The sequence below is a fragment of the Rhinolophus sinicus genome, chromosome 4 (assembly GCF_057876585.1).
Source record: "Rhinolophus sinicus isolate RSI-liver-muscle chromosome 4, RSI-T2T, whole genome shotgun sequence".
Taxonomy (NCBI): domain Eukaryota; kingdom Metazoa; phylum Chordata; class Mammalia; order Chiroptera; family Rhinolophidae; genus Rhinolophus; species Rhinolophus sinicus.
The window spans coordinates 21901397-22045575 of NC_142504.1; the positions used below are offsets into that span (position 1 = coordinate 21901397).

Below are 144179 nucleotides of genomic sequence, written 5' to 3' on the forward strand. Positions count from 1 at the left end.
TCAAACCTGCCGGCACATGAGCATCATCTGGGCAGTTTAAAAAAATATTCTTTGGCTTCACACCCCCAACCCTCACCAGAAATTCTGATTCAACTGCCTTGGAGAGGAACTTGACATCAGCATTTTGTTTTTTTTTTAATTAAAATGAATTGGGGTGACAATGGTTAGTAAAATTACATAGGTTTCAAGTGTACAATTCTGTAATACGTCATCTATACATCACATTGTGTGTTCACCACCCAGAGTCAGTTTTCCTTCCATCACCGTATACTTGACCCCCTTTAGCATTTTTCAAAATCCCCTTAGGTTGAGGACATGTGGAGGTGAGGAAAGGACTCCTTAATTCTTAGTGATAAATGATGCTTTGCAAAATAAATGTCTTGATTCTCAACTTCTGGGCTTACTGTCATCTTGGGACGTGACATAATCCTTCTTCCCCTCCTTTCTCCATCACCTGTCTGCCCCCACACAGAGATGACTGGACTAAGACAACTGACACTGTATCAGTCTTATGTCTTCCTTTGTGGTAGGCAAGGCCGATATCTAGAAACAGTTTTCTCAGAACCACCTTTCATCTGGCTTGGATTCACTGGGGGAGGACCCAGAGGAAAGGGAGGGGAAAGCTGCCTGTCACAAATCTTCTCTTCCTCCTCCCCACGCTGCATCTCAGGCCTGCTCTTAAATACACTGCGGATTGGGCGATTGTACCATGGCCTATTCTGCTGCTGATCAGCATGCCCTTAGTTTTGGCACCTCTCATTATAATTGAGGTACTTATAACACCTCACTTTCCAGCTTTATGGCTTCTGCCACAATTCCAGAACACAAAAAGTTTCATGTACCAACCCATTACATTAATTTTTAGTCAACCTTGAAGACTTTTCTGTTTATCCATTGCTGTGTAACAAACCACCCCAAAACTTGGTGGCAGAAGACACCACCTTTCCTTATACTCTCAGATTCAATGGGTAAGGGGTTTGGACAAGGATGATTTATCTCTGCTCTACCGTGTAGGGACCTCGGCTGAGGAGGTTCAGACAGAGGCAGGTGATTTAAATGGTGGTAGGTGGGGATCCTCTGGCATTTTCTTCACTCCTATATTTGGTGCCTGGGCTAAAAGGACTTGAAGGCAGCAAGTCCTGGCAGCAGCTGGGACTGTCACTGGTGTATCTTACACATGGGCTCCCTACGGGGCCTGGGCTTCCTCACACTTGCACAGCTTCGCCTAATATGGCAGCTCGGGGCTCTGAGAGTGAACGTTCTACCTGACCTCCAATGGCCTGCCAGCTTCCTGGTCTCCTCTGACCTAGCCTTGGACAGTCACTTTGGGTCACTTCTGTTGAACTTTATAGGTTGAAGCCCACACAAACCTGCTCAGAGTCAAGAGGAGGAGCCAAAACCCACAAGTACCTTTTAGACGCAAGGATAAAATCTATCTTTATGGCTCCCACAAAGTATATAATACTTAATTAAATTATTTAAATATGCCTTGAATGAGCTAGTATAGCCAGTGCGCTATACAGTTTATAATGATTTTAACATCTATTGGAAGATAATCGAACCATATTCTTTAACGTGCACTTTGCTTAGCAAGCAAGATGTCTAAGTGAGCTTCTTTGGGGTGGTCAGAGCAGAATATGTACAGAGAAGCTATCCCCACTATACTTGACTCCCAAACCAATTTTTCTTAAGTGTGTAACATTGGTTATGAACAGGATCTGGGTAAAAAATGTGGTTCTAATCGATCTAGAGACTAACCGAAAGCCAGTGTTCTGTGGTATTGTTACTTTGATAAATAGAGAAAGTTCTGGGTTTTCTGGGTAATTTTTAAGCTTTCATTTCATTTTCATGGAAGAAGTTACAATTACAGGGCACCTCAATAATCTTTTCAGGATGTCTCACTCCTGGGTTTCATACAAAAATGCACCCCTTACCAATGGGGATACTTTCTGGGAAATGTGTTGTTAGGTGATTTTGTGGCGTGAACAACATAAGAGTACACTTATACCAACCTAGATTGTCTAGCCTCCTACTCACCTAGGCTGTATGGTTGATAGTCTATTGCTCCTAGGCTACAAGACTGTACAGCATGTGACTGTACTGAATACTGTACACAATTGTAACAAAATGTTAAGCATTTGTGTATCTGAACATATCTAAACATAGGAAAGGTACAGTCAAAAAAACAATGCTATAAAAAAATGGTACACCTGCATAGAGCACTTACCATGCATGGAGCTTGCAGGATGGGAAGGTGCTTTGGGTGAGTCAGTGAGTGGGTAGTGAGTGAATGTGAAGGCCCGGGACGTGACTGTCCCCTGCTAGAGACTTTGGAAACACTGTCCCACTAGCCCTCCCCTTGCTTCCTTCTGATAGGGTCAGCAATAGAATATTGAAGCTGCCAATTCTGTTCCATAAATAGGACTGTAGACTGGATCGATTAGAAATGTCAAGGAGAAACTGTCTGGGTAAGAAGTGGAGCACTAGTGACTGTCAGGAAAGAGTGAAAAGTGGCCTGAGGATCAGTAGGAACAAGAAACCAAGATGGAGAGAGAAAGGAGTGTAGGGGTTGTCATGGCAGTGTGGTTTTGGCTATGGCATGTTGCAGCAGTGGTCAGATTAAGGACTTCTGTGGTATTCTTTAAAAAAAAAAAAAAAAGATGTTTAACATGGAAAGGGTGTAGAACTGAGGACCTAATATTTTGACTTTGGAAGTTTATTTTTCATTCCACTGACCCTATGTGGCCCAGAGGGCTCTCTCTGGCAATGAAGTGATGGAAGAAATAAAACTTACTGAAAATATGTCCAAAGCACAGGGACAGCCTGGCTCGGCACTCCCACAGGATGCTTGTACTAAAGTGGCAGTGCCACTTAGTACTTGTCCAAGTCCTTATACAGGTTGTTAGGTCCTGAACACAGAATTTACAGCAATGTACTCTGGAGACCATCAGGGTAGACCTGGGAGGGCTGCGGCCCCTTGTGAATATGCAGCACTTGGGGGGAATAGCTCCTCTATGCTGAACCAGGTCAATGGCTGAGGGATTTGGATGTAATCTGCACACTCAGAATTGAGGTGCCGTGAGTGAGAGGGAATCTGTGGTCAAGCCCCGCACATATTACTCCCATCAGAGGAAAAAGAAAATTCCTCCGGAACCACATATGCTTCCATTTCAGCTCCACTGTAATCTTATGGGGCCACTATCGTACGTATGGTCTGTCCTTGACTAAAATGTCATTATGTGTCTCACGACTGTATAACAGTGGGAAAGTCCCAGATTTGTATTAGTACATGGGGTTAAAATTTATCCCTCAGTGAAATTTTTCCAGATCTATTTCTTATTTACTTAAACTGTTGAAGTAACTATTTGGCTCTCTACCAGTTCTTTACTAAGTTTAAAGTTTGGTTCAGCATTTCCATAAGATGAATAATAGTCCCCCAAAGAGGCTCAAGTCCTAATCCCCAGAACCTGTGGATAAATTACTTCACATGATAAGAGAGATTTTGCAGATGTGATTACATTAAGGATCTTAAGATGGGAGATTCGCCTGGATTACCAGGGTGGGCCCAATGTGATCACAAGAGTCCTTATAAGAGGCAGGCAGGAGATCAGATGAGTAAACAGAAGCTAGAGGTTGGAGAGATGTGAAGGAGTCAGGAGCCAAAGAATTCAGGTGGCCTCTAGAAACTGACAAAAGCGAGGAAGTAGATTCTCCTCTTGGTCTGGTAGGAACCAGTTTGCCAACACCTTCACGTTAGCCCAGTGAGATCGATTTTGGATTTCTGACCTCCAGAACTGTAAGATAATAAATTAATGTTGTTTTAAGTTACTAAGTTTCTGGCACTAACATAACACATCGAAGACATATAGCTGTACCTTCCATTAGATTGGTCTGAATAATAGTGTTAATATTTGATTGCTACACTGAGTATCTAAATTTACTGCATCACTGTAAAAATATAATCTGTTGTTGGTTTAGATTTCATTGAAGACTTGAGAAAATTACATATATGTTTATCTTTGAGAAAAATTCCTAAGTAAAAATTCAGAATTAAAAAATCAGATAAAGGGGTGGCTCGTCATTTTACTAAAGGATATTTTGTTTATCAAAGGCAAGTTTACTTCATGAGTCTTAAATATTGAACCACACTAAAACATTTTAAAAGTGAGTCAACTTAGAGAATTGCTATTTGCTTCCAAATATGTTGGGAGCACACCTACTATATAAAGAAATCAAGCAAGGAAACAAGTGATTGATAAATAAAAGATAAATAAAATAAAAATTAGAAAATTTTTAAAAATGAAAGTTTTTTGGCTTTTTTTTTTTTTTTGAGCACAAAAAAAGAACTCCAAAATAGGTTTGGCATTATTAGCCTTAATGCTTTTCCTTATATTCCTCAATTGTGCCCAAATGTTGAGTTGTAAAAATTAAGTAAGATAAATTATGCAGAGGTACCTGTATTGGTAATTGGCATTGTTACTAATGGTAGGTATACAAGAAATATTAGTTGAGCATGAATAGAGGTGGTGGTCGCAGCTGTGTTTATTGGAAGGTGATGGATGTCACCCCCGGCTTAGTTTAGAAAGACTAGTTTCCCTTTTTTTTATCAGTAAATGAGAGGGGAAATAAGGACCCCTTCACGCTGGTCCAGTGCCAGGGTCTCAAACTACTAATATTAGCTATCATAAATAACTTGCGTTGACACTGACATACCCTAGACCATCCCATTCTCATAATGTTAAAGAACCTATGAACATGAAGTGAGGTTTTAAGTACTTAATACATGTGTTTTATTTCAGAGTACTCTTAACAATGAGGCAACAAATCTAATAACAAGTGGATGCTTTAGTAGGTCATTGTTCAGCATTTGCCAAAAGGCAAATACCCAATTCATTGCTCTCCCTACTCTCTCTCTTTTGTCAACCGAGTATTATTAGTAAAAGGTTTGTCACTAATACTGCACTGAGAAAGCCTCTCTCAAAATCATGTGGAGCATATCGCAAGCTGACCTACTGTCACTGAATGTAAACACAAGCTGCTCCAGAATTCAGCTAGCTAATTAGATGGCTAAGAAGCTGTGAGTAGGGGGTGGAGAATTTATCTTGAAGGGATGTTTGTACATTTGCGCTTTACATAAGACTATAGACATTTCACAACCCAGATGGACAGTCCCTGATCAGATGTGGGAGCTTCCATATCGCTCTGGTCTCACCTTCTCTAAGCTTGTACCGATGATAATGCAGGAAAGTATTGATTCCTTCCCGCTCCTTACCACATGGGCAAAGACTCAACCTCAGATTTGGCTTAACTGAAGTTTGTGTCATTGAAACAGAGAACATTGATAATACCTTGTACGGAAAGAACTGTGCCCAATTGTAATAATGTTCTTTCTAACCTAAATTCAATGTGTGACCCCAAAACACAGATGAGCTTTAAGATTTCTTTCAGATGTAAAATTATGTAATTCTATGTTTTAAGCTAGTTGTCTTTTCCAATATAGTATTTTTTTTTTTTTTTTTTAAGGAGTGGTTTCCCTCCTAGGGGACATTTGGCATTATCTGGAGACAATTAGAGTTGTTACAACTGGTGGTGGGTGCTACTGGCATCTCTTGGGTTGCTATGGACTGAATGTTTGTGTCCCCCAAAATCATATGTTCACATATCTCATTATTCACATACTTAATGTGGTGATATTTGGAGGAGGGGCCTTTGGGAGGTAATTATGTCATGAATCCCTATGACGGGACTAGTGTCTTTGTAAGAGAGAGAGCGACTAGCTCTTGCTCTGTCTCTACATGTGAGGATACAATGTGATGACAAACGTCTCTAAAACAGGAAAAGGGCCTCTATCAAGAACTCAACTATGCTAACACCCTGGTCACGGTCATCCAGCCTTCAGAACGGTGAGAAATAAATACGTGTTGTGTAAGCCACCCAATATGTGGTATTGTGTTATAGCACCTGCACTAAGAAATGACTAGCGCCCAGAGACGCTGCTAAACATTCTGCATTGTATAGGACAGCTCCCCACAACAAAGAATGATTGGTCCCACAATGTCAGTAATGCTGAGGTTGAGAAACCCATGAATGGGTGCAGGCTGGAGAGAACCATGTGGGTTAAGAAAGGGAACTTGTTATGAGCAAAAGCAAGCAGTTGTATTTCCTGGGAACATTTTGCTAGTTGCCTAGTTGCAATTTTGCAATGTTGATTATTACTTAAGAGGAAGCAAAGCATTCTCAGACTGAGTGGGAGACACAGATGTAAACTCTCTTAATTGTGAGAAGGTTCCTCTGCCAAGGACACTCAGGAATACACTTTGTGTATCTACACAAATAAAAGACTTTTAAATTATCTATCCTCTTCATATAACTTTTTTTTTTTTTTTTTTTAAAGAAGCACTCACAAGAAATTCCATTTGCCTTAGGCACAGCAAAAGAATTCTCTGATGGGAACTCCTTACCACACCAGGAAAGGATTAATTTTTGGTGCAAAGCCTTACATAGCTTTCTGCTGGAGGCTCAGGTCCACAAACATCAGGCCTGGGTGTTACCTATAGATGCTTGATATTCAAATGTGTAAGCTAACAGCTTGGGTGTCACCTGGGAGCTTGTTAGAAATGCAGAATCTCGGGCCCAGATCGGACCTACTAAATCAGAATCTGTATTGTAACAAGACAGGGGCTGGATGGAGAAATTGTTTTAAAGATCAAGAAGCACTGCTAGATGATCTTCATTCTATGGTAATACAGCCCTGATTTTTGCGACTGAATTAAATGGATTTTACTCTTATCAAAACAGGTGGACATTTGTTTATGACTAGTTGTGTTGTATTGCGCAAGTTGATTCACCATTTTGGGCTTCTGTATTCTCATTTGTGAAAAGGGGATGAAGATGAGAGGGTCTCTAAGTGCTTTTCCACTTTTGACATTGTAGAAAATATATGTTTTTTCCTCCAGCGTAAACATAATTTGTAACTCGCTCAGTTGTCCTGGTGAGTGTAAACTTAAGAAAAAGAGGGTCTCTGGCCAATACACACCATAGATGCACATACCCATGTTAATTAATAGTCACTGAATTCTTATGCAAAATATTCCACCTCCAACCTTGAAACTAATAAACCTACTGAAGTCAGGGGTGTGCCTCTTGGTTGGCACTTGGGCCTACCCTTTGCAGAGACATTCTTTGCCTCCCTGGTGTCCTGAACGTCCTGCATAAATTAACCCATTACGAAGCACCAGCCTTGTCTGTTCAAGCAGGCTCTGCCCTGTGCCAAGGTGGGGTCTTGTGTGATGCTTACTTGCTCCTGGTCACCCCACTTGAGTTCCAAAGAGAGGTTGCCCAGCTTCCTTCTTCTTGCCAGTATCATTTGAAAACAGAAAGGCTGGGTGTAGGAAGTTCTTTCAGCAGCACTCACAAAGATAAAAAGTGCCTGCAATTCAGCTTCTTCCAAGAGCTATTTCTGGAGAGGGACTGGGGAGATAGTACTTTTGCTTTTTTGTTTGCACGATTCAAGACTGCAAGGTCACAACTATAAGCCAAATCTCAGATGCCACCATACCTCTCTTCCTGTGAAGTACAGGAGAGACCCTCAAACTTATTTTTCCTCTGGAAAAAAATGGAGTAATTGAAGCAGAAAAGTGAAATGTATTTTTTAGCATAAACCAGGGCATAACAAAAATCATGGTTTATTATTGTATAGGTATCCAATGTGAACTGCTCTATGATCTAGAAATGGAAATAATGTCACGTTTGTTCATGTCCCAAATCGAATCAGAACCAGGTCCCGCTGCCTGCCAACAGATGAGCAAAAAGTCCAGTATTACTTCCTCTCTCCCGGTCATTCAAGAACTCAAAGGGCTTGTGCCTTATTTATCTGGCAGGCGGTGAGGTGGGAGGCTTGGGTGGCGTCCCCGACTTGTGGCTCCTATAGACCTGGGTCTGTTCCTCAAGTCAGCTCTGCTCTCACACGTTCTGGCTGGCCTTGCAGCCCCACCCACAGTCAGCTTCTCGGGGCCAGTGGGCCTAGTTCACTCCCACTGTCCCATTAGGAAGAGGTTGGACCTCAGAAATAGAAAAGACTAGCCCTTCCACCCCTCCAACTAGGAAAAAAGTTTCTTTCATTACTTGCTAATGAGGCAGAATGGCCACCTCCTGACACCCCTGCATGAATAAGGCACACACAGAAAAGACAACTGGAGGTAAATATCCCAGTGGACCAGTCTGTTTTGCTTAGAATGTTAACTTTAGAATACTCCCCCATATGTAAGCAGAGATATAACTGATGTAAAAAAATACAGACTCATCTGTAGGGGAGCTAATGTGTGTGGTTTTGTTTCGTTTTGTTTTTCTAAAGTTCTGTGGGTGTTTCATTTACTCAGCCTGGCTTGGGAGTCACTGGAGAAGGAAAATATGAATTTGGGAACCAAACAGTCCAAGATTACTATTCAGCTCTGCCATATCATGCCTATGAACTTGGGCAAATACCTCTTTCTCTGAGATTGTTGCATCTTTTAAATGTATGCTATGTGCTTAAGGAAAAAAGTAAAAAAGTCTGTCTTCTATCACAACGGTAAAAATTATAAAATGATTATCAGTATTTGGTGCATTTTTAAACACTATAGTAGGATTTGCATTGCTGCAATGTTTTTAGAGATCAATTTGGCAGTTATCTTTCAATATTCTAAAGGTACACATCCTTCAATGCTAATATTCCAATACATAGAATTTATCAAACATAAATAGCTCCAGAAGTGCACAGAGATGTACATATAAAGGTGATTATTTCTGTACTGTTTGTAAAATAGTAAAAAAAAATTGTAAACAACTTAAATTCCCATTGATGGGGACAGATTGGATAGTACATGGTATAAGAAGACAGTAAATCACTACCCAAATTCCTAGAAAGGAAAAATTGAATTATGTACAATCATGCAGTTGGGGAGGGGGGAAAGAATTCCCCCACTCTACCCTTCTTTAGTTCTCCTGGCTGGACTAATTATAAATAATGAAATTGACACAAAAATAGATTAACAGTAGAAAAAAAACCCAATATATGTGCATGGGAGAATCACAATATGATGCTCAGATCATAAAATGAGGCTCAAAGAAGTGATCGAACTAGGTCCCTTTTTATATATTTCAGGCAAACAATAAATTTGTGAGAAATGCACAGGACAAAGAAAGTTAGTGCTCATTAGAAAGCAATCTAAGCAGGTTTGGGAATTCGTTCGTGAGGAAACTAAACAAAGTTTGGGCAATGGTAGTAAATTAGTAAAGGTGTTACAAGATTTGTTCATACACGCTTTTTTGACTCTGGATTTTATAACTGTTGTGATAAGGTTTTCTGTCAGCCCTAAGGAGCAGGGAGGGCACTTGCCATGGAGATTTATTTCCTGCTTGTAGGGGGTCAGAGGAGAGTCGGAGATATCATCCTGCTTTTGCAGCTTCTCAGGTGATTTTAGTTCAAAATAATCAATATGCCATTCAGGCATATCCTGGGAATGCCTGCCCTGGGGCCCGACACAGTCGACAATAGGTTAAATAAAAAAGCTTAATGTGCATACACACACACACACACACACACACACACACACACACACACACACACACAATGCTTGGAAATGACTGCATCTGAATAGAATATGAAAGTATATACATCAGTACAGCATTAAACATGGCTACCTCTGGAGAGTGGTTTGGAGAGATGATACTTTCACATTTTGTTTTATGCATTCCTTTATTCTGATGTTTTTGTGATAGCAGGTACTACTTTGCGAACGTGATTAATGTTTGGCTTTTACATTGGATATATATTACTTATGTAAGCTGAAATGACTAATGAAGGTGAACAATTTTTGATTACATAATATAACCAACCAATCCTACTATTTTGTAATCAACTTACTATCAACCCTTACTCATTGTGCATAATATTACATCAAAGGCCTCTCTTCTTGGTCTCTGTCTGAATAATCGGCTTCCTTCTAATTGACCCTTTCTGCCAGGTGATCTATTCTAACTAAACTCCATAGAGCAAAGAGGTACTTACTAATTTCACGGGGACAGTTGGAAAAGAGAGGAATACAGGAGTTAGGTAGGACCTCTCAGAAAACCAGCTTTTAATTCCATTTCCTGGACCATCTCCAACACACCAAGCTGTCCTTTTGCAAATGCTCCTCCTATTAGTTGTTTTCAACCAAGGGTTATTCCCTCTCCCCATCCCAGGAGGCTTTGGGCAATATCTGGACAAATTTTTGGTTGTTACACCTAGAGGTGGGGCTGTTGCTGGCACCTATTGAGTAGAGTTCAGGCATGATGCTAAGCATCTTGTAACGCACAGGAAAGCCCTCCCCACAAGGAAGGCTTATCTGTCCCAGAATGTCAGTGGTGGCCTGAGTGAGAAACCCTGCTCCACATCACGACAAAAAAAGGCATTCCTTTATGCTGGTGGGGAATCTCTGTGCTTACCTCATAAAGCCAGCTTCTACCATTCATAACTATTTTTGTTTACCAGCTTTACTGAGGTATAATTTATAAATAAAATTGTAAGATAAAGCATACTATACTTTAGGATTTGATATACATATACACTGTGAAAGATCCCCCCATCAAATTAATTAGCATCGACCACCTCACATATTTATCCCCCTCCATTTTATTTTTTGGTGAGAACATTTAAGTTCTATGAGCAAATTTCAATTGTACAATACAGTGCTATCAACGCTAGTCAGCATGTTGTGCTTTAGATCCTCAGATCTTATTCATCTTACAGCTTAAAGTTTGTGACCTTTTCACCATCCTCCATCTATTTCTTTCATATCCCAGCTACTGCAACCACTTTTCTACTCTCTTGTTTCTATGAGCTTTTCTTTTTTAGATTCAACGTATAAATGATACTATGCAGTGTTTGTCATTCTCTGCCTGGCTTGTTTCACTTAGCATAATGCCCTTCAAGTTCACAAATAACAGGATTTCCTTCTTCTTTAAGGCTGAATACTAATTGTGTGTGTGTGTGTGTGTGTGTATGAATGTATGTATGTGTACACACACACACACCATAGTTTCTGGATCCATTCATCCATCAGTGAACACTTAGGTTGTTTCCATTCCTTAGCTATTGTGATCAATGCTGCAATGTATAAGGAAGTACAGATATCTTTTCAAGATAATGGTTTCATATCCTTTGGACATATACCCAGAAGTGGGGTTGCTGGATCATATGGTAGTTTTATTTTTAATTTCTTGATAAAACTCCATTCTATTTTGCAAAATGGCTGAACCAGTTTACATTTCTGTTACCAAACTCAGGTTTGACTGCTTGCCACTTGTGAGCCAATGATCAAGAGAAAAGGGTTGGCGGAAAGAAAAGTAGGTTTATTCAAAATGCTGGCATTCCAGGAAAATGGCGGACTGCCATCACAAAGGCCACCTTCCTGTTCCTAGAATGGTCAAGGGGTTTTATAGGTACACAAGAAGAGACAGAACAAAGGAAAGAGGGAGTTAGTCAAGTGACTCCTTAGTGCTGATGTCCAGGAGACCATCTCCTGGGGTCTAGTTTGTTCCGCCTTAGTTATCTCAAACCTGGCCATAGGGGTGTTTCAGATGTCATCTGACGGAAAACTGCAGTCTAGAATTGCAGTCTAGTTGCTGGCGTCCAGGTGTCTGAGGGCTGAATGAACTAGTTGCTTTCAAGTCAGTGTTCTGCGGATTAATCCGATTAATGAGGTATGCATGTAGACTCAAGAAAACAAAGTTATGAAATCAGGTAGGAGGAAAAGAAAAAAGAAAAAAAACCCAAAAACACTGCACTTTTAAATCTCGAAAAGTACACCGTTATCCTCACATTCCCACCAGCAGTGTTGAACGGTTCCTATGTCTTTGTTGAAATTTTCACTTTGTTCATGCATTGCTCTCCTAACCTTGGTGAGCATTCTTACACCCATTGTTTTGAACTCTGTATCAGATATATTACTTATATCTGTCTCAGTAAGATCTATTTCTGGAGATTTATCTTTTTCTTTTGTTTGGAACATATTCCTATTTTTCATTTTCTTGACTCTCTGTGTTGGTTTCTATGATTTGAAAAAACAGTCTTGACAGAGTGGTCTCATGTAGGAGATGAATCTTGTCAATCACCCCGGCCTGAACTCCTGGTTTCCTCTCAAGCCTTTGTGGTTTTCCAAGCTGCTTCTTCATTAGGGACTCCCAGAAGTTGAGGGTGCCAAGAGCAATCAGTGTCCCAAAGGAGATCCCATTCAGTGCCTAGCTGCAGGCTAAATGGAAGCTGAACCTTCATGCAGCAGCTGGGAATGTATGTAGTTAAATCTCTTTCAGGGAGAAACTGTTTCCTGGGTAACAGGCCCCAGGTGTAGAGCTGCAAGGGGGACATCTTTGTTGAACTTGTGAGTGGAGGCCCCACTGGCTATGAGAGCCGGGCATACCAGGTGCTCATCCCTTGGGCAGCCGCTGCAAAAGCCTGGATACAGACTTGTGTACCAGCTCCTTCCAGGAAGATGCTGGTGACTTGGAGCAGGCTACAAGGGTTCAGTGGGAGAGGTGTCTACCCGTTTACCTGGTCTCCAGGCATGATTGCACCCAGCCCCTATGTGTGTGCCACATTAGAAGCCTGACCCTCAGGCAGCAGCTTTCAAAGTACGCACATGGGCTTTTGTTCAGGAAAAGACTAGGAGACTGGCGATTTTGCCTGTTTCCTCTGCAATAGTCAGTTCTGGGGCAAGTGCTTGCACGCCAGTTAGCAACTGCTCCTTTGTTTGCTGTCATCTTGTGGACATAAGCCTCACTAGCTTTAAGAACTAGATGTTTGGGGGGCCTGTCTCTCAGTTGGGAGTCTTAAAAGTGGGGGACTAAGTGTTGGGTCCAAACCCTTTTCTCCTCAGGGAAAATCTGGAAGTTGGGAATTCCCTCCCGCCTGTAAGTTGCTGAGCTGCAAGTGGAGTTTATGGTGAGAGTGTGGCTCAGCCTTTCCTACCCATGTTGACCATGTGGGTATTTTCTCATTTGCCTGATATATAGGAGTCAGCTGCTAGTTTCTGAATGTCTTTCACAGGTAATTGCTTTGTGTGTATCAGCAGATTCCATGCACCTGTGGGAAGGGAATTCGGGAGCCTCCTATGTTGCCATTTTGGCTGACTCCCTGTTCATAACTATGTTGATGGTTTATTTCAAACCTTCAGACATTCACGGATTTCTTTTAACCTGAAATAATTAAGGAGAATTAAAGAATTTCAACCCTCTAATGTGTATACTGGCACCATAATAAAGCCAGAAAAAAATCAGCTACCATGAACTTTGTTGACATGTATTCCAAATGGAACTATGAATGTTAAATGCTGTCCCAGCATCAGTTATAGCTGGTACCACAGTATAAACAAAAAATTAATATTAGACTGTAATAAAGAAATATAAGCATTTATTTGACAAAAAAAAGGAGCTGCTGTCCAGAAGACACAGATTCAGGTAGCAACCTACATTGTGTTCCTTTGAGACAGGGGAGGTCACCTTTTATAGTGAAAGTTGCCACCCGGGTTCTCAATTAGGTCCATTTTGTGTTAAGTAAGGTATCCAAATCGTGCAGTACTGATTGGACAGGGCAGGTCTCAGTCAGTTGATAGAAAGACGAAACCAGGGTTTCCCTGAAATGGTTGACTCAGACAGCGTAAATAAGCAAGGCATAGTTGGGGGAAGCCGAGAGTTTAGTCTGAGGTTCTTCTTATAGAGTACTTGAGAAGCCCGTCAGCAAATGGTCACTAGGCTTTTATTATTAATAAAATTTGGACCCTTGGTTGACTATGGGGAGTCCATCTCAGCAAATATATTCCTTCTTGGTATTCATATCAAATGAATCTTTCTTCTCAGGATCCACAACAGTTTCTGGTCATCAGGTTGGAAACAGAATTATTTTTCTTCCTTTTTTTTACATTTTTTGTTTCGCTCTTTTTTCAAATATTCCAAAAAAGAAAAGTAAATTTGATTAAAACAAGAACACACAAAGTAGTATAGCACGAACAGAAAAATAAATGCAAAATAACAGCTGAGACAATGTAAATTAGAGTAAGAGGTCAACGCAAGTAAGGGAGAGGTGAAAATATAACACACATGTGCAGGCTGTAAGGCATAAATCATTGCTCTAGTTGTGCCCTGATTTGGTTTTAAACTTTCTGGTGTTCAAAATGAAGAGAGTCAATTACAGTTTGATGAGGCTAAAACATGCTTTTCTCCAAGTTCTAACTCTAAAAAAGCATATCGTTCTTTTCTAAGGGACTTAAATATAATCCCTACAGTAAATGCCATAACATAGCTCATAAGGCTGCTTTTCCTAGTACCCCTCAAAAAAACTGAGACCAAAAACACTAAAATGAAACTCAGTGAAACTCCTTCTGCAGATGGTCAAAAAACTACGACTAAACTACAAAGAGTTTCCTGTTGGTCAAATTTAATCAAAAGAAAAAAATTAGAATGTATTTATAGATGATATAGAGAAAAGACTACATAGTGAGTACTTCGGGTGTGGAAATTAAACTATTCCACATAGCAACAAGCTGGGTTGAGGAATCTGTGCTTAGGCAGCAAAATGGCAGATAAGTTCAATGTGTATGGGCATAGCATAGTTTTTCCAAATCATATTTATAAAATAAGGACTCTGAGCAAGAGGAGCAATCCAAGAAAAGAACCTGGGATGTTTCACCATAGATCAGATTTTCTCAAAGTACGTTCCTTGGAACAGTAACATCATGTGATGAGTTCTGGAAATGGTTACAGGGTCAAAGAAGTTTGGAAAATATTGCATACCAGTTCTGTCTTTTAGAAAAGTATGATGCATCGTAGCACCTTAGAGATCTACAGTAAAGGAATCTGGGAAACACTAGGGAAAGAAAAGTTAATCAAACTTATTTGATCACCAGGTCCACAGGTTAATATCATGTGTTAATATTCTATAAAACGCACATTGAAAAACATTTTGTAGTTTCTAAAGACACTGACTCAATGTGTTATTCAGATTAAAATCACTTTAAAAATGTTATTGTAAAAAATGTTCTAGGAAACAAAACAGTAGACATTAACTCAAAGTTCTTGAACACCCATCGCCAGAATCTACTTTCAACAAGTATAAAATGGAAGTATAGCTTCCTCAAAACTGGAAAAGGCTAGTGAAATGTACATGTTGAATATCTAGAACGTGAAAGATAATCAGAAGTCAAAGTTCCTTTCTATACTATAAAACTCGTTTGGTTACTTGATTGTTAAATGAATTTTTAAATGCTATAGTTGGTGAAATCAAGAATAATATGAGAGTCTATTATCTAAGCATGCTCATATTTTTGTTTTAAACTGAGGTATTGTCATAACTTTTTAAATGTCTAATTTTCAGTTGAGGACTTTTCTGTAATACATACATAAATGTAATGATAAACTTTGTAAATGGCCTTTGTGCAGAAGTACATATTAATTTTCCAGGAAAGATGAAATTCTGCTAAGAGCACAGAGTGAGTTGGAATATCCTAGCTGATTCTGAATGTGCAGTGGGAGACATTAATTTCATATCTCACGTGAATCAAGGAGAGAAACCTTCTAAAAGAGTGGTCAAATGGTTATATTAATTTACTAGACAAATGAGGGGCACTTTAGGTAGAACAAGCATTATCTGATGTTCTAGTCTCCATTTCATCTACCATAGAAATAGTAATTCCTCAATAGTAATTCCTCAGTACACCCCACAACAGTAATCCTGCCTTCCTAGCTGAAGATTAACCCACAGTTTAACATCTGTACTTCAAGGGAAATTGCAACTTCTTGTAGTTAACTGCATGTAGTTACTCCAATGATTCTAGTCTTGTTGTAGCCTATTGAAGACCATCCTGAAATACTTAAAAAAAAAAGTTTGAACTTGGAAGTCAGATAACTTAGGTGCAATCTTTGATGCCACCAGTTACTAGCTATGTGGTGTGGAACAATCTTCTTGGATCCTTCCTTTTCCATAAAAACTCAATTTACTTGTGTAGTGTCGTAGTCAGAATCAACTCCAAAAATGAATGTGAATTGCTGTGCAAATAAAGCATTGAAGCAATGTATGCCGTGCTGTATTCAAACAAGAAAAGCTTTTCTGACAGTTTTGGGCCACTTACTCTCTTTTAATGGTCTTTCCTTAGACCCTACGAGGTGATAACATCATAGTATAGGTACACATTTATTATTTTCTTTCATACACAAGCATTTAGATACATAGCTGCAAAAAGCATCCTCAAAATAGTTTTGTTAATTTTAAGTGCAGAACAAACACCTAAAGATGTATACTGACCCTGCTTGTGTCATGTCTAACTTATTGTAGGAAAGCCATTTTTTTCTACGAATCATTTATTTCCAGAAAAAAAAAAAAAAGGGTTATTTACAAAGACCAGACACGTTCATCAAGACCCTTCTTCAGAAGCACATGTGGGGCTGTAAGCAATGTATTTCCTGTCTTCTGACATGAGCGAAACATCTGGAAAGGCAAAGCTGTAATGAAACTGTGAGTTGGCTGTGTTCTTCCACACTTTGCACTGCCAACGCAAGGAACCACTGTCATTTCATAAAGTGGAGGTTCTTTTAGAGGCCCAGCTGTAGCTGAGGGTAAAGAGGAGGGAGGGGGAATACTGCCAGACCTTCCTGGTCCTCCCTCCCAGAATGGCCAGGGAGAGGTACAGAGGCCAGTTCTTTTATTCTTTAGAAGTAATTATAATGGAGGAGTAAATGTTTTCTTCCCAAATGCCTCCCTTGTCTTCTTAAATGCTAAATGCTAAAACCACTGTATTCGTTTCCTATTGCTGCTGTAACAAATCACTACAAATTTAGTGGCTTAAAACAATACTAATTTATTATAATCTTACAGTTCTGGAGGTCAGCAGCCCTAAAATCAAGATGTCAGCAGGGCTGCATTTCTTCAGAAGGCATTAAGGGAGAATTAGTTCCTTGTTTTTCCAGCTTCTACATGTTCCCTAGGCCTGTGGCCCTCCATCTTCAAAGCCAGCAGCAGAGTATTTTCAAATCTCCCTCTCTCTCTCTGCATGTGTCCCCACTGCTTCTGTCATCACATCCCCTGCTTTGACTCTGACACTCTTGCCTTTCTCTTATAAGGACTCTTGTGATTACACTGGGTCTGCTGACATAACCAAGGACAACCTTCTCATCTCAAGGTCCTTACCGTTCATAACATCTGAGAAGACCCTTTTGCTTCTAATCTGGGGATTAGAATATGAACATCTTTGAGGGGCCGTTACTCTGGATTGCTTTTTAAAGCATCATTTCGTCACATGTAAACTAGAGGTAAATATAACCTGGATTAAGCCACAGCAAAGCACTTGCATGGTGGCTGTTAGAAGACTTACTCTTTGAAAGTGCTCTTAATTCAGAGATGAAAAACTTAGATTCTGTTTCCACTGCTGCCTGTGTGACCTGACAGGCCACTTTGCCTCTTTGGCCTCAATTTCCTCATCACTAGTGGGTCACTTGAGTTTCCTATCACCCTGTGAGAACTGGCACTAATGACTCAAGTTTCAATATGACCTCACCTGCACAAGAAAGAACTTACAACTGCTCCACAGTCTCACCTACTTACGTACAGCAGTATTAAGGAGGTGTTTCATATGTACCCACACATCACCTCTCTCACATTTCCAAAAACTGTGACAGCTTCTGGAAAGGCAGACAGGATTGAAACCATTATTTGTAGTCATTTTTCCTGTCTCTTAAGGTGCTACTTCTATACTGAGCCAATCTGTCTCCTGAAAATGCTCCTAAGTTTTACTGGCCAATGTTTTATCTAGAAGCACTCATGGATAGCATATGTCTCTTCCATATTTTCTCTACATCACTGTATTTACTGCCTGCATATTTATAAAAAATAATTTATATGCTACCTTAAGAGAATTGTGGCAACTTACATGAAAACTTAAAAAAAAAAAAGTGCTGCTATCAAGAGGGAAGTCACAAATGAAGTAGCGGTAGTAATCAGGCAGAAGCACTAGTAACTTTGCTGAAATAAAAGCAGAGGGAAACTATTGAACCTATGTACAAACCTGAACTCTGCTTCCTGGCAGTGCAAAGAGGGAAATGAAATAAATTATGTAGTGCTTTGCCAGATGAAGCAAATCTTTTTCTAAGTCGAAACTCTTAGCTCTGCAGCTCATAGAACCAATTGAACAAAATAATGGACAATGGAAAGGGCCATTAACAGAAGTTCAGTACCAAATTGTGTTGCTTTATAATGACAATGATGATGGTGGTGGTGGTGGTGATGTTTTGGACAGAAAAACCTTTTTCCCATTGCTCAAGTTTCCAGAAGAAAGGATGAGCACTCCTAGCCTTACCCCTTAATTCTCCCCGTGGTAGAAAGGAGGGGTGACAGTCACTCTCCACATTCCTCAAATACATGAAGCAAATCTATCGATGGTATTGAGCATGAGGAATTTATCTCTTTTTCATTTTTTTTCTCTATCTGGAACTGAAAGAGGCAGTTACATGAAAAAGTAGGCCGGCTCGGCCCACTCAAAATATCCCAGAATAGTCTCTTCTGAGTTCTAGATTGGAGACTGGGGAATGGAGTGGGCAATGCCCATTGGACTCTTGTGTTATGTTATAGTTTCTAATGATGACATATTTTTTTCTGTTTCCACTTTTTTCTTATTTCTCAATAGCATCAAAATTCAAATGGAAAAGGGAGGTGCCATTTATTTTGTATTGGGATCTTTAAGCTATCCACCAAAATCTATTTCTTCTTTTTCCAAAGAAATAGAATTGTAGCTGGGCAGATGGTTGCAGCCGGGTGGGGCCATGTGACTAAATTCAGGGTACAGAATGTTGAGCAGAAGTGATATGTGTAATTTCTGACTTATTCCCTCAAAGATCCTTGGCTTGAACATGTCAGTTCCTTCTCCTCCTCCTGGCTGGGAAAGGCAGTGTTAGAAGCACACTGAGGGTGGAAGTGTTGCCCCACCAGCCCGGATGGCTTTGTGGAACAGAGAACACTTACATTAGACAAATGTCTATTTTTGAAACAATGCATTTTTTGGTCTCTTTATTATACCACCTTGGCCTTTACCCTAATACAGACTCAAAAATAATAAAAAGCTCTAACAATTTTAACACTTTTTGTCATGCCAGTTACCGTGCTGAATACTTTGGATACATTATCTCATTTGGTTCTCATACAGATCTTATAAGGTAGAGTCCTTATATTCTGTTTACAGGGGAGGGAACTAAGGCACAGGAAGGTTAAAAGCAGCTCCCCAGATCAAACATCTAGTAAGGGAACAAGCAGAGACAGAATTCAAACCCAGTGTACCCTGAATCTTAAACACCATGGTGTATTACTGCCTTTTATCAGGACTTACAGCAGAGTATTCAAGTCAGGGTTTCAGAGGTATTCCCATGGAAGGTCAGAATAATGTCATTTGGAGATAGAGAATTTTTTAGTTTTCCCATGCTATTCCTCCCAAAAACAGTTGTCTCTGCTGTCAAGAACAGGGAAGCAGTCAAGAGAAGAGTGAAAATTTTACTCGAAAGACTAGCAGACCAATCATGATAAGTGTTGAAAACAATTCTCCATAGGCCTCTTGTGTTTCCACCTATTTTGTGAGCAGAGGCAGTGACCACTTTTGTTCTGAACGATTGTTTCAAGGATGCCTAGTCAATAGCCTTAGAGATAGTGTGTCCCTTCAGAGCAATGGTTCAGGCATGTGTACTGCCCATTATAAAAGATTTGGCGTCCTTAAGTTCAGGGTCCCATCTTAACTGTGCGTGAAGATGTTTGTTTTGCCTTGTGGGGAATCAGTACAAATGCTGACAGTCTGGCTACTGCTATTGTTGTGGTAATAAACTGTCCTTTGCCTCTTATCCAGGAGTCTTACATCTTGTTGACAGTATCCACAAAACTGTGGCTAACTCTGTAGCTTGAATATAGGGTAAAATCTCACACCCTTCAGAGTCTTTGACAAAAAGGTAAACTTCTCCATTCTTTTCTAAGTGTAATGACTTACTCAACATTCAAAGATAGCTAGTCTGGATTTTCTACATGGTCCAATTAAGAAGGGAAGTGTCTTCAAAGACAATGAAAATTAACACATTTTTTTGTGGGAAACGAGTAAACTCATCATATCGCTTCTAGTTGGAACCGGCAAAAATTTTGCAAAGTAAATAAACAGAGACCTCTTTTTAAACTAAAACACTGAAAGTTTCATAGAAAAATATCAAATAGATCGAAAGATATGAATATTTTACGGAAAGTCTAATTTTGGCGAGAAAATGTCAAAAAAGCCCCGCGTTACGACGCGATTTGGCCGGAAAATGCCCGCTTACATTAACAACCTTGAAAATACATATTCAGTCAGAATTTCTTAAACTGAATCTAAAAACAGATTTCAGCCTCAGTTCTAAATCTCAATCTCTACAACCATGTCATTCCTACAAACTCCTCTCCTATTACCAATGAGAAATGTCTTCTCCCCTAGTCTGGCTCATCTTGTTGTGAATTGGTGGTTCATTCTTGCTAAGTTCCTGACTTTAACTTCAACCCTAAAGGGTCTCAGATTGTAAATAGAGAAGCAAATGATTCTATTGTCCAGTGGAACGGACTACTGTGGTAATGGAGAGGGATAGATACGAGGATTTGGGTTTGGGCTTCTAGAAGCATGGGGATGGAGATATTTTAAGAAATATTAATAAAAGAATCACTAGATTTAGGAGGGAAAATGATTCATTCAGTTTTGTTCAAAGACAATTTAAGGTGCAGGTAGGATATTTTAACAAATGCCCTATAGCATGTATTGTAAAAAATAAACCATTGAAAATCTGGGCCAAGAACTAAGAAGAGAGATCAAGGCTACATAATAATTATACACAATGATATGATTAGGTGAGATTACACAGAGAGCTATACAGAGGGAGAAAAACGGACACAAAAAGAACCTTTACAGAAGTCTAGTTATAGAAGGAGGGAGAGCGACCAAGAATAGTTGGAAATCAGGAAAGTAATTAGAAGAGTACAGTGTTACAGAAACCAAGGCAAGACAATACCGAGGAAGGAAGATTTCTTACCTTAATAGAATGTTTGTCCCCCTAAAATTGGTAACAGTTAAATTCAGACTAAGGTTTAAGAAATTGGTAAGAAGTAAAAACAGCAATTGTAAGTCAGCTGCTCTATTCAAATGTACATCTTTAAAAAAAAAAAAAAAAAAAAAGGAAAAGAAAGAAGTGGTAACTTATTTTCCTTAGAAAATAATGGATTATGCTCGTATGCTAAAGCAACCAATGCATTAAATGACTGAAGTGCAAGACAAAGGCAGAAATAAGGAAAATCTGAAAGGACTGTTGCTAGAAAGAAATGTAAAAGTCAAAAGGTAGAGAACTGCAGATTATGTTCCACTATTTTCAGTCACGTCTGTTTATCTCTTCTATAAAGAAGTCCAGAGGTAGGCAGTAAATGTAGGCTAGAAAGGTTTGTCTGGTGGCTCCAAGTCATGAGAGACCCAGGATCACCCTGTTCTGTCTTTACGGTTCAAGATAGCTATTCAATCTCTGTCAGATCCACATGCAGTGGCCAGAAAGGAAACACAGGAAGGCAAAACAAACACCCCTTCCAGCTGCAATCTTTTTAAGCAGACTTCTGGAAATGTCACCCAGTTTTCCTTTCATGTATTTGGCCAGAATGTGTATGAGCTACAACCTAGCTACAAAGGAGAATGGGAAATGTAATCTTTCTATCCTCGGTGTGACCAAAGTTAGGATTCTCTTACTAAGAAGGAATAGAACATGATATTGGTGCCATAAAAAGGGTGAGTTTGTGGTGAGGCCAATTATTTCACTTTTGTCACTTTTTCTCGCAATATTGTTTATCAGAAAGTGTTTGGGCCAGAGCTACAGATTGGACTGGCTGTTACCAATAAGAAAGTGGGCAATTCCAGAATACAAGCAAACTTATTGCTGAAATCCTGATACTGAGGTTTAGGCTAATGGAATGAAAAATGAATGTGTAGTCAGTGGTCTGGCAGTGACAATGAGGGTGAAGAGCTAGTTGAACAAAGAAAAAAGGATTGGGAAAGTAGAAAAAGGCTGTGATTAGAAGAGGACATTTCAATTTGACAGGGGTAAGGCAGTTACAACTGCTTAAAGACTGAGGTGTGGCTGTACTTAGCTGGCATGGAAAAACGCACTTTATAGTTGATGTATAGGAGTTACGGAAGCAAGACTAGAAGGGTCATAGAAAAGGACGATGTCAGATCGAAGTGGAAAGGAGACATTGAACTGCAGGCTAAAAACGAAGATATTCATCAAATCAACAGTAAACAGAATGAGGATTGATGTCAGTGTACAGATTTACCTCCAACTGAAAAGACATTCTTTCGATATCGCAGGGAAACAGTAATGGCAGACATTTATTGAGTACTTACTATGGCAATCAACAGACTGTTTTGGTATAAAAATTTTTATTTTATTTTTTATTCCTATCCACCCAACCCCTTCCCTTTGGCAACCATCAGCTTGTTCTGTATATCTGTGGGTCTGTTTCTATTTTTATTGTTTTTTTTTATAGATTTGTTTAAGTGAAATCATATGGTATTTGTCTTTCTCTGACTTAATCACTTAGCATACTGCCCTGTAGGCCCATCCATGTTGTCGCAAATGGAAAGATTTCATCTTTTTATTGCTCAATATCATTATCTATCTATATCTATATTATATATATATATATATATATATATATATATATATATATATATATATATATATATATATATATATATATATTACATCTTCTTTATCCGTTCATCTATTGATGGACATTTAGGTAATTTCCCTGGTACAATATTGGTGGGATTGTAAACTAGTGCAGTCACGATGAACAACAGTACTTGGCTATTACTAGTAACGCTGCAGTGAACATAGGAGTGCATGTATCTTTTCAAATTATTTTTGTTTTCTTTGGACAAATACCTCGAAGTGGAATTACTGGATCATATGGCAGCTCTATTTTAAATTTTTTGAAGAATCTCCATACTGTTGTCCATTGTGGCTGCACTAGTTTACAATCCCACCAATATTGTACCAGGGATCCCTATTCTCCACCTCTTTGCTAGCCTTTATTTGTTGATTTATTGATGATAGTTATTCTGGCAGGTGTGAGGTGATAGCTCATTATGGTTTTAATTTGCATTTCTATGATGATTAGTGATGTTGAGCATCTTTTAATGTCTGTTGGCCATCTGTATGTCCTCTTTGGAGAAATGTCTCTTCAGGTCCTCTGCCCATTTTTTAATTGGATTTGATTTTTGATGTTGAGTTGTATGAGTTCTTTACATATTTTGGATATTAACTCCTTAGCTGATGTATCATTTGCTAATATATATTCTCCCATTCAGTAGGTTCTCTTTGCATTTTGTTAATGGTCTCCTTCACTGAGCAAGAACTTTTTAGTTTAATGTAATCCCACTTGTTTATTTTTTTTCTTTTGTTTCTCTTGCTCAAGGAGATATATCCAAAAAGATAATGCTAAGACCAATGTTTTCTTTTAGGAGTTTTATGGTTTCAGGTCTAACATTTAAGTCTTCAATCCATTTTGAGTTTATTTTTGTATATGGTGTAAGAAATATCCAGGGGCAGAACTCTGTAAGAATCAGATTTAACATATCCTTGAACATTACAGAATGTCTTTTACTATAAATACTAATTTCCTTTGTATGAACTAGAAAGAAGCATTTACATTAAAACATTATTTCATCCTTGGTGATTACTTTATTACCATATACATTAGATACAATTTTGTTAGATAATAGTGAGGATATTATGAATTATATTTTAAACAAAAATGTATGCATGGCCTATGTAAAGCAGTAACATTTTGAAGAAAAGCGAAAAGCCATGAAAATATTTATCTAAATTTGAGTACCGTGTTTCCCCAAAAATAAGATCTAGCCAGACAATCAGTTCTAATGCGTCCTTTGGAGCAAAAATTAACATAAGACCCAATCTTATTTTACTATAATTTAAGACTGGGTTTTATAAAATATAATCTAATAAGACCGGGTCTTATTTTACTGTAAGACTGGGTCTTATACAATATAAGACTGGGTCTTATACTAATTTTTGCTCCAAAAGACACATTAGAGCTGATTATCCGGCTAGGTCTTATTTTTGGGGAAACACGGTAATACTGAAAAACACTGTTTGTGCACAGTAACCATTAAAAGCCTCACAATGCATCAGAACATGGGTAAATCATCAGGTACTGTATGAGAAACCTGGCATAGGAAAAGGTCAAACATATCTAGAGCCTTAGAAGTACACAGCATCTAAAAATAAATCCCTGAACATAGCAGTACACAAAGCTTTCTTTGGCACTTAGCAATACAGACAAACATGTATTTGGTTTAATGTGATTTTATTATTCTTAGATAAACTTTAGTTATTTTATATAGATAAAAATATACAATATTGCTTTAAAATTTTTAAATTTTATAAGTGTATAATTGACTGTCGTCATATTCACAATTTAAAAATCCTATTTTCCACTAAACAATTCATCCAAGAACATGTGAGAAACACTAACAAAATGGTTTATATGAAGACTTCTAATGAAAGATTTAAATGTAAAAATGGATTATTAATCTAAACCACTGATCTACATTTTTAGTGATACCTCCTCATGCTTGGAACAAATTATGAAATGTTTTAGACAAATTTGTTGTTTTCAACACTTAAAATTGATTTTACAGAGTCAAATTTTTTACTGAAAATATATAGAACTGACATACATATCACCATCTGAAGTCACTTTTATGTACATTTAAAAAAGACAGGAAAATGTATTTTAATACTACATCTCAGTTTGGGATTCCATAATGTTTATAATACATGCAAAACGTGTCTTATATCCTTCAGCTGTCATAGTTGAATAAAAGAATGGCAGATGGTGGCACTTCTTTTAAACACCTGAGGACAGTTGTTAGTAGGGTAATTAATTTGCCTTACTGATAACAAAGGTCAGTCTATCAGAGAAACAATCTAATGTTTGAAATTAATAGAACTGCATGGTTGTCTTTTCCTTAACCCCAACTTAAAAGCAGTTGCATTCATTATTTGATTTCTTAAAAAGACTGATAAAGTATGTAAAACAAATAATATGCATATATAACATGGACTATTTTTAAATGAAATATTGAAAATATTTTACAAATAAGTTTGTTCGTTATAATGCATACAGTGCATCATTTAACTCATAACAATACTTTGCACCAAACATTATATCTTAACACTCCTCAAATATGAGAAAAACAAATAGTTTCCACTGTCTAAGAAGTGAAATTTATAAAGTCAACATATTATATCCTAAAAGATTACAGGTCTAAAACAGTTTTGTAAAGAATTTATATATACTGAAATGGGTGCTTTGATTAATTTAACTAAACCCAAGAACACAGATTCTTCTCTTTGTTGCAAGTTATAAACATGGTTGCCTTTAACAGCAGATTTTTCACATTGCAACATTCAGATACCATGGTGGCGATTTTCATAAAGGTACATGGTGGTATATCTGTTTCTTCTGGAAACACTTCAAATTTTAGTGCTATCTTAATAAATTTCTTCAACGTAAGGCACATAGCAAATTTTAAAGTCTATAAGCAACTAGATTATATAATAAATAATTATCTTTCCAATTATTATTTGTCCTTTACCTGAAGTGGGTGAGTAGTGCAGTTAAAACATGCCTGAATTAATAAAAATGATTGAATTTAAAAAATACAAATAATATTTGCATGTAGAATGTTACTAATTTAAAAAAGAAAAAGCATAGTTTGTATAAAATATACATCCTACAATGCTATAGGTAGAAAAAACCGTGAGGCACTTACATTAACAATTAAGGAGGAAAATATTTGAAATATCTTTTTATAAAAGCACCAAACCAGTTATTTTAACATCTGAGATAAAATGCAGAAGCTAAAACTATAAGGAAATAGTTTAGTTTTGTAACTTTGTATTCGGAGGACTAAGAATTCAGAAGTTGAAACCTCAAAGCAATTTTATTATGACAGAAATAACTCCAATAGAGAAAATTTTATTTTCTCAAGAGAGTCATCAAGTTCCCTGAATAAGTTCTGTATATTTTGTGATGCTCAGAATGTGAGATGTGGATGATATCTCACTAGTCTGTTGCAATAAACTTTTAACGACTGTAATACATGTAATTTTGATATGTTTTTAACTTTTCTTTGAAAAACATAAAAATGTGGTTTGGTATTAACAGTGCGAACAACATACATCAATATCTCCACGTGCACTTGCTGAGATACAACATGACAGTTTTAGTAACTCGGTAATCTTTTCCAAACTAACTTAAACCAAAAACCAAGGTAAAAATTGGGCTTGGAATTACAGGAATCCACGGGATGTCAAATCAGGGAAAGGTCTGGCTTCTGATGGATGATGAAGGGACTGAAGCTGTGTGGCAGTCTGAGTGTTATTTATAGTATTTAAATCAGCTGGACAGATTTCATTTAAAACTCCTTCCTGGAACTGCAACAAAAATAGCAATGCAACTTATTAGAATGTATTTTTAAAATCTTCATCCTGTATGATAAATTTTAAATTGCTGCTAAATTTTAAATCATTCAATGAAGACATACTGAGCACCTATATATATTAGTTGCATTTAACCTTTTGGTTTCTCCATTAGATGCTACAGATGAGTGATACAAGTGTCTCACTTCAGATTTTGTATTCCATACATCAGGAGGATAATCAATGGGTTACCTTTAGTGTGGGTAGGAACTGATGAATCAAAGAGTAGCAGTCATAAATCACAGTTGTATATTCTTTGTGTAAATAGGTTTGCTTTGACTACATTTCATCTCAGTCAAGTTCTGGGTACCTGGGGACTTAACTGCAGTCATGATTACTATATTGGTATTGGAACTGCAGATGACTTAGAACTTTTCCAAAAGTGGTCAGTTGTGATTTGCTAGAGGTTTCTTAATATTCCTAAAATATTATGCCATGGGTCTGATTTCCTAAACCAACTTATTTAATTATACTATACTTTTAATTAGTAAGTACCACTATAATTACTGTCCTAATTACAGAATCAAGTTATTAAAATAAAATGCTCTTTCTTACTGTCTTAGAATTATGTTAGTGTGGTTTCTATAACTGCTACTGGAAAAAAAAGGAAGGAAGGACAGAGACAGAGTTCTGTAGGGTTACATAATGTTCGAGTTGTGGAAACTTTCAAACAGATTAAAATCATGCCTATGTAAATAAGGCTTCAGTAATCAAAATGTTGATTACTTCAAAGATCCTCCAAAACATACAGTAGTGAAAACCACATATCTAGATATTCAAAGAACAGCCACTCTTGTCACATTTTCAAATGGAAGGTAATACTATTTGCCCAGAGAATGTTAGGTCTTAGATAAATTACTCTCATCAGTTGTAACATCATATATGCCAGCATTTCTCTTTAAATATATTGTCTGGAGCAGTACTGTTCAACAGAAATATAATGAGCCACATATATAATTTGTTCTAGTAGCCACATTTAAAAAGTGAAATTTTAATATTGCCAAAATTTATCATTTCAACATAAAATTTAAAAAAAGATATTTTACATTGTTTTTACATTAAATCTTCAAAATCAGTGTATATTTTTCACTTACAGCTCTTCTCAATTGAAACTAGCCTTATGTAGATTGGCTGCCCTGGAGGCGGTGGGGGAAATATGGAGAGCTACAGACGCCTTATTATTCATAAAGAAGTAACACGAATAGCAGGGTGGGAAGGGTCACTGTACAGAACCCTGTGCTCATGGAAGCCCTGTTCAAAGTGTCCTTATTACAGAAATATCTTCTCCACAATTTACTCAAGAGTGTAAGAGTTTAGGTACCTACCCATGTGTACTTCAAGGCAGTGTCAGGAAATAGACTATAACTGAATATTAAATTTTAATATAATTAAAGGACGTCAGGAATGAGAAAAAGAAAAATCTTCATTGCCATTTTGCAATCAGACAAACCACATGTATGAAAAAAGCCAGAAAAAAATTTCGGATAAAATATCCAAGTAACACTTTTAAATAGAGGCCAATGAACTTGATTTTCTTCAAAACTACACTATTAAATATACTTCAAAATGAACTAAATATTTTCTAATGGAAAGGCATAAATGCAAACATGTTATATTCCTGGGTGGCCACAGGAAACAGATATCATCATTATGTTAACTTTTTTAAGTGATTATTTTATTTAAAATGTGCTTGCTGCTAGAAGGGTTCTGGTAACACATTTAAACAATAAAATTAGAGTATCAAGCTTGTGTCCCATGAGAGAAAGCCAGCTGAGTTACCCCTTTCTTAAGAACGCCAGGAAAAAAATTTCACCCTTAAAGGATAAAAGGAGGATCCAGCAAATAATGGAGGGATTGCCAGAGAATTCTGAGGAGCCTAGGACTAAATTCCAGGGATCATCCAGGGCAAAGACATTCAAACAAAGCAACTTACGTTGCTTTCAACCCAATTTCAACCATGTTTTTAAAAAGTTGAGCTTTGAGAAAATTATTTTTAAAACTTCAAATATATTTTTGAAGTTTAAATTTCTAAAAGGCCATATAGTTTTTAAAGAATTAAGAAAGATAAACCAAAATCACTGTTCTAAACAATTACTTTTAAGTAATTCCACCTGGTGGCTGAAGGACATATTCATGTTACTTTAGCCCTTGTTTCTTTCTCCTTTACAATTCAGGTAAATGTGATGGACTTGTATTGTTAGTAACATACTGGAAAAGTACTGGCTTCTTAAAAAAAATAGTCACAGACCTAATTAGGAAGGCTCTCTGGTATGAATGCTAATAGATTAAAATCCATCATTGACATAAACAATATGTAACTTGTATGTTTATAATGTATGAAGAATCACTGAGGGTTTATGCAGTTGATAAAACCCTTACCTTGTTTAAAAATGCCTGTGGGCCTGGGACTGTTGGATTGTACTGCATCGGAGGCACATGGCTTGGCTGGGGTTCGGGCTGACACTGGTACATGGACACAGCTCCAGCATAACAGTTCTGCGGAGTTACAAGGGTCGACGGTGGATTTAGCCCATGCTTTTGGCTTTCAGGAACTTGTAAACATGGGACAAAATCTTCTAAATTAGAAGTAGTAGTCGGGTATAAGGATGGTTCAAAATTCCCTATGGGCAAGTCTAACTGTGTACCCTTGGAATGCTGGGGTAACACAGGCTGATTACAGGGAATAAAGTTCTGTGTATAAGGCACAGTATCAATCTCAGATTTGTAGGGAAACTGTTGACTGGTCCCAGGTAAGTCTGAAAAGACATTATACTGTTGCAGGTCTTGCTGAGGACAACTAAAAGGCACGGATTGGTTAGGGTTCCAATTTGCAAACATGCCATTAACTTGCATATGCTTCATTTTCTGGCACAGCTGCAGCTGCTCCACTGCTACGTGCTTTTGATGGTGCGGTAGCTGCTGCTGTTCCAACTGTAGGTGCTCCTGGACCATGCAGCTTGAGTTCAGAGCTGGGGCTTGTTGCTGTTGGTAACCTGAACACACGAAGGCAGACTTACTTAAGGAATCCTGGACGAAAGTCAGGATTTCATCTGTTATGTCAATGTCTCTGAAGTCATCCTCACCAGAAAAGTCGGTTCTGAAAAATTCCTCATTCTGCTGCATGTGTTTGATATCTTCAAAATCAATGCCTAGGTGTTTCATGATGCCATACAAGTCACTATTTTTATTATCTAGGAAGAGTCCTCCATGGCCTTCCGAGTGTGTTGGGTTCATTTCCTGAGACTGACCAATTGGCTCATGTTTCAGGATATCACTTCCCATTGGTGCAATACTGTCTTGCCAACTACTGCCTGTGTCCATGGATTCGTCAAAAAAGTTTGTTTCAAAAGGTGTACTACTACTTGAAGCAGGACAGAGATAAATAGACTCATCTTGGGTCATTATGGCATTCAGGAGGGAACTGGGATGGAGAGAATCCTTAGTTAGAGGCGCTTTGGGAGCAGAGTCTTTTCCACTTTTAGTCCTTACTGGTAAGGGATCCATCATGGGAGGAAAGGGGTTGGCTATCTCATACAACACAGCTTCTCCACTGGTAAACATAAAAGGCAACTTCACATTTCGTTTTCGTAAATGTTCTGCTCCTTCTTCATCTCTAAAATCACATATAAGAAAGTCTGCATCTAGTAAGTTGCATCATAAACATTTCAAAACAAAATACTAATGAAAAACAGTAAGCAAATGCACTGTAATTGACAGCAGGGAACACACACTATTTTGACAGATTTTTCTGATTACTGGTGCCATAAAATTGTTCAGACGAATTTGTCCGAAAACAGTAGTTACTACTTTCAAACTCAGGTTCTGCCCCTACCTGACATACTGCAGAAAAAAATAAATTCCATTGGAATGAAGATCCAAATATAAAATCAGAGGCATGTCGACATAAAACATAAAACCCAGAAGTTACACAGGAAAAGACTGGCATAACTGACCATATGAAAATTAGATATGTGTGTACATATATACATAGCATTTAAAACAGCATCACAAAACATCAAATATCTAGGAATGAAATTAATAAAAGATGTACAAGACTCATATAAGACAAATACAACCCATTACTGAGCTAGAGACATAACCATATACCCATAAGCATGTGTACATACATACATACATGGCTTGGGAGAGTAAGTACTGTAAAGATGTTAATTCTCCCAAAATGAGCTATACAGTTTCACTGTAATCCCATATATAGATTTGGGATGTTGGGATTACACTGTAAAATATAATTTTCTAGTGGGATTTGACAACTGATTTCTAAAATGTATATGGAAATGTAAACGGGTCCAGAAGAGCCAAGGAAATCTTGAAGGAGAACACCAAAAAAAATCCTGAACAAACAAAATGGAGGGCATATGCTCAGATATGAAGACTTATTCTATACAGAGTAATTAAGACAATGTCTGTTAGTGCAAAAATAAACTAGACATTGAAACTTAACAGAGTCCAGAAACAGAACCACAGTCACCTGATCAAAATGTAGTCCAATGGGGAAAAGATGGACTTTTCAATAAATGTTACCGGTCAATTGGATATACTTATCTACTATTTTGCCAACTTAAAAAATTGGATAAGATTTCATTTTAACCTGAAAATGCATCCTAATCCATTGATACACTCACCACGGATAATTTGGTATGTTTATGATTTCCCCATGCAAAAATTTCCTACTACAACATAAAATATAAATATACAACTTTATGGCACTAGAAGTTATGGCTAGAGGCACCGCTTCATAAATATTATAGGGCTTTAACAGGCATAAGAGAAAATGATTGATCTTGATCATTACCTTAAGCCACATACAAAAATCAATTCTCTAGAGTAGAAAAGATTTACAATGCAAATATTTAACAAAATACTCATTTCCAGAATATGTAAGAAAATTTAAAAACCACTGCTTGCTTAGAAAACATATGCTAAACAAAGCATTGTTATGTTTTTATTTTACAGATGGCACTAACTTTTCATCTTTCCTGCATATGCCCAGGATAAAACCCTGGAGCTTTCTTTATTCTCTTTCCATAGCTCTACCTATTTAGTTGTTCAATAAAGTGTCAATTCTATTTTCTCAATGTGCCTTCTTTCTATACATATTATCTTAACTTCTCAATTTTTGTTTGCAGAGTAAATTCTCTTAGAATTTGTTTTTAAGTTTTCATGTAAAAGGATTTATAAACCTAAGTGTTATTAAAATAAAAACATTCTAAGTCTTTGTGCTTACGTTAGAGGTCTCTGGGTTGCAATGATATAATCTGGTCTTCCATTTTTATAAACTAAGCGTGCATTAGACTGGACCCAGGTCCACCGATTGTCTTTGGTAAGAAGCCTGAACACTACCATGCCACTCTCTCCGGTCTTAATCACTAAAATAAAATAAAATTTAAAAAATATCAAACCTAAAAATCAACATATTAAGGAAGATCTCTCCGAAACAAAGACCACCCCCCCGACATATTTCCAAATGTAATTCATTGATCATCAATGATAAATATATTGACAACTTTTAAGCATAGTATATTAAAATGAATGAAAACAGTTCTTCAGAGTTGTTCTTTTTTCCTATTTCAAACTATTATTCAAAAGGTTAAAGTGAGGATTAAGTAACAGACAATTCTAGGAACACATGAAATTATACAGAGTATAGTTTTGGGGTAAGAAGATAAAAATTATTTTCATTTTAACACGTTGCGTACGGATCACGAGAATCTTCGTTTTTTTTCTGAGCCATGCGTTAAGGACGGATAACGAGAATTCTCGTTTTTACTGTTGACTCTTTTTATTTTGCACATTTTATTGAATTATTTGTGTTTCGTTAATAGCAAAGGAAGCTGCTTTCTGCAGTATCACACCAGGAGGGATTACTAACATCATAGGTGAGTAAATCCTAAAAAATTCCATATAAAAATAATAAATGACATAGAAGCATTTACGCTTTAAAGAGAAGAGTGCATTTTAAAGTAGTTTCTTTTAAAAACCTGCCGGAACAGAGGGGTATGAGGGATTTAAACCCCGCCGTATGCAACGTGTTAAGTAGGGAAAGTTTCCAATAGCTTAATATTTTATCCTAAATTTTTAAAGTATAATCGATATTAACATAGATTTATGAATTAATGATAATGCTATTAAAAAATTCCTGCGCAAAACATGGGACAAAATGGTCATTTTTATAATAATTAAACTACTGTATTCCTGTGTGGCAGCTGTAGAACAGTTAATGAGTGGAGTGTAACTCAGGTTAATCACAATGGTATGATGCTAAGTAGAAGTGTCTCCAATTTCCTTAAAAACACTATATTATGTAATAAGTTGAGACGTGTACTAGGGTATATGCCGTCTTTTCAAACATGTTCATAAGGAACTTACTCCGGATATGGTACTCCGCACAATAAAGCATGTCAGCAGCATGAATAAACTGATATCCTGATCCTCTCATACACAGCTCTGCTTCAGTATAGCCTAAAACAATTTTTCCCCTGTTAAGAAAAAAGTAAAATAAGAATGAAATTAAAATTTAACATAAATGAAGTAAACAACATAAATTCATTGGTTGTATGTTATTTTCTGCAATGTGTTTTCCCTGACATTCAGAATTGTACATTAGCAGGTAGAAAAAATTAACCACTTCTATGTAACTGCTCTCTTTTCCTCATGGCTACCAATTTCGGTTCTAGACTATTTTATTCTCCTGAATAAAGACCATGACAGTTATTATGGCTAAAGATAAATCTAACAGGGTTGATTACATAGGAAAAACAATCTTTAATAAAAATCTAGAATGTTTATGCTCCATTTTTGAGGGGCAGGGTTTCAAACCTTTCTGTTTCCAGGTTAGCAAGGAGAAATGCAATGAGATGTTTTGATATGATATGAATACTTAGTATCATACTCCATAATTTTCTGAACATTACTAAACTTCTAGGGCTAAACATCAAATAAAGTTTGTACAATTTAAACCAACAATGAATATCATTAGGATATTTAATCTTACTAATATAACATCATTATGATACAGAAATTGGGGAAAGTATTGTAAAAAAAAATTGTAAAATAGAAAGACGATTTGAAAGCCCGATGAAATTGTTCTATTTTAAAAGGCTATACTGAAAGACTACGAATTAATGTTGCTAATATAATACACACTATTATTAATCTACACTGTATGTTTTATACGCTAAAAGAGACACTGCTACAATACATATACATTTGATGAAATAAAACTGAAAAACTTTAACTTACTTGGCATCACAACCAGTAGGTGTAAAGTCTAGTTTGTGTTTTGTTCTAAAGATGAAATTTTTGGTTCGGATTTCAAGAATGGATGGTGGTTGAAGTGGGGTAGCAATCGCAAACAAAGCTAACTGAGGGGGAAGTATTGATCCATCTTTCCCTTTCTTGTTCTGGCCATGAAGATACTTTAACCTCCCTTGGAAATTCATTGCCTTAAAAAAACAAAAACAGTGCATTAAAAATAACAGTTTAAAATCATTCCTTTTTAAAAGGCTCAGTCATGGCCACATCCAAGGTTCTTAATAATTCCATAAAAGTTCCTGAGGTGGACAACTGCTGCTTTCTTTCATTCCTTTCTCCACAGGAAGACTATGAAAACTACCCCAAAAGGTAGTCTGAGAACCGTCCTACAGGGGCTGATACGTGAACCACTCCTGGCTTTTTAATGGTCCCAACAAGAGTACCTGTATCATTTTTAAAGCTTACACTGCCCCATCATTCATACCGAGCACAGCTCCTTGCACAGCGTACACTCAATATATAGTTCCTGACTAAATGAATAGGATAAATTCATCAAGTACATACTGTCAAACATACATGAGCTATATTCCATAGCTCACTGCATATTTCATAGTTCACGGTAATCTTTTATATAGAGATAACATACAACATTATTAAACACTAAAATGAAATCACAAAGCATGCAGAGCTCTATTAGAGATAAAGAATTTTAGAAGACAGAGGAAATGAAGACAATTTGAGCATGGACATTATCAATTTAGTTGTTTAAAATAGTATTAACAAGGCCCAGGGATGATTTTAATATCAATATGATAACAACACAAGGGAGAAAAGACCCAATTATACTCAGAATCCATCTCAGAAAATACATACTAATTGCTCATTAGTACCAAGAAAACTATCTCAATGCAATTCTAACTCTGAGAGAGCAAAATTATCTTCAGAAATAAACACCCAAACAAAAATCACTGTTTGCTAATGTTTAAGACTGATTATCTGTTTCAAAGTCCTGATAATTCACAAAAGTAGCATACAACATGCCTTGTAGTCTCTTTCTGCTACTGGAGCGCACTATCTTTTTCTTATTTGGTGGGGGGGAGAGGGTGAGTATACTTTGGGATAGCTATGCTGACCTTTATTTTCTAAAGAAAAAAAATCAAGAAAAATGGGTTTAACAAAGATTTCATGCTCCTTTCATGTGTGAGAAGCAACCTAGTAAGCCAAATATAGCAATTTGATGAAGATCTCTAAGGTGAACTAGGAGGGACTAGGCCTCTTAAGAACAAAGGGATCAGTGACCTTCTCCCCTGGGGATCACAGCATAATATATCCCTTTTGCAAAGGCTCTGAAAAGTCCTGCATAAGAAAACCCATGTAAATTTGAGAACTGACTGAGCACCTATTTGAGTGTTTATTTGAACACTTACTCTTTTTTTTCCTTTTTTTTTGAATGTATCATCTTAACACGTTGCGTACGGCGGGGTTTAAATCCCTCGTGAAGATTCTCGTGATCCGTACGCAACGTGTTAAGGGTGCAGACAATGAAGAGGAAAGACCACCTGCACTCAGTATCCTGCCTAAACTTCTCCCTACGCAGGTATGGAGACTATACAACAGCATCTCATACCACTGATGATTCTATAATCATGAATATACAACCATTTTTCTATATGGCAGTTATTCCAGCCATGTAGAAAAAGCTGTCATAATTTTTTTATCTAGCAGGCATTAAATCAGAAGAGGGTAAACATTCTGCTATTAAAGAAGGGCTACATAGTTCTCAATCACGTAACCTAAAAAAGTACTTAAAGTAGGCAAGATACAAGGTTCTATGTTATTTCACTCAATCTTTCTAATTGCATCCTAAAGGATAGGGTTTTCCAGTTATACGAAATATTCAAAAATCTGAAACAATGATTTAAAAAGTTACTTTCCTTTATCAAATTATTTGATAAATTTTTAAAACCAAAGCAAATTGGCTTCATTTATCTTTCTTTTTTATTTTCTACATAGGGAGTAGACTCCCTGAAAGTAACAGATGATGCCTTTACCAGGATCATAAGATTTTGCACCTTACCAGAAAACCAGAAGAATTATCCAGCAGACACCTTAGTCGGCATATGAAGCACCTCTCCATAAAAGAAGAGTTTTCGGGAGGAAGCTGGTCTGGGTTATAATAGACTGCTGGCTGTGGGAGGCCATTAGTTTCTGTGGAAATAACAGCAATTCAGATTTACTTTCCATTTTGTTGTACAATTAAGTGTTCTATCCAGATAGCTCAAATTTGTGTTAATGTGTAAAATGGAGTCTGAATACAAAAAGATAATCACTTTCAGAAAAAAGCTAATGAAAAGAAATTAAAACTTACTGAATATCACTTTTACCTAATTTTGTTTTTATTTCTATTGACCTATCAGTGTCAACAATTTCCACATTTTCTAATACCATTTTTTTCTTTTTAACATTTCCACGGACTTCTGAAAACAGTTTGCATTGAGAAAAATTTTTTTAATACTTGTATATATTAGTTTGCTTTTTTATTTTGTGTCTTTTAAACAGAACAATTTACACACACTCTAGCATCAACCTAGTACATTCCTTCAAATCTTTCACAATAGTATGAATTATTTTTTACAAATATATTAGTACTTTCTCACTTGAAATTCATCAATGGCTGTCATCTGTCAAAATATTCCTTAGATTTATTCATTTTTTATTAATATCAAATAAAAATCATTATGTAAATCAAATAAAATAGCAAAATAAATGAAATGACATAAATAAAATTAAATCAAATAAATAATAAAATCATTCATTTTTTTGGAGTGAAAACCACAAAACACTCCTGAGATCAGCCTCTTTGGGACCTGGCTCTGGCCTTCAGCTACACACACGTGGCTTTCCATGTCTTTCCTACCTTTACCATGGAATTCTATGCCCCTAAAGATTATCTGCCTCCTTCCACAGTTATGTTAAAAGCACTAAAACTATCTTTTGAGAAATATTCTTACCATCAATACTTTGTCCAGAGTCTGTACACTGCGAAGGGGTTAATGCCCAGTGTAGCTGACGCTGAAATTCAGCTCGGTCTTCAGTATGGATAAGTTCATACACACTCTGATGTATGACATCAGACTAAGGAAAAAAGATACAAGAAAATAAAAAGTACTAACTTTTTAAAAATAGGATGTACTAAAGTAATTTTGATACTCAGCTAGATTAGTGAGTGCTTGTTAGTGGCAATGAATATAAATCAAGTGATTGCAAAGCTCTTTGGTCATCCAAGACAGGAAACGCTAGAAAGAGACGAGCACTGTAATGGGTAAGCCGCAAGGTATTTGCCATCATTTCCCTACATGAACGTTTTTCAGTCAAATAAATCACCTCCCCGTTCCTTAATCATAACATATCAAGTTCTGTTTATTTTTTATCCCTTATTGACCTTTTAAATCCTACTTCTTCCATGAAACCTTATCTGAACACCCAGTTGGTTGCCTTTGACTTCTCTCTAAACTTAATAGTATTCGCTATGTACTTTTTTCACTGTTCTCTAATGGCTTTCGTTAGATTAAAGGACTCAAAGTAGACTCCCTAAGAGTAGGGGATGATACCTTTACCAGGTCAGACTCCTTCCTTTCCCTCCTGCCTCTCAGCATTTACTACATTGCCAAGGCCTTAGCCCTTCACACCAGCATTTTTCTAACTATTTTTTTACTGTAACTCATGGTAATAAATATATTTTCCATTCATCACATGTGTGTGCATATACACAGATGGAAAGAAGTGTCACAAAACACTTCATATGTGATAATACCTTGTGTTCTACTTTATTCTAAGCAACTGAAAAATTTGGTCGACAGTGACCCGCTCTATCAACTTCATAACCCAGTAATGACTTACAACTTGCAGTTAAATGGTCCCTAAACCACCACCCATGTCAGACATGAATGTTTTCTTAAAGAATATCTAGGCTACGTGTACAACGAGAAAAAAAAATAGACTGGGAACTAGCTAATCTCTGATTTCTTAACTGTTATAGGAATCACACTATTAAATAATAATTAAGATAATTAGGTAATTAACTTTCAAAAAGGCTTTCCTATAGACATTAGTATATTTTCTTTAAAATTTAAAAAGGCTGAAAGCAATTCTAAGTCTGGGTCAGCAAAATTATCTTCAGGAGTATCTTCAGAAACTGTAGCAGTAAGCAGTCAGATTCCCCTACTTCAGCTATCTAGAGAAATCTCCCTACAAACTTAAACTTGTAGCATTAAACCACCTCTATGCCAGCCGTTACACAATTGCCAGAGTTTTCATCTGAAACACAGATTGGAGCATGCACATCCCTTTAACAAAAACCTGTAGTGACCTCCACTGTGTATCTATCACAGATTAAGCTTCAGTTTATACAACAGTGTAAAAGGCACTAGTCAAACCAGCACCTTTGACATCACCTGGGAGCTTGTAAGAAATGCAAATTCATGGGCCCCACTCTACCCCTAGAACATCTGGGGTTGAGGCGCAAACATTTTATGATGTTTTATCAAGTTCTTCAGGTGAGTCTTATGCACATTCGAGATTAGGAACTACTGATACATAAGTATAGCTGGCATCCAAGTGTACTTACAAACTGTCTTCACATCATTTCTGATGTTCTTGCTCCTCAAATATGCCAAACACCTTACTGACCACTCCACTTATTCACTATTCATTCAATAACATTAAACAAACCAGACATGACATCACCTCCAGTCTACTGTTTATAGTACCTTCTGACTTTTCTTCCCTGTTTCCTCCACAATGGTCCACGCACCTGAATCCTACATTTTCTTTAGGTTAGCTTAAATACCATTTCCGTCAGGAAAGCTTCCACAGTACGCATAAATCAGAATTAAAGGTATAAGGCTGGGTATTTTGCTTGTACCTTTCCATATCACCTCATTCATTTCATAGTTGTCATATGTCCTACAATAGCCACACGAATTAGATGGCAATTATCCTCTTGCCTGCCCCCATCCAAGCCCTATCCACCCCTTACCTGAACGTTTCTTTTATGTAAGAGTTCCTTAATAAGTGAAAGAAGATACACGATATCCATAAATCTCATAAACATTTAAGGAAATTACAATGTAGTAAATTATTAATAATATAAAAATATATTAGCTAAAAATATAATTTTTATTCTATTGCGTTTATTTTAATTGAAACTTTATATGTACATATAATCAATTGTGTCCTTAAAGTATAAGATACATAAAAAATAGAAAGTTAATTTTAAAAAGCAGTATTTTTAACCTAAGAAAAATATATTTACCTGCTGAAATCCCAGGTAATCTTGTATAGTAGAAGAAGCATAGAAGACCAAAGCATCTACAGTGACAACCAACACAAAGCCATTCAGGGCCTACAAGGAAAGAAGTTACAAAATTAGTAATGTGACTAAATAACCATATTGCCATTCATAAATATTTACTTCAATTAAGGCTGTTACTTTTGTTGCTAAAAAGTCTTTTCTTTAAAATGGTTAAAATGATCACACCTCACAGACATAGACACACCACACACCCATGGAGTGTAGCATTACACCACTATCGCAGGGCAGACAAAAGTGGCATGAAACACTGGGTGAGTTCTAATTCTAAATAAACTGGAAGTAATTAAAAGATCGATTGACTACTTCTCCATTTACAATTATTCTAATTATAAGGCATTACATCTTTACTAAAATTTACCTGTAATAAGAATTCTCCTTCTTGCAAGTTCAGGCCTTCTCCGAATTTTGTTCCGCAGTTATCCTGGATCTCATTTCTGTCAGCTGGGGAGGATTTTAATGCAACTACGGGGAAAAAAAAAAGGGAAAAACAATGATACAGTAGACAGGTTTAAAAATAAGCAATTTCAATGGTCTTTGTTGGGAAATCTATGTACATCAAACAAAGAAACAATTTGAAACATGGGTGTCTACTAGCACTATAATGATTAATAATCTTATGCCAACAGGTGGTTTCCAATTCAGCTGACAGATTCCTAAAAACAATTTTTGATCAGTCCACTATATGATTTTTGGCATAGAACTTCAAAGTTTCAAAGAATTGCAAGGCGCCGCTATAAACACTCCTCCTACTCCTATCTACTTACTTATGAGAATAAGTTTCCTCGGCACATAACTTATAAAAAAATTTTAGTATCTATACATATTTATCTAAATATCAGTGAATTAGTGGTGGTGGGGAGAAAGAATCAACCAAATGCCTTATTAAGAAACATACTTCCATTAAGTTTAGAATCCTTTTGTCCAGTTTTAAGGTAAAAAATTGTTAGTAGTATTATTACTAGGTTCATGTTAAATTTATAAGTTAATTCATGGAGAATTAACATCTTTATGATGGTGAATAATTCTATCTGAGTACATGTGTGTTTTTCCATATGTTCAAATTTGTACTTTTGGTCCCACTAGTGTTTTCAGGTTATCCACAAAAAAAATACACACATTAATTTTTATGTTTATTCCTAGATGTTAGACATCTTGTAAAGTGGCTTCTCCTTCATTTCTATCTTCTAACTGCTTGTGGATAACACATATGAAGGAAAGGCTGACAGCATGGTGGGTGGGACGCTTACTGCTGGAGGTAGCATGTTGTAATGCCATGTCTCCTCTCTCCTCCCCTTCCATGTCTCTCCCTCATCGTGCGTGTGTATGTGTGAGTGTGTGCACACGTGTGTGTGTGTGTGTACTAGCAGTCTAGGAGGCAACACAGCTGAAAAGAAATAATAGCTATCATTTACTGAGAATTCTACCAAGCACTCTCAATATTATCTTATGTAACAGCATTTGAATATTGGGATATGACAGAATTAAGTTTGAATCTTAGCTCTACCACTTAATAAATGTGTGAGCTCTTACAGCTGTTTCCTAATACTCGTATGTGAAGTGGTAACTGAAACAAACAAATAAACCATCCTGCAGGACTGTCGTGAAGAATAATGAGAATACATGTGAAGCTCCTGGCACACAGCAGCTCAAGAGCAGTTCAATAAATGGTAGCTTTTATGATTAGCCACATTTCCCAGAGCTTATGGCTTGCCTGGTTATAAAATATAACCTTTTAGATACAACTATATTATCTTTCTGATCTTTTTTTTAACTTGTGATATTTAAATGAGAGAAACCACTGAACAAAATTGATTTTGACGTTACTCTTAAGAGTTATTTCATTAGATATATGTGAGAAAGATAATGGGGCTTGGGGACAAACTGGAGACTTACTAACAACCAGATTTTCTCTGAGTTTGAACAAAGCACCACATATAAAATATGTTCATGTTTGAAGTATACATTGTGGTAAATCGTCAATTGCATGTGTCACACTGGACTCTTATGCGATATTCTTGCCTTTGCAGAACTTGAAAACCTATCTCTGAAAGAAGAGGACAAAAGCTTGGCCTCTGACTACAACAATTTCAACAGGCCAGAGAACAGATTTCCTTAGGCCAAAAATGAGTTTGAAGTAAATTAATTGATCTAACCAAGTTAACCAAGACCAAACGAAATGCTAAACCATTTCTCTTTGAGAACCAGAAGAGAGAAAAAAAGGCCTTTTCTCCCTTTCTATTCTGTTGTTTCGTTGTTGCTGCTTGCTTTCTAATGGCCAAATTTGCTTGAACGCAATGAAACCTTACAAGATCAGGGTTAACCACACTCCACTACTTTTCCAAAATCTCCAGTATGAGGCACAATTTAAGAGTTATACCAAATATCAATAAGATTTGCTACTGAAACAACAACAGCAAAATCAAAACCCTTACATTTTGAAAGGAGCAAAGTAATCTTGAAAATGAATAGATATTAACAGTGTCGAACTTAAAATCTCTAAATGATCTTATTAGGAACCTTTCAAAATTAATTTTTGATCAATGGAATTGATGTCAGTTCCAACTAGAGTTATTCAACCACTGAGAAGCTGAATAAGAGATGAAAGAGACCATTCATCTCAAAGTAATTTACTATTTGTTTCTGGCCTTGTACTGGGGATATTAGCCAATGTAATTAGACATTAGACAGACTGCCATTAAGTAGGGCATATAAGCTATGGAAATAAAGGACTAGAAAAGAATGTAAAAAATATTCAGTACCAGAATGGGATTTAATTAAAGTATTTCAGGAACTTGAGAGGAAAAAAAATTAAAAAGAACAAACTCGTTCTAAACAATACTGCTTACAATTCTAAATGTTGGAAAGACAATATGTAATATGTATAACTATTGCTTAAGTAGGAAAAGTGACAACTGAATTTTGGGAAAGGATCACTGAAGGTTTTTTCCCCAAAATAAACAAATGTTTCTGTTGCCTTCATGTTTGAGGTTAATATTCAGTAAACCGATTTAAGTAAATGAGTCCAGAAGGGTGATTCCCTTTCCATTCTCCTCTAAAAAAATACCAATGTGAGTTTTTTGGAAAATCTATCTTATGTCTTGACCTCTTGACTCAAACTACGTAATTTTTGCCTTCCATGAAGTTTGCCCTCTCCTTCTTGATCTCTCCCTTCTTAAAATTAAGATAAGCTATATTAACACTACTCACTGTCACAAATACATTTCTTCCCTTGATAACAAAGCAACAGACGAGTAAGACGGGGACCTGGAGAATTGTCACCAGCGCTCCTTGTTGCAGTATCTGCGTGGCCTTAAACCATTTCCTTAGTTATAAGATGTGATACGTACTGAGCACACTTTGTATGCCAAGCCGTTTCCATATGTTATCTCATTTAATATTCATAATAGACCTATGAGACTGGAAATGATTGTCCTTTCAGTATATTAGGAAACTGAGACTTATGGAGGTTAAGACACTTCCCCACGGACACAGAGCTCTAAGGGGTATAAGCTGGAGCAAAACCCCGGTAGCCTGACCCTAAGTGTATGAGCTCTATTAACCACCTACCAGACTTCTCCCCCATGCTAACTACCTTTGACCTTTACTTTCCTCATTTTAAATGACAACAGTGATACCTCTGGAGACAAATTCTCGTGAGGGCTACAATAACATATAAAGTACCTGGTTAATGCCTGGAATCTATAACACAGTCAAGGACAGAGATGATGGGCTATATGCTCAGTTTACCCTCAAACCGTAATGGAAGGCTGACACTAAAAGTGCACACCACAAATAATTGTGTGTTTTCTCATCTATAAAGAGGAAGCATTAATGAGTATCTAAAAGCACTGCTATGATGCCTACAATGCATCTACAACACAGATTTGTAAGTACTTCAAAACTGTAAATTATTATAAAAATTATACGCATGTGGTGAACACACAATGTGAGATATAGATGATTTATTACAGATTTATACACCTGAAATCTATGTAACTTTAATAACTGTCGCCCCAATAAACTTTAATTTTAAAAAAATTAGATGCAGAGGACACTTTAAACATTACACCACATGACAGTTTATAGAAACAAATAGTATCTGAAAAAGAGTCACCAGCTGATTCTGCTATTTGGGGAGCATCTGCTGTACTGAATAGACATTTGTTAAAATCCCCCTCATCTGTGGAAATACCACACTTTCCGAAGTGTAAAGATGTGACTTGAAGCATTCAGTGGAATATTAAGATATTAAACTGCCAAAACATTTCAACTATTTCCTCACTAAGAGGTTGATGAAGCAATTCTACAAGTAAAATTGTAACTTGATGAAGGAATTTAAGTATAAATATATCACAGCGTTATCAAACTGTCATATTTCAGACTGACTCAAATCTTATCCCCACATGCATGTAAACATATCCGTATTTCCTAATATGGCACTTTTCTTCCTTATACATCTAAGCTCAGATTTCCATTTCTCCCTACAAGCCAAATATTTTCCCTTCAAAATACATGCTGTGAAATTGTTCAAGAGAGAAATTCATGAGGAAAAAATATTGGCATGTGGTAAAATATATTTTGTATTTCGTTATTACAGTTTGCATTTAAACAGAAAGATGACAGATAAATGTCTTGCCAGGGAAAAGCATAAACCTTTTAAATCTCTAATTGTTGACATAAATTCAATTTATTTTATAATAATATTTGCCATCCTTTTTGTTACTTTTGGCAGGAAAAGTTAAAATCCATTCCCACATTGATATAAGCATAAAAGAGAGCAAAGCTATCACTTATTATAAAATTCAACCAACTACATAAACTTTTATAAATTAGATAGGGTTAAGTAATGCTGTATATTCCTTAAATATAAGGAAAACAGCCCCAGTTTAGTCTGGTATGGATCAGTATTTCTAAATAATTTCCAAATAATATATTAAATGTACCTAAGAGAGTTTCTTCTATATACTTTGGGGCAAAAGATATTTCATTTCAAAATATGAAGTTTTCTTTTTCAAATGAAGTGTTGTTTTGAGGGAAAGAAGAAGCAAACTGAAATTAGAGCTGTTATAAGTTTCCAGGAGACAATGATTAGGGCTAGTACAGTTCACTACTTTCTGATGATGCTGATAGATTAGACATTTCTAGGCAGAAAAAAAGAATAAATTCAGTTTTTTAAAATGTGAATGTTAGTTTATATTTTTATGAATGAATACATGTCACATAACTGGTAGTTACTGTCTTTTTAGCAAATCTAAAAAACATCATTCTGAAGCTGAAAAAGTCCTTAAAATTTAGACCTATTCCTACTTTTGATGAAGTGGAAACTAACTTCCAAAGACGTTAGTTAACGTTTTTTCCAGTTGTACATTTAGTTATATGAAATTCTACTGTAACTATATATTAGGTCTCTGAATTAACACAACCAACAAGAGAAGTTAATTTACCTTTTCAGTGGAGAACTGAGTTGCATTTAGCTTTTCACAAATACAAGAATGGAATTCAAACCAGCATTCTAACCAGCAGAATTTAATCCATGAGAGCAGTGATTCTCAAACTTTCATAGACACAAGAATGACCTGGAAGGCTATCACAACACATTGCTGGACTCCACCCTCCGGAATCTAGAATGGGGTCCCACATTTTGCATTGCTAACAAGTTTCCAAGTGAGCCTGAGGACCAGGTGCCACATGCTGAAAACCAGTGACTTAACACATCAGGATTAAAGAAGTAACATAAATGTTCTGGATCTCATTCCCTCATATTTTCTAAAACTATCGTTCCTCTGTTTAAAGAGTGCACTTATTAATATGAATGTCTTCAGGAAATAATTGTAATCCCAATTTTATAACGAAAACAGAAGCATGTAATTTAAGCCTGAAACAGGGCAACGATGAAAAATTCTGTATGTATACAAACACAACAAGTAGTAAGCACACCATGTCCATAGTTTATATATCCTCACCAAATCAAGCTATGTCACTTTTCCCTGAACAAAGAGTCTAGATCTGAGTGTGTGCCACTTCTGAAAATGAAAACGATATGGGGTAATAAATTATTGCATAGTCAATGAAAAGGCTGAAAAGCGTTTATTAGCAAATTTCTACCTCTAAATCAAAATACAAAATTAATTCAAGTAAGGGATTCTCAGATGATATTAATACCAGGTCCCTTAAGACCTCTATGCATGTTCAACAACAACAAAGTTCTCCATTACAGAAAGTAAAATAGCAGTATTCTGCAAGAAATGATTACAATTTATATAACAATTTTAATCACAAATTTTCCTTCACAAATCTCTTCTTTTCAGGAGAAATGCACTACAAACTTAAAACACCAGGCAGGCAAGCATTCTTATTATTCACGCTGAGAAGATAAGACTATGTGGAGCAGTGAGGTTAAAGGTCTCATCTCAGGCCACAAGATCAGTTAACTGACCCAGTCTCCATGTCTCCTGGCTGCTAGTGCTTTGGTCACATGACACAACCTCCCGTCACCATGAGGGAGCGCGAATCCCGTCTCCATAACATAGAGTAGACACATAAAACTAGACACTATCGAGAATCTAATCGACACTGGAATATTCTGTAAAACTAACCATAAAAAGCGCCCCACATCATGTGGGCAGATCTAAGACTAGAGCAAACTGAAAGAATTCAATACAGACAATTTTGGGTTCATTAACTCAATCCAATTTGAGAACTCATCACCTCTCCTCCACTCACTGCTGACCCCTGAATGGCTATACAGCTTTTATGGAAAACACGAACCCAAAATTACCTCCTCTAGTATTTATTATTTTTCTGTATGGACTTTAATTCCATTTTTGTTCACACTTTCACATACAATTTTCTCTTTCACCTTCTAACTTAGAACTTGAAACACCAAATTAAAGCATCTTTACGTGAACTCATTATCACCTTCACATAGTTTCATACTCCACACACACACAGATTTGCTTTCTTCCACCTCTGCCCATCCTTAAAACATCTCACCTTTGGTATTTTTTCCTCTTATTCTACATACTTTCCCCTAGAATATTTTATTCACTTTCATAGTTTAAAATACTATTCCAACTATACTATAATCTAAATCTCAGCCATGAACAAATAAAGAAATTTGAGTTTCTGATTAGAACTGGTGGATCAAAAAAGTCAAAAGGGTATAAAAGAGCAACATTTAAAAATAACACATAAAATTAAACAAGATTATTAAATAAAAATGATTAGTTGTGTGTTTCATTATAGACCTTAAAGTGATTCATTTTATATCACATGTGAATATAGTTTCTAAAACACTATAACATGAAGATGTTTATTTTCATTAACCAACCTCACAAAAAATTAAATGATTCAATTATAGACATTTAAAACCTGTATTTGGAAAAGACAGAAAAGGAAAAAATTGCTGAAAATAAGCTGGCTTTAATATTATCCCAATGGTAATCTTCCTTTAGAAAAGAAAGTTAAAGGCATAAATTTACGACCAACTGGACCTGTTCACAGCCAAGCAATTAAGGATCCTAGAGTCATATTACACTAGGTAATGATCAAAGAGAAAACCCATTAAAGCAGTAAATTTAAAAGAGACAGGAAAGAAGCAAAACATATAATAAAGGAGTTTGTAATGAGTATGAATTACAGTTTGAATCTTTGGTATGTATTCGTCACTGTTTTGTTTTTTTTTAAATGCTTGTCAAAGCAAACAAAAACACTCAGAGATGAATGTCCTATGTAAATATTGTATTAAATTTAGTCATAGAATCTAACGAATTTCATACTGTAAGTCAGAATATGTGAGGAAAAGAGATTAAATTCCAGATCCAAAGAAGTCATTATTAAATGTAAGAGCCCAAATTTGGCTCTTACATTTAATAATGTAAGCAAGAATGTTCTACTATTTTATTTATTCATCCACGTTTCAATTTGCAAGATTTTGATTATATAAAGTTCATAAATTAAAATTTAAAAATCTCTGAATTTTATAATTTTAGTTATAGAAGATGTCATGAATGTTATAATTAGAGTTTCATGTTTTAGAATGTGAATTCTGGAAAAAAAATACAATCTAAGAGGTACACAATCTAAGATGTATAATACTTGGGTAAATAAAACTGAACACTAATGATTTCACATATGCTGGTAGTTTAGGCAAACAAACTGACTTTGAACATTTCTAGAATTAGGAGAATAAGAGATACAAACTTCCAGTTATAAAATAAATAAAGCACAGGGATGTAATGTACAGTACAGGGAATATGGTAATAACTTTGTACAGTGACAGATACAAACCCATTAAACTTTATAAAACATCAACCCTTCAAAAGGCTTTTTACTTAATTCATTTTTACTGCTTGTTCAAGTTCAATCTTGGCATCTATACCTGCATATATATTTGTTTTTCAAGATAATGTTCTGGTTACACAGATACCAGAACAGGATTGAAATCCAGAGAAACATGAAAGCTAAAGATGAATAAACACAATGGCTCTCTTTTAAAAACCTAATGAACTGGAAATGAACTGTTAAAGCACTTAACAAAGGAAGACTAAGACGTCAGCACATATAATTTTTAATTTAAAATAGTCAACAAAGATCCACAGTAAACAATAAGGTTGAATAAATGTTAGATCATACATAATATAAGTTATGCCTTCACCCTCTCCTCCCATGGCATTTTTAAGCTTCATGAGATTTACAACATTCTAATATGTACATAATACTACACTTTATAAAATGGTGATTATTTTAAGCATGTATGATTCAAGACTCAGATTTCCCCCTGCATTACCTAGTTTGTAAAATAACCGGATAACTAACTATTCCCTAGGACAACTGCAAATTCAGGACGTCTGTCAGGGTTAGTATAACCTAGACAAAAATCATAGTTTTCTTATCTCTAAGTTTGCCTTTTCACAAATTAAATTTCTACATCTCAATTATTAAAAAGTCATAAAGAATAACCCATGACTCAGATAGAATGAAAGACGTAAAAGATTTCACGGTGCATGATTATATTTTAAATGGTGTAATATTTACTATGAATATTTTACTGAATTATCAAATAATGCATGCCATTGACTCCTCCTACTGTCTCACAGAAAGAAAATGTTTCTGTCTTTTTTACCTCATTAGCTACCTGTGTCTCGACACAGAACATGGACTAGTCATTCCGAAATTTTTAATTTTGGGTGTTGCTATCAAAAAGGAGAATAATTTAAACACATGCTGATGATATTTTAAAAGGTGATAATGAAATCTAATTCAAATTTTGTATATGCAGAAATTATTCTTACTAAGTATAAAACATTATCGTACTGTTTCAGAGTGGTAGACAAGCCCCAGGCCCACTGTTTGATCCTAGCGCTAAGAAACGCAATATAGGAACATCAACCAATTTCAAAGGTTGGGTTGTAACCACTCAAATCCTAATCTCCCTTAATGAATGATTTATTGATAGCAGTCGTTAAGTTATTTAAACTTATTAAATCTCAGAGGTAACATGATATTTGAGTTTAATACTCATTTTGTGATTTGTTTCTTCCTTTTATGTTCCACTTTTCTTTAATTTAAAAAAAAGGATAGTTTCATCTTAACATTCTGGTAATTGGTGAAAAAGTTTGAACATAATGTTAAGGATTTTAGAGACTTTCAGTATGTATTTCAGAACAGAAGTGCACATTGACTTGTCAGGTCACAGGTCCACTGGACCACTTAGCTGTCCTCAGGCTTCCTGCTAGTTGGATTTAATCTATCTTGAGAGGCAAAAATTACACTTGACCACGTTTAATTGCTAACATCCGAAAACAGCCATTTTGGGTTTTTGCTACTTATTTGCTAAGAACAGAAAAGGCTCTCCAGAAAGTCTTCAAAAGTAACGTAATTTAGAAAAGGCTTTAAAAAATAAAAATAAGCAACGAAGCATAGAAGGTAACACAGAAGAGCAGTGGTACTAAAGAAACTGAACAGAACTTAAACGGTTTCTACTGTTTTAATTCATCTATTATTTCTGTTATTAATATATTATTAATCCTAAAACATGTCTAAGTGTGTCCATTGTGCAGAAATGAAAAATAAACTATTGCCTTATCCTGGGATTGTTCATCTATCAAATTTACAAATGGAGTGATTTTTTAAAAGCCAGACTTCTAGTTGTACACCCCACAGACACTGACAAAAATAAAAATGTGACAAGATTGCCAGACTGCTGGGACATACAAAAAGAAACATCCAGCAAAGAAGAAAAGGAGCAGTGGCCCAGAACAAGATGATAATTGTAAAGCGAGCAGAGTGAGGCTCCAGAAGGCAAAGGACAAGTACTACAAGCACAGAGAAAGGTGCAGTGATACTACTAGGTTCATAAACGACGTACACAGCTTTGACAGTTGAGTCCTTAACTACTTCTACATGTTTCACTCACTGTATGATCCATCAAATCAGAAACAATGTAAAAATTTTCTTACTGCTATAATTCAATAAAACAAATATTTCTTGCATCTGGGTATTTATAGAGAGAAAGAATAAAATAATTGATGTAACCAATAACTGCAAACTGGCTATTAACAGAAAGATTATCTGGAAATAGTAAAAAATTAACATCTTAAACCAAGCCCCAGAAATGCATTTCTAAACACATCAACTAGAATATTCAACATGAATTTAACATTGTTTTTCAGACATAAGTTAGTGAAATAAAGTTAATAAATATTTACCAAATGCCTACCATGGTGCAGGCATTGTTTTAAGTGTTTAAGACATAGCAGTAAACATAATACTCTCAAGGAACGTCCATTCTAGTGAGAGTAACAGGCAATGCATGGCATGTTTAAGTGCACCCCCAAAAATAAAGTACTATATTATAAAAGTTTGTGTAATATATTTCATCTGTAGCATAAACAAAGAGTACAAACTGAAAAACAATTCTCTGAGCTTTACTGTCTAGAATATATGTAGTTCAAGAGTTTTCAAGGATTCAAACATTCCTTCAATTATTTGTCAGTTGTAAACAAAACTAATAACTTCTAATCTTTTTACTTCCCTTGAAAATGCTCCTGAAATGTTGCATTATAAATATTTAATATGTACATTTTTAAAGGATTTCACATACTGTAGTTGCAGTTTCTGAGACACTAGACCTTGAGCTGTCTGAGGGCATACGTGTTTTTCCCCCTCTGCTTCTTTGTGAATTCAGAATCTGCAGTGTTTAGAATAAAGCCCCATCTTGAGGTACAAGATCTATTATAAAATAATGTCAATGTAATAGTGTCAAAGAAGCCATTTTTCAGTTATGGTAAATGGTTAAGTCTTGCTCAAGCACTTCGAAGTTATATTTTAGAATGTTTTAATTAATTAGAAATGGATACATATTAATGTACTTAAAAACGTAAGTATTGCTCAAGCAGCACAATCATGGCTCCAAAGTTTAAGAAGATCCATCCAAGTTGGATTATTTAAACTCGCAATAAATAGATGTATTTTCTTGGAAAAATATCTATTGTTACAGTAAAACGAGTTTCCTTTCTAACAAGATTGTATGATTGCTCGTTTATATTGTTCTTTCCGCAGGAATTCGCACACCCCCTGTTTGCATCCTGTTATTCACTTGGAGCTTCCCTTCCCTTCACTGCACTGTTTCCCTGACAGTAGTGTTAGCTGCGCAGCAAAGCCCCCGTCACTGAGGGCTTGCTCCAAGTCTCCTCAATCGCATTCAGTATTTATTTCTTCAGGTGACGACGATTACTTTAGAAATTTTATTCTCTTTATTCGCTCAAAGGGTTGCATTGCCTTCCTAGACCACAAGTGGTCTGGACAAGACTATGGGATTTTTTTTTTTTTTTTTTTTTTTTTTACTTATTATTTCCGTCACCTTCCATCTACCTCTGTGTTCTTGTATTGAACAACCCAAGAAACTGCTTAGGGCATGCACTCCACTGAAATCCAAGCAAACACATTTATAGACTTCCTAAAATTTTGTACATTTGGAATTGTCTTTGTGAAGGCAAAAAAAAACAACAATTTTTTAAAAAAGTAATTCAGGGCATAATCAAAGCCAAGTTAAATCACTGCCTCAGAGTCATCTAGGATGCTTATTAAAAATGCAGATTCCTGGGTTCTACATAGAACCTACTTAGAATCAGCTTAAAAGGGGCATGCCCTAGAATGTGCATTTTAACAAGCTTTTTCAGGTTTCTGATGCACACTGAAGTTTAAAACCTAGTAATGCAAAGAAACTAAAGTTTAAGACAATATAATTGATAAAGGATAATGCAAATAGGGTAAAAAGATCCTACTGTCAAATACACAAAACCAGAAAAAAAGGTGAACAAATTCATCAAAGAAGAGCAAAGAAAATACTTTATACACACACACAGCTTAGAAAGCAGTAATTATGTTAGTAATTACTAACATGGCACACTGGCTACACACTCTCTAAATAGCTTCAGTTCTGCTCCACTACTTCTCAACAGGGAACAACCCATATATTTTTTTTCCCTCTTTTTAAGATACATAGTTTGATTTCTCATTATAGAGGAAACAGAAAGGCAAAATGACTCACGTGAATACATCTTTACCAGAGTCAAAAACTTACGCCTCCATGGCTTCCAGACTGAACTCTCTGAGGGCAGAGAGCACATCTCACATGTCATAGAACCCCGCCACCCCACTCTCCAGCACAAGGTCAAGCAGTAAGCTCAGCAAGTGAATAAATGCTGAGGATCAGGACAGCATTCCATGATGCTGGGATGACCTTGAGGTCACCGTCCACCACAACGGCTCCTAAACGTCAACATGTAAGTAGCCCCAACACCAGACATGATGATTCTGTAGGTGTAGGATGGGGCCCAAGATCTGGCATGTCTCCCAGTTCCCAGGCGACGCTAATGCTGCTTGTCTGGGCACTGGACTTTAAGAATCATGGATCTAGGGAAAAGTATTCAGGTTTGCTATATAAGTGGTTCCCAGAAAAGAGAACTGAGATATGGTCAGGAAAAACAATATAAGGAATCTGGAAACCTGGGTTCTAGTCCCAGCTCTATCATAAAATGACTACACAGCTGATAAATGACACACACATCAGTGAATATCACTAACTTTAGATAACTAATATTATCTAAAAGATGAAGAGTCCGGTACAGATGAAAAATGGAAAATGCAAACACTTTTTATATAGATCAGAGAAAATTTAAGTGTCTACTATGAACCCCTGAATTATTACCCTCAACTCAGTGTTTACTGCCCAGATCACAACTATTAAAATATATAGCTTTTATCCAAAATAAAGAACATACAGCAAGCAAACAAACAAAAACATAAAAGATGCTCAGACTAAACACATCAAGCCATCTAAATATAAACTTAAAACGGAAATAACTGTTTTGCAATATTCTAAACACAAATGACAAATTCGAGTACCTGTAAAAGTATCGAGGGCAGCAGTATCAGCATCCCCTCAGAGCTTGTTAGAAAAGCAAGTCTGGCCACATCTAAACCTACTGCATAAAAACCTTCATCTTAACAAGATCCCTATGTGATTTGTAAACACATGAAAGTTTGAGAAGCACTGAGCTAGGCCACTGAGACTTGATGACTACTTCTTTATACCGTTTGTAAAATAACATGATATATTTAAGACTGAATGTTTCCTGAAAAGAAAATCTATTTCTGACATACAAATAGATAAAAAGAGAAATCAAAAAATTATTTTACCTGAGAAGACATATTGAAACACGTTTTTTCAAACAAAAGTTCCATTTAAAATACTTTATTCCAGGAAATATGTGTGATTACAAGGTAACAAATATCACCTTGCTCAAATCCAAAACTTTACAGCGGACTGAGGTATGGGGGTGCTAACTGGTTCAGTTAAAGTCAAACAGTTTGTCAGTGGCACATGGAGACAAATCCAATTCTACAGACTCTTATAATGAAATGTTTTTTTTGATGGAAAAGAAAAAACATTACATTTTCATGGAGTAAACATGCAGTTAATAGAAAGCAGTAGAAGTATACATAATTTTGAAAGGATAAATGAAATGACCTATCTATAAAAACATACTTAAGGAAATCCAGCAAAAATATATCATAGTAGTTAATATACATTTTAATCTTTTCGTTAAAGAGATACTTTAAAAACTGAACTGGAAGGAGAAGTAGAACTGGAAACTGACATACTTAATATGAGCATAACATCCAAATATATAATTTTCAAACAATGACACCACATATCACTTAGTGGCAACATCTGTTTGATGAATGTATCTGGAAAACTGATTTTTTGAAATATTAAAAAATTTGGCTTTGCTACTTAAGCATTACTATATAGCAATAAGCAAAACTTTTCACATATGGCTAATTTTTGCTGTTCTCAGAACAGAAGCAGAAACAGCCATATTCAATATAAGCATTTTATAAGTGATTATAGAAAAATTAAACCCTTTTGTCTTACCATCAAAGAAGCTCTTGGCTCTTAGGTAACTGACACTGAGCCTAAGAACGGAAAGTTTGTCCAGCTTATTAATAACATCTTGTGGAAAAGGCAGCAGGCTAGCCAAACGGTCCAACTCTGTATTAAGTCGGTCTCTATGTCGCTTGGAAGGATTAGACTTGATTCCTTCAGCCGGGGTTAGCTTGATACTGAAAAACAAACAAAATGCCATGAAATACTTTAAAGCATATAAAGCAAAAATTTCTATTGCATTATAGGATCGCTTCAAATATTTCACTAATAAAATATCTAAAATCTACTTGAAGTGTATAGAAATCCTTTCAAAACGTTCCTTTCATATCTTAATTAAACAAAACAAGAGGATGGGTAAAATTCTTCATAATGTTTTATTAAAAGCTTGAACCCATCAAAGGAAAATTCTGAGTACATCTTATACACTTCATACACTTCATATATACTTCATTCCTTTGTGGTATAGTAATTCCCAATTAACAAATCTACTAGGATTTCTTTCCCCCTCAAACACAGCCATTGTAAGGAACAGAAAAAAATATCTGTAATAAATTATGTGAAAATTATGCCTCCTTTGCTATCTTCCACAAGAAGCATCATCTTGGTATCATTATGCTGTAAATAAATAAAAGCAACCTGAAATAAAATCTCATCTTCATCATTCCCAGCTTCCCATATTTAACACTTTCATCCTGTCAGTTACAATTTCTCAAAGCACTCTGGCACCTCCAGATGGTCCTACTGCCATCTAATGGGGTCCTCCAATATTAAAACAAAAAATTTTGACGTTAGTTATTTATATTAGTTAACTGACAAATACTAGAGGTTAACTACAATTACTGGCAAATTTTGCTTTTATGATTGACTGGTCAGTAGTTCTACTTAATTAGCATTCATAGATTGTGATTCAGTTAGAAAATTCAGTGAACGACCAACATTTAGTATGATTTTTTCATCTGAGATAAAAGGTACTTATGGTTAGAAGTAGAACTTGAGTTCAGAAATGAGAAATTGGACTACTTCACACAAAGGCCTCAGCCAGGGTTTCACAGCAGAAATGCATTATTTAAAGTGAATTTACAGATAGATCATCAGACACCTATGCTGAAATGTAGAGAAGATATTCAAAAACCAAACAAAGTCATTTTTAGATCATGTCTTTGCACCTTTCCATTTGCCAGAAAAATAAAGATTTATGCAGAGTATTTTTATAATAAAGACTTTTTTTCCAGTTTTATTGAGAAGACAAAGACATGTTTGATAATTCTCATTAAATTATAGTATCTTTAAAAAGTAGAAATTAGCCTGAGCATAGTGATATTAATTTGATTCAATCAGAGCATTTCTAGATAATTCATGTTTTCAATGTTATACATAAAGAAGTAATACTGCACGCACAAAGATGATAAAAAGTAAATATGAAATTTGAACATGTTTTTATACTCTCCCTAACAAGTAACTGCTTCAGAACTTGGCTATTCTATTTTTTCTATTACAGTTCATGTTATTCCTCCAAAAGAGTAGCAAATCGGTAAAACGTGAAACATACAAAATAAGTCAGTAAATACTATTTCCAGACTGTTTATATAATTATATACTTAATTAAAATTGTTGACTATTTCTCTAGCTATTTTCTCTAATGATATTGCATTTATTAATATAAATTCAAGTCACACCTAATGACTGCATTTCTCCAATTAATCAACTGAATTTTACCTTTTACTATAATACAAGTCTATCTCATTGAGTAATTCTCTATTGACTAATCACTTGTTAACACAAATATTTACTTGCACCTGTTATGTCCTGGGTTGTCCAGGAAAACATTCTTCTACCTATTCAAAAGGTGTTACGGGAACTAAGTACAGGTAACAACTGCTTTAAAAAGAAGAGTTTTACAAAAAGGTGGTGTCTGAGATGGACCTTTAAAGACACACAGGATTTCACCAGGAGGCATGCCTGAGGGACGGTGAACTGTTGGAAGCCCCCTGTCTGAAGTGGGAAGCGCGGGGTGCAGGAGAGAGAAGAGGGAAGGAAGTTCACTGGAATCACATGCTCACAACAAATATTGACCACACACCACATGCCGAGCACAGACCACTCAGCAGTGACCAAAACATACTAAAGTCCCTGTTCTCATGCAGCGTGCATTGCAGCAGGAGGATACACACATACAGAAACACATGTGGGGGCTGGTAAGTGTAAAGGAGAAAAATAAAGCCAGAGAAGGAACTAAGGGTAACAGGGGTGCTGGATTTGACAGCCAGGGGAGGTCTCCCTGATGTGATGTTTCAGCACAGACATGAACATGACAAAGGAGTGAGCCATGTGGGTGTCTGGTGACAAAATGTTCAAGGTAGGGGACACAGCACGCTTCTGCATAGAAATGGTACAAAAAAATGGATTTGGGTGTCTGGGAGCCATCCTAAGCTTTCCACTAGGACTTCCGTGACCAGTCAGTCGGTCCTGTGTTTTACTAAGCTGCCTCTGGTGATGGAGAGGCTGGAATGCGGGCACATCTCCCTGAAGCTTCCATTTCTCCCTAAAATACAGATCCAAGTCACTCCTCTGATTCAAGTCTTTCAGTAGTTCCACAGTCCACGTTTCTTAGCCTAGCAAACAAACGTTTCTTGATCTTTCCATGACCCCTATTTCCCGGCCTCACTGCCTCCAGCCAAAGCCTTCCTTGTCCATTATATTCCCCGAGCTAAGAAATTACTTAGTTACCAGTATGTACTTTGGTGCTTTCATATATGCCTCTCCCCTGCTCTGTCTCACCAGCTTCAAAGCCCTGCGGGATTACATCACTTTTGTAGTTTTCCCTGACCTAATCACAATGGACTCCTCCAGTGCGACTTCTGTACCTTAGGTGTCTTATGTAAATGTCTTACACAACCATTCCATTAAGGAAAATTATGTGCAGATAACACTTCCCATAAATTAAAAACGAAATTCAGTCCTGCACTCTTGGTAGCTTTCCAGTAATGATTACAAAACACTGGGGAGAAGAGTAACACAAACACTGAAGCGAGACAAGCTGATAGGACACAGGGAGAAAGAACCAGTGTGAGAAAGAGGCTTCAAGCCATTCCTCCGTGTGGGACTGCTGCCTATTATGTGCTGGCTCTTTGCAACAGTGAACCCTGCACTAGAAGACACTGCTGCTTTACACAACGCAAAACTGTTCACAGCTCTGAGGTAGGATGCACCTTCAGGAATGTTGTGCATAAGATCAAATCTCCCACATGTTATGTAACCTATATTCCACATACATAATTGTTGCTCTTATTACTATGAAAACTTAATCATTTTTGTATCCCCACTGCTCAGCACAGTACTTGACATAGAGTGGACTCTCAATTAATGTTTGCTGACCAGAAATATCCAGAAAAGAAATGACAGGAGCCTAACCAAAGGCAGTAACAGTAGGGACAGTAAGTGAAGACCAGCTTGAGATATTTAAACACAATGCTTTGTGCTATCACAAAGCTGGGGACACAGCCAGACTCAAACATCCACTGAATTAAACTGACCTGCTGACCAACGAGGTACAGGAAGTAAGGGAGAGGAAAACACCGAGTGAGGCGAGCTTGCAAAGGACTGAGGTTTGTAGCTTAGGATAACAACTGTATTTCCTAATGGAAGGTAACCAAACAAAAAGAAAAGAGACTTGTCTTTCCATCTTTGTTTACCAACACGTAGGTGCGAGGCTGAGGAAGAGGCACAGGCAAAAACAAGACGGGAGAACTGATATGCCAGACAGGAAAAGAACCAGGGTAGAATATTTTTGAGAACAAAGTCAAATGCTCAGATGAATTAAGGTCAGGATTAAGAAGTACCCATTGGACCTGGCATTTCAAATCCAATGTTGTTAAAGCTAAAGTAATAAGAGTCTATACTTTTTCACTGATTTTGTGAGAAATATTCAGAACTATTTTATGAAAATGTTTCATACTCATCTATACATACTGAAAATGCACAGAATAATTAAAACTAGAGAGGAATCTTATATCAATTACACATGACTTAGGTTATGCTAGTACTTTTACTTTGGTTTTGTCTTCAAATCTATGCCAAAACGTACTGCCAAGCATCATCTATTTAAATAAAAGACTACATTTGAAATATACACAAATGTCCCAAGAAGACTGAATTTGGGAGCTCTGGAGTTCAGACATTTCCTGAAAGATGTTGATCAGGCAAAGGAAAAATTTATTATTTTTTAAACCTTAACCTCAAAAATCTTGCCCCAACCTGTAATCAGGATTGTTGTGAAATCACGACTCCAGCTGACTGCATGCCATACTTCCGTGTTCGAAGCCCTAAGCTCTGTGCGTACTGGTGGTGACAGGCCCAACAGCACGTCCGACGCCAGTGTGAATGTTATCTTTCAAGCCTTAATTTTTAATATTCCAGTCTAAAACGTCTGTTAGGCTCATCACTTGTATCCAGTCTTTGAAATAAAGTTGAAAGATTTAACAACCTAGTTTAATCGTAAGTTACTGTAATTGTAAATATTTGTATTTCATATGACATTTATCACAAAACGTCAAATGACATGCAAAGACATAGTTTCAGTCATCCTATGAGATTAAAGTGACACTGTCTAACAAGAGATTCCCTATCACAGCACCATGTTTGCTCTAGCAGCTTTCCCCTCTGCGCGATTTCATCCAGTCCCACTGCTTCAGTCTACTTACCAGTGACTTGTTTATCTTTATTTCCAGCCCCTATACCTGGATCTCCTCTCATTCATATTTCTCAGAACTTAGGCAACCCCTTCTCTGCATCTAATATGACACTACTCTCCATCCCACAGCTGCAAATTGAAGTATTCCTCAGTAAATCTCTTTATCATACAACTACACCCAAGTAAGCCCAACTTTTACACCCACTAATTCTTCATTTCCTCCCCACAGCTCTAGTGCATACTTATTCGTCTCTGAATGTAAATGTTGACTGTTTACAGTCATAAATAATGTTCTTAATAGAAGACTGGAAAGGTGATCTGTGGCACAAGTAACATTACAGTTTCCTGTTAGGCTGAATACAGCTGGATATTTCACTTCCCCATGTGAGGGGGGGAAAAAACTACAAAAACTTCTGAGAATCCTGGCTGGATGTCACTTTTAATGAGTCAGAATTCTACAGCCACTCTTCTGCTGCTCCTCTGCGCTTGTGATGGGTTATGCCCTTTCCCTCTTTATCTAAGGAGAGGTGATGCGATACTAACAACATAGAGCCCCTAGCACAAGACTTGAACAGTGAAAACCTGAGACACGAAATATGCCCTAGAAATCACTCACTTCCATAATCCTGAAAAAAAGAATCATTAAGAATGTTTCCTTTTTCCTTTTATGAACATACAGTGTTTTAAAGCATTTCTCTTTAAACCCACATAAAAGGTATCTACTATAAAACATTAGCAGAAAAGTCTTTAGTGGTCAGTTGTTAAATGAGTAATTCTCAAATACCTACTATGTGCATGGTACTAGGAAGCTCTGGTAGATAAAAAGACAAAAGGACAGTCCTATCTTTAAAGAGCTTACATTTCCTACTAGGAGAAGATACATTCTATAACAAGACCAAAATCAAACATAATGTATTGCTCAATAATACAGGTGCTACAAGAGTGACGCTCAAGAGGTTCAGGTAGAGTAATGAGGGAAGGTTTCATGGAGATGTGGCATCGACATCAGGTAGATCTTAAAGACATGTAAGTCACTTCTGATTTTGTCAGAGAACGTAGCTTTCTGCAAGCACCCTTCTTTCAGAAAATCATGCCAAACAAGGAAAACAAGAGACAGAAACACAGTCTGCTTTCAATAAACTTGAGATAGCTAAACCCAGATGCAAATAAATATGAAGATGGAAAATGGGTAGAAATCAATGACACCATAGAACAGGAAGGAAAGTGTAATCATAGTATATTACTTAGCTCAGCAGTAAACAACATTTACAGTTTAAAAAAATAATGAAACACTGAAAGTGAATTTGAAATTGTGATAACATTACATTGGGAGGATGAAGAAAGATGGAGGAGAGATGAACTAGCACTAATAACCATAACTCTCACAATAAAACATAAACAGATCGTACCTAACACGCTAAACTGCAGCATTACATACATATTATTGAATTTTTTAATGTGCACGTATTATTTAATAGGAATACTTTTCAAAACAATATATCAATCATAAAAAAGGAGTAAAGTGAAAACAACTGAAAAACAGTATATGACACAAAGCAAATCAGGCAGAAAAATCTGCAAACACCACACTACTACTCTACACACACACACAACTCCTATAATAAGTTCAATTATCTACTCCATCATCTTGTGTCTATGAAAGTCAATTGTCAAAATTAACATTATTAAGGAAAAATGCAAGGACAGACTACCAATGGGAATGTAAACTTACTGCAGAGCAATTTGACACTATGTCTCAGAGCATAATATTTTGCTCAGTCTTCAAAGTATACATACCTGTGTACCCTCCATGTACACAAATTCCATGTACAGGAATTTTTCCTAAGGAAATGACTAAGAATTTGCATAGAAATTCACATACCTCAAGGGTATTCTCTGAAAAACTAGTTAAAATACTAAAAGGTTGGAAATAACAGAATTTTCCATTAAAATAAAAAGCAGTTAAATAAATTATGGACCACTAACAGAATGGAGTATTATGCAGCTATTAGAAGCAACGTTTTAAAGGAGGGGAGGTAGGGAGCAAATCAGTAAGAAAGAAAGAAAAGACTTAAGAGGAAAGGACATAAATGCAAATATGGAGAAAATATTAAAATCATATTTGGGAAGCAGTAAATAACACATTTAAGAACATTAACTATTTGAGAACAAACAGTGGACAATAGGAAATTCCTAAGACATGGATGTACCGTATGCACTGCTAAACTTCCTCACATGGACAGTACTATGAAGTTGGTAAGAAAGCCTAGGATCCCATATTTAAACTCAGCGTTTTAATTTCCTACTTGACAATTTTGAATCTGAACCTCAGGCCCCTATCTATAAAACTGAAATAATATTACCTTTCAATAGTACTATTAGAAAAATGAAATAAAATGATGTATGCAAAGCACAGTGCATGCCTGTATCACAGTAAGTCTAATGAACAATTTTTGTTATATTAAACCACACACAAAAAATTCCATTTTAAAGAAGTGTGGAAGTAAAAAAGTACTGCTGGTAAAGATCTGCATGGTATTTATTTCTAAGTAACTGTCTTAATTACACACACCAATACGTATGTACTATGTAAGTTTATTCAGGGAAGTAGCACATTTCAGCTGTACTCATAACTGAGAATATAATCATATACTGCCTCTTACTGTTTCACAAGAGAATTGACTGTTTTGGGATAATGTTAAGCGAAAATTATGAAAAGAATACAATTTATGTTTCTGCTTCATTTTATCTTCAGCAGTCTTTACAGTTTATAAAATGCTTTTGTTCTACTCATTTTAGTTGCGAGAGTGGCAGTGTAAGAATTCACTATCCTGTTAAAATGGTCAAGAATTTGCCCAGATCTAAAAAGGCAAGGAAACTAGACCTCATCTTTTAGTTTAGACCTAGTGCTCTTTCAATTTATAACTCAGTTTCCTCTTTTGCCATCTATTCTTTATAAATGTTACCGATAACTACACATTTTCACTTATTCATTTTATAGTACCAATATGCAAGAGCCTCTATAATCACTATAAGCTATCTACATATGTGAAAGAAAAATGATGGTGAAGAAATAATTATGTAAATGAAATGACCTATCTTTTTATTTTAGAAGCTATTTGGAAAATGGTATCATACTATATTTATATGCAACATTTCCGTAAAGCATTGCATAATTTTATTCTAAGTAGGTATTATATAAATGAGGTTCCTAGATTTAAATAGAATGAATAGCAACTTAGCAAAAATAGCAAGAAGACAATGCTTTTTATATTATATTATCATTATTAGCAGGTTAATAAAGTGAAAAGGATTAGCTAAGGCTCAGAAGTTATTTCCAGTTCTGATACTTTATGATTGCTAGCTTCATCACCACTAGTGCTGCTATCATTTCTAAGTGTAGAAGTCATTTACTCAACACCTATTCTTTGCAAACATTCAGTACTAACTTTCTAGAAATATGGTGAAGTACCACTAAAACTTTGTATTAATAAGACTTCAAAAACACAAAACTATATCCAAAGTTATTATCACTAGAGAAAAACAGATTCTACTTAATTCAACAGTGCACTTTTCACCTATCTTCATGAGACAATGTTACTAAACAAATTAACAAAAACGCTATCATCTCCAAAGAAAATAAATTAAGAACATGGTTTAAGGAAAAAAAATTGTTTTTTGTTTTGGGTAGAGTGTTTAAGTATAGAACTACATTTTAAGGAAAGTTGTAATAGAATCTGTTCCTAACGTTATCTTTGAAAATGTCTTCTTGAAGGTAGGAGGCAACACGGATCAGATGCAAGGTTGCTTCAGATCCTTTAATTTCCTTTTATTAGTCCCAAGACAAAGGAAACACTTGCTGAGTGTCTACTATATACAACATACTTTAGTGGGATTAAATTTAACATATTTAAGATGTATTTCCTACTAATGAAGATAATTCTCAATGTTAGACTTGCCACTAGAGGGAGTTTATCTTGTTTAATTAATTCAATTGAAGATTGACTGGAAGAGCTTCAGGTTAAAATTATGTAACCCACTTGATTCCAAAATTTTATGGAACTGTATATTTAGATGGCTGTCTTATCAACAGCTCTATAATTATGCTACAACATATTTTCTCTTTAAGTAAAATAAAATGGCTTTCACTTAAGAGGTCAAAGTTAAATCTCAAAAGCATTTTCAGTGCAGAGATGTGTTTTTCTGAAAATGTTGGCATTATTTTAGACCCCATTAGCTACAAACAGTAATTTAACTTAAAAATATCCATATTAAACTTAATATGAGATTTTATGGCCCCAATCCTAAAATGAACTTTAATTAACTGCATTATAAAGCTAACCGTTTTTCACTCAGGCAAAAATAATTTGTAAACAATTTCATGTGATTCTGTAAATGCCAGCACTAGGCTTTTCTTATGGAGCAACGAAGTGACATTTTAAGGCATTTATATGATTAGAAGCAATGCATGGTGCCAAATAAATATCTGATAAACATCTATACTAAATAAAATAAAATAGGGGTAATGTTGAAAATGCTTTAGCAACACTGTATTACAAGAGATTATTACATGCAACTATATTAAAGTCTTAGGAAGTATATTAAAATATTAAGATAAAATAAAAGATACAGCTTACATAAAAATAAAAGGAAAATGCAGTATGTTTAAAGGGAAGATCTTTAATAAAATGTTATCTATAAGCCAAAAAAGTTAAACTTTATAAAAATGAATACAAAAATAAGGTATATGACTTTTTTTTTTTTTAAAGCCATCTAAGCCTTTTTGTAACACACGACAAAAATCAGTAACTTAAAAATCCACTAGGGAGATCTTCAAGTTTTCTGACCATATATAAAAAAAGCCCATGATGTCTCTATTATAAATTATGGCAAGTGTACTATTGTATTAATAAATACATAGAATAGGCATTTGCAATGCCTCTCAACTTTAGCCATCAAGGACAAAGTCAAATTAGACAAATCACTCTACTTTTGCTAGTTTGTAAATCAATGTCCCATAACTGCCAAGACAGAAAATTGCTGACTCGGCAGTACTCCTGTCAGCATAAGACTTCTAAATTTTAATCAGTCGATTTTATAGATGAATATCCTCCGTTAACGCCAAGTCTAGACCTGAATGATCTTCAATATGCTCTTCATATTGAAATTCTAAAGAAAGTTAAAACTCCAGAATAATTAAACTTTTACACCAGTTAGTGGATTTAAATATAAAGCTTAAACTACTTTTCTGGTTTGGATTAGTGGTCTAAGTTAAGTTTTAAGCAAAATGCACACTTCTAGTTCGCTGAGTAAATCTTTAATGTGTTCTTAAAATTGTTTATGAAAATTTGAAAAATGTGCAGTAACTCAGAGATAACCAGGAATAAACACATGAATACTGCCAACTCACAAAAGTAAATCTGTCTCAACCAGGATTTATTTTTCTGAAAAAAATTATTTTCAAGTATGTGCTATCTCACACAAATATCCCACCAAGACAAACAAAAAAATCTGTCTGTAATCGCTCCATTAGAATTGACAAAACTTTGAAGTAGGGGGAAAAGGGAATTAGAGAAGGATATCAAGAATGAAAACGTCTGTTTCACTAAGTCCAGTTCCAAATCTGTTGCGTACTGTACAGACCCTAAAACCACCGCAAAAGCGGTAACTCTCCAAAAAGATAGCTGAAAAATCAAATCCCCCCACTGTACCTTGCCCACCAGACTCACTCACACCTGCTACCAGCTCTATACTTTTACCGATATGGCCCTCTTGAGCACTACAAAATTACTGCCAAATAAGTAAACGTGCAACGAAAAGCCAATTACACACACCTGACCAAGAAATACCTGCAGAGGCACTCAGCTCCCTTCTTGCAGTGGCACACGTTCAGCTCTTTAAAACACCTCTCTTTACCAGGAATGAGAATTATGACCGTCCTCTAACCGAAGAGGTTATTAAACATGGAAGGGGATTTCAAGAGGGGTTGATGCTAAATAATACCAGCCCCACAGGGCAGATCAGAGTTGTCAACAAATTAGGACCACAGAAAATAGCTGCAAATGGCTGGGGGTGTGAGAGGGTTCGTGTGCGCGGGGCACGGGGGTCATTGTTTAAAATACAATTTAAAAATGGGGAAAAAATCTAAAGCCTGGGTCGCTCAACCCTCCCCCAAGTCTCGATTCCACCGACTGTGTCAGGAATGGACCTAATCCCCCGACCTCGGGGATTTGGGGGCGGGGTGTGGCCGCCTCTCGCACCCGCGTGCCCGAGCGCCCAGCCCCCGCACCGAGGACGAGCTCCGGACACTCACGTTTTCTGCACGGGCTTCCGCCGCTTGCGACTGGCGTAGGTGATGTTGGCGCTGTTGCCGTTCATGGTGCCCAACCGCGGGCGGGTCCTCCCCGGGAGCGGGCGCAGACGGCCGGGTCTCCGGGACCCGCCTGTGGCTGGGACGGCCGCGGCGGCCGGCGCCCGGTTCCACGAAGCCGCGCCCGCCTCACCTGCGTCCTCCCGGAGCGGTGGGAAGAAACCGCGCCCTCTAAGCCTCGGCTCCCGCAGCCCCGCGCGTCCAGGTGCGCTGCCTGGGCCTGGCGCCTGGGGGGCGACGGGCGGAGACCGGTGAGAGAGGCAGCGCAGGTGCCGTCTACACCCGCGGAGGCGGCGCGGCGCTGCCCCGCAGGTGAGGCGGGCCGGGTTGAGGAGGAGCCTGGGTCGCCTGTTTGGAATGCCGGCCTGGCTCGCGCACGGTGGCGCCGCGCCCCGTGACCGTCGTCGCGGTCCTTGGGTAAGGGAGGCGCCGCCGCGCTGCTCCCGGGGCTTCCCCAATCCTGGGTGCTTCCCGCCTGTGGAGCTCGGGCTCTGGACGCCACTCCCGGTGCCACCAGCTTCCGCTCGGCTATGCAGCTGCGCCTGGTCTGAGCCGGTGGTCCCGGGCACGCGCCCGGGACAGAACGTCAAGTGGACCTTCCCGGCGGGTCCTCCTATCGCTGCGCGCACCAGCTTAATTGCAGAAGTGCCCCCGACCTCTCTCTCTAGAGCCGCCCAGCCCCTTCTAGCCCCGCCCCACCATGCTTGGCCCCGCCCTTCACCCCTCCCTTGAGGGCCCTACCGTCCCAGCACGTAGGGACGTAAGACGTAACGATGTCTCTCCGTAGCCATCTTCTTGAGGTCAAGGGGAGGCTTCTGTGGCCACATTTCTAGCCTGGAAAGAAATGTGACAACAAATTACATATAGTCAAATTCTTCATAGCTGTACTGTCTAAAGGATAGACATGCCAAATAGTGAGCTGAACTTCACCTAGATGAGAGACAGTGATTCAGCTAACTTTTCACTAGGATTTACAGTAAACTGGCAGATAACCTGTGGGCCTCAATTTTCCGAGAGGGGAAGGCTTCAGAAGCCCACATTTGAGTTGGAATTTGAAAGCTGGCAGTTTCCTTGTCTTTTTCTTTTTATTTTTTTCCTTTTTTTTTTTTTTTTTTTTTTTTTTTTGGTTTCTAGACTAGACAATATCTTTTTCCTAGCCAGAATACCTTTCTTTCAATTAGGTTGAAAAGCAGGAAGCAAGGAAGAAGGGAAGCATGAGGCATTGGAAGATAATAAGTAGTCTGGTATGGTTGGACAGAGGAGCTAGAAGTGAAGTTCAGGAATTTAGGATCAAATCATAAAGCCTTGGTAAAGAGTCTAAATTTTATTCTGTAGGCAATGAAAGCCTTTTAAAGATACTTACTAGGAGATTGACTGTCTGGTGTCTTGGAAAAGTCACCCTGGGAGGAAAGTGCAAACTGGATTGATTACAAGGAGATCAAGATTGGTGCAGTGAGAGTAGTTAGGAGCTTGTTGAAATAATCCAGTGCAAGTCCAGGGAAGTGGCAGTGGGATGGAGAAAAGAGAGAAAATACAGATGATAGAAAAGGATAAGGAAATAGGGGAAGAGAGAGTAATCTCAAATTTTTCCAGGATTTCTGACTCTTTCTGTGCGGTTAACTGTATATTTGCTTGTTAGGAACAGAAGGGCATCCAGATCAAGATATCTGGGTGACGTCTCATACCACATCCATTCCTACATTTTAAAATGTCTTCAAGCCGTTTCCACCTGGTCAGTTTGTTACTGCAAATGCAGTGCATCAATAAATTAACTCATCATTTTCTTTAGCTGAAACTTTTTCATTGGCTCTACCATTTTCCCGATCAACCTATGAATCATTTTCAATTCTGCTACCACTTATATGTAAATATCCCAGCAAAAACTATTAAATTTTGTTATTTGCAATATCCCTAATTCATTTCCCTCCACCATTCTTCAATAATACCAGCTCAAATGCCATACCATGCAGGATTCCTCAACTGATATCCCCTGTACACATTAATTCAATCAATAGATGTTTGGGGGGGGTAACTCCAATGTGCCAGGAATTGTGCTAGTACTGGGGAGACCATGGTGAACAAAACAGAAACTTACCATGCTCTTGGGGAATACTGTAATGGAGAAATACATGATTCAGTATGATTTTCTAGTAGATAAATCTGACCTACTCATTGAAGCAAAGGTAGGCTTTCCTTTAAAAAATGATTGAGCTGAGGTCTGAAGGATAAAGTAGGCTATCCTAGGAGAAGGGAAGGGAAAGCAAGAGCATTCCAAGCCAATGAAATAGTACAAGCAACTTCCCTTTAATGAGAAGGAGGGCAGGTATGAAGGACTAAAACAAGTTCAGTATGATCAGCGGAGACAGGCACAAATGATCAAATTTGTGTTTCAAAAATATCACCATATCTGCAGGGTTTAAAACAAATTAAAGAGGGAGCAACAGAGTGGAATGGATAAAAGTAACACTCCTTAGGAAACCATTTGCAGTAGCCCAACCAAGAGATGACAATTATTGATACTAGGATGGGTGATTGTGGAGATGGAGAAAACTGAATAGATTCCATAAATATTTGGGAGGTCTTTGAAATGGAGTGTATTTATGACAGAGAGGGAAGAAGACATGTCAAAAACAATAATAGTTTTCTGGATTATGTATCTAGCTATGTGACAATGGCATGTAGTAGTGGGAAATTAACAGCTTTGGATCTCATGTTTGAGGTACCTTTGAGACATCGAAGAGAAGATATTAAGTAGGCCATAGAATATACAGGTTTGTAACTGAAAGATGTATCAGCTTGAGACAAATTCAGAAGTCATTGGCATTTAGGTGCTGAGAGCATGGAAATTGTACGGTGTGAATATATACTGGAAAAGACGTATGGAAGGAACCCCAAAGAACTTCAATATGTACTATTAGCTGGATAGAAGAAGTTGATGGTCCTGTAAAACTGATTGTAAAGATTTGCTAGAATGGTAACAGAAGAGTAAGGGGACTGTTGTGTCATGGAGGAAAAGGTAGAGAAATGTCAGGAGTGGCTAACAGTATTGAATGCTGTTGAGAGGTTCAAATAAGGTGAGAACTGAAAATGTCTTCTTTGGCTTCTCAACATGGGGTCATTGGTGACTTCTGTGAATGCTATGTTGATGGACTAATGGACCTGCACGTCTGACTGAAGTGGGTACAGAATTGAATTGAAGATGAAATGACATTGGCAAACAATTTCTTTTTTGAAAAATTGGGCTGTGAAAGAGCGAGACCTAGGATGGTAGCTAGGGGGAGTAAAGAGTTAAACTAGATTTTTTATTTTTTTTTTTTAATGGGTGATGCTTAAGTAGTTGAGAGAGAGAGGAGACTGTGTAAGAAAGACAAGGCGCAGTAAAGGAACCATAGATATTAAAAACAGGAGGGAATAAGTGCCAAAACAGAAATAGGGAATTAGGATTATAGTAGATTAGATAATAGTAGAAATAGCCTCTCTAGTGCTTTACTCTTCAAAGTGGTCCACAGCTTCTCATGGGAGTGATAAGAAATGCAGAATCTCTGGGTGTCCTTACTGAGTCATAGTCTAAATTTAACAGGGTCTCCTAGGTGATTCAAATGTACCTAAAGTTTGAGGAGAACTCCTCTGCAAAAGCTGGGGAAGAGGAGAATGGTGGGTGAGATGTAGTAGGCTAGTACTTTAGGATCAGAAAGATAAAGGAGATGTGATGAGGAGGGTATTACAACATGAGCTACAAAGGAATAGTGTGTTTTGTGGTTGATGGGTTGATGGTTTTTGTTTTAATTTTACAGGACCATAAAGTAAAAGTGTTCTGGGAAGTGGCAACAGGGAACTAGGTGGACATCACCCCTGTATCCTGGATGTGTGATGAGAGAAAATAATTAGGCACCATTTGAGAGAACTCTTAGGAAAATGATAGCCTCAGAGAGAGCCAGATTTTAGTATGTATGAAGTCTCATCAATCAACCTTATAATAATTCAGTGTTGTTGCTTTTTTTTAAATCCACTTTTTTTTATTAAAGTTTATTGGAGTGACAGTTGTTTGTAAAGTTACAGTTATGTGATACATCATCTATACATCACATTGTGTGTTCACCACTCAGAGTCAGTTCTCCTTCCATCACCATGTATTTGATACTGTTTACCATCATCTACCACCCCTCTCCCCATTTACCCTCTGGTAACCACTAAATTATTCTGTGTCTATGAGTTTTTGTTTCTTCATTTGTTTGTCTTGTTCCTTTGTTGTTTTCAGTTTTATATGCCACATATCAGTGAAATCATATGGTTCTCAACTTCTTCTGTCTGATTTATTTCACTTAGAATAATAATCTCAAGATCCATCCATGTTGTCGCAAATGGTACTATTTCATCTTTTCTGATGGCAGAATAGTATTACATTGTGTATATACCACATCTTCTTTAGCCAGTCATCTATCGAAGGACACTGGTTGGTTCCATGTCTTGGCCGCTGTAATTAAATCCACCTTTTTAAAGGTTTTTTGTTATTTGGTACAATCATTCTGTTATTTTGTTCTACTTACATACCCTTATATTCTGTTTGACTTTAAGATTATTTTCATTATCCAGAAATCATATAATACTTTGTTATATTACATTCTTAGTTAAGTAATGAATCTTTGTATAACCAAGATTAAAATAGAATGTTGATAAGATTTTTAGAATTCATTTTATTCTAATAGTGACACCATACACTTCCCTTAACATTTTTGCTTAGTGTGTCAATAAAATTAATCTTTGTAGTATAGTGACTTGCCACTTTCTGGAAACTATCACTCTCTGCTCCTAATATCAGCATTATAGAACATAGTTTTCGAGGTGTGATTTGTGGCCATCGCTAAATTTTTAAATTTTCTATTAGCAATTTTTATGTAGTAACATGAGGTTTTTTTCCTTATAACAATTAATTTGCCTATAAAAGTTTAAGAATATTTCACTTGCCTTATCAAAAGCAACGTTATCCTTTTATTTAGTTGAGGTGAGATTGCTTTCTGAGGTTTCAGATGCCAAAGTATGTCTATGGGTTCCTTATTCCTGCTAAATATTATGAAAACAAGAAATACATTTTAGCAATGCTGTTATAAATAGCTGTTCTAGAATAAAGAAATACAATCAGGATGAATGCTATACCTATTCTGTCACAGTACATGCATTCATTCATTTCTTTCAGCAAAGTGTTTTAGTTCCTATCATATACTAGACACTGTGGGAACCGCTGTGGTATCAGACATATCCCTACCCTCTTAGAGCTTATGTTGTAACGGGAGACGCAAGAATTAATCAAGTAGTTTTACAAATACATGTATAATTGCAACTGTGACAAGTGCTAGAAAATGAGTACTTTGAGAATGTGTAATAGTTGAATTTGACTTGGTTAGGGGAGGTGGTCCTGAAGAAGTTTGAGCTGAATTGAGACATGGTTAGGCATTTTGTAGGTGAAGTGGGGAGGGAAGGGCATTCCATACAGATAGAACATTTATCACAGTTTTTATCTCCTCTTCAATCCCGTAGTAACTTACCCCAGGCCCTCAGAATGGTTTATTTCCCTCACGTTCTGCATTTACATCTTAGATCACACATTACAGTTATAGCAAATATTTTAGAGAGCATATGGTTCATGACAAACTGTTTACAGAGGCACTCCAAGGGTACTGCAACAAGCTTAAAGGGGCATGATCATGTGATATTTAAAATTTTCGAGGCCAACCCAGTGACATCAGTTGGACACCATGCAAATCATTAGCTGCAGGTAGTTCAGAACTTCAGCATTAATTCATGCTCATTCTTTTGGATGACATCAAATCTTCATGACGCTGGGTTTTTGTAAGTTGCTGTTATAAAACACAAGGAAGGTCCATGGGAAAATGACTGTGGAACAGGAAATGAAGATAGTGGTTTCCAATCCAATTCCAAGGTTTGAGAAGTTGTAAAGTGCCCAACAGATGTGCACGTCCTATTAGGAGGGGGAAAAATTTTTTTTTAAGTATGTGCATTATTATTTTAAGCAGCTAAGTTGTTATAACATACGTACATAATAAGTTTGGACATAACTAGTTAATAAATGGAATTATTATGGTTTTCTGTTTATTTGTTTTTTAACATGCAACACCATGAAAAATTACTGAGATACTAAGAGTGCCATGAACTGGGAAAGTCTGGGAATCTTCAGAATAGCTAAACCCTGCATTTAACAGATGAGACACCTGAGTCCCAGAGAAATAAAGTCGCCTCTCATTACAGCCTAGAATTCAGGTCTTGTGGCTTCAATTCCAGTCAAAGATATGTAATTTATCTTACACTGAACTGATTTGATTCATTTCTTAAAAATATTCAGTTCATGCATAGCTTGATTTGACTCTAATCCTAAAGACTAGACATACATATCTAAAGGCTATTTCTAAATGCTTAATGCTTTCTTTCCTAGCTTGGATATTCTACAGCAATGTCATAGTTGAAGCCAAAAAAAAAAAAGTAAATGATAGGTATCGAAGAATTTTGAAAATAACTTTTAGACTAATGCTAATCTTAACACTGAGAAGGAAACTACAATAAAATGTAGGGATAATTTGTTATCAGTCAAAATTATTTTTATGTACTTGGGGATAATTCTTTGTTGTAAGAAACATCGAGATTTTTAACATATGACAAGAAAACATAATCTGTCAAAATATTAAGATGTATTAGGTTTAGATTTTGACTTTCCTTGCTTGTCCTTTTATTCTTATAAATGTGAAATTTGATTATGAGAAATGTTATGAAGAAGCTTTAATGTTTCATATGCTAAGATGAATTGTTAAACATTTTATCGAATAAGATATATGTATAAATTTTTTTGTTTTCAGACATTTAGCTTTGTGTATATATATATATATATATATATATATATATATATATACACATTTGGGATATACATACCAATAGTATTTTATGCATTTTAAATCATGAGGTGGAAGAAACTGAAATAAAGGTCAAGTGCATTTATATTAAAGAAATATTTTAAGAGAAAATGACATTAACATGATAAAAATGTAAGGAAATGTAAATTACTGTGACACTGATTTAAAAATCTATAATTTAGATCTGCTAAACTTTAAAGGCTAGCTCATTCTTATGCATATTAAAAGAGAAAAACAATGTATTCTTTCTTGAACATGTTTAACTTGAATTTAATCAATCTGTAGACCATGGATCTCAACTTTTTATATACATTTTAATCACCTGGGAGCTTTAAAACATTTGATTTAATTTAGTTAATGTAGGTGTGGCCTGGGTATCAGGATGTTTAAGGATAATAGTTAATTGTCATGCAGGAAAAGATCCTTATTCTCAGGAAACGCATGTGGCAACATTTAAGTATATTTTTTCATGTTTACTTATTTGTATCTGCAACTTAAGAATGGTCTGGCAAATATACGTTATATGTGTACTATATATGCATACACACAAAATTGTGAAGGGTATATAGGTATTTGTTGCATTGTTCTTTTGACTTTTCCATATGTTGAAAATTTTCACAATAAAAAGAGAAAAAATAAGAGTAAAAGCAAATAGCCATTTAACCTAAAGTTTAAAATTCAGAGACAGAATAATTATCTAAAGCCTGATAACTGTTTCAGTGAGAGGTGAGGCCACGACTGACATATTAATCACCCAGCTCTTACATAAGATAAAGCTTTAGAAGTTGCTCTAACCCTTGATATTCCAGGAAACAGATGGCAGATAAGTGAAAAAGGACTCAAATGAAATGTCTACACTTCTCCAGTTTAAGAGCAAACTTAGAAGCTCAGACCCCTACTTTGCAGTATCTGTGGGCTGAGAGATATGTGTAGTTAGTTGTGCATTTCAAGAATTTAGCTGGCTTATTATGTTAACCACAAACTATTCATTTTGTTGTATTCACCAGTTACATATACTAAAATACTAATAGCTTCTAATACCTCACAAATATTTTTCACATGTTCTTATAGTATAAATTTGAAATTTCTTCTTTATCCACCTTCTTGCATATACTCCCTGATTTGTGTAAGGCTTTCTAGTACATCAGCAGTCATGATTTATATGTGTAAGGCATGCATGCTTAAAATAACCATTGTTTGAAAATCTTTGATAAGTAAGGATCTTAGGACCCTCCTCAATTAAATGCTATATAAAGCATCGGAAAAATCTGCCATTACCTGATTGGTAAGTTGATAACGATAAAGGAGATCTGGTTACATAATTAATCAAGGGGATATTGCTGAGGGTGGAGTGTCCTGTTCTCCACCCTTCCCTCCCAAGGAATGGTGGAAGAATTTCCCTTGTAAAATTTTAGTTGAGCTGCTTTCCGGCCTGGACATAGATTGACTTCCCATCTGCTGTCGCAGAGGCAAGGAGTCCTGATGGAAATGGGTTAGAAAGATTCCATTTATTCCCAGTTTTTGGACAAATTTCTTACATTCTTTCAGTCCCTGCTTTGGGTTGAATCCAACCTGGTTATCTGAGTCTAGTAATAATCACATAAAGTAAATGTGTTTCTGAACAAAAAGCATGGAAATCAAATAGTTATTTTGGAGTACATTGGTATTTAAAGAAATACCAACTAGATTATTTTATAATGTAAATAATTCTTAGCTAAACTCTTCAGAAACCAGGGTTTTCAAACATTTATTAGATATTGCATTTTTCCATATTTACTCATGTAAGCTCAGGTTTTTATGAACGCACAGATTGATGCCAACTTTTTACATGATTCTCTGAGCCAGATCACCACACCACTCCAACCATCACCAAAGGAAAAAAAAAAAGTCACCATAAACCTATATTAAGAAAAACACCAATCTGAATCCTGCTAGAGTGGTTTGATAGTTTATGGAAAGTATATGAAAGATTTAAATGCAACCTTGGACTCTTTGTCGTTATTCTTGAACAGCTCAGTCAAATGTTAACTTCAGCAAGAACTGAATTTTTTATATAGTAACATGAATTTAACTTCTTTAATTATAACAAAGTACTGTTGATAAGTCTAAACAGAAATGTATCCAGTAATTTATATTCTTCAATGTATGTATAAAGAATTTCTGTACTTAGGTCATTAAATGGGCACATAAAAATATATTATCAAAGATGCTTTAAAATGCATTTGGAACTAAAGTTAATATTTAATTAATATTAGTGAGATATGAGTACTACTGATGCATTAAAATTTTTCCACTTATCCAAATATTTGCATATTTCATATTTTTATTTTCATACAGAAGTACAAACTTAGGTAGATTTCCCTAAGAGTATTTTCATTCTTCTATGCAGGATTAAAATTCAAGAGGATTTGACATCCCCCAACTGTTTTCTTTTTAAAAAATTTTTTCCATATATCTAGCAGAAAACACAAATTAAAATAAAGATAGGGTACAAATATTGCCATATTGGCAGGTTTTATCCAGCAAAAAGCAAGCCACTAATGTAGTCTCTAATAATGTCCTTTCCCTCATTTTAATAAGGTTTGTGTTGTTCTGACATTAAATGGATTAAGCAGCAAGCCTGCTGAGAAAAATACTCCAAGGTATTAAACCCTTGCAGTGTTGGTTTAACTGTGAGTACTGTAAAATAAGATTAAGTCTGAGTTTCAAAAAAGAGCTAGATTTGACAGAAAACTAAACGGTAACCATATTCACAGATGCCTGAATTAATGGTTCAGTGAGAAATATAATTAGGACAAAATTTGAAAACATGTCTCCTTTGGCAAATGTCTTCAGAGAGTATTCAGTGCCGTAGACTGATGTAGTGGAAAGAGCACTGGGCAAGGAGCCAAAAATCTTTGAATTCAAGTTTGTTGCTCTAGCACTCATTAGTTCTGTAACCTTGGATAAGAAATGTCTAGTCTTTGAATGGCAGTATGGTGGATGTGGCCAATTGGCAACCATTCTCTTCAGAGAGAGTGTGCATTTCTGTGCTGCAGATGCTGAAAGGCTAAAAACTTCATTTCCCAGATTCCTGTGCTTTTAAAGTTGCAGATGCAAATTAGGGTCAGCCAATTAAGTGCACTTGTTGAGATTTGCAAGGCAGAGGTCAAGTGGAAGTCATCTTCCTGCTGCTTGCCTTATAGCAAATATTTTAGAGAGTGTACAGTTTTCTGCTACTGAGATTGATATTGTGAAGACATGACTTGTGTAGTAAATTCCAGCATACAAGGTCAAGGGTTTTAAGCAGTGGCAGCAATGGTGGTTTTCCGGTCCCTTGTAAAGACAGTGGTGTGTTTTGGAACTCAATAAATTCTGTAGTAGTGAGTTGTGGATTCCTCACCTTTCTGACTGAAACAGAATAATTCCCCAATAGATTTGTTCTGCAGTGTTCTGGAAACATCCCTGGATACCCAGTCTGGAACCTCTATATGGAAAATGGCCAGCATTTAGAGAAAGGTCCTTATTTATCCGTTATAACAAAGTTCAAACCAATTATCTGGCAATCTTAAATTGGGCAAGGAAAAGCTTCTTGCAGTGTTGACAATTTTATGATTAAACATTTCATAGATTTTCTCCAAGTATACTACTGAAATACTAGGCAAAGTATACTGTATCCATGTTATTTTTTAAATGCATGTTTCTCATTACCATTAAAATGACTAGCTTATAGAATGCCCAATGATGTTTTTTGTTTCCTAAGTTTATTGGAAAATCATATTTAGACACAGTGGTTTATGTAGATACAGTGGTAGAAAAATCTTCCTACAATGCATGTATTTCTATCTTCCTAAAATGTATGTATTTCTATCTTTCTAATTTAAAAATATTTTCCATGTTTTATAGCCTTAATATCTTTATGCAAGGGGCTTTACCTTGCATTCAACCACAACAGATCACTGTTTTGTTTCTGACTTTGGAGAGCCAGAAAATATGTTATTGCTTCACAGTTTTTAAGACCCTCAAGAATAAAGAATCTATACAAATCATATAATTGTATCCTCTATTCAAGGAATATTCTTTCCTATTTTAAAAAAATCTCCATCGTAAGCAAATATATATATATACACACACACACATAATATATTCTAGAAGGGAGCATGAGTAACTACTAGTAAGAGTGGTTATGTCAAGAGAGGCTAATGGAGGTAGACTTATTTTTCAGTATGCCTTTTGTAGTTCTTAGAATTTGTCCCATACATTATCTTTTCAAAAATAAATACATTTAGAAAATAAACCCGAGAACTAATAAAAAAATATACAATAAAACTTTATTATAATGAATCTTCTAAATCTATCAGCTATTGTTTTACCACTAGAAACTGCATACCTAGATCATATCAATCCATCCTCACTTGGAATTGTTTTACAGGACCCCACTTTCATGTTACACCATGGACTTTCACTGAGCAACAATTTTAGAAATAAACATGCTACTTTATATGCTTTTGTATTTTTCTGAAACACTGATATTTTCTTTTCATATTCCATTGTGGGGACAGAGCCAGTAGTGCAGTTTCCAGGCTCTCGGCCTCACGTAGAAAGGTGCTCACTTGGGTAGTAAATGGCCATCAACTGTGATTGGATGGCCAGCAGCTGTGGCTAGTTGGCCGCCAGCTGTAACCAGTGACCGATTGGCCACTAATATAACTGCTATGGCTACACTAGCAGAAGAATGGGGGCTAGCAAGAAGATGGTGGCTGAGCTAGCAAGTGGCGGAGTGAGGATTGTGGATTTCAGAGAGGCGGATTGCAGCGAGCAAATGGGGAGTCAGTCGGTTGGCAGAAAAGCGGACAGCAGGTCGCACGTCGTGTGAATCCAGCCTCCAGTGAGACTATAGTGGTATGACTCCCCTATCTATGGCTCCGTGGGTGTTCCTTTTTGGTCTCACCGTGTCCTGCGTTCTTATGTGGGGAGCGGGAGCAGAGACCCCGCAGGCCACCCTGCGTGACAAATGGCGCAGCGAGCAGGGTCTCCCGCACAACATCCATAAATTGAAAATTACTCCAAAATTCTGAACGGGGGGGGGGGAGCGAATTATTTCTCTTTTCAAATTATATAATTCCTCAAATTAGAGGAGTCATTTATCAAATGAATAAAAACATGTCATACAGGTTGTGGTCAGTCTAAAGCCCTGTGCTTTATCCCAATATGAGAAACAGGTGAATATGGAGCTGCTCTGGCTGATTCAGAGCTAAGAGGTCCAGATCGGGCTACTCATCTTTAGCTTTCCTTAGAGAGCCCTAATTTGAGAGTCGTTGTTCCAAATAATGAAAGTAATCATATTTTCCCTTTTCCCTTGTGAAGTGGGAACCTCAGTACTAACGTTTGTCTCTTATATATTCATTTCCTTGTGTGGGATCTCAATGTAGCATTTCTTCTCTCCCCTTTCTTTTCTGTAACTATTTCAAATTAGCATATCTGTGCTTAGAGTGAAAACAGCTTCAAATCCATTAAGTTGACTGTATATACATTAACCAATCATTTGTTCTCTCAACTTCACGGAAATAGACTCTCAGCTACAGTTTTCCCAACCGCTAGAGGCTTTCCCATCTTCCATACCAGCTTTCCGTGGAACACACATCTTAGAGGCGACTAGGGCACGATACAGGGCAAACAGATCTCCACACATCTCTCATAGTCTCAGTTGGACTCTGGGATCCAAAAATGAAAATATGATACTGTTATGATAGTTAAAATACAAAATTGCTTGTGAATTCTGCATTTGTGGAACAAAAAATGAATTGGTATTTGTGTGTCATTTTAAAAAAAAAATTTGAGAAAAGCATTTGCCTATTCCAATGAATACGTCCAAAGCCAACAGATGACATATATAACCTGAAGTTAATAAGACCAAAGTCAAATATCTCTATTTAAGACTATGGATTGTGACTCACAGACAGCTGGAGAATGATTTACTGGAACAGTTGCTAAATACAGTAGCTGCCTTGATCAACATTACAACAATTGGCAATACCTGTGTCCATAGTGAAGCACAAGCTCGGAAACTGGCAATGTCATGTGTCAAAGCTAGATTTGTAAAAGGTGCCTAAATGATGTTAGATCAAATAAATGCCAACCTGAAAATGTATCTGTGTGACAGCTAACTCTGGAACTTTCCAGTTCTCTTTAAGTAGATCTGTAATTTTGTAATGGGTACTGATTTAAAAGGAGAAAAAATAGAATATACAAAAACAATCTTTGGCCTTAATGCATATTCAATTTAACATTTTTGCTGCTGTTGTTGAGAATAACATTTGCTAGACATTTGCTTGAACGTAAGAGATTCAAGGTTTACAAGATGAACAGATATTTGGATAATATGAACACCTTCCATGAAAAGAATGAAAAAAAAAATAAAGAAAACAATAAGCAAGAAGGCTAGAATTTACGCATTTATTTTAGCATTGTTCCTCCTCATCTTATATCTACCATGATATTACTGCCCTTAGCACATGGCTAAGGATCACACTAGCGGTCCTTCTTTCACCTTCAGCTTTTCCCTCTTAAAGTTCTTATTATTTAAGCACCTGTTAAAGCACAAGTGCTAAATGTTGACCTTTTTTTTTTAACCTATTTTAAGAAGTGGTAGAATCAGAAGGCTACCTACTTAAAGAGGACTTAAAAGGCATATCTCCCTTGTTACTAGTTCAAATGTTCTTGAGGACCCATGCATTATTCCCTGGCTCTCTGCTTATGGGATATGAAAAGCACAAAAGAGCTGTCAACCAATCAGAATTCAAGAAGAAAAGTTCAAGACGCTTTGGTACCCCAAATTAGATTTATCATGATCCTTGATAAATCCTTCATCACTGGTCCATGCGATTTAACTAGTAGAAAACAGTATCAGTCATTCCTATGTCAGATCAACGGTGTGATGTAAAGAGGGGACGATCCCTATGGGTGTGCATTCTGCCTTCTGCATGTGTGAATTTAGACAGTGTAACCAACTGTCCTGTGAGCAAAATCCAGTCCCTGGTAAACCAGGAAAGCTGGTCACTTTAAACCACACCCTAAATAGCCTCAAATAGTTCATTTCTATTTATTTATACTTAGCCAGAGCCTTTAGCTAACATTTAATCATTAGTATCATTGGGTCCTCAATGTGTGCCACATTCTGTTCTAACCATTTGGGAAAGATATTAACCCCACTTTAGGAATGAAACTGGACACTGAGAATTTAATCCTCTCAGGTCTCACAACTAAGATAGCTTTCAGGGTCCATATCCTTCACTGCTTTGCACAAGGGCCTAGAAACAAATTAAATAACCCATCTGTGTATTCTTCCACCTGCCTACTTGTTTTCACTGACAAAACAAATAAATGTATGCTGTGGATTGCGTTGTTAGCTTGAAATAGAATAGTTCATTGCTAATGCTAACAGTATTTAGCATAAGTACCATTCTAAAGAACATGACCCTATTTAAACTGTCATTATTTGTATAATATAGCCCATTTTTTAATTGTAATAAATGGTATTGCTGTCAGTCACTTCACAGAGCAGGGAAACAGGTTATTGAAAACACGGTATTCTGGGTTTTAAGATTAATCTTTCCTTTGCTTATTGTAGGATATGGGACTAGAAGGACGCATAACATTTGTATGATATGAGGACTAGTCTTTTCCAGTTTCATAGCTTGAATCTTGTTTGCCTTTGCTCTAATAAAAGACCATTGTCTTTCATTTTTAAGTGTATTTATGCACAAGCTGAGACAGTTTGTCATCCTGTACTTCTTCATGGGTGATTTGTTCAATGCCCAGGTGTCCCTTAGGGCAATGATCCCATTGGCTGTGCTCAGTAGTTTATTATTAGTGTCTGACACAGGGTCTCATTTAGTGGGCACCCAATATATTTGTCGCATAAAAGGGTGCCTGAGGAATTTAATAAATTGACATTTAGGCATTTTATAAGCATTGAGTCAGAAGCGAAAAATATGGCTGCTGAGAATTAAGAAAAATATAACCGAAGTTGTAGAAGTGAAAATGAACACAGTAAAATGGTGTGGTAACATAAAATTCATGTTATTTTATTATTGCAGTTAACATTTATTGGGTGCTTATTATGTGTTAAACACTGTACTAAGTGCTTTAAAAAAAATTAATCCTCATACCAAATCTATGAAGCAGGTATTATTATTGGCCATGACTTTACATATGAGGAAATGAGCCTTTGAGAGGTTAAGCAACTTTATTTTGATCTCACTGCCAACAGGTAGTGGAACTGAGATGGTAATATTAATACCATATGCTTCCACAGTACTCTGTACTTCCCTTATCATGTACGATTCAAACTGCTGTGTAATTGCTTGTTTAGTATCTGTCTTCCCTACTCCATGAAGGCAGAGTCTGTCTATCATATTTAACATTTTATTCTCAGAACCAAAGTTCCTGGGCTGGCATCCAGTAGTAGTAGCTCCAGAATATTGGTCAAATCAATGAATCCATAAGGTGAAGAATCAATATGCTTATGAAACAACAGGTCTTAAAAAATGATAAAGAAAAATAACGGATTACTAACATTCTCCGAGGGTTATACCATAAATACCTGTTCCCTGAGATGATTACCCACACTTAGCTTTTTAAAAAGACCACAGCTATGAAGTGCACAGAATGATACATGTATTTGGCACAGAAGCTAGCCTCCCTAAGTATAGCAGCCAAGTGCTATGTTGTTGGAAGCTGTGCCGCGTAAAGGGAAGTCACTCTGCAAAATCTAGAAATGACAACTAGAGATTATGAATTAGAAGTTCTTACAAGTGAGGATGACCTCGGCATCAGGATATTATTAACTATCATCGTGGGTGGGATGTTTTTCTCCACCTCCTTTATCCTGCACCAAGTTGCTCCCAACCCAATTAAGAGCAAAGGATAGGTTGGTTTCCACTGTACTGATCCCACCCTTTTGTAGCTGAAAAGAGGGGTGTGTGATGCTTAATTTAGAATTAAGCCAGCTCAAAGGCAGGTGAGGACTAGCAGTTCTACCAACTGGAACTACTTAATATACTCAGGAACACTTAATATATTAATCTAATAAAAAGTGACACTGAGATATTTTTGTACAGGCTATTTATATGTAAGTTTATCTGGAAAAAGATTAACCAGGGGATGATGTTGGATGGATGGATGGATGGATGGATGGATGGATGGATGGATGGTGGATTTAGGTGATGACAGCAGGCATAGAAATGAAATTCTTATGTAAGAAAACAGAATAATCAAAACAATTTCATAATTCTTCAAATGTTTTTAAACTAAGAGTAAAATTATTCTTTTTGAAGTGTAACAAAACAGCAATTTGTAGTTTTATTTTTTTTTTAATGTTGTATTGGAAAGAGATACAATTAAGTCAGTGGGATGAGGAGTTAGGTTTTAAATATGTTAAATAGGACATGGCAGGATATCTAAGAGTAGAGCAGCTGGAATTACAAGATTAGAATGGTCACTAGAGACCAAGATTTGGGGATCTTCAATATGGACATGATCATTGAGGCCATCAATATTGGTAAATTTGTTGAGAGAGAAGAGTGAGAAAACCAGTGAACCTTCGGAATACTCACAGAAAAGGGACAGAAGGATGACATATAATTAAAGGGGGTTATCAGGAAGTTTGTTGTTTAGGATTACAGAATTCACTGTAATGAAAGACAAGGGTGCTAATCAAACTTGTTTAATACGACAAAGGAATCAAGAGGGAGAACATTAAGACATTTGACTTTGTGCCAAAGGAAAGTCCCTGACACACAGGATATTGGTTTGTGGGAAATGTCCAAAAAGCAAATTAAGGGGTGAGAGGTAAAGTAAAGGGAGGTGGTTAGCATATGGGAGTCATTTAATGACTTTGGTCATAAAAGGAAGGAAAGAAGTATAATGGCGGGAAATGTTAGGGGCATTAGGTTAACAAAATAAAAGGGCACTGATATAATAAAGAAGAATCTAATCTTCCTGAATTCTAAGCTACTCCCTCATAGTAAATTAGTAGCCTCGGAAGCTCATTAACTCTGTGAGGGCACCAGGGTATTGTAGTTACATTGGAGTTATAGCGCCTGACAAAGCATAGGGCTATTATTCATAGCTTTAGGAAAAGCACTTCCTGTCACATTGGAGAAACTCCCTAGGAAATAAAGATACAGACGCAGCAGTGTCTGCTTTTCTAGAAGAAAGATATATTTGAAGATTACTGTCAAATCCTTTAGCCAAAGTTAATCTGCAAATACAGATTTTAAATGGCTAGGCCATTCCTGTATCCTCTTTATATCCGTTTCTTCATCTGTAAAATAAAGAGTTTGGAGTGGATGATCTATAAGAAAACTTTTAGCTTTCCAAATCTATGTTCTCTGATTATTTTTATTCTCAGACACCATCACCTGTAGAGACCAGAAGGGTATCCAAAATACAAAATGTAATGATGTAATTAAGAATGAGCAGAAGGGGCCGGCCCGGTGGCTCAGGCAGTTGGAGCTCCGTGCTCCTAACACCGAAGGCTGCCGGTTCAATTCCTACATTGTCCAGTGGGCTCTTACCCACAAGGTTGCCGGTTTGACTCCCACAAGGGATGGTGGGCTGCGCCCCCTGCAACTAACAACGGCAACTGGACCTGGAGCTGAACTGTGCCCTCCACAACTACGATTGAAAGAACAACTTGACTTGGAAAAAATCCTGGAAGTACACACTATTCCCCAATAAAGTCCTGTTCCCCTTCCCCAATAAAATATTTTAAAAAAAAAGAAGAAGAAGGAATGAGCAGAGGAAACTTCTGTCTTCTTTTTCTCTTCCTCCTTCTTTCCATTTCCTTCATTTTGTCCCCTTTGGTTTCAAAAACACATCTTGTAAACTTCATACATTATGGATTTTATGAATCCAAAAATGTATGAAAAATTCTTCAAAGCAGTCTGTCATGCAAGGTGCCATGCGGGGTCTCAGCTCCCGCTCCCCACATAAGAACCCAGGATACGGCGAGGCCAAAAAGGAACACCCACGGAGCCATAGATAGGGGAGTCATACTACTATATTCTCGCTGGCGGCATCCCCCTCTCAGCAATCCGCACCTATTAGCTCAGCCACCATCTTTTCGCTAGCCCCCCATTTTCCTGCTAGCATAGCCACGGCAGTTATATTAGTGGCCAATGGCTCACTGGTTACAGCTGATGTCCAACTAGCCACAGCTGATGGCCATCCAATCACTGTTTATGGCCATTTACTACCCGAGTGAACACCTTTCCACGTGAGGGCGAGAGCCTGGAAACTGTACTCCTGGCTCTTTCCCCACACAGTCATTGACTTTTTATGTATTTTACCCATCATATAGCTGTCAGGATTCTTGTAAGTAGTATTAATATTATCGTGTTTCCCCAAAAATAAGACCTAGCCAGACCATCAGCTCTAATGTGTCTTTTGGAGCAAAAATTCATATAAGACCCTGTCTTATATTACATAAGACCCGGTATTATATTATATTATATTATATTATATTATATTATATTATATTATATTATATTATATTATATTATACCTGGTATTATGTTATATTATACCCGGCATTATATTATATTTATTATATTATACCTGGTCTTATATTAAAATAAGATCAGGTCTTATATTAATTTTTGCTCCAAAAGACGCATTAGAGCTGATGGTCTGGCTAGGACTTATTTTCAGGGAAACATGGTAGCTATATCATAAAAGCAGTAATAATGAATCTTACCAATGCAATGTTAATTTCTTTGACCTAATTAAATTTTGAAAACAGAATGTATATTATTCATTCTGTATAATAGATTTTCTCATCTGTAGTCTTCTGACTTTTTTATGTACTTGGAAGAGTGAGAATTCTGCCCTCCATAACCCTATATTGTGCAAGCTTTTAATAATGCAGCTGATAAATATTACAGCCTAAAATATGGTATGTTTCAAATCAATTCCTCACACATTTGTTGAAAGCCTGTTATTGGGAGATTCTGGAGACATCAAAATGAAGTCAGAGTCGTTACCTACAGATCTAAGAATCTAATGGGTGAGGCCAATGGCTATATTTATAATAACTGTCATCCAGATGCTAATTTACACCTTACAATGTGGTTTCACCGTCATTCTCATTTGACTCGGACAGCTGCCCTGTAAGGTAAGCATGTGTCTTAGTTTCCTATTTTACAGATGCTGAAATCAAGGAAAAGAGAACGAAAGTGACTTGTGTCACGTCAAAGTTTGTGTATGACAGTCTACAACCCGAATCTTGCCATTCGAATATCAAGGTCGACTGCAGTATATGGGAGCACCAGGATGTAAGAAATGTGCGCACACTTGCAGTTAGAGTAGATACACTAGGGATGAAGTTGTGGGTGGGGGACATCACTGCAGGAGATCGTCTACAAAGCAAGATAGAAACCACTTATTAGAGAAGTTTGAATCTCAACCATAAGAGGTTAGATGTTATTATTTATGGGTTCGGAGCTAATTGAAGGATTTTGTACATGAAAGATAGGTCAGATCTGTTTTAGGAAGAACCTGATGGTTAAAGGTAGGCTGGTGAGAGGAGTAAGAGAATGCAAACCCGAGTATAGCTCTTGATCCATGGGGGACAGGGAAAACCATGACCAGAACAGAGGCAGTGGGATTGGAAAGGAGGGAAATGATTTTAGACGTGGTTTCTCTAACAGAAGGTCTCGGCAGCTTTGGATTTATAGAGATGTTGTGAGGCCTAGATAGAGGCCACATGTGTAGTACGTATTGCCCAAGCTCTAAAAAAAATAAAATAAATAAATAAAATAATGAATTAATCTTTCTAAAATTTACTGCATAATGTAGGGCACTTAAAGATCACTTCCTTTATTAGAAGCTACCTGATGATTTCAATTACTTAACTTGTTCAGCAAGCTTTAATAAGACTGCATTCCTAATCTTTTTTCTTTCTGATAATCATCCTACACCCTCTCTATACCAGCACAGGGTATAAAGGCATCCTGTCGGTTTGATTTCTTTTCATTTCAGTCTCATCACAGTTTACCGGTTCCTTCAAAGCAGAAATGATATTTGAGAATCCACATCCATTTGTTGTCCTCTGTCCATATCAATACAACATCCCAAAGATAATGTAGTTCCATTCTAAGGGTTCATAATAAGGATGCACACTGCACCAGGCTTAATAATCCTGCTGTGTCTCCCACACTATAACCGATACCTACACCTCACTAGATTGTGAAACACAAAATTAATTTAGATTTTCCTTAAATACTTGAATTAGAATTGCTTAAACCTCTGTTGGATAAGGGTAGGAAATTAGCCCCCCAACTTGGCACCCCACTCCCAAGTATCCCTCCAATTCCTGAGGATGAATTTACATGTACTGAAAAACAGATCCATCCTCTTCTCCCACCCTGGCCTCTTTGACAGTGAAACTGTACTTCACTGGTCAGAGCTGTTCTCAGCTAATGAACACCACAGCTACCATTACTGGTCTTGGATGGTACTCTTCTTTTGGCTTTCTGTCAAGATGGCCAGACAGGCCCTTTTCTGATGCATCTGAGCCTACGCTGTAATGTTGAACAACAAGGATCAGAAATGATAGGAGAGGAAAATGTATAATTTACAACTGTTGCTTCTAAACACAGCCATGCTCAGATATTTGTCAGGGCCAGACTCCCCCACAGATACAGCTCACCCAGGATTCTAGGAAGGCTTCAGATGAGTTTCACAAGTGATGGGGTAAATCCCAACTGACAGATGTTGAGAATTGAAACTGGACAGAGAGTATGAATTTTTCATTCAAAAAATTTGGCTTCACTCTATGACTTGTAGTGCATCACAGGGTCTCATATTTTTTCTGTGTGTGTCAAAGCGTGTCTCACCCTGACAGTTTTCTCAATAACTTCAGAAAACTTTGGTAGCGAAAGCCCAGACTGAGACCGACAACTAAGCAAATGTCTCTCAAACTGAAAGGGAATTGAGGGGGAGTTTTCTTTTTTTTCTTCACTCCAGAGATTGTGGGCCAACAGAGTTTATCATTATCATAAACTTGTTTTATTTAGTTTTTTTCTTTGGGAGATGGTGCAGGGGAGGAAGGGGTGTTGATGTACTAATTTTCTATTGCTGCTGTATCAGATTACCACAACCGTAATGGCTTGAACAATACAAATTTATTATTTTACAGTTCTGTAGGTTAGAAGTTCCACACGAGTTTCACTGGACTGAAAAAAGCAAGGTGTCGGCTGGGCTGCACTCCTTTCTGGAGACTTTAGGGGAGGGTCTATTTCCTTGCCTGTTTCAGCTTTAAAAGGCTGCTCACATTCTTTGGTTCATGGCCTGCCTCCTGCATCACTAAAGCCAGCAATGGTGGGTCAAATCCTTTTTAAGTAGCATCTTTCTAGCCATTCTTCTATCATCATATCTTTCTTTCTAACCACAGGAAATTTCTCACTTAAGGACTGGAATTAGATTGGGCCCACCCAAATTTCCAAAATAATCTTCCTATCTTAAAGTTCGCTGATAAGCTCCCTTACTTAATTCCATCTGCAACCCGAATTTCCTGCTGCTATGTAACATAATATATCCACAGGTTCCAGGAATTTGGACCTGGGCAATTTCGGGAGGCCACTGTTCTGTCTACTACAGTTGGTTAAAGAATCAAGAGCTAAGAGTCAAGAAGACATAGGCATTGCAGTGAAAAACTGGACCAGGAAAAAAAAAAAAAAAAAGACAACAGGGTCTTGAGAACCTTATTAAAAGGAAAGCTAATAAACTGTTAAAGAGGAGAGGGCAAAAAATTTCTCCCAAATGAGAGTATGTTTACTTAGTTTTCAGTATTTTATTTCAGCAGAGTTCAGGAAGAAATGACGTGCTTTAATTCTCCACAGCTTCTGAAGTGGTTGTGTGTTTCATGTGGCAGTCCAGACTAGCTTGTTCCTGTCTTGACACCCAGTCTGCTAAAGGGATGCTCTAGTGGGACCGTAAAGGTTGGCCTTGCCAAGTTCTGGGCCAGGTTATCAATTTACTCTCAGGTGGGGCAGAAGTCTCCCCAACATTATGCATGGTGGAATGTTTCCCAAAGTCACCTCAACCATTTATGTTGAAGATCTCTCTACTCCCTGTTGCTTCATGAATGTGATATGTAGAGCTTAAGCTGTGGGGACTTGTATGTGGTAGAACAATGCCATGGGTTCAAGCTGCTGCTTTCTACCATGTTTCCCCGAAAATAAGACCGGGTCTTACATTAAGTTGTGCTCCAAAAGACACATTAGCGTTTATGTTCAGGGGATGTCATCCTGAAAAATCTGCTAGGGCTTCTTTTCTGGTTAGGTCTTATTTTCGAGGAAACAGGTAGCTCCAACAATGATGGCAGTTATATCTGAGCAACTGGGTGGCAATGATATCCCTCTACTGGAGCACTGGAGTTGTGAGGGATGAAGCTACACCTCAGGTATGGACCTTGGCACAGTGGCCCCGGCTCGGTCCTCTGCTCCGCCGATTATCTTGGGTGCTGGCCTGAACATTCATTCGGGTTTGCCTTAAAGGGGATTCCACCACATTATGCTTGGCAGGCCTCAATTCAAAATGTCCCTGCAGGTGACACTGTGTGGGCCCAGCTCAATCAGAACTGAAGCAAGCTTTAGAACTGGGGAAGGTTCCTGGAGGCCCCTGGGTATTTACCAGTTAGTGGCTTGATTGTAAGCAGAGCTACTGTTTCCAGGAAAAGAAACTGGGCAAATAAAGCAGGGAAGCAATTATATACCAACGAGTACAGAAATATTTATAATTTCACAACTGATATGGGTATACCATCTGAATAGCAGTCCTGATTTTGGTTCAGCCAAAGCACTGGGCAGTTTGTTTTTCCTTTTTTTTTTTTCTTTTTTCAATTCTCAAAACCCAAAAGATACTCTCATAATCCTTCCCCGAGCACATAGGAGTTTTCTATCGTATCTATCCTCCTAAAAGATGCTACCCTAGATGATTCAAAAGAATGCACTATTCTTATTGCATAATTAAGAATTATCCCTTTTCTCACTAAAGTGAAAAATATAAACATTTAATTTTTGGTAAGCTACACCTTTGTTACGTATGCTTCTATATCATGTTCATCAAAATATTGGATTTATAATATATTTACCCAAACTTTTGAAACTTTAGAAAGTTTGGAGCTGAAAGGGTAGCATGAGGTAATATTAATATTAACATCCAGTTTTCCAAACTTCCATTTTAATTGCTGTGACCATCACTAGCAAATTTATTCATGCTAAACTAACTGATATTCCCAAAGATACTCCACCAAAGTTAAGTAATATCTTGCAATAACTTGACTTCCCTAATTTAAAAATCTTATAACAATAACATTTGTATGATTATTCATACCTATTGTTATATCTACTAGTTGATAAAAATAGGAGAACATTGTGAAAATCAATGAGAAATTCCTAGAAGCCATTAAGAAATACTTAGGGAAAAGATTGAGGAAAAGAAGAGTTGGATAAAAGTGTCAGAGGTGCATATACAATAGCTTTCCTGTAAGTCCTTTGATGTTAGTATTCATTCAATAGATTTTTACTGATGCTACTAAGGCAGGTATCATAAATGCTGGAATTACAAATAGGACAGAGATTATTTTAAAGGTCTGAGGTTTCTTGATGAACCATTGTTGATACAAGTGATAATAAAAATGGTGGGAATGGAAAGGCTTAGCAAAGGAAATGACTGGTAAAGTTTTGTGAGTTTAAGTATATAACACTTGTATTTGCACAGAACCATTTTATACCTACATCCTCTTTCTAATGATATATAATCTTACGCTAAGGCTGGTACATCACTAAGATTGAAATGTCTAGACTAGACTGATATTCTCAAGGTTCTTGGCAGAATGACTCACTTGGGTATGAAACCACATACACTGAAAACAATGACACTTTGGAGTCCAAGGTGATACTCTGGCATTTCTCGACATTTACAATTTTAGAAGTGAGTAACCACAGAATGGTAAATTGCTCTACATGGTAATCTGATGAAACCGTCAAGGAAGATGCACAGAAATTAAAATGAGTTTATGTCTATACCTTTTAGTTCAAACATCGTTTCCCACTGATATGACTGGTACTTGTAGTCAAAACAGTGTCTACCACTTTTTAAATGATTAAGTCACACAGTTGAATTTTTGGTTCACTTACTCTGAAGTTTGCAGTACTTAACCTCAAATTTAAATTTTTTCCTTTGCCAGAAATGTAGCTACAGTTCAAGTGTTTAAAAGCAATTAGGGTAGAACTACCAATTCTACTAAAGGAGTTCAGAAAAAAATGAAACATACGTTACTCTAAACCTTCATAAAGCTTGGCCCACACTCAAAAACTCAATAGGTAAATATAATCAAAAACCATCAGGAAAATAAAAGGCACCTTCTTTAAGTTGCAGACAACACCAAAGAGTGTTCTATAAATTGGTAAATGGTGGAATCAGTATCTTAAGAGGCAAATATTTGAATTAAAATCACCACTGTGAATTGAAGTGCCCTAAAGAAAATAAACACACTGGAGCTCAGAGCGGCATTTAAGTGCTAGCACATTTGGTTCAAAACTTTCTCAAACTCAATTTGATTTTATCCTAAAATGCAGAAATATGAACAACTTAATAAGTAAAAGTAAACATCATGTTTTTAGAGCATCAGAAAACTAGGGAATGTAAATAACATTAGTTACCCAGAAACACATATATATAGAGATATAAACATGGAAAAAATAATGAAAAGAAAGGGCATTTTAGGGAAGTGAAAATACTCCATTATATTATAATGATGATATATGTCACTATACATTTGTCCAAACTCATAGAATATGTAACACCAAAAGTGAACCCTAAGGTAAACTATGAACTTTGGGTGATTATGACATATTAATGTAGGTTTATCCTTGGTAAAAAGTGTACCATTCTTGTGAGCAATGTTGGTCATGTGGGAGGCTATGCAAGCATGAGGACAGAGTATATATGGAAAATCCATACCTCCCTTTACATCTTTTTGTAAACCTAAATCTCTAAAAATATAGAGTCTTTAAAAATAAAGGGCATGAGAAGTTCAAAAATAAAACAAACTTCCATTTTCTCTTTAGGAAATTTTCATAAAGCACAGACGTATATCTAGATATAATTCCTATTAGAGAAATCGCATTACATGAGACTAAATATAATGGATATACTATTTTAAGAAATGTAATGTGCTTATGTTTTCACATTTCCTTGTGAATAGCTGTTTCCTTAGACAGATTTGTGAAGTTAGGGAAAGTTAGGAGAATCGCAGCATAAAGGTAAAGAAAAAGATATTCCCAAAGGCAACATGCAGACACTGGCTTAAAAGCCAGACTTTGAAAGGATTTTCTAAATCCCTTTATTTCGCCCTTAAAACATAATAGAATCTGGTGTAGCAAGACTGATCTTACTGTTTTGCCAAAAAAAAAGGTTCTAGTCAGAAAGAAAGAGGAAGACGGAAAATCCTACCCTTTTGGTCCCAAGGGTGGACAGGAAGAGAAAGGGAAGGCAGGTAAAAGAAGCCTCAATCTCCCCTTTCCAGGCCAATGTCCTAATGGGAAAAGTGTGTGACATGAGGTGAGATGCCCTCAAAGGCTCTCCTATCAATTTGGGTCTGATACAGCAGATGAACTTGGTGGTGGAGAGTGATTAGGAAGAGAGAAAACTAGAGGTTGGCTTTCTTCTATATCTGCTTCCTATGTGTCAGGAGCAGAACCTACAAGGGCCAGTGTTCCCTGAGGGGGACATGTGGAAGTAAGTGGAGAGGCCGGAGGCTGCTCCACGATGCTCAGAAGTCATGGCTCGGTAACCTATATAGTCAGGTGCCTGTGAAACTCACAGTGGCACTGAGTCAGCAGGAAGATGACTGTTCTCTCACCAAGTCTGGGGTGTTCAGACCCTGAGTTTCATCAGCTCAGACGTCCACAGCAGGTGCCTGAACACTGCTCAGCTGCTCTAGACGTCCTTCCATTGCCACTTGGCCCAGGCGGAAGCCACTTCACAAAAGAGGCCAGAGAGGTTTCAGAGGCAACCCCTTCCCACAGCTTCTGCGATGTCCCATCAATCACACACTCCAAAATAGCAAAAAAAAATTCTGAAAAGGACAAAAACAGATGCCTTCTATGATACTGCTCATTCTACCAGGGATGAATAGTATAGTGAATTTAGTTTTTGGAAGAGATCAAATTTTAGATTTTTCTTTCCCCCGCCCCCGCCCCGACATTGTAGGTGCATATCATGAAGATGACCCGATTGTTACAGAGAAATAAAGAGGCTGTATTTTCTTTTCAAAACTGAGTAAGGACGTGAGTAAATTTGCAACTCCATTACATGCATCTTCTCATCATTTACTTCTTCAGACCTTTCTAATTTTTTTCCTGGCGACACAGATTATCTTTGCCTATTTTCCAAAGAAGAATCTCCTTCTTTGGCTCCTGTGACATTGACCTCCTTCGTTTTTTCCTCTCCGTCCAAGATGCCTTGTTTCACATCTCTTGATCTGCAGATCTTTAAACTTAGCCACTTCTCAAGGCTCAATGTTTTTCACCACATCTTGATTAATTCTGTCTGATGTTTTGTCTCATGGGAAATAATTTGACATGCAGCATGGAAGAAACTATTTTATCAATAATCGTGTTATGATCAATATAGTCTATTGCCTATAACTTCACGTTGGATAACTGTTTCACTGTCGTCCTTAAATGAGTTCATGTCTTTATAGTTGATCTATAGTAACCATACCTAAGTCTTTCGAGAATAGTGACTGTCATCAACAGTATATTGCACAATGCTTTATCATAGGTATTTGTTAGAAAATTGAACTGCCTTGGTTATGATGAGTAAATCAAGAAGACATATGGGAGAAGTTAAGAAAATGTTTTTGTTTTAAAATAAAAAGAAACAAAATGAATGGCTGGCAACTAATTTCGAGATAAAGCAGCAGGAAATGCATGCTTCTTAAAGAAAGATAATGGACAAATAAATATCTTTCCAACCACTCAAGTTTTATATGACCTCATGAAGTAGCAAGGTCCAATTTTAAGATTCTACATCCACTTTTTTTTTCCAAACGGATGGAGCACTTGAGATAAAAACATAATAAAACAATATCAAAGCACAGTTGAGCAAGAAAAATCCATTTTAATGAATATAAACCAATGAGTTTCAACGTAAGCAGCATCGATTGGGCATGTACTGTATGACTGACAAATATAAAGAGGAAGAAAGCATGAACCTGTCCTCAAAGAGCTTTCAGTTTAGCAAGGGGGGCTAGGCAGAACCTAAGGCTACTTGAACCCACACAAAAAATGGAAACTTATTTTAGGCGATGGCAAGGCTTCTGTAAAAAAATGGCCAATGAGTTGGACTCTACAAATGGAAAAACCTTGTGAAATATTCTGAGCAGAGAATCATATGTGCAAAGGCATTTCCACATAGCTTATTTCCTGCCCCTTTGCTTTTATGAACAATAAAGAACTATAATATTAAATTAGTCCTTTTAACTGTAGTGTAAATGTATCAACATTGTTTACCAACACATGTGATAGTTGAAGTGAAAATACAATCACAGTACAAAGTTAAAGGAAATTTCCATCATTATAGCATGTTGCTTCATTAAGGTAAAATTAAGATATAATTAATCACTTTAAAGTGCACCATTTAGTGGCACTTAGTGCATTGCCAATGTTGTGCAACCATCATCTCTCTTTTTTTATTTCAAAACCATTATAGCATTGTAAAAGATTAAAATTATCTAAATGATCCTATACAATTTAAACTTATTATCATCTGTCTTACCAGTAAAAATTGGTCCCTACTAGAAAAAGCACAAATTTTATTAAATTAGGCTGTATTTTTAGGACTCCATGCTTTTAAATTGTTTCACACAATTCAACAATTCAAATTTCAGTTGTATAGTGTTTTTAGACAATATGTCCACATAGCATAGCTTACAAGTGCACATTAAAAATGATTACCCATGGCATGTACATAAAATGGAATATTATATAGCCCTAAAAAAGGAATTCTAACATGGATCAAACTTGAGAACATTATGCTAATTACAAAGGGCATATATTATCTGATTCCAGTTAAATGAGATTCCAGTCAAATTTATTGAGTAAATAAATTCCAGTCAACTTTATTGAGAAAGAAACAGAATGGTTGTTGCCAGGGTCTGGAAGGCAGGAGAAAGGGGAGTTTTTGTTTAATGGGCACAGAGTTTCAGTTTGGAAAGATTAAAAAGTTCTAGAGATACATGATGGTGATGGCTGTACAATAATATGAATGTATTTGATGCCACTGAATTATACACTTAAAATGGTTGAAATGGCAAATTTTATGTTATGTATACTTTACCACAATTTAAAAAATAAAAATTAAAAAAAATCTTATCCAGATGATCAGACATAAGTGGGGGCTCACTAAGATATGAAATGTGATCAAGAAATATGGTGAATGTTTAAATAAAAAAAATATTACAGTAAAAGACACATCACCATTAATCCCCCTCAAAGTACTCCCCTCACTTCGAACACACTTATCCCATCGTTCTTGCCACTTTCTGAAGCAGTTCTGGAAGTCCTCTTTCACAAGTATCTTTAGTTTCACTGTCATGGCTGCCTCGATGTCCTGAATCGATTCAAAATGTTTACCTTTCATGGTCATTTTGACTTTGTGGAAGAGCCAGAAGTTGCAAGCCACCAGATCCGGTGAATAAGGTGGATGACGACCACTGTAATGTTTTTATTTGACAGAAATTTCTGTACCAGAAGCGATGTATGATATGGAGTCTTTCCATTGTGATCACAAAATATGGTGAATGCTGCTGCCGAGTGCCGTCCAATAGAAAGGCAGGGATCTTCAGTACGTGAAACGGGGTGTTGAACCTTAGTGACAGTGTGACAAGTTTCAACTTGTTCGGTGCAGTCAGTCGGGTGTGAGCTACGATTGAGACAAAGTGTGTTTTAAAGTATTTTGTTGTTGTTGCTGCTGCTGCTGCTGGTACAAATTGGGGAAGAAATAGTGTCTTGTGTCAGGAGAAGTTCTGCTGTTCTTGAATTTTATTTTGTGGTTTCTGCTTATTCTTGGGCTTCTCAGAACCTCCACATCTTGATGTTGTTCTACACTGGCAAAGAGGCCCCCAGTGGAATATTTTCAAGTGGTCCCTAATCCCACTTTTGCCTTTTCAAATTGGGCTTTTGACAGAATTTCCCCTCGTCCAATAAGGTCACACTAATTTCTTAGGTAGGGATTGTGGTTTGGTCTTTTATGCCTTCCTTTAGTCTGACTCCTCCTGCATTATTTTTAGAAGCTTCATCAAGGGAAACTTGAGTTGTTCTCTTGAACAGAAGGTGTTATTGTTTGATCCTGTGGTAAGAACCTGGAATATCAGTGCTTCCTTACATTTGACTATCTCTAAAGGAATAAAATTAGAGTTCCCTGTTCCTTCAAAGAAAAAAAATCCTCTTCCAACTTGCATTTTGCCCCTTGAAATTAGGGCATTTCTTTCTTTCTCTACACAGTCCGGCTAACTGAATGACTGACTGCCTTCAGTTGCTCACTGACCAGTCACATGCTGCTCAAATCTACCAGTCCATATCACCCAGGATCCCTTAAATTATAAAATAAATGGAGGATTTGGGATGTTGATCCTACCTGATGTCTCAGCATCACCTGATGATGCTGTGGGACAAATCTCTCTTACTTGAATTCTTTCCTCCCTTGGCTTCTTTGATGCCATGTCATGATATCCTCAATTTTCCCTTCTGTTCATGGGCTTCACTTCTACCCATCCCATAAATGTTGGCGTACCTAAGGTTTCTTTCCTCATATACCTTTGCTCTTCTACTTAGTGGGTTTTCTCTCCCCACTTACATAGCTTTTGACACAAATCTCCATCTTTAGCCCAGGTTTCTCTCCTATACCACAGCCACAGTATCAAGAGCCTCCTGGGCATCCCTACTTGGAAATCCCACGAGCACCTCTCACTCAAATTCTTCAACTCTGAACTGCTCTTCTCATCCTACATCTTCTTTCCTACCTTAAACTCTAAGTCAGGAATTAGGAGTTACCATAAATGATCTACAGATAAGAAAGTCAATAGAAGTTACTTATATCTAATAAAATATAATTTTTTTTGTCATGAACATGCATTGTTTGTATAATTAACAAGCTAAAATGTCCTTGATAAACCCATATTTCTCAGCTATCAATTTCATATGCAGATAAAATAGGACCTTGAAATTTCATTTGACCTTCTGCCTGCAAGCTCCACATTAGGATAATTGATTTATGTTTTCCTAAGGACCAAGCATTTTGCATTTCAATGAGACTCTGATAGGAAATAATTCAATAAATATGGTCTATGCATGAGCTTTGTCTATCTGTGTTTTCACAATAAACTGAAGTCATGGTTGAGTGCTGACAAAGAGACACTGGCAGAAATATAAATCAGTCCCAGGAAAAGATTTTTATGCCTTAATTTTAAGTAGTAGAGCTTTATGTTTGGAAAGTATTCTGCTTAACAGGAATAACACCAAATACAGTTAGGAGAATAGATAACTCTTGTCTATTTATGCTGACAGTGTCGAACATTTGTCATGACATTTTATTTTTACATGACTTTTTCTCAATACATTAAGTAAAGCTTACCAGGAAGTGGATATGTACACTGGTGGGGGAAAAAAAAAGTTTTAAACCATGAGACGGCCTTTGGCCTGTGAATCATAGGTGAATTGTTCAGAATCTTTGCTCAAAATGTCTTATTAAACAGCCTGAGCTGGCACTGGAAAGGTAAGGTCAGATTTATAAACAACTCAATACAGATCATTGGCAAATTAATGTTAAGATCTCACATCATTATATTTTCACTTTGCTTTGCCTTTGGGTTTTGAAAGCTGTCTTTAAGCTCTGAAGTTATGTGGTCTGGTTGTGCACAGTGAATATGTTCAGCATGGAATGTTGAAAAAATTCTCACCAAACAAGTGCAGTAGTTTTATTCAGAATTAGCTAAAGGGCATAACACTATAAAAACGAAAATGAACCACTCATTTGTTGTCACCAAAAATGAAGAAATGGCTTAAGCAATAGCTGAAGAGTCCTTTTGAACCTGAGAACTTCACTGATTTGGCAGTGAGGAGGATTTTGTTTGTCCTGCTAGTTCTAAAGAACTGTTTACCTCAAATAATTTCAGTATGTAAGGAGCAAGGAAAAAAATCATCAATATTTTTTCTAAATATTTCTCTTTATGTTACTATGATATTTTATATCACATCCAAAATAAAACCTTGGAGATATATATATATATATATATATATATATATATATATATATATACATAATCACATATATATATATATATATATATATGTGCTGTGCCTTTCTATTTAAAATAGATTATATCTTTAACCTAATACTACAAATAAGACAAATACCCTACAAAGTTAAAGTTTTTCTGGAAAATGATCCATCTTGGGGTGTCCAGACAAGGTAGTGGAGTAGGTAAATGCTGTGCCTGCCCCCTTTCATGACCACATCAAAATTATAACTAAACTGCAGAACATCCATAATTGAAAGTCATCTGAAGTTTAGCTAAACAAAAGTCCTATAACTAAGGACATACAGAAAGAAGCCAAATAGAGACTAGTGGGGCAGAGATGTGGAAGGGCTTTGTCCCATACCTACCTGTGGCAGTTCAAAATCAGGAGGGCTATCTCTGATGAGGAGGTCCCCCCCTGAGGAGTGAGGGGTCCCAGCCCAACATCAGGCTCCCCAAGCCCAGGGTTCCAGTGCTGGAAAGAGAAATCCCCACAACTTCTGGCTGTGAAAACCAACGGAGATTGTGGCTGAGTGATACACAGCGTAGCTGCAGTCCCAGGCGCTCCTCTGATAGGGACTGTGCACAGATTTATTCACTGACAGACTCACTGGCTCTGAGCTCCAGTGTTGGGTAGCTGCTAGAAAGGCACCAGGGACATACGGGGAGGAACTGAATTGTTTGGCTTCAATGTGAGGGCTAGAGGGGACAGCTTTCTCCCAGATAGAGTGCTGGCAGAAGTCATTGTTCCTTTGTTGAGCCTTCCCCCCACCCAGCATCTGGACCAGACATCCACTGTATCTAAGTCTCTGTCAACCTAGCTGACTCAATTCATGCTGCCCTGGTGATTCCCTGAGACGCTGCCCCACACAACTTGCAGGCCCACACAAGCCGCTTCCAGTGGTTTTTCCAGAAAAACAGCCCATCTTGGCTCCTGCTGTAGGCATTCCTAAAATCTCTCAAAGGTTTACAAACCCCAAACAAGTGGCATCTGGCCCATGCCTTTTGCTAAGCAACCCCAAGCCTGGCACTAGCAACAGCTGCCTCAGTTTATAGTTTAGTGTCTCCAAGACACCTCTAAGGCCAACACAAGTGGCAACAATCTTCAGATCACTTTGTAGTTCATACCACATGGCCCCAGGCAGGGCACAGGCAATGGCTGACCTTGGCCTGCACATAGCCCCTCCCCAAAGGCCCCAGAGCTGACACACCCAGTGGCCAACTTTAAACCACACCAGAGCACCACCCAACCATCTTTAAAGGGCACACTGGGTCGGCACCAAGGCCCCGCTAAAGTGAATCCTGCTTCATAGGGTCAGCCCCCCCATACAGCTCCTCCACTATAGTCACAGCCAGTCCTCACAACCAATCAGTATTATTGTCAATCCCTCCTACTGAAATGCAAACTCCTACAATAGGAGGGCACACACAAACCACACAATAGACACACCTGAAGCCCCCAGCTCAGGTGACCAGAAAGATTGCACAACTGGGCCTCACAGGATACCCACTACATAAAGCCACTATACGAAGACCAGGAAATATAGCAGCCTTACCTAATACTTAGAAACAAAATCAGGGAGGCATCCAGAATGGGGAGACAAAGAAACATATCCCAAATGAAAAAACAGAGCAAAGTTCCAGAAAAAGGACCAAACAAAATGGAGACAAGCAATCTACCAGATGCAGTGTTCAAAACACTAGTTATAAGGATGTTCAGTAATCTCAGTGAAAACTTCAACAAAGAGATAAAAATTAGATTGAAAACAAAAAAGAATCAGTCAAAAATGAAGACTAGGAAGGTGAGAGGTTTTGGGAACGTACAGAGGGATAGTGGATGGGGGGAGGGGGGTTCACACAGTGTGAGGGATATAAATGATAAACGTCTAAGTTTTGCTTTGTCTTGTGCACCTGAAACTAATTTAAAAAAATAAATAAATAAATAAAAATTTAAAAAAAAAAAAAATGAAGACTACTATAACTGAAAGGAAGAATACATTAGAGGGAATCAACAGTAGATTAGATGAAGCAGAGGACCAAATCAGCAATTTGGAAGAGAAGTTAAGAGAAACACCCAATTAGAACATCAAAAAGAAAAAAGAATCCCTCTGCCCCCGAAAAAAAAAAAAAAAATGAGCATAGTTTAAGGGGCCTCTGGGAAAAGATCAAGTGTACTAACGTTCTCATCATAGGGGTACCAGAAGGAGACGAGAGAGAGCAAGGAATTGAAAACCTATTTGAAGAACTAATGACTGAAAATTTCTCTAACCAGGTGAAGGAAATAGACATATAAGCCCAGGAAGCAAGAGAATCCCAAACAAGATGAATGCAAAGAGGCCCACACCAAGACACATCACTAAAATTCCAAAGGTTAAAGACAAAGAGAATCTTTAAAGCAGCAAGAGAAAAGCAGTTAGTCAACTACAAGGGAGCTCCTGTAAAACTGTCAGCTAATTTCTCAAAAAAAAAAAACACAACCTTGTAGGTCAGAAGGGATTGGCAGGAGATATTTAAAGTGATGAAAAGTAGGGATCCACAACCAAGGTTACTCTACTCAGCAAAGCTTATCATTTAGACTCAAAAGGCAGATAAAGAGTTTCCCAGACCAAAAGCTGAAGGAGTTCATCACCAGCAAACTAGTATTACAGGAAATGTTAAAAGGTCTTCTTTAAGAAGAAGAAGGAGAAGGAGAAGAAGAAGAAGGGAAAAAAGATAAAAAATATGAAAAATAAAATGGCAATAACTTCATATCTACCAACAATTACTTTAAATGTAAATAGATTAAATGCTACAATCAAAAGACATAGGATGGCTGAATGGAAAACAAAACAAGATTCTTACATATGCTGCTTACAAGAGACTCACTTCAGATAAAAAAACCACACACAGACTGAAACTAAAGGGATGGAAAAAAGATATTTCATGAAAATGGAAATGAAAAAAATACAGTTGGGGTAGCAATACTTATACTACCAGGCAAAATAGACTTTAAAACAAAGGCTATCTCAGAATTAAAGGAGGACCCAATAATTCCATTTCTGAGTATTTATCTGAAGAAATCCAAAACACTAAGTTGAAAAGATGTATGCATCCATATGTTAATTGCAGCATTATTTACAATAGGCAAAATAGGAAGGCAACTTGGGTGTCCACCGATAGATAAATGGATAAAAAAGAGGTGATACATATATATAATGGAATATTACTTAGCTATAAAAAGGAATGAAATCTTGCCCTCTGCAACAACATGGATAGACTTACAAGGTATTGTGCTGAGCGGAGTGGGTCAGAAAGAGAAATACAAATGGAATATGACTTAACTTGTAGGCGGGATCTAAAGGACAAAATAAAGGAACAAACAAAACAGAAATGAACTCATAGGTACAGAGAACATTTTGATAGTTACCAGATGGGAGGGAATTTGGGGGATGGGTAAAAAAGGGGAAGGGATTAAGAAGTACAAATTAGTCATTTAGTCATTAGAAGTATAAAATAGCCACGGGGATGTAAATTATAGCATAAGGAATATAATCACTAATATTTTAATAACTATTTATGGTGTCAGATGGATACCAGATTTATCAGAGTGGTAACTCATCATGGTTTTAATTTGCATTTTCCAATGGCTAATGATCTTGAAAATCAATTCACGTGTCTCTTTGCCCTCTGAATATCCTTTGTTGAAGTGTCTGGTAGTTTTTTCACCCTGTTTTAACTGGGTTGTTTTCTTACTGTGGTATTTATTTGATTTCCAAAACTTTTTCTCAGTTGGTAGCTTGTCTTTTTATTCTCTTAGATAACTAATTTTTGACAAAAATTCAAAGGCAATGAGGTGGAGAATGGGTAATATTTTCAACAAGTTGTCCTGGTATAAATGGACATTTATAAGCAAAAAATGAACTTCCATTCATATCTCACCCCATATGTAAAACATAACTCAAAATATATTATAGGCCTAAATGCTAAATTGAAAACTATAAAATGTCTTGAAGACAATATTGGAGAAAATCTGTGTGCTCTGTGTTAAGCACATCTTTCTCAGATAGGACAGCAAAAGCATACTCCATAAAAGAAAATAACAGAAACTGGATTTTATCAAAATTTTAAAATTCTGCTCTTCTAAGACAGACAGTCTTAAATAAAAATACAAGTTGAGAAGAAAGGAACCAGCAAAAGAATCTACACACAAGTGGCTAATGCAACAGGAAGACCCAGAGAGTATGGTGTCCTCTAGCCCAGTAAAGAAATTGTCTCAAGGAGGAAGAAGTGATTCATTGGGTCAAAGCTGCTGATAGGATGTGATGATTTTATTTTGCATCAAGGAGTCAGCAGGGACAAATGTCCCCAGATTCTACTGGCTCTGGGCACAGTTGTCTTCCTAGTCATAGACATTCTACCAAGGTAGGAGTCACAGGAGCAGCATTGGCCCATTATCTGGCAAGGCAAACTTAAACTTGGTGCCATAGGCTTCATGTCTGGTATACAAGGGATTGAATTTGGGTTTATGTGCACTTAAACTTCAGTCACTACTATATCTGCATTCATTCATTCATTCCTTCAATATTTATTGAGAGCCTTTTCTGTCCTCAACATTGAGCACATATTGACACTGGGTATATGCCAGTGATTTAAAACAGGCCCAGCACCTGATAATGTGGACTTTAGAGAATACAGGAGATGACAAGCATTAATCAAATAGTCATACTGGGGGAAACTATAATGTTCCTTTTTGCTACTTAATAACAATGACCAGTTCATTATTGATCCTGGCATTATGAGGCATTATTAATTATAGTATTATGAGGAATATGTTTGGAATTACTCTTTTGCCATCAATGGCATATTTGTATCAATTAGCACATCATACTGTGAATGTGACCCTGGTGTGGATAGATCCTGGGTGTCTTAACTCATCTTTATATTTCTAACAGATTTCTTTATCCTTCCCCAAACTGAAGTTGTCATTCACCTTAATTCTATTCTTAGTCCCCAGATAGCTCTTTTCTTTTTATTTGATTCCTGTTCAGAATAAATAAGTCAAATGTAAATGTAAGGACTAGAAAAACATTAATCATGACTAACTGTGATGAATCTGAAATGTAGAATTTGTATAATACAAATACAGATTTTGCTACCCTTTAGATAATTGCCAATTTTTTTAAAAAATTGGCAAAAGAGGTGAAAAATAAAGATACCTCTGAACAAAAATAACATATTTCTGCAAGTATACCTTCACAAAGATTTTTATTACTAGAAATGACAAGTTTTTGCTTTAAGAATTTTTTACAGATGAAAGAGAATATAACATAATGAGTAAGAGCACAGATTCTGTAACTAAAATACTTGGACTCCCAGTTTGTCTACCTACCAATTGTGTTAACATCAGCCAGCTAACCTTTGTAAGCCTCCATTTTCTGATCTGTACAGAACACATAATATTTGTGCTTACTTTAAAGATTATCATGAAGACTAAATGAGTCAGTACAGATAGAGTATTAGAAGAGTTGCTGGCACATAGTAAGCTCATTATTATCCATATATAGAAAGAGAGAGAGAAAAAGAAAGTGCCTAGGTTCTGGAGTTCAACAATTGGGTTCAAAGTCTGCTTTCAATACATACTACCTATATGAGCTTGAGTAATTCAATTAACCCCTCCATGCCTATTTGCAAAGCAGGATTCATAATAGTGGCATTCATTTTTCATAGAGTTGCCATGAAATAGTGCAAGTGAAGCCATTATTAGCACGTGCATTATTATTATTTTATGATTGGTGGTGATGTGTTTCCAAAAATATAGATGGAACCATATAAATGAAACACAATCAAATTATTGATGATATATTAAACTAAAATAGAAAAAAAACATGGTGAGGAAGGAAATATAACATAAATTTGCCTGGATGAATTTGATAACTCAGAGAACTTCCCACAAACAGTACCTAAAATCCAATAACACGTTAATCGAATAATGTTTAAGGTTACCCAAGTGAGTGAATAGCTTGTCATTAATTGATTTGTCATTAATTGATGGGATCCCTTGATTTATTTGTTAGGGTGAGCTTGTAAGAGAAATGTAGATAGATGAGAAACTACTGCAGCCTGCATACCAGCTGGCAGGCAGCCAGGAAAAGAGCAAAAGCTGAGGCCATTGAGAATTTCCAGGGCTGGGTTACAGGCTCTGTGAATGACAACCACAACAACAATCAAAAGACAATCTACATGCATAAAGAACAACGGAAGGGACTGTTATGACACATTAGTCTTTCCTGGGACACCTGCATGTACAAATGGTATCATAAACAGTACCATCTTCTCAACTGACACAGCACTACCATCACAGAGAGACCCAAATATTTTTTAACCAAAATAATCGAACTGCTTGCCCTATATAAACCCAATGTCATTAAACCAGGGAAAGAAATATAGACTTTTTCACATTTTATTTTCTATGGTGGGTTTTTTTAATATACATACACTATAAAACTATCAAGTTGGGGGGAGAACAGAAAGGCTAAGATTTTATTTTAACTATAAAGTTTTTCTTTGAGTAAAACTACCTCTATTAGTAAGTTGACAACAACAACAACAACAAAATATGACAAAGTATTTAAATTAAGGAAGTCAAAACTTTTTAATCCATTTTCAGAAGTTTCCATAGCAACCTTTCTCCTCAAAACAAGATTAATTTAACCATGATAAAAGGATGTGATTGTGCCTAAGAGAATTTGTTTTCACACTGAAAATTCACCTGAAGACAAGGAATATCATATTCTCTGTCTTGGACCAAGTGATGACACAAACTGTATTTGGATTTTGATCTTCAGTTATTGTCCTGACTATGAATTAAGTGAATGAAATATATAAATAGAAATAAAAAAATAAAAATAAAAAAATAAAAACCTCTTTAACTGAGCAAAATTCCATAATAATTACTAATTAAGAATCAAAGAGAGGGGTTTCTGTCTTTCTCCTAAAAGAATAAAAGTTGATATAAGTATACAATTTTTGATAACAACTCCCATAGATGTCTTTCCTTAGACCTCTTAACATATCATGGTTAGGGCTTTAAATTTGTCAGCTGAGGGTTACTTCTCATCTAGAATTTACTCTTACAATGAATGTTTTTTCTTGTTTTGCTTTGTTTTTAATGATCATTAAAGGTTACAAATTAAACTTGATACTTGTGCTTAATTCTCATACACTAGCACACAACCATATAGTCAAGGATTAAGTAGAGAGTTGAGCAACTGTCTAGTTAAAATCAGTAAACATAGTCACAATTTGTCTATACCACTGGGGACCCAAAAATATCTTTATAGGCATGGTGAGTTATTTACAAAATATTCTCTTACTTCAGTGGGAACAATGTCAAGTCAACCACTTATGTCACATTAACTTTATTAATTCTTTTATAATGTGCAAGGATTAGTGAGTTCTAAGTGGGAAGAAATTGGACCAATGTAGTTTTACAGCCAAGGTTAAAAAGTGAGTGTCCAATTCAAATAAAATATAAAGGTTTCTGGACTTTCACAAACTTTTGAACTCCTTGCAGCTTGCCAAATTTAGTTAAATTTTAATTGAAGTGTAAATATTATTTACTTTAGAATGAAAGGATAATTAATCCAAATCTTTTAAAGCAGGCAGAAAGTATTCTATGTAATGTTTTGTTAGATATATATCAACAGGGAACAAATACTGTTTGGCCTGATAACTTCATATATCCCATGCATTTTACTTCCTAGTGGTATTATGCAGTGGTCTAACAGGTAGTTCTTAAAACTTTGTGGTGAAAAGGTCATAGTGCTGACAAGATTAGATTCATAGCCAGTCACCTTCAAAAATGTGTATGAAAAGTAGGGGAAACAGAAAGTCTGTGCACTGCAAAAATAGTTTCTAGCTTTCTAAAACCCCATACGCTAAAAGGTAATAATCAAAACATCAAAAAATAAAATGTCTGCAAAATTGGGTTTTGTGTGAAACCCTTGCCTTAGTTATATTAGCAGAATTCGGTGTTAAGGTGGTATAAAAGAGGATATGAGTGTGCACAAATGTTTTTGTTAACAAACAGCATAACTTGCCAGAGATAGGAGTCCCAAGGTTGAATTTCACACCATCTAACCAATTCTTCCTTTCCCAGACACCGAGAAATATTTCCCATCAGCCAAATAGTCTTCCTTACCAATTTAAGGCTTCATATTTGATTGGGGCTACAGGAGGGAACCATCAATTCTAAAAAGAAAAAATCAGTGAAATAAATGGTATTGGACTTTGAGCATAATTAGAAACAGTCTTTTTATTAAAGCCTTGAAATAGAAATAATAATGTAAGCCTGCTTAGTATCACTCCCTTGAATTCAAGTCCAATCTCAAGTGACACTTATTCTTCGTTTTCTCAAAGAAGTGTTGTCTTTTTGAAAGAACAGAGGCCACTAAATGTAAAACATTTCCAGGTAACAGGGTAAGAATCTATGTTCATAGGAATGAAATATTGTGCATTATTCACTCTCTAGTGATGTGTGATTGATTGCTCAAGTCTGCAAGGCTTTTCTATTGTCAGGCAACAAATATTCTATCTCCTGAGTATCCAAGGAATTAAAGGGGTAACTAATCTGTAGCACATTAAATAACTGAAAAAAGTGAAAGTTATAATATTAGCAAAAACTGAAAAAAAAGGCATGTTTAGAATTGACTCAAAATAAAAACATTACATATGAAAACCTGTGATGTGTAGCCAAAGCTGTACTCAGAGGAAAATTTGTCATCTTAAATGTACTTATTAGAAAATAAGATTTGAAATTAAAAAAACAATACCTAAACAATCAATTCAACAGTCTAAAACAAAAACAGAAATAAATCCAACAATGGAATTAAAATAAATATGATAATGGATAAAGCAAATTGAAATAATTGATTAATTGACATGATTCAAAAAAATGAACGAATTCATTGAAAGGTTATATGGAACTGGTCAACCTTTGAAAATTATGCTTAAAAAAAATAAGGCACAGATTAAAAATGTGGCTATATAAGACTCTATCTGCAGATTTAAAAATCACTCACATTGGCAAAAGAAGACCTGGAAAATCCAAAAAGACAAAAAATAGTAACAGACATTAAAATGGGAATGAATAATGATTTGCCCCCTACCAGCCTGACCAAAGACTCCAGACCCAGATCATTTTATGAGCAAGTATCGACAAATCTTGAAACAGGAAATTTCTATTTTAAGCAGGCTGATTATGGATACAAAACAATAAAATGGTAACATACTGAATTCAGCAATTTACAGTGAAAATAATACTGCATGACCAAGGAGGGATTTATCTTAGGAATGCAAAAATAACTCAACATTAGAAATTGTTTAATGGAATGTACTATATTAATATACTAAAGGAGGTAAAACGATTTGGTCATCTCACTCAAGTTTGAAAGAACATTCTAAAAGAATTTGACATGTTTACAACAATTTTTTAAAAGGCTTCTGGAAAATAAAAATATATATAAAATAATTTCCTTGACTTTATCAAAGGATCTACCAAAGTCCAGCACCGAGCACTATCCCTAAAGATGAGATGTGAGAAGCAGAAACACATTGACAAGAAGAAGACACCTGCTGAACGTTTTAACTCAAGGTCCCAGCCAGTGTAATAAGGAAAACAGCTCAATATATTGGAAAAGAAGCTATGAAACTGTTACAATTTGCATATAATACAAGCATTTACCTGAAAATTCCAATGGGCCAAATTTTAAAACCAACAAGGGAATTTAATCAATATGTCCAAATACAAGCTCAGCATATAATATAACCTATAGGTTTTATACACATCATTAAGCCAATTAGAAAACAAAATAGAACGAGAGGTCTATTTATAATAATCACAATCACATCAAATCCTTAGGAATAATTCTAACAAGAGTTCACTGGAGGGTATAAAAGAAAAACTAAATAAACAGGGAAAAAAACACTTTGTTCATGAATGAGAAGGTTCAATATTTTTTAAATGTCTGTTTGTTAGTGTCGTAGAGGGACAGGACTTGATAACTAGATCAATGGAATGAGTCTAAAAATAAATGAAAGCATATCCAGTTATTTAATATATGATAAAGTGGCATTTTAATTAAATGGGCAAAGGGTACATTTTTAATACAAATTCTTGGGAAAATCATGCACTTATTTAGAAAGATAGTTCATATCTCATATTCATAAAGATAAATTCAGATGGTTATAATCTCAGCATAAATATAATACTATAAAATACACTGAATTATAGTATAATTTCTTTTTGATGTTGGGATCAAGAAGGTGTTCTTAAATAAATAAATAAAAATTAAGATGATTTCTAACAGTGAAGAACTGGAAGTGAACTTAATGTCTGTATGTAGAGGGATTCGTAACCTGTGGTATAGAATTTAATGCAGCAGTTTAAAGGAAAGAGGCACTGACAGGTAAAAATCAGGTTTTACTGCTATCATGGGAGATATATTATAATACAATTTCTATAAAATTCCTAATACAACACTATATATCTTCTCTGTAATTATTGATTTTCACAAATGCATGGAACAAAGTCTAAAATATCCACATTTACCTGATGGCAATGGTTGCCTATGTAAAGGGGGCTAGAATTTAGGAGTATTGGTGAAAGTACATTGACCTTATATATAATATTTAAATTTTAAATAAGAAGAATGTATAAAATAGATATAGGTAGCTTGGTAGTGGGTAAATAAGCATTATGGGGAAAAGCTGATCAATCTATCTTACAATTTCAACAAAGGAAATGACAAATATGAAAAAGATAAAATGCTATTAGAAATAAAGGAGCTGTCTGACTTGATAACTATGGGAAAGAATGAATTTGTTTTACCAATTCAGCTGAAATCCCACAGAATCAAACAATTTTAATTTATTCTACATTATGGTAAAATGAAATATTTCCAAAATATTTCAAAGTATAAATTATTTCGCTTAGAAACAGTTTAATGAAATAAACATAATTTATATTCAAATTAGAATTCAAATTAATGCAAATCAGAATGTCTAAACCATGTTATTTCTGTGACATTGCCTGAGGCAAACTCTTCATCCAAATGATCTTCGTAAATTACATGCATAATATTAACCCATGGTTCATATTATTTTCGGTATTGTAGTGCCTAAATAAGTTCAAGAAATATCTTTGCACAAAAGTAGCCAACATTGACCATGCAGGATTCAAAAGTAGTATTAACTCAAGGTCACTGAAATAGCCCAAAGAAAATAATGCTCCTGAAAATAAATACATAAATTACTCTTGTGCACATTTTAGAACTACACACTCTTTCGGTTGTTTCTTTTGAACTGTGGCTGACCATTTTGTGCATGTTTTAGTTCTACCAAGAATCCTACTTTGAACTCCCCACCCCCAAAAGATAGAAATTAGGAAAAATAGAAAGGAAAATAAATTTCATGCCAGTAAATATTTTTTAGGAGATAGTTAATACTGTTGGACTTAATGAGAAGTGTCTTCTTAAACATTGCTTTTGGGGAGCTATTTAACAATATGGGTCAAGAACCTCGACAAATATTCAAGTGATTGATCATAGTGGACATGTCAGGGCCAGACACACCACCACCAGTTCCACTGCCACCACCATCACCACCCACACCAGCTTCTGCTCATTAGAACAAGGTGAATTTCTCAATCATACCTCTCCCTCAAAGCTATTACTTCCAAAGTGGAAGTTGGTGCAATTGCTTAGAGAGATCACGTTTGCCAATATTTGAAATCAAAACATTTCTCTGGCCATATTGTTCTGACCACTATAACTTTTTTTTTCCTGATCAATTGTAACTTTTATACCAAAACATGCTTATTACTGTGCAAACTGAAAATATCAGCATGACCTCTGCTTCTGCTTTTTCTTTTTTTTTTTTCCTAAGCTGAGTTGGCTACCTACTTTATTTAACCTCATTTCAAAGGTTAAATAACCACAAACAGAACTTAAAAAACAATCTGCTTTAGGAATTGACCAATATTTAGTAACCTTTACTTCAAGTTTTTAGATTGTTGGTAAATTTTATTTTATTTAAAATTTTTGTTTTATAAATATTTTTAAAATGAGTATTACTTGTATACTAAAAAGAGAGAAAGAGACGTGAATCTTGGATAATGTTTGATCTTGTTCAGGCTATTTTAACTACCTTTGAACCAAATCAAATTTACTGATAGGAACAAAAAATATGTGTAAGATGAGCAAAAAACAAACAAGCAAAAAAACTGTTGGGCAATTTATCTCTCTATAGTCCATGTTTCTTTACTGTTTCTCACAATATAGTGTCACCAAATTCTTTGGTGTACTTTCTGGTCTTTCAGGTTTCTGCTCAAACCTTCCCAAATTACCCTATTTAAAGACACCCCTTCACCGTCCCACTTCTCTAGTAGGTCATATCACCTTGTACATTTCTTCCATTACTCCCACCTTAAAATCTGTAATTGTTTTGTTTGTTTACTTTTTTGTTTTCTGTCTCCTTACACCTATACATGAGCTCCATGTAGAGGCCATGTACTGTGCGTCCTTTTTCTAGAATACTGCCTGGCGCAGAAGAGTACTCAGTTGATATTTATAGAACCGATGATTAAATCAATTATGCCTCATTTTTACAGCTTTGCTAGTTTTTCTTTAACAACCAGATGTCAGAATAGTCCCCAATATGTTGCCCAGTTTTTGATGTGATTAAATCGTATTCCAATGATATTAACTTTGCTTTTATTTCACATGTGAACCAACAACACTTTTCCTGAAAATGAATAAAAAATAAGCTTGGATCATGTTGTTTTCCCAAAATTTTAAATTTCTGCATGCAACAGTATTTCAGACTCCAGCTGGAATAGAACAGAAAGGACTGAAATATTATGAGAAAAGCTATTCCTGTACAATGTCCAATCTGATTTTGCAAACTAAGTATGTTTGGAAAGGTTGTAGAAAATATGAAAGAGATTTTAGATGTTAATGCCATAAATGTCTTAAAACTAGTCTCAAAAATTGACCTTGAAAAGTCACTGAATATTTCTGCCTTTCTTGCCATACAAAATGTATTACACATGCTCTATTTTAAAATAAATGATCAAAGTAGTGACAAAAGCAACCTATTATATATAATGCTAACTATGCACAGGCATTGTTTTAAATGCTTTGTGGACATTAACTCATCTTCTGCACAACCCTGTGAGATAGGGATTTCTATCATTCTTATTTACTGATATGGAAACTGAGACACAGAGTGAGCGCACTGGATAATAAGAAGTCTCCACAGCAGTCCTTCTGAGTTTCTTCATTAAGTGTACTAATTCAATTTTTTTTTTTCTCTCCAGAGTGATTGTTGGCTGCCCCATAGCTACCCAGGCAGTTAGCCAGAGACAGAATTTGAACATAGTCTGGCATCAAAAGCTTTCCCCTAACTCTGAAAACTGTAATGCTTCTCTAAAACCCCTGTAATGGACAAGAACCATTAGCTGAGCTAAGTCTATTATCATTTACACACAGGTACCTGTGGTGTAGGTGGAACAGACAATGGAGTTGGATTCAGAAGTCTTGGGTGAAGGACAGTATAGGGAATATAGTCAATAATACTGTAATAAGTATCTACGGTGTCAGGTGGGTACTAGACTTATCAGAGTGATCATTTTGTAAGGTATGTAGATGTCTAATCTCTATGTTGTATACCTGAAACATAATATCATATGTCAACTGTAATTAAGTTTTTTTTTAATAAAAATTAAAAAAAAAACCTTTTTAAAAGAAGCTTGGGGATACAATTCTTAGTTCCATTCCTGAACCTGCTACTAATGTAGCTTTAGTTTCCTTAATTCTAAAATGGAGATGCAAATCCTCCATTGTTGTTTATTTGAGTGGTAACTGGTTAAATGGGTGACATATGTTGCACAGTTCTGGAAGCCTGAAAGAGCCATGTGAGTACTCCCTCTGTGAATTGTTGCTGCCTGTTTATAGACCTCTTTATTACCTCTGTAAGTGATCGAGCTTATTCAATTATTTAAGCAAATTATGGACATGAAATATTTGGTAATGCTGATCTCAGGTAGGAAACTGAGACTCTTCCCATGTCTTTTACACTCAAATATTCAACACATTTTTCAAATATGCTCAGGAACCTAACCCTGAGCAGGCTCTGTAGAGAGTAGCTGGAGCAAACGGTATGGTCACTGTTCTCAAAAGTCTTGGACAGCAAAGGAGATAGGACACTAAAATGAAAACAGATCGTGATATGTGCCATGAAGGGAGAAAAAAAAGTTCTGTGAATTCAGAGGAAGAGGGAGCACTTTTGGGTGGGGAGATTAGGAAAGAAGACTTTCAATATATGAATATTAGCAGCAAAAAAAAAGCAACATATACAAAGTAATTAGATTTTATCTGATTCATTTTCAGACTTTCATTGAACATATATTCTTTTTAAGGCACAGTCTGTACCACAGAACTCAGAGCTTAGGGTTTGGGGGGAGATGGATTAAGTTAGTTTTCTCTGCACCGTGGGACAATGCTAAAAGAACACACAAACTAATAACTATACTCCATAGAGATATAGTGAAAAAGGAAGTAGTTGCAATGTCCCATGTGAATACTGATGAGGAAGCATTTAATTCTGCCTGTGTAAGAAAGAGAGAGTCCAGGTAGTTCTGCAAAAAGAAAGGGTGGTTCGGCAGTGTCTCAAATGAGGCTTAGGTAGGTAGTTTCTAAGTAGATAAGAGGAGAAGGGAAAGATAGTTCAAGCAGAGAATATAGCATGACCTTGGATTTTGGATATTTCTCTTGTGTTTTTAGAGAATCAGAAAATTGAGGACATGGTGGGTTGGAGTTATGGGTAACTCCCATTTTTTCTATTTTCCTTTCAGAAAAGAGCCAGCATCTCTTTATACCCTCATTTTTTTTTTTTTTTTAATTACTTTCTATGATACCAGGATGTTCTACTTGGGCACTGAGCAGCTAAACTTGGTCAGACTCACATGTTAATCTCTGCTCCCTGCTAGAGAATGTCCCAGAAGGTTAGAATTGGGACGGTGGAGGGGAATCATGCATTTAAGCAAAGGAAGAGCAGGTCTGGAGTGATTCGAGGTAATAATAGAATAAAATGCTTTAAGTTTTAAGAAGTTCGTATTATGAAAAATTTAAAACACATAGTACACAGAATAGCATAGCTCCTTCTTTTTATCCCCTCCCATATTAATTTGAAGCAAATTTAAGACAACATATTATCTCATCCATAAATGTTTTCATATGTATCTTTAAGGGCAGAAGAATTCATTATAGCCAAAAATTAGAATTAACATTGCTAAAAAAAATTAAACAATATGAACTAACTTTTGAACATTTTGAGGAGCTTATAAAACATCAAATGTTGATGCTCTGGGGAAATAACAGGGCTAGAGGTGAAGGAGCTGGTGTCATCAACATATGGGAGATGCCAAGGATTAGGAAATAGGTGACATCACCCAGTAGTAAAAAAGGAGGCAAACAATAGAAGAATTCATTAGGGACAGAATCTGAATAAAAGCCATAGACATGAGACTTTGAAGAACATGAGTATGTTTGAGGGCTGGAGGAATCAAGTGATCTTTGCATTTGTGAAGAGAATGAGACTTGGGAATTGCCTTGAAGGAGAACAGAACTTCCATAGGTGTTGGGAATGGTGGTGGTAATTCATCGGAGGGAAATGGTTTGAGTGACTACGTGGAGCTTGACTAGTACAAAGGCTCACCTCACAGGAAGGAAGGGAGCGGCAGGAAAAGAGGTCACCCAGGTAGGGGAGACTATAATATACATGCAAGAGTCCAGGTTTTGAATTTCATTGTTTCAATAAACGTTGATTGAATGTGTACAATGCACCAGAGGCCATGCTACAGGTTAAAGATACAAAGACTAATGAGATTAGACTTTTATTCACCAATAGATTTAGGTCTGTTGCAGAAGGCATGTAAACAAAAAGTACCACAATTATTATAAATCATTCAATACCCATTTATTGAACACACTCTGTGAGTCAGGCACCATGGTATGTGCTGCAAATACAATGATAAATAAGTTATGGTCTTCAAGAAACCATCGGACCATTAACAAGTTTTGGTTGTGATGCTGACATGAGACAAAGCATATTTAGGGAAATTATTTTTTTCTCTGCACAAAGAATGGAGTAAAGGACAATCTGAGTCAAGAAAACAAAGTGCTAAACCTGAAATAAGATAGTAGGAATAATGGAGAGAAAAGGATTATATAAGAAATGTATTAGTGGAAAAAAGTAGATGAAGAAACTGGATAACTGATGTCCAGAAGTCTCAGATGGTGTGTGTGCGTGCGTGTGTGTGTGTGTGGGGGGGGGGGGTGTATCTTTCAGGTGTGAGCCATATCAATTCTCTCTTTGGGTGTCTGAAAATCTTCTCTGTGACTAACATTGAGCTGTACAGAGACCACCTTTTCTTGATAGTAAGAAAAATGCAGTTTAAATGCAGCAATGTCCTGAAACATCTTGATGGGGCCAACAGGTTTTTTTGATAAAAAGGGAACTTCCCCATTGCTGACGCCTTGATACACTGATCTGTCCCCTTCAAATGCAAGTGTTGTCTTAATAAAGAAAGCACAGTGTTTCTTGGATATCCTTATTAAAGTCCACTTAGAGCATTCAGAAAATGTTTTAAATGATTGAAGTAAACTCTTATACTCTTGGTGGTGTTTACTTGGAGTCAGCAAACATCACACAGATGAAAAAAAACAATCAGTAAATTATTTTCAAGGATTGGAAACAGAAATCCTCAGATGATTCACTGATGATTCAGATTTCTGTGTATCGCTTCTACTCTACTTGTTGCCAAGGGAACTTGGGGCCTACTTCCTACCACACCACGACTATAAAAAGTACCAGCAAAAGCCACAGGAGAGTAACTTCTCTACTCCTTTATTAAAAATGGCTGACGAACTAAATGTCAGTTACACAAGAGAGACTGAAGTTTTGTCTGTGTAGATCATGGCCACAAGATATGGAGAAGTCAGGTTGTTAGTCTATTTATTTACCACCTGCTCTTCCACTACTTCCTCATGCAGGGCGTGTTCTCTAAAAGACCTAGGATGCCACTAGACTTTTCATTTTTCTTCATACAATCCAGACGGATGTGCTTTTGTAGTAATAGCCACGGCCTGTGAAATCTGTCAACCTCAGGCAGGGTTAGAACCCACAGTCATGCTGCCAGCCTGCTTGCTTCTCTGGGTTACTGTGCCAAAAGAAGGACATGAGACAGGGAGAGGAAGCTAGGTTGACTACCACAAATGGGTCCTGCACAGCTTCACTCTTGTAGCCATGGCCTGTTGAGCTTTCTCTGACAATCATCCTTATCAAGCAACATAAAAATGGCAAGACAGTCACATATTCATAAGAGAAAACCAGTCATGGATGGATACTTTTCATGGCATATATAACCTAATTTTTTCCCCCTTTAATATGTGCTTTGAGTTATAATCTCACCTGGAAATAGTAAAGGAAGGCTGCCTTTCTGGACAGCTGTCAGGAAGACATATACAGGACATAAGTTACAGTTGAGACAAGCACACTCTATGCTTACAGAGGGCACAATATCCCATCCACTAAGAAGGCCCAGTCAGACAAGGCAATTGCAAAATCATTCCATGAATATTTTTCATTTGGCTTTGATGATTACTAGAAAATTTGTAAAGAAAGGAAGTTTCCTCTTTTAAGATGGACACATTTTCTTTCTTTTTTTTTCTTTCTCTATGAAAAAAAGTTTATCACACATGTAAATCAATAGATATCTTTTACAAGAAAGGTTAGAATAAAGATCTCACATTTGTAAAGGCCCATATGAAACATTTTACAGCAACGACAAGAGCAGTGTGAAAATAAGCAATACTCAACCAAGACCAGTATCTAAATAAGACTTTATAAAAACAGATAGGAAACAGTGCAGAAAATACTGCCAAAAGTCAGTTCTATACAGCTCATAACTGTGTATAAAACTGCCAAGCCTAAGTTTATTTACTGATATAAAAAAGACCTAGAATATAGCCTACATAATTTTATTTAAGGCTTTTAATATTATTAAGTTGTTTAAGGCTTTTAATATTATTAAATTGAGAGGGAGTCTATAACAAAGTTGACATGAATATTGATAAATCATGTCTTGGCATAGAATTAACCCGTGGTTTTCTGCAGAATGTAAAAGAATTTACGAGACTCTACAAAAGTATCCGGAGAAAAGATTTATTAAAAATCCGGGGGTGAGGGTGGGGGAGAGAGAGAGAGAGAGAGAGAGAGAGAGAGAGAGAGAGAGAGAGAGAGACTGCCAACGTTTAGCCAGGGCAGAGTTCTATGGGGGACAGCTGCACCGATGAGAAGGAGTACTGGAGTTTTATATTTTTCCACGCAGCATGCAGGATGCTTGTCAGGTTGCAGGGGGCGGGGAGGGGGTCTGCCATTACAATTGTCTTCTCCTGGAAACTGTCCTGTTCCCATCTATGATGGGTGATTACTAGTGTGCAGGGGGTTGCCATTGTGATTGGGAACTATTTTGTTCCAAACTGTGATGAATGTAAGGTGCTTGTCAGCCTGCAGGTGCTGTGCTGGCCACGGGAGTCAGAGCCAAGCGGTTTATGTTTAGTTCCTTCCTGTTAGCTCACAAGCTCTCTCCTGTTAACTCCTTGCCTGTCCCATCCTGCTGGCTCACAAGCCCACTCCCGTTAGCTCTTTACTGGTCTCATCAAATCATTCCCCCACGTAGGAAAGGTCCAATAAACTTCTCACTCCCACTCTCCCCTTACAAGTTTGTAGTAGAGACTGGACTTACAAGGTAGCAAGAGGCTACCATGGAGAGAATAATGTGTTCTCAGGATTCCGAATCCCAACCTGGAATGTATTTCTCGCAGCAACAAACTAACAAGCGGTTACATTTCCAGGTCAGCCCACAATAGGCACCCAGCTCTGGCTGACACATCCCTACATTTCAGCTGTGTTCAAGTCAGAAGGCTTCTGTGGGCTGACCCAAGAACCTGAAGAACAAAGTGGTTTCTAAGCTGCGGTCTTGTCTGCACATTGTTTAGAAATGAAATCTATTAAATGTGCATTCTTTTGAATGACACCACAACTGGCTACGTTTCATAAAACACAGACCAAGGAAAGCATCAAAATACTGAACTAAGTTGTTTAACAATAGTCCAGTGAAACAAACTAGTTTAGCCTTATTTGATATAACGCAAGTTATATAAGGTTATATGTTTAATAGTGATCTGCAAATGTAAATCTTCTTTTTCTTTTTTTTCCATCTAAGAATCCTCAAGCAAGTTAGTTGGCTATTGAAAGGAGCAAAGGACATACACAGAAAATCATCTCTGATGAAGTAACCTGAAACAATGAGATTTTTAAGATTCCAAATAGTGGCAAGAAAGTTCAGTCAAAGGAAACTCCAGTAACATTTTACAATGTTCAAGTTGAAAAAAATAAATAAAAATGGCTCTGAATTACAGCTTTCAGTTCTAGGCTGAAGGTATTGATTGCAATTGAGGGAAGTGGGAGGCCCCTGAGAAATGCTGAGAAAGCCAGGTACCCTTGCTCTGAGAGCCAAGCTAGCTAAACTCAAAGCAGGACTCCTGCGATTTTAACAAAATAATTTCACCCCAAGGCACAAAAAGACCCCGATCCAATCTTTTCAGCTTTCTCCCAGAAACCTTTTGTCAGGTGAGAAGGCACTTGTGTTTCGGAAGGAGGAGACTAGGGAAGAAAGAAGAGGAAAGCTACAGATTGGATCACCAGCTTACTGTGCCCTTCCCTAGGGAACAGAACTGATCACAATACAACTTCTAAATATTTTGGGGGAGCCCAGGGCTTTCTCTGTTTCACCAGATTGGCCAGTCTATGTAAAGAAGCAGCGATGAAGGGAACATGGTTTAGAAAGAAGCTAGAAACAGTCTGACTACACCTACCACTATGCCAAATGCAGAGTCAACATAATTTCACCTTGAAATAAATAACAGGTGCTGCTGCAATCATCGTTTGAAACAGGACTGAGAACTGAAGAAGATGGACAGTTTTTCTCTTCATGGTTCCATAGGCAAAAGTTCCACGAGCCCCACCTAAGAGGTATGAGATGCCTAAGATTTTTTTATACTTAAACGTATTTAACATTAGAGCCCTTCTGCTATTTGAAGAGGCAAAACGATCAAATATGAGGTTCTAAATTTAAATGTCTTAAATGGCTGTTTAGTACTACTTGTAATAAACAGAATTTTTCTAAAATGCAAACCTGATTATATCATCTCTTCCCCCCTGAAAATATGTTATAAGTTTCCTATTTCTTAGAGAATAAAAATCCAACTCCTTTTCAAAGCCCTTTTTGGCCTCCTCTCACACTCCTTTGTACTTGAGCAATGCTGAACTACTTATAGCTTTCCACTCATGTTACTGCTCCACACCTCTGTGATTTGGCACATAGATCTGGAATGTCTTTGCTCTCTTCTTAGGTGCTGTTTTCCATTTATTCTCAGCACTTAATTCAAATATAGTCTATCCTGATTCAACTGCCTGTCAAAAGCAATTACGACGTAGAACCTCTCTGGCTTTGTCCATATTCATAATAATACACTTATAGAACTATGTGTTAACCATCTGTTCACATGTACGTGTAATTTTTCTTCTATTACACTGCACAGGTTTGGGGAGTCAGATCCATATCATTATTTTTTTAATCTTTGTACTTCCAGCACTCTGCACAGTACCCAGAACACAGTACTCTGCATAGTACCCAGAACACAGTACTCTGCACAGTACCCAGAACACATTTTGTTTGCTGATTTTGTTGAAATCTTTTCCATTTTGCAAACCTTATGATTATTGTTAGAGGAAAATTTGTTTAAAATAAATGCATCACTGAAAAATGTTAGTGATACATCAAATAAACATTGCATATCTGTGCTTTAGAATGCCTTGTAGAAGAGAACTGTGTCCAAAATTCCTTGTTGGATAAACAAACAAAGAGTCAAAGTGTCATAAATCAGACAGATGTACATGAAAGGGATATTTGTTCAACAAAGTAGAACAACAATGATGTCTTCCCAATCTCTGAGGCTGGGACTAGCTGGTAGAAAAATTAAGATGTGACTTTTTTTTTTATTGTCTCAAGGACTCTCAATGGGACCAACATAATCATCTGCTTTAATATCTGATTCAAAGCTACAGAAGCATTGCAAATGGCCTGTCAACTAAGAAGTGTGAGAAAAGAGCTAATTTCATCAAAACCAGGGTAATCACAGGCCATTAGCCCAAGTATTTCAGAAGCCCCCATCGCTAGGAATGGATGACGATAGTGAATTGACAGGGATAGATGCAGGAGAGGAGTCTTATTTTGAAACAAGACTTAACATACTGTACTTCAGTAAGATCCAAAGTATCAGTAGTGCATAGCTTACTGTAAAGGAAACTACAACTAGTGCTTGGCACGGTGACTTTTCATTGGCAGCTTGGACCTTGCCGGTGCCACGACATGCTGAGAAAGCTACAATAGAAATAGCACGATGAGCCAAATGTCAGAGTAGGGTCAGGGAATGAAGAGAAACCAGGCTGAGATGTAACTGAGGAGTAGAGGGATCTCTGAAGAAGGGTCTGGAATGCCAACGAGACTTTGAGTGGTGTACGGACAGGTAGGTGACTTTAGTGTGAAGTGCTTTGTAAATAATAGCAAAACACTCTCCACTTCCCCTACAGGGGTAAAAATATTCTTTACAAAAAATAAAGAGTAGAGAACTTATCTGTGCCAGGGTTTCTAAAGCCTCAGTGGAGTTACTATTTGGAATTACTGCCCATCTCCCTCACAGCAGGACTCCTGGATCAACTCCAGGGAGCCTGGGTTTTCAGTCTCACAAAATACTCAGGGTGAGTGTCAGAAATGGAAGGTAGATTTCAAGAAATGCACCAGACAATTCGAGTACCTAAAAATGCCCATTGACTTATGCAGTGCTTCCCTTGTCTTCAAACATTGATAAATGGACTTTTATTTTCTACCAGGGTATATTCCTCCTACTGGATGTTGTTATCTGGATGTTCTGCTACCTGGATGTTGTCTGCACAACACCCTTGTGCATTTGGCAGTCGAGACTCTCAATAACGCTTAGGACGCATGGTTAAAGACCTGGGCTGGCTACCAATTCTGGAACAAGATGGCACACACTCTTTTCCTGGCTCCTCAGTTGTGTCTTTCCCCCGATCTCAGTATCAGTAGGTAGCCCAAGGAAGTGTCTTCCACCCCCACACATGGCACCAGAAGACACTGTGCAGTACCCTAAGGGCATCAGAAGAACGAAGTTGACCAGAATAACCAAAATGTCTTTGGAAATAAATTCAACAAAGTATGCCAGAACCTATAAGCTCAACCTAACCAGGCGATTGCCTGCCAAAATGGAAGATATAAATAGGGTCAAGAGTCTCCTAACATAATTACCAAAAAGTCCAGGATACAATAGAAAACCACTCATCATAACAAGAACCAGAAAAACCATAATCTGAATAAGAAAAGATAATCAGCTTTTATGCCAATAACAAAGTAGATGTTGGAATGTCTGACAAGAATTTTAAAGCAGATGTTAAGAAGTGCTTCAAAAATCAATTACAAGTTCTCTTGAAACAAATGAAAAAACAACAAACAAACAGAAAAATCTTAGCAAAGAAATACAAGTTACAACAACCTATGGAATGGAAAAATATTTGCAAATAATATATCTGATAAGGGGTTAATAGCCAAAATATATAAAGAACTCATACAACTCAATAGCATAAAGACCTCACATGTAATTCAATGAAAAAATGGGAAAAACCCCTGAATAGACATTTGTCAAAGAAGATATACTTGTATGACTGGCCAGGTAAGTAAAAACATGTTCAACAGGTAAGTGAAAAGATGCTCAATATCACTAATCATAAGGGAAATGCAAATCAAAACCACAACGTGATATCACCTGACACCTGTTAAGAATGGTTGTTATCAAAAAAATAAGAGATAACAAAAGCTGGTGAGGACTTGGAGCAAAGTGAATCCTGGTACATTGTCAGTGGGACTGTAAACTGATAGGGCCACTACATATATGTGTGTGTGTGTGTGTGTGTGTGTGTGTGTGTGTGTGTGTACATAATAGAATGTTATTCAGCCATAAAAAGAAGGAAATCTTGCCATTTGCAACAACATGAATGGACTCTGAGGGCATTATGTTAAGCGAAATAAGTCAGACAGAGAAAACAAATACCATATGATCTCACATGCATATGGATTCTAAACAAAGAGGAAAAAAACCACACTCATAGAGAAAGAGATCAGATTTGTAGTTACTAGTGAATGGGGTGGAGGGAGTGGGAAATTGGATGAAGGTGGTCAAAACTTTGGGGAAAAAAGGAAGAGAAGTTTTGAAAAGACGTGGGCAGCTTGCATAGCACCATTTTCAGTCCATCTTCCATCGCTGTGGTTGTGTTTTAACTCATCGGAATTACTGCTCATAGTATTAACAGTTGTGGATTGCAATAAGCCCCTGGGACAAACAAGGATATGCAGTGGTTCTTAAGTTTCCTTAGCTATGATCAGTATTTCATCCCTCTCTCCAATTTTTCCAATCTGCTTCAGTAAATTAAACTCTTTAGGAAAGGTCAGATTATAGCATTGTAAGAAATAAAAACAACATTTACTCATGCTCTGTTTTGGGCTTGCTCAACCCAACCTGACTTGTTACCAACAAAATTAGCATCTACAATACTGGGAAAGAGGCTCTGGTTTAACTATCTCCAAGCCCACATCCAGTTTCAAGATAGATGGTCACCTATACTGAATGGAAACTAAAGTTGGAGCTGATGATCAAAATTGCCTTGAGAGTTCAAAAACACTCCCTTGCGAGAATCCACCCTACATCCCCAGTTCAGCTTGGCCTAGGTGAAAAGATTCTAATTCTTAAAACATTTTCAATTCACATCTGTTATACAACAAGCAGTCAAAACTGACAGGCAGCCACCTAGGAATATTGCTAGCAATAACTCCAAGCACTAGCAAAGCCATCTTGTCCAGAAAGATTCTCAGGTTAAGAAATTTTCAGGGGAGGCCAGATGGTTACAGAGCAAGCTATCAACAACAAGGTTGCCAGTTCAATTCCCACATAGGAAACGTTGCGCCCGCTGCAACTAAAAGATTGAAAACGGTGACTGGACTTGGAGCTGAGCTGCGCCCTCCGCAATTAGATTGAAGGACAACGACTTGGAGCTGATGGGCCCTGAAGAAACACAGTGTTCCCCAATGTTCTGCCCCCCAAAAAAAATTGTTTTAAGAAAAAAAGAAATTTTCAGCCAAATGTAGTTGTAACTGACCGAGGTAGAATGGCAAAACAATACCACCTGCATGTGAGTATGTCAAGTCAAGAAAGCTCAACCAGAGGGCTAAAGGAGCTTGAGATCAAATGGCGTAGTGGTGGGTGAGGGGTCCTAAGCAACGTCCTCACGTGTCGCTGCTGCCATCTGAAGCTGATCTGTGGCCTGGGCTAATGGACCAAAGCTGGAAGACAACTGAGAGGGCAACACAACAAATAATGATTCAAAACAAGATTATGAATCATAGTGAGGATGGTGGAAAGCTGAAAGGCTTAGTATCCGTGAATCAATGAGTTTTAACTATTTTTATGTCATTTCATGTCACTGAAAGAGATACTTCTATTGTATCTTCAGTTTGTTTTGAAATAAGGTGTGATGACATAAGATTCAAACTCAAATGTACCCAAGGTCAGACTTGCTCAATTTGCCTAAAGGGAAGATAATCATGAAAATTCTTAGAGAGGTTTAGCACATCAAATGTTATTAGATTTCAGTCGGTTCAACATTTTTGAGCATATTTATTGTACAAAGTTCAGTGTAAAGGGCTTAAAATCTATATTTTTCCATAAGACTATTTTATTGGTGTAAGTTTTATTTTCAAATAAAAAGGGAAGCTCAATTCTCAAAAATCACAATAGTTCTCATATGAATCACTTTTTGGTTCATGGATTTCTATGTTTGGTCAAATAATGTCCCTTCATTATAATCTTATATCTCCATTTTCTATCTCTTGTCAGAAATATTTTGACATATGACCAAAGGTAAATAATCCTTGATAAAGGATAAATACGGGGGGTGGGGGGTGGTACCAAGAAAATATATACACATGACTTATATTCATCTTTTGTTATTGGTATATATTGAGTATTACAATTTTAATACAGTTTTTTACTTTCTTAAAATGTGCATAAATATTTTTGGCACCCTCTGTATAACTAACCACATGATCAAGGATAAATAAACATACACTAGTTTATAATACAATTAAATAATTTTGAAATGAAAACATAAATCTAAAGATAAATGAATAAATCTTCAAATTAGTAAACATAACATGACACAGCTATGAGAAATAATTTTTCCACATATTATGAGAAAAATAAAGTCTCTAACTATAAACATTGGTTTACATTATTCCAAGATCAACTAGTTTAAAAATATTTAATGTCTGCAGGAATTAGATGAGTTAATATACTATTTCATGATATGACTTTAGACCAAAGACTTAAAGATGCAATCTTTGAAATTAACAATGAATACTTGCTGTATTTCACCCATGACATTTTTGAGTACGACATCTTTTTTTCTTTGAAAGAGTATATATTTAAATGCCCAGAGACTATATTTGAATTTATGTTCTGAATTAAGCACCTTAGGCTTTTATTTCAGTTGGAATTCTTTACGTTTACGCTACTTTGTTTGGTTAAGTTCAGTGTGAGGAAGCCTCTTATTTGTTCTTTCTCCATAAAAGGACTCGTCTTTGATAAACAGTTTTGTCTCTTACCCTGGCTTCTAATCATAAGTGTTTATTGGGAAAGATCGAGTCTCTGAGGTTTTCTAGAGATGACATTTAAAGGGTGTAAATTCTACTCCACCTAATACATCACATAGCATGAGTAAAAGGTAGAAGAGCGATTTACTTTGATAGTTTCCATTATAGGCCTTTCCCCCCTTTATTCTTTCACGTTTTTACTGCCTTCATGACCCCACAATGCAGTCTACTGGTAGCTGAAGAACACAAATAACCAAATGTTATTTAATTTAGTGGATTCTCCAGTTTTCAAAGGCAACTTACATTTTAGCATTTCAAAATGACTTGAGGAGATTCATCTCTGGTATTTGAAATCTCAAATATTACAAATTTTAATCTTTTGTCAGTAAATATTCTGTCAGTGATGCCCTGCAAATGGTAAACACTCAATAGAAAATGGCTTAATGAATAAATGAATAAGTAGTGTAGTCTTAAATACACAAGAATACTAAAGTTCTTAAAATTATTTTTAATCCTACATGCATAATTCTTTACAAGTCCACTTCTCGACAACATTATCTTCCTTTTGGATGATTAATACTATTTTTAGTGAAAAGAGAGTGGGCCTTGTGATCTTGCTGAACTGAGTTTAGATCCTGATTCTCCATCTATTGGCTGTGTGACAGTGAACAACTTACTTAGCCTCTCTGAATCTGGGTTTTGTGGTTTGTTTGGTTTTTTTAGAATTAGACACAAAATATGCAACAAACACATTGACCATAATAACTGTTCAATAAATGATAGCCATTATTAATAAATTGTTAAAGCTACTTGTTGAAGCTATTTAAGAGTTCCTTGAACCACTTTATTTTCATGTATATTTGTATATTCTCATATTATCCAAGTACACAGAGACATGAAAATAAATGAATGGATGTTAATTACTCATTCTAAATAAAAATAAATATGTCAGGCAAAGAAAAGTTTACTAAGTTTCCTTTAAGGACAAAGAGTTTTTATTTTTCTGCCTACTTTTTATTAATTTCTAATTTTACTACGTTATAGTTATAAAATATAAAGAATGTGATATTGTGCTTTTCAGAATGTTAAAACTTTATCACTTATTGCATAGTTTTGTGAATTTCTCATGCATGCTACTGTTACCAGGAAAATATGTCCTTCAGAAATAGTCGTTAAATTCTCTTGAAATTAAAAAGTAATATTGGGAGGTGGTGACATCTTTTGATTATAACCTACTAGTTTCTGGAGAAATTGCCAGGAGACAAGGGGAAGTAGGGATAGTGTAGGGTTCCTCTGTCTGCTGTTCTTGTTTCCGTCAGCTCCTTATTCTCTCTGTGCATTCTACTGATGGTGCCCCTTGGATCACAGGTGGCTTTGGAGGATGCTACTCTTTTCTCTCACAGAAAGAGAAAAGAAAGAATTCAACAGCTCCTCTGCCAGCCTGTTTCCTGCAGTAGCACCTGGCCCCCTTTTACTCCAGGCTGCCTGTCACCCTCACAGAAAGCCACTTCTTCCCTTTATCCACTCAGAGTTCTCACCATTTTCATGTTAGTGCACTAGACCCACTCTTCTTCCTCTCACTCTTTTACATAGAAGCTACAGTGTTGAGTTTAGGGAGGAAGCCAGCATCTTCTGCAGTTTACTTATCTTGTTAGTACTGGGACTGGGACATCTCAAAATCCACACTGGGGTCATTTTATCCCAGGGACCAGTGCTAGTCTATGCAAGAGTCCTTTGTGAAAATTGTTATGAAAGAGTTTTCAATTATACATCATGGTTGATATTGGGGAATCATTAATCTTTCTATGAAAATAAAACACAACTGTCTCTCAGGATATTTAAGTACGAATTTTAAAGATGTTTTAAATACTCACGGAAAATTCTTAGGAAACAGGATACCCATTCTACTGTTGAATACAACTTTCTTTCTGGGAAGACGAACTTTAAAAAAAAAAAAAAGAAACCTTCAGTTTTATAACTTACTGGCACAGTGTCTCTGATATTTTAAATGTTTAAAAATTTTTAAAGCACATGTTGAAACACTTTCTGTGAAACAGCCTACTAGGGACTGTTTTGACCTGGGGGTGGGGGTAAGTGGCAGGCAAGGTGAGGGTAACCTTCAGAGGACGAGTTACTAAATGGCGGTATGCATGCCATCAGTTCAAGGGACATGCGTTATTGGTCCCTCCCACTGTTCTGATGGTGCAAGAACGTGGTAACATAAAGTACTTCACCTTCATATTGGAGGGATCTGCCAGTGGGATAAAAGAAGCACGGAATGATCTTAATTGTTTATCTTCTCTATTTCTTAGTATAATCGCTTCCCACATTTTCTATATTACATGTTCACATATGAGTTCAGCCTTTCCTTTTTGGAGAAACAATATGGCGGGCTAAAATGGTTAGATCCAAAGAAGTAAATTTCCTTCTTATGTTTACCAATATGAGATAGGCATTTCCAGTAGCATAGGAGAGTTCGTTGAAAATAAGAGGGAGGGGATGTGGTAGAAGAGGGAAAGGGGGGTCAAATATAAGGTGATGGAAAGAGAACTAATTCTGGATGCTGAGCACACAATGTGATATATAGGTGATGTATTATAGAATTGTATACTTGAAACCTATGTAATTTCACTAACCATTGTCACCCCAATGTATTTAATTTAAAAAAAAGAATTGTACACTTGAAACCTATATAATTGTATTAATACTAACCAATGTCACCCCAATATATTTAATAAAAAATTTAAAAAGCATAAAATAGATACAAGACTTAAAAAAAGACCATTCTCTGCCATGTCCAGTACATATTATGTCTGATACATGTCCTATAATTCTATATGACATAAAAAGACTGCAAATCCACACAGCCACATAATCATAGAGCCACCAAGCCTAGAGCAGATGACAAGTTCGCCAAGTTACTAGGAAAACAGCCTTGATGACACCTGGATCTCTTTCAAGTACACTACAGTACATCAGGAGAAGCACAGCAGGACGACAAAACTTTCCAGTCTACCCTACTTTAAAATCACCATATTTTACAAGAATTCAAATAAATATGATGAAAAATAATGAACACAACGATAGGTCACATTGAAAAAAACTCATAAAAATCTTAAAGTAAACACTGTCAGAGCATCTACATTTTCAGAGTCCAAAGACTGAGGGGGAATTTAATACAATTCAGTAGCAATACGAATAGACCATAAAACAACGGCACTAAAGCAATCCCATTTGTCTTCCTAGTTTATGTTCTGATAGCTGGTTTCTAAAGAAAGGCATCAGCTCAGAAGTCCACAAACTTGCAAAGCTTATGAGTCTGAAGGAACTATTGGGGTTAAATAAGTATACAAATGATGTTTTGCAAATCAAGTCCAAGTGATAAAGCTTAATGTATATACCTACTTATAGACATAGATACAGAATCATTTGTATATTAAAACCCTACCGTGCATACTATTTTGACACCCATTATTTTCACATACGATATAGTCATCCTTTTAAATCATAAGTTTAAAAGATACAAATCACGGATGTGCTTAATTTTATTTATCCAAGCCATCATTTGGGACATTTAAGTTGTTTTTAAAATCCATGATTACATATAATTTTTGGTCAATTTTTAATAAATATTTGGACATATGTCTCATGATTCCTATTGGTCAAATTCCTGGCAGTGGAAAATACTGGGTCAAAAGTTTAAAGCTTTTAAAACATTTTCCCAAAATTTCCTTCAGAAGGGTTGTATCAACAAATACTCGTATCAGTAGTACTGAAGTCTGCGTGTATAAAGTGTTCCTTATAAATACTTACATGCTTTGTATTATCATCTAGATAATCTCATATGGTACCTTTGTAAAAAGAACTTTGGCTGCTAATCCAAATGCTACTATAAGGACATCTGCAGAAGGCAATAATCCAATTAATCATGTAACCTCAGAAACGTATGTATGAGAGGAACCGATTCATATTAACTTCAGACTTCTATTAAAACTCTGAGAAAGGTATGTGGCTACTGTTCTCTGTTTCTTTTGGAGGTTAAACTCTGGATAAAGATTGAAAGCTAGCTGCTTTGTAAAGTTGTTTTCAGATTTGATTACCTAAGACATGCAATAGTAATGAGTCATCATAACAGATTAACACATGCAATAGATTGAATGTCAAGCAAGAATGAGAATTCAGAGGAAAGAAAAATGATCCCCTGGGCCAAGATATAAGTACTGTCTTGGCAAAACTGTATGTTTAGATGTAACAGATGTATTACAAGACCTTTTCAAAACCTTAAAAGCAGGTTCATTCTGGCTGTAGACTTTCAAAATCATAAGAAATTAATTGTTCTCAAGTGATTTAGCTTCAGAGATATTCAAATTCCTTCTTGGTAGAATAATCCAATATTTTTCGATCTTTGGTGTAATGAAAAGAGCATAGGAAAAAAAGTCAGAAAACCTGATTTTATATATCCCAGCTTCACTACACATACTATGTGACTTGGGATACTTTTATAATAACAGCTAATTATCATTGAGTACCCTTTATATTTCAGGCCTTGTGCTAGCATGTTTGTGTGTTCTCATGTGTCCTATAATAATTGTACCATAGAGCATATTCTGTATCCCCCCCTTTATTGTAGATAATAACTCTGAGGCTGAGAGACCACAAGCCTCGCCCAGCATGACTTAGCCACTGAGTATTGGAGACCCATTGTCAGTTTGCCTCCAGAACCCTTGGGTTTATCCACTATTCTACTGTTTAAGAACTTCATCTGAAATATGGCGGCATTTAGGGACTTAAACTAGATGTTTTCTAAATTTTCCCCTAAATCTAAAATTCTCTTTTTCTATTATTTCCTACTCTAAAATAAATGAATAAACAAACAAACAAATAAAAAAGGCAGTATCCCTACGTTCACAGGAGCAATAGAGGCTGATGGTGTCATTTAAACTTCCCAGTTCTGTTCATGCTACTTTTAAAAATAAGCAGCACTATTGAGATATAATTCATTTAAGTATACACTTCAATGGTTTTTCATATAATCACAGAGTTGTGCAATCATTACCACAATCAATTTAGGACATTTTTATCAGTCCAAAAATCCCATTAGCAGGAACTTTTAACAGAAACTATCAATTTCCCCTCAAGCCCCCATCTGAAACGCTGCCTTGGGCAACCAATATCTATTTTTCTGACCCTATGGATTTAATCTATTATGGACATTTCATATAAATCAAAGCATACCATATGTGGCCTTCCTGACTGCTTTCTTTCACTTTGCATAATCTTTACAAGGTTCATCCACTCCACAGATGCCACAGCTTACATATGTACACTTTCCTTTTGATGGCTGAATAATATTTCATGCTATGGATATACCACATATTGTTTATCCATTCATCAGTTAATGGATAACTGGGTTGTATCTACTTTTTGGTTATTTAAAATAATGCTGCTAAAAGCATTAGTGTACATGTCTTTATGTGAACACAGATTTTCATTTCTCTTGGCTATATGTCTAGGAATTAAATGCTGGGTCATGTGGCAACTCTATGTTTAACATTTTGGGGAACCACTAGAATATCTTTAAAGCAGCTGCGCCATTTTACATTCTCACCAACAGTTCATAAAGTGTTTCTCTACATTCTCACCAACACCTGTTATTATTTGTCTTTTTAATTACAGCCATCCTAGTGGGTATAAAATAGCATCTCATTGCAATTTTCATTTGCATTCCCTGATAGCTAACACTGTGAACATCTTTTCATATGCTTATTTACCATTTGTATATTCTCTTTGGAGAAACGTCTATTCAAATCCTTTGCTCATTTTTTAAAATTCAGATTGCCTTTTTATTATTGAATAGGAAGCACTCTTTATATATTCCTGAGATAAGTCTCTCATAAGATATGATTTGAAAAAAATTTCTCCATTCTTTGGGCTGTCCTTTCTGTTTTTTGGTAGTATCCTTTGAAAAACAAGTGTCTTTAATTTTGATTATGTCCAATTTATTTTCTCTTTTGTTCTCTTGTTTTTGGTGTCACATCTTCATACAATGTTGCCTAATCCAAGGTCATAAATATTTACACCTTCATTTCCTTTTAAGAGTTTTATAGTTTTAGATCTTACATTTAGGTTGCCCATTTTGAGTTAATAGGGTGTTAGGTAGAGGTCTGTTTCATTTTTCTGCATGTGCATATCCAGCTGTGCTGGTACCAATTCCCAAACAGACTATTCTTTCGTCATTGAATTATGGCTTTCTTGTTGTCTACTTTGTTTCTGATCTCTAATTTTTCATGTCCATTTTTTCACTTTGTTTTCCATAGCACTTGTAATCTAATGGTAAATTCCTTGAGTTTAGAGACCATGTGTTATACCGATGCATGATCCACTCTCAATATCTAGCAGATTACTGAAACTATATTAGGTACTTAATACTTTGTGGATTGTTTGGTTGGGCAATAGAATTGAAGGTATCAAAGGAGTAAAGCAAATAAGCCAGGAGTTATTATAGAGATAAAACTTGTAAATTTCATCTTACATTGATATAGCTCAGCTAGTAGTTTTGTAAATGCTTAAATAATTAACTAATATTTGAAAAACAATTCAAATTAATTTTCCATTAAGAATAATTTATAAATCATTACATTCAAATATATTATTATATTAGTAACATATGCTGTTAGGGGAATTCCTTTATATAGCATTTAATCTCCAAAATCCTTTCAAGATATGGAGTCAACTTCTTTCATATACATTTTTGTCTCAGCATAGTGTATAGGTATACCTCAAAGATGTTGCAGGTTTGCTTATAGACACTGAAATAAAATGAATATCACAATAAAGCAAGTTGTCATCTTTTGGCTAGTAGGCCTTGTCGTCAATTAGTAAAAAATGCAACATTTGTGAAAAGCAATGATGCAAAGCACAAAACAAAGTATGCCTGGATGCAATTAATTACATTTAAAAAAATATTCTATCCTCTCTTGTGTGCCTACTAATTATATAGTCAATAGAATAATCTTATTAATTATTCAATATGTTAAGCCAAACAAAGCTCTGTAGACATCAGTCTCAAAAACCTGAAGTCCCAGATAAAAAGGAACTAATTGTAAAACATATTGTGCCTCTTTACTTATTGCAAACACAACTCTTCTAGATATTATACTCATGTTGCCAAATTCAGAGAATTTGAGAAGTACGAAAAGAAGAAGCAGGCTGCTGCCTGACTTACAAACATGAAACCTTAAAAAAAAAAAAGTTCTGGTTTTCCTCTACTAAATGAAAATTAAGTTAATCTAATCTAAGACTCATTTTTTCAGTTAAATTTTGCAAGCAAGTCTCTAAAAATGCAAATTATATAATAGACTCTTGGATTTTTCCTGTACTTTTCTTCCATCTTATTAATCTTGCAAGAAACATCGTATATATCTTTCAGAACATTGAATTTTAGTGGAGATGTTTCTGAGGAAAGAAAACAAAGCTACACAGAAGCACTGAACAAAATTATTATGAAAAAAATTTGAAAAGGAATTTGAGAAACTAAGGCTCCTCTTTTGTTATTTGAACCAGATAACTGTCAAATTTGAAACATTGGTTTTCATTTTTATGTAATATATGTATTTTTAAATTTAAAAGCATACAAAAGTATGCTCTATAAAATTCTGTATGTAAAAAAAAAAAGTACAGGAAAACAACACACACATATAGAATTAAGAACTGAAGTCCCAATTGGTCTTCTTATTTAATAAATTCCATTTTGCTAGTTATATTTTATGATACTTTTAAATCTTCTAGATCTGCAGAGGCTAATTGAGGAAATTATGATGAAACATTTGACCTACATCATGACATATAAATAAAAATAAGGCCAATAATCTGAATGTTTATTAGGAAACTCTGTTAAAGACTTGATTTCCATGTATCTTATCTTTCTTTGGCTATTAATTTAATTACCCTTTCAACTAGGCTTAACGATATCAAGTAACATTACCATCAATGCATAGCAAGTAGCTGATGAAGATCTTTTCCAGGGTAACTGAACCTTTTAGACAGGAGACATTACAGTGAGATTTAGGAAAGATTAAACTCTTTGTACCCTGCCAAAAGCGATAATTAGAATGAATGGAATCTGCTTATATAAACTGCTGTCATTTCTTCTTCAACAAGGAATGTTGCCATTTGCCAGTATCAAAATGGCTAATCTTCTAAGGGAGAACTGAGTTTTTACCATTTCACTTTTGTTTCCCCAGCAAGAACTCCTGAAAAAAAACAATCAAAAGGAACATGCACTCTGAAGAAGTGGCCTGCAATTGCAATACACTCTAACCACTGTCCAAAACCATGAAAATTTCTGGAAGAGTCAGCTCAATATTTTTTTCTGATTTTTGTCTGTTTAAGTATTTATTCATGACTAGGAGTCTTATTTATCATCTTCTTCTAGCATTTTTACACCAGTCTTCAGGTTTCAGAAGTCTAGTAAATATGTTCCAATCTTTGAAAGACAAACCTCAGTTTTTATCCAAATAACTAAAAAAGCATAATATCAAAAAGTACAAGGAACTTCTGGAGGTTGTTGTTGAAGCAGAATCTGTTTTCAACATAGATGATTATCAGTAAAAACCAGTTGTCTGAGTCACTGAACATGTAAAAGTGACGAGAGCTTTCATTCTAGATGTTACGATGACTACTAGCTGTAGGACATAGTCGCTAAATGTTACGGGAGAGAAGAGGAAACAATAATGAGTCAAATGTGAAATATTGATTGTTGAGTGATGAGGGAGAATACACCATGTGTTGAAGATCCCCAAATCAAGTTTATATACTATATTTTATCCTCAGAAACATTTTGGGTGGTAAACAGTAACTGTGGCTCTGAGAAGTTTTATGGTTTGCTTGAGAAGCAACAACTTATTAATTGAAAAGTCATGATAATGCCTGAGTCCCCAACTTCTAGGCCAGTGTATTTTTTCTCTAATTTTTCCAAGAACGTCTTAAAACATATGAACAGATAGATCATAGAAAATTATACAAATGGCCCTTATGCATATGAAAAGATATTTGATTTCAAACATAACAAAAGAAAGGCACTGAGCTATCATTTCTCAACCATTAGACAAGCACAACCACAAACTCTGTTGGTGAGACTGTAGGGAAATAGGGTCACTGCTGGAAGGATTAGAATATGGTATAAAGCCTACAGAGGAGAATTTGGCAAGTGTAACCAAAATACTGATGCATTTACACTTTGAACTAGCAATTCCACTTTTAGAAATCTAGCTTAGAAACACACCCACACAAGTCCAAAATGACATATGATCAAAGTTTTTCATTTTGGCATTATTTGTAGAGAAAAAATTAGAAATAACTCAAATATTAATGATATGAAGTCATCTAAATTAATGATAGTACATTCATACAATAAAGTAATATGGAGCAATAAAAGGAAATGAGGAATATATTTATATACTGATATGGAGAGATCTTTGATACATATTATTTCATGAAAAGCAAGCTACAGAATAGAGTGTATATGGTATACCATCTTTTATACAAGAAATGGGAAATACATGTTGCAAAAAGAAGAATATTAGAAGTATGAACAAAACAGCTAATAAACAATTAATTACTGAGAGCAAGGAAGGGTAAGTGAGGGAAAAAGGTCAGGAAAGGCATCCAAGTATACATTTTCTTAATAAAATTTTGACTGTTTCATATCATGTAAATAAAGGCATTAACCCTATTTTTTAAAGAAGATGAAAAAGAAATCCTTAAAATTGGAAACAAACTTAAGCAAATATATATAACTCTATATACACTTGTAAGATATCACAAAAAAAGGTCTAAAGTAATTTTAGAACATAGGTCTTTGACTCTACATCTTTAGGGATGCATTCTATAAGAGAGAAAAGGAACCATTAAGACATTTTAAACTTCCTTTAGAAGTTTTATCACTAGTAGTGTTTTTGTCATTCCTTTATTTATACAGTATTATAAAGCTCTTTCTTCAAGATCCAATCAGGGCAAAAGAAATCATTTAAAGGGAATATAAATTAGGAAATAAATTACATAGGCAATGGAAGAACTGAGAAGCTGAGAGTTAGTGGTAAGGCAACCTAGATTTTAGAGACAGCAGGAAGCCGCTCCAACTTTAGGCTAAAGAGACACAAAGTAAAGATTGAGTTCTGGAGTCCAGAGAAACAGATCATCCAGTGACAGCCATAACCAAGTCCTGAGGATATGGAGCAACAGAGGAGAAGCAGCCACACTCAGAAACATCACCCAAGACAGGAAGAAAGGGTAGAAATACTCTAGCTTCTCCTTTCCCACTACCCACCAAACCTCCCACCAGTGATACCATTGGCTGGTGTGGGAGCCTGCAAAGGTGATGGAGTAGGGGAAGGGTCTGGAACAATCTGAGGGCAAACAGTCTCAGGACCAACACAGAAGCTAATAAATGTTATTAACTTTATTAGAAATCAAGATTTTCAATAGGGGAAAAAAGAAGTATAATTATAAAAATCAAAGAAGTTATATAAAACTGTAGTATTGTTAATACTAGCTTCAAAATCTAAATATAAATGATTTAAATATATATTTATTTTCTTGCTCCATTCATTGAAATGGCCTAGATATAATTTCACTCCACTATCAATGAATACACTCAAACTGACATTTTGACTTCTAACATCATTCCTTTGTAAAAGGAATCAGGGCTCTTTGAAGAAATGTTTGCTTCTTGATCTGGGACACAAAAGGTGCAGACTGAGCCTGGGACATTTTGAACTCAAGATAGGGAGAAAAGGGAACCTTGTGCAGTGTTGGTGTGAATAAACACGGAGGTTCCTCAAAAAAACTTTAAAAAATAGAACTACCATATGATCCAGCAATCCCACGTCTGGATATATATAGCTCAAGGAAATGAAATCAGCGTCTCAAAGAGTTACCTGTACTTCCACGTTCATTGCAGTATTATATACAATAGCCAAGACATAAAACACACTAATTGTTCATAGATGGATAAAGAAAATGTGGTTTTACACACACACACACACACACACACACACTGGTGTGAATATTATTCAGCCATAAAAAGGAAGGAAATTCTCTAATTTGTGACAACATGAATGGACCTTGAGGGTATTATGCTAAGTGAAGTAAGTGAAGTAAGTGAAGCAGAGAAAGACAAATACTGCATGATCGCATTTATATGTGGAATCTAAAAAAGTAGAACTCATAGAAATAAAGACTAGATTGGTGCTTACTAGGTGTTGGGGGTGGGGGAAATAAGGATATGTTAGTCAAAGATTACAAATTTTCAGTTATAAAACAAAAATTTCTGGGGATCTAATACATAGCATGGTGACGATAGCTAACAATGCTGTATTGTGTACTTGAAATTTGTTAGCAGAGTAGATCTTAACTGTTCTCCCCACACATACAAACACACACAAAAGGTAACTATGCGAGATGATGGATATTAACTAACTTAACTGTGGTAATCATTTCAAAATACATATGTATATCAAATCATCATGTTGTATACCGTAAGTTACACAATGTAATTTGTCAATTATAGCTCAAAAAATTGGGAAAAATTAAGTTAAATGTTTGAAAAAAAAATAGTTTTCAAAATTTAATGGAGTCATCTTAAAAGATGACAGCTTGAAAGGGCTCCCATTAACAATGTTTTGACATAGTGAATATAAAAAGGAATAGTTTTTGTAGGTGTCTTAAAATTAATTTTATAAAAATCCTTCAATGCACAATTAAACTAAAAAGAAGGAGAAGGGCAGAGAAATGCATGTGTTATCATCTGAGTTAGATATTATATCAAACCGTAGGAGCTAGACTGTCTCCTACTATGATATAATTCAACACAACATCAGGCATGATTCATTCTAGCTCAAAATGGCTCATTTAAATATCATCAACCTTTGAATTGAACTTCCAAGCATAAGAAATTTCAGGGTTAGATTTAAAACACACTAAGAAAAAGCCTTGAGATAAATCCAGAGGTTTGCTCCTCAATGAGAGACATGAAGACAATCTAGATTTTTCTAGGCTAAATGAGGCTTAAGGGGCATAACAGATGCAGTGTATAGGCCTAGATTGGATTCTAGTTTTGAACAAAGCAGGGAAAAAAAAAGAAGATATTTGATTATGGCTGAGTAAAAATTAAAATTAAGAAATTATTAACTTTGCTCAGTGTAAAAATGGTTATTCAGATATGTAGGCAAATTTGGTTTTTTTAAGAGCTGAATACTGAAGTAATTAGGGATGTGTTGTGATATCTGTATTTCTTTAAAATACTTCTACATAAAAATATATTTTTTAAAGAGAGATTTATCATGATTTTTCATTATCTGACTCTAGCTTAGTTCTTTCATTTCAACCAACCATATGGTAAAATAATAAATATCACCTATATCTTTACTACTATTTGAAAAATAGGTCCCTTTGAAGCTTTCAGGATAAGTAAACTTATTTTAACATTTAACAAAGTCTTGTTTCAGAGCAATTTTTTTAACCTTAAATTTTTGAATGGACCTCAGGATGTTTGAGGTGTGTGTGTGTGTGTGTGTGTGTGTGTGTGTGTGTGTGTGTGTTTATGAATATGTATTTATCTCAGATGATTTTTTGCTTTCATCAGGTTGTCAAAGTGGCATGTGAATCAAAAATATCAAGAGGTTTGCCAGTTTTACTTGTATAACTCACTGCACTGCATGTAGCCTTTAAAAGAACAATCCTTAACTATTCTAAGGGTCTTTAAATAATTGAATCAAATTAGCATATTATATATGAAGCTCAGTTTCTTTATTGAACTTTTGGCCTCTTTACAGATGACATTTCCATTTATGTTTTTCCATTGTATGCTGAGGATTAAGTAACTCTCAAGTTATTCTTTCACATACATCTACATGTGTTATAAACTATATCTAGTTTCAGACAATGAGGGGATGACAGTTGTTGACTCAAGGGTCTTTCAGACTTTAGAATTCTAAAGGATCATTTAGGTGGGTTATGTATCTGGTATTAAACCTGAATACTTACTTGATTCTGAATTAAGGTAAACTCCCATGGACATGCTAAAGGCTGGGCCACCAGAGGTGGTTCCTGTAGGGATAGAACTCGTGTTCAGAGGGAAGGGAAAGAGATCTGTGCAGGGCTGGCCCCAGGGGAATGCAGCCTGAGCGGTTGCACAGGGTTCCATACTTCAAAGGGGCTGGCGCTTGGGTTAATGCTTGGCTGTCAGCACCTTTAAATTCTTAACCATATTTGAACAAACGGCATCACATTTTGTACCGGTCCCCACATATTATGTAGCCAATCCTGCATATGTGGCTTGGTGTGGGCTTATCTGAGGAGCTGGCTGTAGCTCTGTTCAACCTGTTTCTTACTCAGCTATTGCTACCCCCCATTTCCTTCCTGCAGATAAGGGCTGGGGTTTGGCTGCTCCAGTTACTGCAATAGCACAAAAGCCATGAGCAAACATGTGTTGGGAATGGGGAATGTGAGGTAGGGTAGGGAGGGAGGCCTCCTGTGAAATCATTAATGTCATGGTACTTTTGTTCAATCTGTATAATTTCCATTGACAATGCTCCTTTAAATTTTTAGCAGTTCCCATCTGTCTATTGCCTCTGACATCCCTATGTTAGAAGGGGGTCACTTCATCTGTTGATGGAAATAACCTTAGGGCTCCCCTATGCACTAAAACTAAAAATGCCACTGAGTGGTGCTGAATCTAGCCATTTCCATATTTTCTCTCTCAAAATTTAAAAGCTCTGATTTTCAAAATATAGTTGAAGGCTAGTAGTGGCAACATTTCGATAAGGCAACATTTAAATGTTTTGTCTGTACGGACAATGTTATGCATTTTTTTATTTTATTTTTTTTGGTCATAAATTTGCAGTTCACCAGAGCTGCTTTGTAGGGTTGTGCTGTGCTCAGCCTACTCCAAGGAGCTTAGAGGCACCCAATGACTCTGTTTATCTACCGGTGGACGTTCACTGACCTCTTATCTGATCCTAGCCTCGTTATGATGAATTCTACTGAGTTTTGCAGCCGGAGAAGTACTCACGATAAGTGGGCTAGACTTGTGTTTTTATTTTTTTTTTCCAAAATGGACAAGTAATAGCAAATCATCATCATAATAATATAGTTATGGTATATGGTATAATATATATGGTAACAATTATAATGACATTATTATTATACCCATAATGGATAATTACTACATATGAGGCACCATGCTAAACACTTGATATGCTCCATTTCACTCAATGCCCCTAGTAATCTGAGAAGCAGGTACTGAATTATCCACTATTTACCAAAGAGAAAACTAAGACTCAGAAAAGTTAAGTGAATTGCCCAAGGTTATGTACCTAGGAAATGAAGGCGCAAAAATTTGAACTCAAACCAGAGGAATCCAGGGGCCATTCATTCTCTGAGGCACGGTGGTGCCCCTACTCTAACAGAGAAACTGTTTGAGAACCACTGTCACTAAGAAGAAGGAGGCTCTAGCTATTTCATTTGAGTCTGTTGAGTGAATGAAACAAAAACAATCATTCATTGAAAGTGATTCAGCTTTTCGTTTTAACACTTATTCCTAAAGTACATCTATTGCTGTTTGCATGTCACTTTAGCTTTGGAAATGTCATCATGGTCAGCAGATAGTCATTCATCAGGTTGGATTTCAAAGGATCATAAATTGTAGACCCTTGTTGTTGGCTGTCACGAAAGGGGGAAGAATCGAGGAAGTAGGTGGAAGATAGGGCCATCTAGTCTTTCTGAGAAAATGGTGTGCTGTTTCTTATTTACCTCAAAGTATCACCACACTTATCTCAACTGTTCATATAAGTATGGCATTTAAAATATGATATTTAAGAACAGTCTACATATCTGTCTTACTATCTTTGCATTTAATTTTCTGGTTGTTTCACTTTTTATGGCTGATTTAAGAAAGCACTAAGACTTCCTAGGAATCAGCCTTCCTAGCTCTGTGAGACCACACTATCCAACCAAAAGTTTGGATTGTTTTATTCCAAAAGTGGGGACTGTGGATAAAAAAAAAAAGGCTTCTATGGAAAGTAACCTCATAGAATGATCTGATCATAAATTACCAACTGGACAGGTCACGATGGGTAGTCATGCCCCAAGCCTTTAACTTCTTTTGTGAAAGGTTTTAAAGCAGCCCTGTCTACTGTTCTTGTGCACCTAGGTTAATACCTTTGAAATACCAAAGTAATACCCCTCGAAGGGAATATTAACCCTCAAGAGAGCACATAATCTTGTTAACTATCCTGTAATCCAATCCCCACCTTCCTTTCTCCCACCTCCATATCCATTCCCTTCTTAGTTTTAAAAGCTTAAAAGAAACTGCCAAACTATTATTCTCTGGAGCACTTGAAATCTTGCTCCCCAACATATATCATCAGTTTGGCTCAAATAAACTCTTAAAACTTTTTTAAAAATAAAATAAAAAAAGAGAGCACTAAATACAGCAATATTAAAAACCACACAAATACCATCTTTTGTAGATATAAAAGATATTAAATCACACAATGAAAAAATGTCTAATCATTATTCAAATGCAGTCTGAAATTTTCCAATACAGTATTCTCTTTCTAAAATTTTGCTTCATCCAGATAAGAAGAATGAGGGTACATTTTAAGGACATCCCCTAGGAGGAAATTCTTATTTGAGAATTTTGTTGTAATTGTATGGTACACTTGGCTGATGAAGGTGGAAAGTGAAGTAGCCATAATTTCCCAGCTTCTCATTCTAGTAGTCACTAATCATCTCTACAGACAAAAATGTCTGGGAAGCCAGATACCAATGGCAGAACAGGTTTTGTTTCTTTTTATTTCTAGAAGTGCTCTAAAACACGTGTTTCTGAAATTGCCAGAGGCAAAGACTATGGGTTTGTAGGTAGATATTAACAAAATGAGCAAATTCCATACCTTTTCATCCTATGAAGGCACTGGTAATTCTCAAACAGCAGAATTAACTCCTAAAGAGCCACTGTTCAATAAGAAAAAGAAAAATGGTACCAATTGTCAGTTGAATCTCATTTCCCAATAGAAAACATTAATAAAGGCTTACGTTACTGACCAAGTTTTCAAAAAATAATAGTTAACAATCTCTATACTATGTATTCTTTAAAATTATTATGTATGTTAAAGGCAGAACAACATAGTAATTGATTGACTATATCTTGTTTATGTTTATGGTATATTAGTGATTCGTTAGTGATTAGAGATTATTGACAGGCATCTTGAGACTTCTTATGCACACACTTAGAATTATTTCATGATTTTCGAAAAATAACTGATCTAGGGGTATTTGTCTTACTGTCCTGCTTTCAATGAAAATCTCTCAAAAGAATAGGCTTTAGAAAGAAATTTCATGACTTTCCTCTGTGTTTGAGGTTGTCATCTCCAGATACAACTGACATTTTTATGCGATGGCTTCCATAAGCAAAGTGCCTATGGATATAAGTAGAACTGCTGGGAATAGAAAACTTTATGCATAATCCCAGACTCACATCATAAATTTTGATGCTGAAATATTTTTAGATTAGCTACTATTTAATGACACTAGATTCAAATTTAATAGCTTTAGAACAACTTTAATACTCTAAATTTGTTAGGACATGTGATATACACCCATTCTGTGAGAGCCATAGAGTTTAAGAGAAGGAAGGGTATGCATCTCAAGATGGGAATCTCCAAAGGCAGCTGCATCCTCTGACACAGAGGCAATACAGTTTGGACATGCTAACCTGATCAGACTTTCTGAAATTTAATTCTGCCTTATCCATGTCTCCTCCCTGGCTGCAGCTCTTGGTTTCAGGGTTATATATTTTTGCTTGATCCCCGTTAATCCTCTCAGTTGAAGAGAACCATCTTTATAATCACTTAAGCTGGGAACCCTTTCCTTCACTTTACCTACCACACACCTGTCAATCATTGGGTCCTGTACATGGATGATTCCTAGATATTTCTCTACCGGCTCTTTCATCTTTATGAATAACACTCCCTGTTTCTAAGCCTAATTATTTCTTGACTGAAGTATTTCAGACACCCTCCTAACTCTTTCCCAACCTCGAGCCTTTTCACTTTCTAGTTCATTCGCTACTTCCTTACGTAGGTGAACTTTCTAAAGTATACATGTAATCATATTTCTTTAATAACTCCCCTTTGCTTTCAAATTCCTTAGAAAGGAAACTAGGAACCCATGTAAATGTGTATCACCTCAACCATAAGAAATCCATGCTCTCAATGTAATGTTTACAGTTTTCTTAGCATGCAGATTCCATATTGCTTATTGCTCCATGATTGCTTATTATCAGTGTAGACTTCTGAAAGTAAAGAACCTAGAAGTTTCTTGATGCTATCTTGTTCACTACATTGTATACCCGACACCCAGCACAATACCGGGAACATACGAAAAGCCCAACACATGTTTGCTGCATGAAGGCACAAATTTATGACTTGAGCTACAGGTCTCTACTGCTGGTTCCTAAGCTCTATGGCAAGGAGAGAAGGTGCAGCAGGAGAAGTGAGGACAAAGGGAAGGAATCCATTGTGATAGGCACTCATAGGTGCTGTTCAAATATTCTCTCTAGTGCTCACAACATCCCGTGAGGTAGGTACTATGATTCTGAAGTGTACCTTCCTCCGGGAAGAAACCCAAGTTCAGAGATATTAAGTTAACTGCCCAAGATCACAAAGCTGGGACTCAAATTTTTATTTATATGGCTCAAAATCCCATGTCCTTTCCACTACCAATGTTGCCTTAACAATTTTCCCCCCAATGAACAGAAAAATATGTTTTGTAATTAAGTCTGAAACTATTCTGAAACACTATTTTCTCCCTAAGTAATGTGTAAAATTTCTTTGTCAGATTGTTTGAATGATGATGGCTGTCAGGAGATAACCAGAGAAGCATGGAACACGATGTAATCAAGCCGACATTTGTAGTTAGACTGAGTTAGATTAGATCATCCAATAAGTGCCTTTGAAAAGGTGTTTATAAATTTTAGTAACTTATTTTATGTAATAACAGGTAAGAGATACTTTACAGGCTTTTTCCTTAGTTTGTTTGCTATGAAGGTAATTTGCACTTTTTCATCGATGGTCAGTTTTTCCTTTGTTACTTCCTGTATAACAGATGCGAGAACTTCAAAGGAAGTTCTATAATTTGGATAAGCACTTAAGAACTTGGATCAAGTAGAATAAAGCATGGAACTTTTGTCATACTTTTCACTATTGAATGTTTATATTCTAGTAAGTAGATAAAAAGAACAGAATATTTCACGATTGCATTAGACAATGATTGATTCAGACCAGAATTCTGATGTCAAGAGAAATCCCATGAGATAGGCCTAGGAGTGTGTGTGGGGGGGGGGGGGCACTACTGCCCACCCTAGGAAACATCTTAATGGTTACCTGTACCTGAGAGCTACTTAGGCTTTTACCATCAGTAAATTACCCAAGTCCTTTAAAATATAACATACATTGTTCAAATTTCTTATTCATAAAAAGATGGAAATAAGAAAATCAAAATCATGTAATCACATCACTTACAGAAACAACTCTTGCAATTTGTCTCTTCCGGTTTTTTCTTCCCACGTGTTTTTCCAAAATATGTCTTTTCTGAAAATATCATCATACCTTTTCTAGGTCAGTTCATTTTCATTTGGAAATATACCATGATTATTACCATAGCCTTCAATATTCTCCTATAATACTATTTTAATCATTACATACTATTTCATTACATGAATTTGTCATTACATACTTAACCAATTAAAAGTTACTGAGCATTTAGATTCTTTCAATTATTTTGTATTTTTTAATGCTCAAAAAATTCCCTGTAATGCCTTTTTGAGCATATCAGTCAATAGTTTCTTAATGTCCAGAAGTTTTGTACACTGTTTATTATTTATGGTTTACATCAAGTCTTGTGTTAAGTTTCTAAATATATGCTATCAGAATTAATTATACATTATTTGATGGAGACACATGTATGTATATGCATGTATTTTAAATGTCTTTTCTTCTTAGTATTTTAGAGAATTAGTCCCTGAAATAGTATGACCGAGAGAGTTCACCCACATGTAATTTTCTTTACTACTTTGAAGTTCTAAGGTAGTATAATTAAAACAATACCTGAATACCATAGGTATTAAATACAGAGGGTGCCAAAAAAGTATTCATATTTTAAGAAAGGAAAAAACTATTAAAATTGTAATACTCAATATATACCAATAACAAAAGATGAATACAAGTCATGTTTGACTTCTGCAATTATAAGTGGTGCTCAAAGTGGTTACCATCAGCATCCAGACACTTCTGATTATGGTGAACTACTGCTTGAACATAGATAACATCTCTTAAAATGTGTATACATTTTCTTGGCACCTCTGGTATTTGTTGATGTGTTAATTATATTAAAGGAAAGTGACAACTAACTATAAAATAAGCTCTTTCAGGGATGCCGTACTTATAATAGGTCCACTCATTAATTCTACTATTTACCACATCTTTTGTAAGACTCTACACTCTGTCATCAATTCTTTGATTAAAATTAAGTAGTTTATTGGGGGAGGGGCAAATCAGCTGTGATAATTTTTATAATGGGAGTATAAACGTTGCCATCAAAGAAATTTGCCACCTGGGAAACACAAATTAAAACAATATGAGCAACCACAACACACTCAAAAGAATGTCTAAATAACAAAAAAGAACAGACAATACCAAATGTTGCACAGGAGAGGTAGCAAATGGAACTCTCCTACACCATTGACGGGAGTATAAATTGGTGCAAACATCTGAAAATTTCTTTGCCAGTACCTACGAAGCTGAACTCTACATCCCCTGTGAACTAGTAATTCTCCTGGAAATATACTCAATAGAAATTTATGTAACCAAAGGACATGCACAAGAGTGTTCTCATGAGCATTATTCCTAACAACTAAAGGTTCACAGCACTACTAAGATCTATCAAGAGCAGAACAGAAACACAAATTGTATATATTTTACAATGAAATATCAAGTAACACTATAAAGGAATACACTACTGCTATGTGCAAAAGTATGAGTGACTCTTAAAAACAGGGATATCAGATAAATACAGTTAAATATTGTTTAACTGTATAAATATTGTTAAATATAAGATATAATTAAATACACCCAATTAATATTGCACACAACACATCTATACTAAACAGTTATTTATCAGAAATTCAAATTTAACTGGGTGTCTTATATTTTTATTTCCTAAATCTTCCAACCTTACTTTCTTTTTAAAATTAATTGTATTACATTAATTGGGGTGGCATTGGTTAATAAGATTATATAGGTTTCAAGTGTACATTTCCACAATACATCACCTGTATATTGCATTGCGTCAAGTCTCCTTCCATTACCATATATTTGACCCCTTTCCCTTCTTTCATATCCCCTCACATCCCTTTCCCTCTGATAACCACCATACTGTTGTCTGTATCTATGAGTTTTTGTTCGTTTGTCTTGTTTGTTTGTGATCTTGAGAATATCATGCTAAGCAAAATAAGTCAGATGGAAAAAGTCAAGAACCATATGATTTCACTTACTTTCAAAAAGAGTTGAATCAAAAAAGCAAGATACACAAGAGCACACACCAAATAATTACACTTACACAAAATTCAAAGCCAAGCAAAAAGTTTCATGGTGCTAGGAGTCTGGTTAGTGTTAGTTTTGAAGAGAGGTAGTGACTGGGAGGGACCCTATGGTGATTTGGGGACAGGTAATGTTCTATTTCTTGATCTGAGGGGTGTTACCTATATTTACTTTATAAAAAAAAAAAAAAAAGGGAGTTGCACATGTGGATTTGTTTTGTTTACCTTCTGGAATGTATATTATACAAAATTAGCTTATTTTTTAAATGTCATGATCATAGTTGTATACTACAAAATATCACTCTAGAGGTAATGCTGCGAGTGAATTAGAAAGGTGCTAGGCTGCTGTTAGGTGGCTGACATACTGATCTAGAATAAGGGTTTGAAATGGGGGACATGGTTCTAAATTATGGAGAGGAGAGGTCAGAATGTAAATTTATTGAGATGATGATATTGACAAGACATCTTTCTAATTGATTGCATATTCATAAAAAAGGAAGGAGTCTAGGAATACTCCCAGGTATTTGGCATAGAATGTTAGGTGAAGTGGTCAGGTCTCCACTTATGGCTGAAAAATTTGGGCACTGCACAGCATTCAACTCTTAGGCATCACAGGTTTATATATTTATTATGAAAAATTTCTGGCCAATAGTAGTAAAGTGTCTTCTTTGACAAAATCTGCATATTAAGACTTTTGTTAAAAAGAGATGAAAGTAAAGTAGAAGGAGCATACTCTTCTAATTCCCACAAATGTTCCATTTGGGCTAGTGGCAGCCCTGATGAGGTGCTTAATATCCAGAATGAGAACAGAAGAGGATGTGTTTTTATAGGTTAGTGGGGGAAGAGAAATGAACAATGAGCTCAGTTTTCAACTATTATACCTGAAGTTCATGGAATATTCAGGTAGTAATGGGTGACAGAAAGTTAAATACACGGGTATGAGTTGCTGAAGTCTTGTGTGGGCTAGCAATATAAATTTGGAAGTTATCAGTACGTAGGAGTTAATGAACATTGAAAAAAAGATCACTCAGCAAGAGTTAGAAGTAAAAAGCAAAGAGGACCAAGGGCAAAATTCTGAACAAGTCTGTCATCTAAAGAATGAGAAGTAGTATAAAGAACGCTAAAGATGATGCAGCCAGACAGGTATGGGATGAAAACTAAGAAAGAATGGTGAAAGAAAACTGTAGAATATGGATTGAAAATGCGATTTAGTCTTGGCTAGTAGGAACACCTTAGCGAGAGCAATCTTGGTGAGATGATGTAGGTAGGAGCCTTTCAGAACAAATGGAGTGATATTTTTGTTTGTTTGTTTTTGTTTTGTTTTGTTTGTTTTGTTATTTTGTTTTAACGTGCAAAATACTTAAGCATGCTATGTATTGAGGAGAGCCAATCAATTGAAGAGTTTGAAAAGAGAGAGTTTGAGGGGTGGGTCCAAGATCTCTGAAAAAGTAGAAGTATCCAAGACCCAAACCATAATTGAAAAAAGTGCTCTGATTATGAGATGGAACACTTCGTTCTGGACCGGACCCACGGCAGATGTGTTTGATGATATGTGTGATATGAAAGCGTGGAGTCAAGTGAATCCGTTCCTAAAGTTTCTCTTT

At 36.2% G+C, this 144179-nt stretch overlaps 1 protein-coding gene across 2 annotated transcripts; it reads right to left on the bottom strand.

Moving 5' to 3' along the window:
- Window positions 1-13470: 13470 nt before the first annotated feature.
- AHR (aryl hydrocarbon receptor) lies at window positions 13471-65431 on the bottom strand. 2 transcript variants are annotated; one of them, XM_088797715.1, is made up of 11 exons: window positions 64712-65431; window positions 53697-53884; window positions 39612-39715; window positions 39194-39283; window positions 36891-37014; window positions 35957-36087; window positions 33868-34070; window positions 32995-33104; window positions 31853-31994; window positions 28987-30220; window positions 13471-13952 (listed from the first exon to the last, which is right to left on the bottom strand). In XM_088797715.1, exons 1-11 carry the CDS (start codon window positions 64774-64776, stop codon window positions 13872-13874), a joined length of 2472 nt encoding a protein of 823 aa, XP_088653841.1. In that variant the 5' UTR covers window positions 64777-65431; the 3' UTR covers window positions 13471-13871. The 2 variants fall into 2 exon arrangements, with proteins under 2 accessions (XP_088653841.1, XP_019582748.3); XM_019727189.3 differs by lacking the exon at window positions 13471-13952 and adding an exon at window positions 24407-26562 and having other exon boundaries at window positions 64712-65429.
- Window positions 65432-144179: the final 78748 nt, after the last annotated feature.

Bases quoted from the DNA above. Each gene is read 5' to 3' on its own strand.
- AHR (XM_019727189.3), bottom strand. From the start codon at position 64,776: ATGAACGGCAACAGCGCCAACATCACCTACGCCAGTCGCAAGCGGCGG. The intron at 39,284-39,611 runs GTAAATTTTAGT...CTTTCCTTGTAG, and splicing joins AAGGAGAATTCTTATTACAG to GCCCTGAATGGCTTTGTGTT. The intron at 33,105-33,867 runs GTAAGTTAAAGT...TTTTCTTAACAG, and splicing joins CCTACTGGTTGTGATGCCAA to GGGAAAAATTGTTTTAGGCT.